Source organism: Lithobates pipiens, unplaced genomic scaffold (assembly GCF_037356315.1).
Source record: "Lithobates pipiens isolate NorthernLeopardFrog02 unplaced genomic scaffold, aLitPip1_a1.2 Scaffold_10, whole genome shotgun sequence".
In the NCBI taxonomy this organism is placed as follows: Eukaryota; Metazoa; Chordata; class Amphibia; order Anura; family Ranidae; genus Lithobates; species Lithobates pipiens.
The window spans coordinates 22,227,140-22,371,318 of NW_027507686.1; the positions used below are offsets into that span (position 1 = coordinate 22,227,140).

Consider the following 144,179-nt stretch of genomic DNA (forward strand, 5'->3'; position numbering starts at 1 on the left):
ACTGAAGTTACGAATTATCCGTAATAACGAGGGCCGTATCTAAACGGGTGGAACAATATGAATTAATAATAATAAATAACAATAATAATAATAAAAAATAATTATTATTTATTATTATTTAGTTCCGTTCCATTTGTTTAGATGCAACATTTGTTATTTCGGATAATTAGTAATTTCAGATCCATTTGTATTAGTTAATTCCAGTACCTATAATTTAATAGTTAGTTATTATTCGTTAGTTAGGTATTATTTTGAGTTTTCGGATTTTCCTTTCTTATTTTCGAATTTTCAGATTTACAAATTTCCGAATTTCTGAATTTTCAAATTTCCAAATATTCATAAAAATGTGGAAATTCGAAAATTCGGATATTTCCGAATAAACAAATTTGTCTAAATTCATTAAAAAAACTAATTTGGAACTAAACGAACCGCACATGTCTAGTGGCCTGGCTCCCTGAGCTAGGAGGCTTTTGGTTATGGGGGTAGTGTGCCTTTAATCCAGGAATTGTCCCACCGCATGATGCGCTGTTGAAAAATAAAAGTGGAGCTAGGAAAAGACAGACGTCCACTAATATCCGCAAATAGAATTTCTAAATCCAGTATGGGAATATTTTCATCATATCTGCCATGTAGGGTCAGGATGGAATCCGCTTCGGGGAGGGGGGTAGCTGCCCTGGGTGGGGGGTGTTTTTTTTTCTTCCTCTGGGCCAAAATAACTGGAATCTTTATGGAAATAAATTTGATGGATATTTAACATTTTTTAACCAAGTATCTTTTTGCAATGTAAGAGGAACACCCCAAGTCCATAGTATCTGTGGAGGCGATGGAACCCAGAACCCCAGTGCTGCAAGGTGCTCCGGGAGACATAAGTGGGCTTGTAGGACAGGTCTGTTCTCAAGTCATAACCCCTGGAGGTCCACCCTATAAGAGTTTTACTGCTACAGGGCAGCACCTCTGCACCCGATCACGTATATATACGCCGCGATCCAACATTTCTGGGTAGGGGGCGCACATCCAATTCGCAATAGTGTGAACTCAGCCTTAGTGTCATTGGTCATCAAAAGTGTCAGTTAGTGTCAGAATGTCCGCCGTAATATCGCAGTCCCGCAGAGGGCTGGTGCAAGGATTTTTGACACCCTAGGCGAAACCTGCCCATGTATACCCAACAAATGAAGCCCCTCATTAAATGCAGCCTCACCAGCACCCATCAAATGCAGAATTTTCTCGACACCATGAGAAAAAAGGTGACAGGGGAGGGACCTCCAGCTGATTGAAACCCTTAGCTCTGCTCCTGTGTGGTGTGTGAAGGGTGGGCATGTCTCTTTCCTCCAATCAGCTTTCTCCTCACTGAGGTCTGCATAGTGTAACTTTTCCCCTCCCTGCCCCCTTTTTTCTGACATCTCAGACAAGCTTTAAATATACTCTGTCTGACCCAAGAAGGCCACCAAAGTCACATGGGGTAGCCCACATCCAATCGGATGCTGTCTCTCCCTGACTGAGGAAACCATAGAGGAACTAGGTTCCTCTCGACTTCCTCTTCCACGTGCAGATGAGCGCCACCTGCAGTGGAGAAAAAGCACTCCACCTGCCTACAATCACAACCACGCGACCATTCTGACCAATGAGAAGAGCACCTGAGATTTCTTTTTTTCCCAGAAGAAAGAAGTGCTTATCGTTGGTTTCGCTGATCAATGAGCACTTGCTATGGCGAGTATTATGAGGGGTGCTCACTCCGCAGTTGCGTATTGTGGTGTATGGACTTCAACATGGGCAGAATGGGGCATCATGGCTTCTATGGGTCCAGAGGGACGGCCAAGTTTATTCACCTTTTCATTTTTCAAGTCTTACATTTTAATTAAGATTAACTGACACTTTTTATACAATAAAGATCCTTATCAAGGCGTGTGACTTCATGCGCTGAGCCTATCGCAGGGCTCATCTACAAGTGTGAATTACATATTTTTATTTTAAGCTACAGAAAACAGACGGATCCCTCTGGCAATCAGCTGCGCACACTGCCATATTCTATCTGCAAGTAACATACAGTGAAACCGTCACATAGAAAAATGATTCTGAAACTGCATAGCCTGCAACCACCTCCCCCCTTTCCACTGACCACCAATGTAAGGGGCATTCTTCCCACTGATCACCAATGTAAGGTACATTTTTTCACACTGACCACCAACGTAAGGGGCATTCTTCCCACTGACCTTCAATGTAAGGAGCATTTTTACCACTGACCACCAATGTAAGGGGTATTCTTCCCACTGACCTCCAATGTAAGGAGTATTCTTCCCACTGGCCTCCAATGTAAAGAGTATTCTTCCCTCTGACCACCAATGTAAGAGTATTTTTTTTCACTGACCACCAATGTATGGAATATTCTTCCCACTGACCACCAATGTAAGGGGCATTCTTCCTGCTGACCTCCAATGTAAGGAGCATTCTTCCCACTGACCACCAATGTAAGGGGCATTCTTCCCACTGACCCACAATGTAAGAGTATTTTTTTTTCACTGACCACAAATGTAAAGAGTATTCTTCCCACTGACCACCAATGTAAGGAGTATTCTTCCCACTGACCTCCAATTTAAGGAGTATTCTTCCCACTGACCACCAATGTAAGGGACATTCTTTTCACTGACCACCAATGTAAGGGACATTCTTTTCACTGACCACCAATGTAAGGAGTATTCTTGATCCCCATGAATTATTTTAGAGGTTCATCTGGGGTGTAAGGTTGAGGACGAGGGAATTGGAGAGAGTACGAGTTGGGTTAGGAGCTGTGCTGTTGGGGCACTGCCATTGTTTCTGTTTATTAAGTACTCTTCTGGTGCAGAAGTGGTTCAGATTACACTGCCGCTTGAAGAGCTGAAGCTCTAAAACAATTAAATGAGTGATTTTATAAAGCACTGAGCACTAGATGTGGATGTGAATTGTTCTGCAGGAAGAAGGTAGGTGGTAGCAAAGACATTGTAATAATCTATATTAATGTAATAAAAACACATTTTTTGTCTTGCTTTCTTTAAGGGTATTTTTAAGTACTTTTGCAGCCAGAATGTTGGGAAGCAGATTTGTTCTTACTCCCCTTTCATGGTCAGGGATTTGGCTCGGAGAGCAGTAGCTATAGCAGTAGGAATCTCCATCACCCAGCGGGATAGGTATACAGGCAGGTCACTCTGGCCTGGCAGGTGAGCAGAGTCACGCGAGGGGCACAATCTATGCCCTAACCCGTATTCACCAGAGCTCCTGATGGTGGAGTTTGGTTTTGCCGTGTGAATTAGTACCAGGTCGTGCTCCTCAGGAGGTGTCACCCCCCCCCCCCCCAGGAGGGGCGCAAGCTGGGGTTCAGTAGCAGATAGGGATCAAACAGAAGTGTATTCAGTGCCAAAGGTTGGCAACAAGTAGGATCCAGTGGAAGAGTAGTACAGGAACAAGCCATAGGTCAGTAACAAGTGGTATCGAAGATAAGGACGGCAGCAGGAGCGACAAGAGCAAGATACTGACTGGAGAGAGCACAATAATCTGGCAAACAGGAAATGCAAAGGCATGGCTTAAATAGGAAGTTCAAGCAAAACAAGACACAAGGCAAGGCTGTCTAAAGAATCAGATAGGGGCCTGTCTAACATCTCTACTGGCTCAGCAAGTCCACCAAACATGCCAGAGGTTGCAGGTTCAGATCCAGGTTCTGACACCGCCCTTTTACAAGGTCTGTCCTCCCCCACTGAAGAGTCCCCACTCCTGCTAAGTATTTTGCCCTAACCCATATTCACCAGAGCTCCTGATGGGGGAGATTGGTTTTGCTGTGTGTTAGTACCAGGTCGCGGTCCTCAGGAGGTGTCGCCCCACCAGGAGGGGAGCAAGCCGCTGTCCAGTAGCAGATATAGCAGGTAGGGATCAAACAGAAGCATAGTCAGTGCACAAGCCAAAGGTTGGCAACAAGTGGGATCAAGTGGAAGAATAGTCCAGGAACAAGCCACAGTTCAGTAACAAGTGGTATTGAAGATAAGGACGGCAGCAGGAGCGACAAGAGCAAGATACTGACTGGAGAGAGCACAACAATCTGGCAAACCGGAAATGCAAAGGCATGGTTTAAATAGAAGGCTCAACAAAAGAAGACACAAGGCAAGGCTGTCTAAGGAATCAGATAGGGGGCTGTCTAACATCTCTACTGGCTCAGCAAGACCACCAAACATGGCACAGGTTGCAGGTTCAGATCCAAGTTCTGACACCGCCCTTTCATAAGGTTTTCCCAGTTAGCTTTTGTCCCCCTTTGCACTGGTTCGTTTGCGCTCCCTCACCTCTGCTGATTAGATTGCCCTCCCCCACTGGAAAAGGCACTCCTCCATTGATTAGCTTTCACCCCCACTCTCTGCTGGTTAATTTATCCCCCAACTGAAGATTTCCTGGAAACGGTAGGATTGGGGTATTTAGCATTTCTCTTACCTGGTATTATTGAATTGACCTGCCAAACACTGAATTTCAATAAAACAGCCCATCTAAAAACAAAGGTCTTACTATACCCACCTCGTCTAGTTCTGGATGATTGCAGGGGGGCTGCACGGGCACAGCTGCTGCTCTCAATATGGCAGCCATGTGGGTGCATGTGCATGGTCAGATCTGGGGGGGGGGGGGGTTGGGGTGGTCTGCGGCCCCCCAGATTCCAGTTGTACCTAAGGGGTTGCCACCTCATCCCTTTAAACCAGAACACATATTAATTACCCAGGTTCTGTGGCTGATTAACCACTTCAATACCGGGCACTTAAACACCTTCCTGTCCAGACCAATTTTCAGCTTTCAGCGCTGTCGCACTTTGAATGACAATTGCGCGGTCATGCTACACTGTACCCAAATGAAATTTTTATCATTTTTTTCCCACAAATAGAGCTTTCTTTTGGTGGTATTTGATCACCTCTGGGATTTTTATTTTTTGCTAAACAAATAAAAAAATCCCGAAAATTTTGAAAAAAAAATGTTTTTTTTTGTTTCAGTTTCAAAACTTTGCAAATAAGTAAGTTTTCTCCTTCACTGATGGGCACTGATGGGGTTACACTGATGGGCAATGATAAGGCGGCACTGATGAGGTGGCACCAATGAAGTGGCACTGATGAGGTGGCATTGATGGACACCGATATGTGGCACTGATAGGCGGCACTGATGGGCGACACGAATGGGCACTAATAGGTGGCACAAATTGGCACGGATTGGCATGGATGGGCATGGATAGGTGGCACAGGTGGGCATGGGTTAGGCGGCACAGGTGGGCATGGGTAGGCGGCACAGGTGGGCATGGGTAGGTGGCACAGGTGGGCATGGGTAGGCGGCACAGGTGGGCATGGGTAGGCACTGATAGGCGGCACAGATGGGAACTGATAGGCGGCATTGTATTATAATATATTATACTAATGGATGCCAATCAGTGCCAATCAATAATGCATGCCAATCAGTGATGCCCATTGTGGGCACTGATTGGCATCCATTATGGGCACTGATTGGCATCCATTGTGGCACTGATTGCAATCCCTGGTGGTCTAGGGTGGCATACCTTTGTCCTTGGCATCCCTGGTGGTCTAGTGGCATCCCTGGTGGTCCAGTGTGGGCATCCTCGGGGGGGCTGTGCTGATAATCGATCAGCACAGACCCCCCCTGTCAGAGGAGCAGCCGATCGGCTCTCCTCTACTCGCGTCTGACAGACGCGAGTGAGGAAAAGCCGATCACCGGCTTTTCCTATTTACACTGTGATCAGCCGTGATTGGACACGGCTGATCACGTGGTAAAGAGTCTCCGTCGGAGACTCTTTACCGAGATCGTAGTTGCCGGGTGTCAGACTGACACCCCGCAACAACGATCGCCGCGATGCGCGCCCCCGGGGGCGCGCAGCGGCTCATAATCCTGATCACGTCATATGACGTCCGGTCAGGATTATGAAACCACTTTGCCGCCGCCTATTTGCTATAGGGCGGGCGGCAAGTGGTTAAGGTGATAATTAAACCTACTTGGTGCCTTATCTGCAATAAATTAGCCTCAGAGCCTGTGCAATTTATATGTGTTTGGGTTTAAAGGGATGAGGTGGCAACCCTAGTACAGGAGAAGTGGCAGGGAGTAGACATGGGCAATTTGTTTCGTTACAAATTCGTTTTTTTAACGAATTTCGACAAATTTGTTCATTCGGAAATATCCGAATGAAAGAAAACCCTTTTAACAAATTTTTCCGAATATTAGTAAATTCAAATATTCAAAAATTTCCTAAAATTTGAAAACTCGGAAATTCGGAAATCCGAAAATCTGGAAAATCGGAAATCCGAAAATCCGAAAACCTGAAAATTTGAAAATTTTGAACTAATAACTTATTAATTAATAAAAAACAAAAACAAATGGAACATAACGAATTAATAATAATAACTTAAAAATACTAACTATTAAATCATAGGTATTGGAATTTCCTTTAAAATTTGGCTGTTGGTGAACATAATGAATACGAATTTATCCGAAGTTACGAATTATCCGAAATAACGAATACCGTAATTTAAAAAAAAAAACGAATGGAACGTAACAAATTAATAATAATAAATAACAATAATAATAATAATAAAAACGTATTATTATTATTTATCATTCATTCATTCGGGTCCTTTTGCTTACCCCCTGTACACCGCCCTGCTGACCCACTGCACATTGCCCTGCTGCCCCCTGTCCTGCTAACACCTGTACACTGCCCTACAAACTGCTGACCCTATTCTCTGCCCTCTTACCCCCTGTACACTGCCCTTCTGACTCCAATACACTGCCTTGCTGACTTCTCATCCTCTGCCCCCCAGGAAGGTAGGGACTTTTAGGAGGTGCCAGCTGGCAGGTTGGCAGAGCAGCAAAAATAGAGAGAGGAGGCATCTTGTTGGCTGTGTTACTTTCTTTAAAGAGTTTCCAAACCGAAGAATATAAATGTAATATATATTTTCTCCATGTAGAAACTGTCATATAAAGTAAGGTAGGTGTCCTACTTCTAATAACGTTCTCCTGTAGCAGTAATGGACCTACCCCGGCCTATCTCCACCCCAATCCACACATATAAAGTGATCCCACCACAATCCCTCCTGCCATCACACACCACCACATCATCTTTTATTCTACTTTTAATTGGACGAGGTCTGTTATGTATTTTTAATAGAAGATTTTCCATCTGGAGCGCCCAGCGTCGGTTTGAGAATGATTAAATCGGGGTTGGATGGTGTGTTTCCGCAGGGATTGCCCCCCCCTTCCATCATTATCATTATCTGCTCTCTAGTTGGGATTCTCGGCTTCTTCTGAAATCTCTGACTGATTATTAATCAAATCACAATTCGGCCAGAATGCTGGAGATACAATTATAATAGTTATTTCCCACCTTTCCTGTCTACTCATGTTTTAGAAAGTGGGATGTATAGGGACTGGCGGGACTGGAGGTGTGACACATCATGAGGGATTTCACCGACCTGTGCTTATATTATATCATTTATTTATTCATTCGTTTATCTTTGGTTTCATTCATCCATCTGTCTATTAATCCATCCATCAGTCCATCTATCTCTTCACCCATCCCTCTATTCATTTCATTCATTTCATTCATTCATTCATCCCTCCATTCATCCCTCCATTCATCCAACCATCCATTCCTCCCTCCCTCCTTCCATCCATCCGTCCTATCCTTTCTCCCTCCCTCCATCCATCCATGTTTCCCTCCATCATTCCATCTATGTACAGCCACCCATCCAAACATATGCCTATCCATGTATCCCTTCCATTATCCTTGATCCACCCATTCTTTCCTCTATCCACCAATCCCTGTCTGTATCCACCAATCCCTGCTTCTATCCATCAATCCCTGCCTACATCAACCAATCCCTACCTCTATCCATTAATCCCTGCCTATATCCACCAATCCCTGCCTCTATCTATCCACATATCCATCCATCTATCTCTCTTTCCAGTCATCCATCACTCCAATCATCCCTCTCTCCTTTCATCCATCACTCCATTCCTCCATCCATTAATCCATTCCTTCCTCTGTCCCTCTATGCTCTATCCCTCCCAACTCTTATTCAGCCTTATCTATATATCCGTTCATCCATCCATCCATGCACCCATCCATCCCTTCCTCCCTCCATCCCACTCTTCGTCTATCCATTCAGCCATCCATATATCAATCCGTCCATATATCTATCCATCTCTCCAACCATTCATCCACTTATCCCTCCCTCCTTCCCCCTTTTTCAAGCCTTCATCCATTTCTTCATTCATACCTCCCTTCATCCACCCATCTATTCTTCCATCCATCCATCCATCCATCCTTCCATCTGCACATCGCTCCTTCCGTCCCTTCATCCACTCCCCACCATCCCTCCATTCATATATCCATTCATCCATCCCTCCCTTCATCTATCTCTCCATTCATACCATAACGTCCCTATCTTCATCCATTCCTTTAATTTATCCCTCTCTCCATCAATTAATCCATCCCTGCCTCCTTTCATCCACTCATCCATTTTTTCATCCATCAGCTCCCCCAAGCCCCCCCCCCCCCCCCCGGGCCCTCCATCCACTCCTTCATCCATCCCTCTATTCATGTATCCATCCATCCTTCCCTCCCTTCATCTATCTCTCCATTCATACCGTAACCTCCCTATCTTCATCCATCCCTCCATCCACATATCCATCCATCCTTCCCTCCCTTCATCTTTTTCTCCATTCTTACTATAACCTCCCTATCTTCATCCATCCCTCCAATTCATCTGTCCCTCCTCCATCCATTAATCCATCTATCCCTCCCACCTTCTATCCATACCTCCAATCCATCCCTCCCTTCCTCCATCCATTCATTAATCCATCCATCCCTCCCTCTATCCATCCTTTCATCCAATTCATCCCTCCCTCCTTTCATCTATCTCTCCAATTCATCCCTCCCTCCATCCATTCATTAATCCATCCATCCCTCCCTCTATCCATCCATCCAATTTATCCCTCCCTCCATCCATTCATTAATCCATCCCTCCCTCCTTCCATCTATCCCTCCAATTCATCCCTCCCTCCATTCATTCATTAATCCATCCCTCCCTCCTTCCATCTATCCCTCCAATTCATCCCTCCCTCCATCTATTCATTAATCCATCTATCCCTCCCTCCCTCCATCCATCCCTCCAATTCATCCCTCCCTCCCTCCATCCATTAATCCATCCACCCCTCCCTCCTTTTTCCCATCCCTCTAATCCATCCCTGCTTCCATCCATCCAAATGCTGCACTGACTATATCCTACAGCCAATAATACAATAACAGATCAATACTACTAGTGCTTGTGGTAATAGTACTACTGCTGACAATAACACTGCAACAACAACATTAATATTTAAGTAGTAAAGACAATATTGAACGATTAATACGAAAAGAGTGGAATTGGGAAATTTTCTGTGAAATCTGCAACATTTTAGCAAATTTTTGACTTGTCAAGATGCGTTTTTGTCAATGGAAAAGGTGAAATGAAGGCGGATTCCAGGGTGGCGTGGGCTTTACATGGCTCCTGCGGGTTATGAAAGTATTTTTCTATTTTTTTTGGACCTGTTCTTGTGCCAGAAAAACTCCCCAATATATCTGATGCAAACCCAAACAGTTTTAATTTTTTTTTAATTTTTTTAAAATAAAGTCATGTGATCTCCATAGCAGAGTTGGAATGGTGCTCATATGGCTTTTTTGATAAAGTTGCACAGCAATTGATAACTTTTGTAAAATCTAACAATAGACTATTCCATACTCACCCCCCCCTCCCCCCGCTACAGGATCAGTGTGATGCTGCATCTACACCCCACCGGTTCTAGGCCCAGGAATGGAGCGATCACACGACCGCTGACAGCTCAGTTCTCAGTCCTCTCTGAGCAGAGAGCGGTGACTAGCAGTCACCGCTCTCTGCTCTGCCCCTCCAGCATTCATTGGAGCACCAGGCTGGAGAGGGGGCGGAGCTACTGGCTCAGGCTCTCGTGCCAGCTTTGGCTGTAATAGAAGAGTTCTATAAATAAATAAATAATAATTATAGAGATATATTTTTACGTGTATATTTGCACTTTCTGAAGTCAGGTATTGTAGGGTGAAGTTCCACTTTGATTGCACCTGAAAAAATATTTTTCTTTACTTGTTTATTTATTCTAGATAAGGCCAATATTATAGCACCGTATTAACTCAACAAAAACAGCAACAAAAATGTGATATAGAAATACATAGGTCACAATATATGAATAACACCATTAATAAGAAAAATAAGAAAAATTATAGTAATAATAACAACAATAATAATAATACCATCATTTTATAATAAAACATATTTTATTAATAATAATACAATAATTGTAAATTAATAAAAAAGAAGAAAAAGTATAGTAATAATAACAACAATAATAATACCATCATTGCATAATAAAACATATTTTATTAATAATAATAATAATAATAATAATAATAATACAATAATTGTATATATGAACAAAAACAGCAACAAAATGTGTATAGTATATAGTATAGTAATAATAACAACAATAATAATACCACCATTTTATAATAAAACATACTTTATAATAATAATAATAATAATAATAATACAATAATTGTATATTAACAAAAACAGCAACAAAATGTGATCTAGAAATACATAGGTCACAATATAGGAACAACACCATTAATAAGAAAAATAAGAAAAATTATAATAATAACAACAATAATAATACCATAATTTTATAATAAAACATATTTATTAATAATAATACATTAATTGTATATTAATAAAAATAATTTTAGTAATACTACCAACAATACAATCAATTTTTGGTTACAACTATTTTATTAATAATAACAATACAATATTTGTATAATAATGCAAATAATTTTAGCAATTACAACAATCATTTTATAATAATAATAATAATTCTGGTAAGCGGCACTGATTATATGTGAGATGGAGCACCCGATGAAACACTGGAGTTGTATTACTAAGCAAATAAACCGCGCACTTTGCAAAGTGCAGTTGCACTTTGCAGGAGCAGTTACTTCAGAGCTTAGTAAATCAGCAGAAGCTCTGATGACTTCCATTAACCAATCATGTGCAGATACATTTTTTTTTTTTTAATTTTCCTTGCATGTGATTGGGTATTGTTTGCAAAGTGAAGCTTTACCTTGTTTACTCACCTCTAAAGAAACTGCACTTGCAGCGTGCAACTGCACTTTGCAAAGTGCACAGTCTATCTGCCTTTAGTAAATCAAATCAGCCCCTTTATGTTTATTTATCACTTTGCACCGTTTGGAGCACCTGTTGGGCTTTTCTAATTGTTTTGAATAGGTTTTGTCTTTATTATGAAAACATATTGATCTTGGAATTTACAGTTTGTGTCACTAACATTGTTCACATGGATTGTGCGCTTATATTTTTTCTATATAATAAAAACTAGCTTAAGTAATAATAACAACAATAATAATAATAATACAATGATCTTATAATAAAAAATATTTGTAGTAATAATAAGAATAATAACGCAATAATTCTATAATAACAAAAATATTTTTTGCAATAATAGCAAAAATAATACAATTGTTTTATAATAAAAATAATTTTAGTAATAATAAAAATAATTTTAAAATAATTGTATAATAATAATAATAATAATAATAATAAACTATTTTTTAAAGTAATAATACCAATAATAACACAATCATTTTAAAATAACATAAATCATTTTAGTAAGAATAACAATAATAATACAATAATCTTATAATAATATATATATTTTTTAGTAATAATACCAATAAAGCTCTAACGAGCAGGGCCCTCTGATTCCTACTGTATTAAATTGTATTGTAATTGTGCTGTCTGCCTTTTACGCTATAAAGCGATGTGTACACTGTTGGAGCTATAAAAAAAAATCCTGTATAATAATAATAACACAATAATTTTAAAATAACAAAATAATTTTCGTAATTCTAACAATAATAATACAACTGTTTTACAATAAAACTTTTTTTTGTAAAAATAACAATAATCATACAATAATTTTAGAATAATAAAAATAATTTTATAATGTTTACAATGACATTACACTACAGTTCAAATAATATTTTTTGCTGTTTATAAAACTGAAGCAGTAACATCATCACCACTGGTTATAGCACTAATATAATAGAGTTGTCATCATTATTGTGTAATAAAAAATACTTTTAATTTATCATTTTCAAAGCTTTACGCCAGCTGGTTATTTCTTCCAAGCCAACAGTTTCTTTACCAAAGTCCTTAGAGTGTCATGGTTTTATTATTATTATTGATATTATTATTAGTATTGAAAATAATAATATCTATATTAATATTATTCTTTTTATTATTAGGCCAGCTGGTCATTTCTTCCAAGCCAATAAGGTCTTTACCAAAGTCCTTAGAGTGTCATGGTTTATTATTATTATTGGTATTATTATTAGTATTATTATTATTTTTTATTGTTATTATTATTATTGAAAATAATAATATCCATATCATTATTATTGGTATTAATATTATTACACCAGCTGGTCTTTTCAAAGTCCTTAGAGTGTCATGTATTTTATTATTATTATTATGAATTTTATTATCAGTAGTAGTAGTATTGGTATTATTATTGAAAATAATAATATCCATATTATTATTATTGATATTATTGTTGTTATTAATATTATTATTGAAAATAATAATGATCATCTTATTATTTTTGTTGTTGTTATTATAGAAAAGAATAATATCCATATTATTATTGGTATTATTATTAATATTATTAGTATTATTTTATTGTAATAATTATTGAAAAAAATAATATCCATATCATTATTATTGGTATTAATATTATTACACCAGCTGGTCATTTTAAAGTCCTTAGGGTGTCATGTTTATTATTATTATTATTATTATTATTATTATTATTATTATTATTATTATTTATTTTATTATTAGTAGTAGTATTATTGGTATTGAAATTGAAAATAATAAAATCCATATTATTATTATTGATATTATTGTTGTTGTTGTTATTATTGAAAATAATAATATCCATATCATTATTATTGGTATTAATATTAATATTATTAGTATTATTTTTATTGTAATGATTATTGAAAAGAATAATATCCATATTATTATTATTGGTATTATTATTAATATTATTAGTATTATTTTTATTGTAAAGATTATTGAAAAGAATAATATCCATATTATTATTATTATTGGTATTATTATTAATATTATTAGTATTATTTTTATTGTAATGATTATTGAAAAGAACAATATCCATATCATTATTATTGGTATTAATATTATTACACCAGCTAGTCGTTTCAAAGTCCTTAGGGTGTCATGTTTTTTTAAATTATTATTATTATTATAAATTGTATTACTATTAGTAGTAGTATTGGCATTATTATTGAAAAGAATAATATCCATACTATTATTATTGATATTGTTGTTGTTGTTATTATTGAAAATAATAATGATCCCCTTATTATTGTTGTTGTTATTATTGAAAAGAATAATATCCATATTATTATTATTGGTATTATTATTATTATTATTTTTATTGCAATGATTATTGAAAAGAATAATAGCCATATCATTATTATTGGTATTAATATTATTACACCAGCTGGTCGTTTCAAAGTCCTTAGGAAGTCATGTTTTTTATTATTATTATAAATTTTATTATTATTAGTAGCAGTATTGCCATTATTGTCGAAAAGAATACTATCCTTATTATTATTATTGATATTGTTGTTGTTGTTATTATTATTGAAAATAATAATGATCATCTTATTATTGTTGTTGTTATTGAAAAGAATAATATCCATATTATTATTGGCATTAATATTAATATTATTAGTATTATTTTTATTGTAATGATGATTGAAAAGAATAATATCCATATCATTATTATTGGTATTAATATTATTACACCAGCTGGTCATTTCAAAGTCCTTAGGATGTCATGTTTATTATTATTATTATTATAATTATTATTAATAATAATAATTTTATTACTATTAGTGGTAGTATTGGCATTATTATTGAAGAGAATAATATCCATATTAATATTATTGATATTGCTGTTGTTGTTATTATTATTGAAAACAATAATGATCATCTTATTATTGTTGTTGCTATTATTGAAAAGAATAATATCCATATTATTAGTGGTATTATTATTAATATTATTAGTAATATTTTTATTGCAATGATTATTGAAAATAATATCCATATTATTAGTATTATTATTATTGGTGTTGTTTGTATTATTGTTGTTTATTATTAAAAATAATAATGATGGTCTTATTGTTGTTGTTGTTGTGGGGTTAATGCAGGCGGTGGTGACACCTATCAGTGTCACACTGCCCTCCCCTTCCTTTTTAGATGATGTCAGTGCAGCAGTAGGGGAGGGGAGTTCTCAGACACACCAGCAGAGGGGGGCAGAGAGCCATCCAGCAGGGGGTGCCTCTTCCCCCAGCACAGGAGGGGTGTGCAGGAGGGTGACCTGTGCTGGTGGCAGGCTGGGTGGATGTCCTCAGCTGCAGAGAGTGATGCTCCTTCCTCCTCCTCCTCCTCCTCCTCCCATTCAGCACACACAGGATGCCGGCTCTGCTATTGCATGTGGCTGACAAGTCCTCCTCCTCATCCCCTTGTCTGACAACAGAGCCAGCTGATGTGGAGCCTCTCCCCTCCTGCACCCCCCTGGCCGGCTGACAAAGGACCCCAGCTCCCCCTCTCCTCCTCCTCTCTGTCACCATGTCACCATGGACTGTCAAGCTGGACTTCCTCCACCACATCTCCGTCCTTTGCTTCGGTGAGTGCCTATCCTCCCCCCCCTCCCCCCCTTTGTATCGCAACCACACTATTGCATTTGCAGGGAAATGTTGGATTATTGGGGGGGCAACGACTACAACCAACCTTTTCATTTGACCCGACCGAAGGTCCGGTGCATTGCTATAGGTTACTACCATTTACGCGCCGCCAGGAAGCCCAGAGGTGAGCGACGGCGGATCCGAAAGAGCGCAGTAACAGAATTCCTCGACTGCAGTAGAGTGTCAGCTCTTGCGAGCAAGGATTCCATTCCTACCTTGTTTCCATAATTGACTCGCTATCGTTACATTGTATCGTATTACGTTTCTTTCTACCTTTTAATTATTGAACTTTATTTTATAAAATTTTTTATTGCGACCACCTAAAATAAAAAATTTAAAAAAATAACAGGTTCCTGCACTTTGCGTCTTACTAATTCTCAACGCAGGCGGCGACGTCAGGAATTAAATCTCAGCAGGCAACGCGGGGTTAAAATGCTTTCCCCGAAAAATAAGGGGGGGGGGCTTTTTCTTTGCAGCTGCAGCAGCCCAGCGGGGTCTGCCCTGCGCTCGGCGGCTGTCTGCTGTCTTTTGAAGTGGCGTTTTTTTTTTCGCGTCCAGCCTGGCAAAGGCAAGGGTTAACCAGTATGATCTCATCGCGCTCGGGGCTCCAGGCTGCTTCGGTCGGCTCCCGCAATGCCCTGGGCTCTGTCTCAACCTGCGCCGAGGTTTGTGCGATTTTGGAATATTTCAGCTTTTTTTTTTTTTATCTTTATCAGTTTTTGTTATGTTTTATACAATGTAACACAGTTGGAGGAAATTATGGGGGGGCATAAGGGTTTGACCCCCCCCCCCCGCCACCTGGTGAACCTTTACTATTTGCCAGCATCAAGAAATGTTAGCTTTGTATTTGTAGATAAAAGACGTTTAGTTCGCCCAACACGTTGTAAACCATGGCTTTTTTTTTTTTGTTTCCACCTATTTTGTCATCAAAGATGAAAAAAAAGTTGAAAACAATAACGTTCCTGATCTCCTGCGACCTCTTTGCAGCCGCTTCCTGTGACTGCATGACATTTCTCAGGGAAGGTGACAACATCAGACCGTGTCTGCGTAATGTGTGTTGGGGACGGTCACTTGTAGTGTCCATTGGAAGGCAGGGTGACAACCCAATAGCACAATTAAGAGACAGGGAAGGAGCTTGGTCACCAGTGGCGGGTCACCTTTTGGGGAAGTGGCAAACATGCACCAACCCCCCCCCCCCCTGCACCGCTGGGCAGCGCAGCACTAACCACAGCGGCGGTCGCAGGACCATCCATGTCACTGACCCCCGCGGCCCTGACCACAGCGGCACCCGCAGGACCACCCGTGGCACTGACCACCCGCGGCACTGACCACAGCTGCACCCACAGGACCACCCGTGGCACTGACCACCTGCGGCACTGACCACAGCTGCACCCACAGGACCACCCGTGGGACTGACCACCCGCGGCACTGACCACAGCTGCACCCACAGGACCACCCGTGGCACTGATCACCCGCAGCACTGACCCCAGCTGCACCCACATGACCACCCGTGGCACTGACCACCCGCAGCACTGACCACAGCTGCACCCACAGGACCATCCGTGGCACTGACCACAGCGGCACCCAAAAGACCACCCGTGTCACTGACCACCAGCCGGACTACCCGATGCGTGGCGGGGCTCTCCTCCTCTCCCGCAGTGGTGGGCTGTCCTCTTCTCTTGCAGTGGCGGGCAGCGGAGGCCAAAGCGTTAGGCATCCAATAGGGTCGCCTGGCACTTTGACCAATCGGGAAACAGGTCTCACAGACCTGCCTGCTGATTGGCGGGGAGGAACTGTAGTGTGACCATAGCGAAAATTTATTTGCTATAGTCACCCAACAGGACGGGATCGGGACGCAGGGCACTGCGTCCCGAGCCCACCCTATCTTAAAGCCTATCAGAGCCTCCGGCTCTAATCATGTGCTTCTAAATACACACCCCCGCCTATCCCCGCCATAGGAATTCATGTGTCCGGTGTCCTGAAAGGGATAGGGAGGGCAGCGGAGGTGTCAGGGAGGGAGGTGGAGGTGTCGGGGGGGGGGGGGGCGCTGGAGTTGTTGGGGGGCAGGGAAGGTGTCAGGGGGGCAGCGGAGGTGTCAGGGTGGGCAGCAGAGGTTTACAAGGGGGGGGGGGCAGCGGAGGTGTTGGGGGGACAGCACCGTGCCCCCACAATGCACAGGCCGTCACTGGTGGTCACTATGACAGGAAGAGCCTGAGCAAGGGCCGTCATGGCAGGATCAGCAGAAATTATTTTAATAAAAGCTGGAGGTTTATCACCCCTCCCCCGTTGAAACTGAATGAGGCTTTTGAAATTGTGCGCCTTCACTTGAAATCAAAGCCGCATGTAAGTGCGACTTTAAGTGCGCCTTGGCTGACATCCGTGCGACTTCATGCACAGATGTCTATGCAAGTCCCACCAAAAATAATGCTGGCTTTTTTTTTTTTCGTTTAAACCGTTGCGGCATCGCAAAGTTGGCGTTGCTCCGATTTGAACAGTTCCATTGCCGACAATGAGGTGCGACTAGTCATGCGATTTGGGAAAGAGCGTTGTCACTCTGTAACAGGAAGAGCCTGAACAGCGGTCGTCATGGCAGGCTTAAGGAGGAATTATTTTAATAAAATCTGCAGATTTAGCCCCTGTTGAGACTGAATGAAGCTTTTCAAATCATGCGACTTCACTTGAATTTCAAAACCGCATGTCAGTGCAATTGCAAGTGTGATTTGGCTGATATCTGTGTGACTTCAGGCACAGATGTCTATGGTAGGTCCACCAAAAATACTTTTCTTTTCAAATCGCTGCGGCGCCGCAAAGTCAGTTTTGAACAGTTCCATTGACCGCAATAGGGTGCGGCTTGTCGTGCGATTTTGACCTGTCAAATCGCATGAGAGGTTGCACCGGTATGAACGGAGGCTTAAGAATTATGAAAATAACTTTAAAAATGAGATTTAGGGCCAGGGTCACAGCTTTGTGTGGTGGGAACAGGTGCAAAATTCCCCTTAGGAGACGCACGGTGTTGCCAATAATTGGCACCCCGATGCAGTTTGCAAACCTGTGCCTGATTGCATGCGCCAAACCAGCACCATGCGGCTCGGTGCAGCACGTTCTTGGAAAAGAGTCCGGGACATCCTGTGTGTAGCGCAGTGTATTGAAATTAATTGGCTTCCCTACACGCGATGCACGGAAAAGCGCTAGTGCGTGGTTTGCACCTGTGGCACTTTTTTTACCACCCCTCTGAACAACGATCTGTGGCTGCCAGGCATTCGAGGGGTAAAACTGCCACTTCCAGAATGCCTGTCTTTTTTTTTTTTTTTTGCTCGCAGTTGCGGAGCGGCCCCTTTCATTTGGGTTGGGTTTGGTGGTGATACTGCCCACCGAACACCAATAGGGTATATTATTTTGCTGTGCCCATGGAGCAATGCATGGGCGCAGCAAAATAAAAGCAGCTGCATATTATCCTTTAGGTCTCGTTCACACCAAATCCGACTTTGAAATCGTGCGACTTCACTTGCAATCAAAAGACGCATGCCAGTGCGACTTCAGGTGCAACTTAGCCGATATCTGTGCGGTTATATACACAGATGTCTATGCAAGTTGCACCACGAAATCTGCAAAAATAGTCCAGGAACTTCTTTTTCAAATCGGTGCGAAGCCGTCTTTGCGGTTTTCAATGCCGACAATAGGGTGCGACTAGTCACGCCATTTGGACCTGTCAAATCGCATGACAAGTCGCACCGATGTGACCGGGGGCTAAGGTAGGCAGTGGGGCCGCACCGATACTGGTATCAGTGCCAATACCGGGTATTTGTATGAAGTACTCGTATTCGTGCAAATGCTCCAATACCTGAAACCCTTACCTTTTGTAGTGCGATTTTAGCCCATACAATATGAATTGTCTCAAATAATCGCATGCGATTTGAACAGGAATGCAGTGCAATTCCTGTCTGAATGGCATGTGGTTTCCCCCACTGCTCCTGTGTGAACCCAGGCTTGTCATAGTGCCTTCACCTTGCCATTCAGACAGGAGCGGTGCGGGAAACTGCATGCGATTTGAACGGGAATCGCACCACTTTCCTGTTCAAAGTGCATGTGATTCTTTGCAGTGCGATTTGATCTCATTCATTTTATACGGGCTCAAATTGCATCACAAATGATATCGGTACTCAGCATCCTGGAGTACTTGACCTTAAGTATATTCAATATTTGTACTGACTGGTAAAAAACTGTATTGTTGCAACCCTGATAGGCAGTCAAGGGGTGGTCGAGGGGGCGGTTAAACTGTGGCTCAGCTGTCTGTTTTCCCTGTCAGCTTGTCCCTGCAGCCATGTCAGCCTACAAGTCCCTGTTCCCACCTTAATTAACCCCTTCCTGCCCAGACCTGGCGTCTCTTTATCAAGGTTTTTACCTGCCTGAGGGGCGGGAAGGACTGGCCAATCACGTGACCATATGGTTAGCAGTAACAGTGGCCACATGATCAGGGCCCTGTCCCATTTGGGGACATCTCAGTCACTGTGCTGGGAGCATACAGGACAGAAACCTCAGCCATCCATGGACATTTATAATATCTTACAAAAGTAAGTACACCTCTGACATTTTTGTAAATATTTTCTTCTATCTTCTTATGTGACAACACTGAAGAAATGACACTTGTCTACAATGTAAAGTAGTGAGTGTACAGCTTGTATAACAGTGTAAATTTGCTGTCCCCTCAGAATAACTCAACACACAGCCATTAATGTCTAAACCGCTGGCAACAAAAGTGAGTACAACCCTAAGTGAAAATGTCCAAATTGTGCCCAATTAGCCATTTTCCCTCCCCCAGTGTCATGTGACTCGTTAGTGTTACAAGGTCTCAGGTGTGAATGGGGAGCAGGTGTGTTAAATTTGGTGTTATCACAAAGAACTCTCTGAGGATCTGAAAAAAAGAATTGTTGCTCTACATAAAGATGGCCTAGGCCAGTGATGGCGAACCTTGGCACCCCAGATGTTTTGGAACTACATTTCCCATGATGCTCCACTATACTGCAGAGTGCAAGAGCATCATGGGAAATGTAGTTCCAAAACATCTGGGGTGCCAAGGTTCACCATCACTGGTCTAGGCTATAAGAAGATTGCCAAGACCTGGAAACTGAGCTGCAGCATGATGGCCAAGACAATACAGCGGTTTAACAGGACAGGTTCCACTCAGAACAGGCCTCGCCATGGCCAACCAAAGAAGTTGAGTGCACGTGCTCAGCGTCATATCCAGAGGTTGTCTTTGGGAAATAGACGTATGAGTGCTGCCAGCATTTCTGCAGAGGGTGAAGGGGTGGGGGGTCAGCCTGTCAGTGCTCAGACCATACGCAGCACACTGCATCAAATTGGTCTGCATGGCTGTCATCCCAGAAGGAAGCCTCTTCTAAAGATGATGCACAAGAAAGCCTGCAAACAGTTTGCTGAAGACAAGCAGACTAAGGACATGGATTACTGGAACCATATCCTGTGGTCTGATGAGACCAAGATAAATGTATTTGGTTCAGATGGTGTCAAGCTTTGTGGCGGCAACCAGGTGAGGAGCACAAAGACAAGTGTGTCTTGCCTACAGTGAAGCATGGTGGTGGGAGTGTCATGGTCTGGGGCTGCATGAGTGCTGCCGGCACTGGGGAGCTACAGTTCATTGAGGGAGCCATGAATGCCAACATGTACTGTAACATACTGAAGCAGAGCATGACCCCCCTCCCTTCAGAGACTGGGCCGCAGGGCAGTATTCCAACATAACGACCCCAAACACACCTCCAAGACCACCACTGCCTTGCTAAAGAAGTTGAGGGTAAAGGTGATGGACTGGCCAAGCATGTCTCCAGACCTAAACCTTATTGAGCATCTGTGGGACATCCTCAAATAGAAGGTGGAGGAGCACAAGGTCTCCAACATCCACCAGCTCCGTGATGGTGTCATGGAGGAGGGGAAGAGGACTCCAGTGATAACCTGTGAAGCTCTGGTGACCTCCATGCCCAAGAGGGTTAAGGCAGTGCTGGAAAATAATGGTGGCCACACAAAATATTGCCAATTTGGATATTTTCACTTAGGGGTGTACTCACTTTTGTTTCCAGCGGTTTAGACATTAATGGCTGTGTGTTGCGTTATTTTGAGGGGACAGCAAATTTACACAGTTATACAAGCTGTACACTCACTACTTTACATTGTAGACAAGTGTCATTTCTTCAGTGTTGTCACATGAAAAGATTGACATAAATGTGACTGGGGGGTGTACTTACTTTTGTGAGATACTGTATGTGCAGCATGTGGGTGTTAAAGCCCATCCCCTTGGCCGCCACACATGTGCATTACGTGGGTGGCAAGAGGTTATGCATGCACAAATGGTTCATTTCGGGGAAGGCCATTCAACCTACCAGCGTGTTTTCAGAATGTGGCAGGAAACTGGAGCTCCCACCGGAAGCGGGCATACTCCATGCAGATATTATCCCTGCCAGGAAGCAACTCTGTAACTCCGGTGCTGCAAGACTCATAGATATTGCAGTGAATATATCTACATGCCCCCATTTTTTTTTTTTTACTACGGATTTAAAGGGAGCCTGTCAGGATAGCAATATGTGGGGCTGCCCCTGCTGATTTGTCTGTAAAGGTGACCCTCCTCCTCTCCGGCATGTCATCTTCATCCTTAAGGGGAGAAATAGTCCCACATCATTGGCATCAGTGGGAGGAACAGGGTCCCGTCATTGTTGTGAGTGGGAGGAACAGTGCCCCATCACTGGCGTCAGAGGGAGGAATAGTGCCCCATCACTGGCGTCAGAGGGAGGAATAGTGCCCCATCATTGGTGTCAGTGGGAGGAATAGTGCCCCATCATTAGTGTCAGTGGGAGGAATAGTGTCCCATCATTAGTGTCAGTGGGAGGAATAGTGCCCCATCATTGGTGTCAGTGGGAGGAATAGTGCCCCATCATTGGTGTCAGTGGGAGGAATAGTGTCCCATCATTAGTGTCAGTGGGAGGAATAGTGTCCCATCATTAGTGTCAGTGGGAGGAATAGTGCCCCATCATTGGTGTCAGTGGGAGGAATAGTGTCCCATCATTGGTGTCAGTGGAAGGAATAGTGTCCCATCATTAGTGTCAGTGGGAGGAATAGTGCCCCATCATTGGTGTCAGTGGAAGGAATAGTTCCCCATCATTGGTGTCAGTGGGAGGAATAGTGTCCCATCATTGGTGTCAGTGGAAGGAATAGTTCCCCATCATTGGTGTCAGTGGGAGGAATAGTGTCCCATCATTGGTGTCAGTGGAAGGAATAGTTCCCCATCATTGGTGTCAGTGGGAGGAATAGTGTCCCATCATTGGTGTCAGTGGAAGGAATAGTGTCCCATCATTGGTGTCAGTGGAAGGAATAGTGTCCCATCATTAGTGTCAGTGGGAGGAATAGTGTCCCATCATTGGTGTCAGTGGGAGGAAAAGTGCCCCATCATTGGTGTCAGTGGAAGGAATAGTTCCCCATCATTGGTGTCAGTGGGAGGAATAGTGCCCCATCATTGGTGTCAGTGGGAGGAATAGTGTCCCATCATTGGTGTCAGTGGAAGGAATAGTGTCCCATCATTAGTGTCAGTGGGAGGAATAGTGTCCCATCATTGGTATCAGTGGGAGGAATAGTGCCCCATCATTGGTGTCTGTGGCAGGAATAGTACCCCATCATTGGTATTAGTGGGAGGAGTAGTGCCCCATCATTGGTGTCAATGGGAGGAATAGTGCACTGAGGACCAGATAAAGACAAGTAAGCGGCCGCAGTTTGGAGACCACTGGCCAAGGGGGTACAGAAAGGAAAGATATACTCGCCTAATCCTCCAATCCTCCCAGCAAAAGACCAGTCCCTTTGGCCCCTGCACCCCCCTTCCGCGGTCCAGTGGTAGACTGTTCCTGACATCATCCTGCTCGTAGACCTGCTCTGAATGTGAAGACGTCAGGAACAGTCCACTGCTGGACATGGGGGAGTGCAGTTTTTCCAGAGGATTGAAGTATCGGGTGAGTATGTGTTCACTCCAAGACAAAACAAGCAATTAACCCACCACAGCCCCACTGCATGGTAAAAAAAAAAAAAAAAACATTTGCCCGGAGTTCTGCTTTAAACATAGACTTTCATTTTAAAGGTTTAGAACGCCAACACATGGCAGAGCCGGAGATCCGTATCCCTATTTTATCTTCAAATGGCGGAAAATCTAAGTGCTATGGATGGAGCGCTCAGCTCTCCAATTACCGTCAGATCTGAGCTGTATGCAGACCGCGGTGAGACGCATTCGCTTATTTACTGTTAGTTATTGGCATTTAAAGTGAACCCATACTTCAGGGCAAAACAACAATCTATGGAGCTCGTACTTCTCTTCTCTTCCTCCTGCTGCAAAGATGTAAAAGAAAACCGCTAAGGCGGTCTAGCCAGTGCTTACCCACCACCATGTGACTGCACTGCAGCCTGGTGATTGGCTGCTTAGGCAGCCATTGCTGTTCAGTGGTAGGAGAAGGGGTAAGCTCTCCACACCTGGTAATACCTCATTGCTCCAGCAGGGGAGCAATTGGAAGGTAAGAATATGAAGGTGGGGCTTCCGAAACGCTTGTCTGACAGCCCCGGACCCCCCCCCCCCCCAAACAAAATTAGCAGTAAAGTAAAATTGAGTATTAATACAGAACTAAACTGTATCTGAGCGCCACAAACTTATTTTTATTATTCAAGGCACACCCCCGCACCCATCCATCCATGTCTCCATGCTTTATTTTGTTAAAAAAATCACTTTAAAAAACATCCTTCTAGCATTTCTAGCAGAGGCCATCTTAAGTAAGGGCAGATGATTCATGTAGCTGTTTTACTTGATAGAATCCATCTGCCCTTAGCTCAGGCATGCAGGCAGGAGGGTGTGATTAGCTGAGAAAAAAACACCCCCCCCCCCCCTCGAAAGCTCCTGGGATGTACGACATCATTTTGGCCTAGGCCAAAAACCAGGAAGCAGAGGACACATTGTGGGAGAGCAAAAGGAAGAAGATGACAGGTGAGTTTTCTACAGTTCATCAAGTAATGCAGCAGAAGTCTGGTGGAACCCAACTATGGGAATAACTGTATGTAAATGGAAAAGCATTTAGAACTTTACCATCATTGTGAAATGCGCCATATCTTTAGAACCATTTTTTAGAACACTTGACCGTCATTTACGTTCCTAGGTTATGGAGTTTAAAGAAAGGTTTAAACCAGGGGTCTCCAACTGGCAGCCCTCCAGCTTGTGCGGAACTACAAGTCCCATCATGCCTCTGCCTGAGGAAGTGATGCTTGTAACTGTCGGCCTTGCAATGCCTCATGGGACTTGTAGTTTCGTAAACAGCTGGAGGGCCTCCAGTTTGAGACCCCCTGCTCTAAACCAAGCCTCCATAGTGTGTGTAGTGAGGAACATCAACACGACAGCAAAGATTGCAATGTTGGGAGTGCTGGGTCTATCCACTAATCTTTATAAAACAACACGGAATAGCCAATGCCAGGGGGGTGTGGGAGAAAATACCCACTTCAGGTCGGGAGTAAGTGGTGGCTTGATGGCATCAGGTCTGCTGAGTAAGAAAGTGGTCCCTTCAGTGTCATACACCTGGTGGCCGGGGACTCCAGGATGAATGGCCCTTGGGTGTCCAGTGGGAATCCCAAGCATCTAACCTCTAACCACTGATATCAGAGTAGGGCCTTGTTAATGTAATTTTTGTAAGGCTCCTGACATGGCCTTGGGCCAAATTGAATAGCAATGTAAGCTAGGTGGTGACCCGGAGAGATGGCGATCTGGGGCACTGGCTTGCCATCGTGGAAAACCCATATATACTTTTCCAGTGGGATCCTGCCATGGGAAAAATGGGAACTGGTTGAACAACTCACCATTAGGGTCGCTACATCCATCTATCTGTCTGTCTGTCTGTCTGTCTGTCTGTCTGTCTGTCTGTCTGTCTGTCTGTCTATCTATCTACAAGGTGTATCTATCTATGGATCTATTGATCTATCAATTTATCCTTCCCATATCTATCTATCTATCTATCTATGAATCTATCAATTGATCAACCTACCCATCCCATATCTGTCTGTCTATCTATAACGTGTTCCTAATTCTATCTATCTATGAATGTATCGGTTTATCAATTTATCCATCCCATATACAGTATCTCACAAAAGTGAGTACACCCCTCACAGTTTTGTAAATATTTCATTCTATCTTTTCATGTGACAACACTGAAGAAATGACACTTGTCTACAATGTAAAGTAGTGAGTGTAAAGCTTGTATAACAGTGTAAATTTGTTGTCCCCTCAAAATAACTCAACACACAGCCATTAATGTCTAAACCGCTGGCAACAAAAGTGAGTACACCCCTAAGTGAAAATGTCCAAATTGGGCCCAAAGTGTCAACATTTTGTGTGGCCACCATTATTTTCCAGCACTGCTTTAACCCTCTTGGGCATGGAGGTCATCAGAGCTTCACAGGTTGCCACTGGTGTCCTCTTCCCCTCCTCCATGATGACATCACGGAGCTGGTGGATGTTGGAGACCTTGTGCTCCTCCACCTTCCATTTGGGGATGCCTCACAGATGCTCAATAGGGTTTAGGTCTGGAGACATGCTTGACCAGTCCATCACCTTTATCCTCAGCTTCTTTAGCAAGGCAGTGGTCATCTTGGAGGTGTGTTTGGAGTCGTCATCATGTTGGAATACTGCCCTGCGGCCCAGTCTCTGAAGGGAGGGGATCATGCTTTTCTTCAGTATGTCACAGTACATGTTGGCATTCATGGTTCCCTCAATAATCTGTAGCTCCCCAGTACCGGCAGCACTCATACAGCCCCAGACCATGACGCTCCCATCACCATGCTTGACTGTAAGACACACTTGTCTTTGTACTCCTCACCAGGTTGCCTCCACACACGCTTGTCACCATCTGAACCAAATAAGTTTATCTTGGTCTCATCAGATCACAGGACACGGTTCTAGTAATCCATGTCCTTAGTCTGCTTTTCTTCAGCAAACTGCAGGCTTTCTTGTGCATCATCCTTAGAAGAGGCTTCCTTCTGGGACTACAGCCATGCAGACCAATTTGATGCAGTGTGCGGCGTATGGTCTGAGCACTGACAGGCTGACCCCCCACCCCTTCAACCTCTGCAGCAAAGCTGGCAGCACTCATACGTCTGTTTCCCAAAGACCATCTCTGGATATGATGCTGAGCACGTGCACTCAACTTCTTTGGTGGACCGTGGTGAGGTCTGTCCTGAGTGGAACCTGTCCTGTTAAACCGCTGTATGGTCTTGGCCACCATGCTGCAGCTCAGTTTCAGGGTCTTGGCAATCTTCTTATAACCTAGGTTATCTTTATGTAGAGCAATAATTATTTTTTTCAGATCCTCAGAGAGTTCTTTGCCATGAGGTGCCATGTTGAACTTCCAGTGACCAGTATGAGAGAGTGAGAGCGATAACACCAAATTTAACACACCTGCTCCCCATTCACACCTGAGACCTTGTAACACTAACGAGTCACATGACACCGGGGAGGGAAAATGGCGAATTGGGCCCAATTTGGACATTTTCACTTAGAGGTGTACTCACATTTTGTTGCCAGAGGTTTAGACATTAATGGCTGTGTGTTGAGTTATTTTGAGAGGACAACAAATTTACACTGTTATACAAGCTGTACACTCACTACTTTACATTGTAGACAAGTGTCATTTCTTCAGTGTTGTCACATGAAAAGATAGAATAAAATATTTACAAACATCTGAGGGGTGTACTCACTTTTGTGAGATACTGTATATCTATCTATTTATCTGTCAATCTAGCAATCAATCAAGTTATCAATGCATCTATTGATTGAGCAACATTTCTACCCCATATCTATCTATCCATCTGTCTATTTATCTATCAATTTGTCCATCACATATTTTTATGTCTATTTTTCTATTGATGTATCTATCTATTTACCTTTTATTTGTTGGTCCGGACATTAGAATGGAGTAGAACAGTTACCTGTAGTATTATTTTGGCTATAAAAGTTTTTTTTTTGTTTCATACATTTTATAAAGCTTTTATCTTTGATTAGTAATTGGCGTTTTGTGTACTTGGTGTTGTTTGTGTCTTTGGCGTTGTCTGGGTTGGACGGATGACAGCGATGACTGTGTTCGGGGAAACAATTCCTGGGAGATTTGTGCTGTGTGACACGCCATGGTCTGTAGATCTCTCCTCACTCCCTGCCTTGTGTAACATCAGCCTTACATCATCTGTGGCACCTAACAGGGTGTATAAATAACCAGGACGGTGACAGTGAGAGATCATAACATGGCGCTCTCCTAATGACAGGGTGCAGCCTCTGTGCCGTCAGCGGTCTCCACTTCCATAGACCTCAACTGAGCAGGATCAGGATGTGCCATCTTCAGGTGGATGGCGGGTCTTAAAGTGGACCTGTCATCAGACATATTTTCTCATGTTAAATAATGTATCAGTGTAACCCTTCCAGGTATTTATTTCCTCTCATGGAGATCACTGCACCCTCACAATGCCTTCATTTGCTTTTCTCTCCAAAAATACAATGCCATCTTTGTTCAGACATCATCCATGGTCACTATCTACTTCCTGGACTGAGATGCCAGGTGTCAGAGATGACACAATAATGTAAATCCTGGTTCATATGCAGTTCTTAGCTGTATTCACAAATGTCTGACACAGATCAGCCCCTGCTGCAGCCTCTCACCTCGTGACTTGTTCCAAAGTTACAATCGGATCACCAGGGGGAGGGGGAGGAGACTGAGAAAATGCTTTCTCTTGCTTGTAGCAGACTATGACATCATCTCAGCCTAGGCAAAGTCACTAAGTGGCACTCAAGGGTGGCTTCTTAATGATAAAAGTTACGGATCCCAGGACACAGTTAACCCGACCTGCGGCCACATTTTATCTACTTTCTAAGTGAGCGCACCCAATCCACGGCCACTTTAAATGTTGGTCCCACCCAGATATTCCAGCTAAATATGTGGGGACTGCAGATCACCCCTTCTACTGGTTGGTTCTGCCCACATAGCCTTGATTAGTAAAGCTTTTTAAGTTACTGCACATGTGCAGAAACTCAAGGTTGATGTTGTGATCCTGGGACACTACAGGTGGGAGAGAAGGCCAAAGTGCTGGACTGTCCTGGCACATTTGGGACAGGAAGCCAAGATGTGGGACTATCCTGACGACAAATCAAGGCCAGAGAGCCAATATGCAGGACTGGCAAACCTGGGTCAGGGGACCAAGATGGAAGACTGTCCTGGCAAATCTGGGACAGAGAGTCTGCACGCGAGACTGTCTTGGCAAACCTGGGACAGAGGGACAAGATGTGGAACTATCCTGGCAAATCCAGGATAGAGGGCCAAGATGTAGGACTATCCTGTAAAATGGAGGAGAGAGGGCTGAGATGGGGGACAGAAAGCCAAGATGTGGGACTGTCCTGATATTTCAGGGACAGAGGGCCAAGATGCAGGACTGTCCTGATAAATCTGGGACAGAGGGCCAAGATGCGAGACTGTCCTGATAAATCTGGGACAGAGGGCCAAGATGCGAGACTGTCCTGATAAATCTGGGACAGAGGGCCAAGATGCGAGACTGTCCTGATAAATCTGGGACAGAGGGCCAAGATGCGAGACTGTCCTGATAAATCTGGGACAGAGGGCCAAGATGCGAGACTGTCCTGATAAATCTGGGACAGAGGACCAAGATGCGGGACTGTCCTGATAAATCCAGGACAGAGGGTCAAGATGCGGGTCTGTCCTGATAAATCCGGGACAGAGTGCCAAGATGTGGGACTATTCTGATAAATTTGAGACAGAGGGCCAAGATGCTGGACTTTCCTAATAAATCCGGGACAGAGTGCCAAGGTGCGGGACTGTCCTGAAAACAAACGTTTTGAAGAAGCACTGAGGTCAGTGTGAAACGCATGCATCACCTCCTGGGTTCAGACACTCTGTCTTTGTTTGCTGTCAATTGCTATTTTTGGAATAAAATCATTGGAACGTTCCTGTGGTGTGCAGCCGTTCTTTTCTTCCTCCTGAAAAAACCGGGACAGAGAAACAAGATGCAAGACTGTCCTGATAAATCCGGGACAGAGCGACAAGATGCGGGACTGTCCTGATAAATCCGGGACAGAGAGACAAGATGCAGGACTGTCCTGATGAATCCGGGACAGAGAGACAAGATGCAGGACTGTCCTGATGAATCCGGGACAGAGAGACAAGATGTGGGACTGTCCTGATAAATCCGGGACAGAGAGACAAGATGCGGGACTGTCCTGATAAATCTGGGACAGAGAGACAAAATGCGGGACTGTCCTGATAAATCCGGGACAGAGAGACAAAATGCTGGACTGTCCTGATAAATCCGGGACAGAGAGACAAAATGCAGGACTGTCCTGATAAATCCGGGACAGAGAGACAAGATGCAGGACTGTCCTGATAAATCTGGGACAGAGAAACAAAATGCGGGACTGTCCTGATAAATCTGGGACAGAGAGACAAGATGCAGGACTGTCCTGATGAATCCGGGACAGAGAGACAAGATGTGGGACTGTCCTGATAAATCCGGGACAGAGAGACAAGATGCGGGACTGTCCTGATAAATCTGGGACAGAGAGACAAAATGCGGGACTGTCCTGATAAATCCGGGACAGAGAGACAAAATGCGGGACTGTCCTGATAAATCCGGGACAGAGAGACAAAATGCAGGACTGTCCTGATAAATCCGGGACAGAGAGACAAGATGCAGGACTGTCCTGATAAATCCGGGACAGAGAGACAAGATGCGGGACTGTCCTGATAAATCCGGGACAGAGAGACAAGATGTGGGACTGTCCTGATAAATCCGGGACAGAGAGACAAGATGTGGGACTGTCCTGATAAATCCGGGACAGAGAGACAAGATGCGGGACTGTCCTGATAAATCCGGGACAGAGAGACAAGATGCGGGACTGTCCTGATAAATCTGGGACAGAGAGACAAGATGTGGGACTGTCCTGATAAATCCGGGACAGAGAGACAAAATGCGGGACTGTCCCGGCAAATACAAGAGAGTTGGCATGTATAAATCATCTGTGCAAAGCATTTGAGCTAGAGGTCACTAAGAGGAACGCTGATGGTATACACCCTCTACCTGTATAGCCGCAGTGGGAAGAGGGCATCTCTTGAGAACAAATCCTGTAGAGGATTAATCAGAAATATGGGGCTTCGGGTCCGAGTGACGTTTCTTTTCTTCTCTGCCCAGTCCTCAGACCGGCCCTGCCTCCGTCCGCCACAATTGTCATTGTTGTAAATTGAGATAATATACCCGGCTCCTGCCATCAGAAGTCTACAAAACAAAGGCATAAACCTAACCTTTTATGTACCACTTGATGAGAAATCTGGCGATTTTATTGGTGCTCTACATATCTTCTTTTATGACTACTTCTACGCATCACATCAGAGTTGCAGAAATAAGATCTCCGGTGGATGGCGGGAATCAGAGCGAAATCACTTTCATCTTCACTGAACTGTTTGCAGGCAGATCTCAGTGGGACTTATTTACCAGCGATATACAATCGCTCCGTGCGCCGCCTGCATTATAATCTGTGCAGGAAAAAGTGCTTGTATCTGTTCTTCTCTGCTGGAGTTTCTTCTCTCTTTTGCACTTCTCTCCTCTTCTACCTTCTCCTCTCCTCTGCCCTTCTGCACTCTCCTTGCCCCTTATACCCCCTTCTCGCCTCCTCTCTACTCTCCTCTCCCCTCCTCTGTTCTCATCCCCAGGGCCGGATTAACATAGGGGCTATTGGAGCTGCAGCTCCAGGCCCCTTTCTCAAGATAGGCCCATTTGCCAAAAAAAAAAAAAAAAAAAAAAAAAAAAAAAAAGATCGACTTCGAGAATTGTAGCTCGGCGATCAGGAGTCACAGAGACCCCACCTTTGGGGGGTAGGTAGCTAAAGACCCACTCCAGCACTGGTTCAAATATGGGGCTGCTATCATCTATGGTTCCGGAGATACAGGGCTCCTTGCGCAGCCTGTCAGAAGCTGCATACAGAGCGACAGTATAAATACAAGCTGGAACACTCTGCAGCAGACGGAGAGGATGAATTCACAGGGCTTATAATAATTATTTGTAGATAACTTATGATAATTAACCCCTTGCCACCCAGGCCCATTCTGAGACTTCTCTCCTACATGTAAAAATCATCATTTTTTTTATCCTAGAAAATTACTCAGAACCCTCAAACATTATATATTGTTTTAGCAGACACCCTATGGAATAAAATGGTGGTCTTTGCAACTTTTTATGTTATACGATATTTGCGCAGCAATTTTTCAAACTTTTTTTTGGAAAGAAACTGTTTCATTCATAAAAAAAAAAACACTAAAGTTAGCACGATTTTGCTTTACATTTTTTTACAGGTTACATGTTTAGAGTTACAGAGGAGGTCTAGTGCTAGAATTATTGTTCTCGCTCTAACAATCGTGGCATATGGAACCTGTGTGTATCTGACTCTGATACTAACCAGAGCCTACCCAGGGACTGACTAGTATCTCTCCCCAGCCTGTCCCCACACACCCTCTCACCTGCTGACCTGTGAATGGGGCAATCACTTCCGCAGTGTTATTGTGTTCTGCCAGTCAATACAATGATTAGTGTTGCTAACTATAGCTGGCAGCACTGATTGTTTTGGGGAAAACCTGACAGGCTGGTTGTACTCAAGTTGGTTAATAGGTTGACTTGTGTAAAACCAGCTAGCCCATACATAGATCGACTATGGCTGGTCTCTGCTTAATTGGTGTAATTTCAATCCATGTCTGGCCCACTTAACCACTACGCAGTCCCTAAACATCCTTCCACAAACCTTTAAATTTTTCCTTCCCAGATTACTTCGTCCTCCTCTCCTATACACAGTGCCCGCTGTCATACTCTCTACACTTCTCTCCTATACATAGTGCCCGCTGTCATACTCTCTACACGTCTCTCCTGTACATAGTGCCCGCTGTCATACTCTCCACACTTCTCTGCTGTACATACTGCTCACTGTCATATCCTACACACTCCTCTCCTATACATAACGCCCGCTGTCATATCCTATCCTACACACTCCTCCTCTCTTGTAAATAGTGCCCACTGTCATACACTTCTCTCCTGTACATATTGCCCACTGTCATACCCTCCATACTCCTCTCCTATACATACTACTCATTGTCATACCCTCCATACTCCTCTCCTATACATAGTGCCCACTGTCATACCTCCAACACTTCTCTCCTATGCATAGCACCCACTGTCATACCCTCCGCACTCCTCTCCTGTACATACTACCCACTGTCATACCCTCCGCACTCCTCTCCTGTACATACTACTCACTGTCATACCCTCCATACTTCTCTCCTATACATAGTGCCCACTGTCATACCTCCAACACTTCTCTCCTATACATAGCGCCCACTGTCATACTCTCCACACTCCTCTCCTGTACATACTACTCACTGTCATACCCTCCATACTCCTCTCCTATACATAGTGCCCACGTCATACCCTCCCTCCACAATCTTCTCCTGTAATTACTGCTTACTGTCCTACTCTCCACACTTCTCTCCTGTACATAGTGCCCACTGTCATGCCCTCCACACTCCTGTACATATTGTTCACTGTCATACCCTCCACACTCTTCTCTTATACATAGTGCCCAATGTCATACCCTCTACACTCCTCTGCTGTGCATACTGCCCACTGTCATACCCTTCACACTCCTCTCCTGTACAAAGTGCCTTCTGCCATACCCTCTGCACTCCTCTCGTGTACATAGTGCCCACTGTTAGACCCTCCACATTCCTCTCCCTCACCTGCACATACTTCCCACTTGTATACCATCCATACTCCTCCCCTATGCCTCTTACCCACAAAAACTGTTCTTTAAAATTATACTGAATATCCTCAATGTTACCAGCTCTAGAATGGGCACTTTTGTCAGTTCAACTAAAGGAAACCTCACAGTCCTCATATTTGTTCCGCCCCATTATTAGTACTTATTTCATTTTGTAATTACTATTGTGATGTATAGAGGAACACGGGGGATGTCAGCTACTATAAATATAGCAATTGTAAAGAAAAGCGTCCCTGAAAATATTTTTGAAATGTTGACAACTATGCACTTAGGCACTGCCCAAGGGCCACAGGGTCAGTAGGGGGCCCCATGAGAGGCTCGTGATATTAAAGCGGTAGTAAACTTTTCTAACATTACGACTTTTTAGAGGCCCTGGGGTAGGTTATGCCATAATGTACAAGTATGCACAGCATATTAGCACATTAGGGTACACTTAAATTGTCAGACTGAGCCCTCCAGTGCTGTGCTGTGATCAACCGGCGGAGCCCGGGCACTTCCATCTTCACCCGGTCTTCCTTCTGGGTTCTGTGCCTTCGGTCACTTGCCTTGGCCAGGCTGCGTTGATGTCATTCCCATCCTCTCTCTCACCCCCCCTTTCTCTCACATCCTCCCTCCCTTACCCCTCTTTCACCCCCTTTCTCTCTCTCTCTCATCCTCCCTCTCTCTCTTTAATTTAATTTGTTATCACAAAAAATAGTTTGCATTTTTATTTATTTATTGTTTATAAAAGGCCCCACCAAAATCCTCAGCACCAGGCCCATGATGTTCTTAATCTGGCCCTGCCCGTCATGTGTGCCCGTCATGTGTGCCCGTCATGTGTGCTCGTCATGTGTTCCCGTCATGTGTGCCCGTCATGTACGCCAGATACAGTCCAGCGAAGGAGGCATTAAAGGCGAGTGTTTCTTTAATGGAGTAATATTAGTAAGTGAACATTAATTCATGACCACTTCCTCACTCCCTCCTCGGACACTTAACTGGATTACAGCCTAATTCCCCTTCATTCATTTACAAACTCTTTCTGCATTTTCTTTTCAAGTTAATAGCAGATGAAGACTTCATACGGATTGTGGGAACTTAAAGAGGAACTGCAGTCTGCTCACATAATTTGTAATAAAAACATCTTTGCCATTCTGAAGCTTCCCTCCAACCACTTTGCTTATTATTTTACGTATACTGTGATGTCTGCCTTGTGACATGACAGAGATCACTGCTCCCTGTCCTAGGTAGCCCATCCCCCCCCACAGTTAGAATCACTCCCTAGGACACGCTTAACCCCTTGATCGCCCCCTAGTGTTTAACCCCTTCCTCGCCAGTGTCATTTACACCGTAATCAGTGCATTTTTATAGCACTGATCGCTGTATAAATGACAATGGTCCCAAAATAGTGTCAAAAGTGTCCAATGTGTCTGCCATAATTTCGCAGTCCCAACAAAAATTGCAGATCGCCGCCATTACTAATAAAAAAAAAAAAAAATATATATATATATATATATATATATATAATAAAAATGCTATAAAACGATCCCCTATTTTGCAGCCACCATCTGCCCCGGTGATCTACAGCTCTGTCAGGTGGCATCCAGGTACCTATCCAAGGCAGCAGTTGTATATAGAAGTAAAAGGATGCTGCACTCCCATCAGTTGAACGTCAGATAATAGTGAAATGGCCCCAACCTTAGCTTCTCCTTGGCCACACAAACGGACGCATTTCGCCCGACCTTGGGGCTTAAGATAGGACTATAGGCAATTTTTTAAAATAATTTTGGATAGAGTAGATTTCTTTTTCGCCATCTTCATCCCATTGCGAAGGTTTCCCTTCACTTCCTGTTCCATAACCAAACAGGAAGTGGGATAAAATTCCTGCAAATGAAGGAAATTCCTTGGGGACCCCCCAGATCACCAGAACTAGTGTCCGCCATTGGAAGATTTCCCCTCTCTTACTTTTCAGGGGACAACCCAAAGATTTAGATTTTCTTTTACTTTCAATGATTAAGATAAACAGGACAAATAGAGAGGGTGAATCTCCCTAACGGGGGGGGGGGGGGGGGGGCACAGAAAGCAATAAAAACTGACAGGGCTTCTAATCCATCTCCACTCTACCCAAAACTGAAAAAAAAAAAAAAGTTGCCTTTAGTTGCACTTTAACCACTTCAGCCCCGGACCATTTTGCTGGCCAAAGACCAGACCACTTTAACTGAAAATTGCGCGGTCGTGCGACGTGGCTCCCAAACTAAATTGACGTCCTTTTTTTCCCACAAATAGAGCTTTCTTTTGGTGGTATTTGATCACCTCTGCGGTTTTTATTTTTTGCGCTATAAACAAAAATAGAGCGACAATTTTGAAAAAAAAAAAACGCATCATTTTATACTTTTTGTTATAATAAATATCCCCCAATAATATATAAAAAAACATTTTTTTTCCCTCAGTTTAGGCCGATACGTATTCTTCTACATATTTTTGGTAAAAAAAAAATCACAATGAGCGTTTATTGGTTGGTTTGCGCAAAAGTTTATAGCGTTTATAAAATAGGGGATAGTTTTATGGCATTTTTATTAATAATTTTTTTTTTACTAGTAATGGCGGCGATCAGCGATTTTTATTGTGACTGCGACATTATGGCGGACACATCAGACATTTTTGACACATTTTTGGGACCATTGTCATTTATACAGCAATCAGTGCTATACAAATACAGTGATTCCTGTGTAAATGACACTGGCAGTGTAGGGGTTAAGTGTTCCTAGGGGTGTGTTACTAACTGTGGGGGGCTGGGCTTTCTTTTAGCGAACACTGATCTCTGCTCCAATCACATGGAGCAGAGATCAGCGTCACTTGTTGCTAGGCAGAACTGGGAGATGCTGTTTACAACGGCATCTCCCAGTTCAGCCGCCCCGTGAGAAGATCGGGGGTATGCCCGCTGCGATCGAGTCCACGGGACCCGCGACCGGACTCACGGGGTCCCGAGCAGCACGCAAGCGCGCCGCCGGCGGGGCGCTCGCGATGGCAGGGCGGCATTTAAGATTGGACATACCTGTACGCCAATATGCCTGCCCGTGCCATTCTACCGACGTACATTGGCGTGCGCCAGTCAGGAAGTGGTTAAAGGACATGTAAAGGTTTGTTTAAAAAAACAAAAAAACAAAAAAAAAAAACAAACATGTCATACTTACCCCCTCTGTGCAGCTGGTTTGGCACTGATTGGCCCGATCCTCCTCTTCTGGGGTCCCTCAGCGGCGCTCCTGGTTCCTCCTTTTTTCGAGTACCGCTCTTCCTCGGGGCATTCATACGGGCACGCTCCCGTGTCCTGCTGCTGCGTCCATTGACACAGACAGCAAGACTCAGCCCCACCCCCCAGCTCCCGCGTCATCTGATTTGATTGACAGCAGCAGGAGCCAATGGCTGTGCTGCTATTAATTTATCCAATCAGGACCTGAGACACTGGCTGGAGCTGATGTGCTGGTCCCCGTCGCTGGAAAGACCGGTTTCTGGTAAGTAAAAGGGGGGCTCTGGGGGGGGGGGGGGGGGCTGCTGCATCACAGGAGATTTTTCACCTTAATGCATATGATTGCATTAAGGTGAAAAGCCTTGAGGGTTTACAACACCCTTTAATTGTAGAGGTTATGATTTAAGCCTCGGGCAAATGGCAGCCCAGACAGCTGCACTCCAATAAAATACCTTTATTTGCTAAAAGACAAAAAGATACAGCATACATAGACAATTGAATAATATATAAAGAACACGTTTTGCAGCCCTTACTGGTGCTTAGTCATAGCTGGTTGGGCGAAATGCGTCGGTGGTGGTGGTGGTGGTGGTGGTGGTGGGGGTGTGTGGCCAGAGAAAGGCAGAGCCCATTTCACTGCTATCTGACTGGTGGGGGCGTGGTGTCCTTAGACTTCTATAAATAAATACTGCTGATTATTTATCTTTTTCAAACGCGTTTTGCCTAAGCAGCCCAATGAAAAAATTTAGGATTTGTGTTTTTCAGCAAATTTCCGCTGACTGCTGAAATCATTTCCTTCATCAGTTGCTGAGATGGTATATTGGCACCTGGACCAGACTGGCACACAGCTGCTGTGCTCATACCGGTGGCACCTTTACTATTAAAGTGGAAGTTAACCCATCCATAAAACAGTTTCATTAGCGGCACGTGCCGGAAATGTAACACTCCCATTGGTTGTGGGACAAACTGTCAAACCATCCAATGGCTGGTGTCATAACTGATCACATGTGCAGCTTCATGGCCGTTGGCAAAGATGGCAGCTTCCTTGGCTGAAAACAATGGGGGGGGGGGGTTTAGTTACACTTTAAGGCTCAATCAGGTGCGGCCGCCGGTGAGAATCTGCTATTTTTGCATTGTAGAATCTACCAGTAGCCGTGCAGCCAGACTTTTACTCTGTACAAATCAATGGCCGGTGCTGCCGCTGTTTTGTATGTGACTGCACATCTGAGCGGTTACATGCGATCAGGGCCTCTGACCGACCTTGAGCGCACTTTGCATCCAGAGATGGCGGTTCTGGCCGCATACAAACTGGACGCAGCTTATTATCCATTTTCTACACCGCCATAGCAGAGTGCTGCTGCGTCCGCAGTCCAGCCGCTCAGCCAAATGGGCCCCTAAGGCAGATCTTGATTTCGGTTCCGTTCTCGGGGACACCCTCACAGGTCCTCCCAGCCACGGAGGAAGATCCGGATCTGTTTTTCCTGAATTCCGATAGACAGATGGGTGCCGAGAACTGGAGAGCCTGCAGCCGTTTGGCAAGTGTCACCTTATTGGCAGCAGTCTAAAGTCAATATTGAGACGGCTCCTCAGTCCTCACTCTCTCATGAAATGAAATCTGAACAATTGTTGTTTAGTTGCCTGGGAAGAATCCAATCATGGTGGGCTTGATCACTCAATTCACTAAAAGATCGATGAGTCAAACTTTCCACGCAAAGCTTTTTTCTGCATGAGATCCAATTGCTAAATTGTGGATTACAAAAGCCAATATAAAGGAATAGTAGTGGTAAAAAAAAAGCACTTGTGGGTTTAAACAATAATTTTTTTTTGTAACCGAATTTCTGGGAGTAACCCTTGGCAACTAGTCTGGCTTTGTATTTGTGGATAGTCCCTTCTGCATCTGACTTTACTTTGAAAGTCCACTTACTTCCTATAGTTTTGCAGTTAGGAGGGAGCTCTGTGAGTGTCCAGGCTTTATTTTCTTGAAGTGACTTTAATCCTTCTTCTGCTGCCTTTCTCCATTTATTGGCTTCACATTTTGGCAGTGTTTCTATGTCTTCCCAGGATGTTGGTTCAAGTATGACAGTGCTCTGACAGTGTATGACAGTGTAGCATGGCCCCCTTGGGGACTACTAAGAATTACCTGCTCATCTGCATGGCCACGACCAAGTCAACCTTCCAACCCACCTGACACTCTAGGTTCAGACATCCTCGAAACACGGTGCAGCAAGAATCAAACAACTCAGTAGTATTAGTTTCTGAATATTTTACCTGAATCAAAAAGTTATTTCACAGAAAGGGGTAATAAATCTGCTGAGCCAGGATAAAAGCGCCAACTCAGCAGACAAATTCCTCCCAATGACACTAGCAATGGTTCAGCAACAAACATAATTATAAACAGTACATGTATGTACACTATATTCAGATCCGAAGTCACCCCCTAGCGGAGGTTTCAGTTAACTACTTATGCTGCCACTCTGAGATAGATGTGATCTAGCCAGCCTATGCTATCCTAATGAAAGAGCAGGTCTACAGAAGGTAATATGTAGGCTTTCGTATGAGTAATGCCAAACGAGTTCCACGTTGCAGATCTGATGTTCTTCGCTAGCTAGTTGGAGCTCGTTAACTGTAATCCATTTGGTTGTAGATAGATTCCTAAGATTAAGGTTAAGATCTAAGGCATCTGAGCACAATGTTCAAGCAATGCAGTAAAGTGTTTCTAGGGTAAAGATGTCTGTGCAGTGTTCTGTAATGGTGGCAGTGAATAGATAAAAAGTTGAGCAATTTGCCCTCTCACCAATGACCAAATCGATCTGAGGTCTTCTGGACAGGAACACGTGTAGCGGCTGCTGTGTGTAGCAGGCAGCGCATCTGCTGTCTCGGTCTTCAGAAGTGACTTTGCCCCACGCACAGACACGGACGGACAGGTCATCCAAGTGATGTTAGTGACGGGATGTCTGACAGCGAATAACAGAGCTAGGCCCCCTAGGCCTCGGGGTGGAAGTAGGGCTCTGCGTGGTAGGCCACGACCTCTCTCTCCCTGTTACACAGAGGTCAGTCTGGCGTCAGGAGAAAGAGACCTCTGCGTGGGCTTCTCGCTCCTTTTATGGTCACTCCCAGCAACTTTGATGTCCCCGTAAGGATCCCTAGGATGCGTAGTCTTAGCCCCTGTACACACGGTCGGAGAATCCGTCGGAATGTGTCCTATCGGACCGTGTCGTCGCATAATCCGACTGTGTGTGGTATGCATCGGACTGATTCCGTCGGAATATCCGTCGGACCCAATTTTCCAACATGTTGGAAATATTTCCCGACCAACTGGGCTGATTGGACCTAATCCGATCATGTGTAGAGAATTTTGATCGGACCAAGTGCCACGTATGCTCAGATCAAATTCCTACATCAAAGCTATTGGCTACTAGCCTGAATGTAGTCACTTCGCAACGAAATTACGTCATCACGTTCTGAAAGATCGGATTTTTTCGCCAACTTTGTCCGACCGTGTGTATGCAACAGTTTCGGACAAAATCCGACGGGCAAAATCCCACGGATTTGGTTGTGGAAATCTCCGACTGTGTGTACAGGGGCTTAAGGTACATAGGTGCATAGCAATAGTCTGAAGAACTATACGTCCCATAATTCACTTTGTTGGACACACAAGTATGAGGTCACTGATTACAAGGATGACCAAAGGGACAAACGATGTCTATAAACACTGAAAGGTACGGTGCTTTCTGGTAACAGTCCATATCACTACAACAGCTTGCGGCTCGGTATCCCCTTTGTAGTCGGAAGTGGATCTTCTGACTTCAGGCAGTTCAGCAGGATCTGGTGGGGAACTTGATTTAGACATTGTGAGTTCCACCTCATGTTCGGACTCCTGCACAGGTTCGCTTTGGTCGGCCTTTTCTTCTGGTTTGCTTGGCGTAGTCACTTCACAACTTTCAGGGATCAGTGTTTCCGGTGATGGGCTCTCATCAAAATAAACACTATGGCTTATTGTCACTTTGTCAGTCTTTGGGTGAAGAATTCTGTAACCCTTAAGCCCCATACACACTATCAGATTATCTGCTGACTTTTTCCTTCAGATTTACCAAAACCATGTAGTAGAAGGGCCTACCTGATTGCATACACATTGAAACTCCTAAGGTTTGTCCTCATATTATATGGTTTTGGTAAATCTGAAGGAAAAAGTCAGCAGATAATCTGATAGTGTGTATGGGGCTTTAGTTTGCTCATTGCAGCCTACTAGAATGCCCTCTATGACTCTGTTCTCCAGCTTGGATCGCTTTTCACTTGGAATATGTATAGGCATACATCCAAACACTCGGATGTGCCCTATGCTAGGCTTTGATCCATGCCACATTTCGAATGGAGTACTTTTAAAGAGGAAGTAGACCCTGATGAGTTTACTTCCTCTTTCATTCCCTGCAAAGGCAAAGCATAATGGACTACTCTGCATCGCATAGTAGTCCATTATGTGTCACTTACCTGACACAGGAGCCGCTGTCCCCTGTAGTCCGCCGCATCCATCTTCTTGGTGGATGACGTCACTCTCGCGCATGCGCACGGGAGCCGACACGCGCGGCAGCTCCGTCGTTGAGAATGCCGCGCTCAGTGCGCCTGCGCGCCGCTGTCTACGGCGCATGCGCCGTAGACGGCGGTGCCTGTTTTGGGCAAATATCTCCTAAACCATATAGGTTTAGGAGATATTTCTTGGACCTACAGGTAAGCCTTAATCTAGGCTTACCTGTAGGTCAAAGTGGTTTGTAAGGGTTTACAACCACTTTAATGGGTAGTCTGTCCTGTAGGTAGGTTGCAGTCATGACTGCTTCTCCCCAGTACTTGTGAGGTAGGTTGGCATCCGAGAACATGCATCTGGCCATTTCTAGAAGAGTGCAGTTTTTCCTTTCTGCCGCACCGTTTTGTTCAAGAGTGTATGGTGCGGTTCTCTGTTGTACTATTGCTTGTGTCTTCGGGTATGAGGCCATCTCTTTGCTTATGTATTCTCCCCCATTGTCGGTGCGAATTATTCCTGGTTTCCATTGGAATTTGTTGCTAGATATGGAAACAAACTCTTGAAGTTTCTCTGATGTTTCATTCCTGTGTTTCATCAGATAAGTAGTTGTGTACTTGGAATCCACCAATGAAGGTCAGTAGATATCTGTTCCCGCCTGACGTGGGCGTTTTTCATTGGACCAGTTTTTCTTTGAGATGCCTATGGAAGGGGAGCATGTCTTCTTGACCCCAGATCTCTCAATAAAGAGGACCTGTCGTGCTTATTTCTATTACAAGGGATGTTTACATTCCTTGTAATAGGATTAAAAGTGATAAAAAAAATAATAAAAAATGAAAGGGACATAAAAAAAAAAATAGTAAAATAAATAAGAATTAAAACATTTTTTTTAAAGCGCACCATCAGCATGGAGAGCTTGCGATTAAAAGTGATAAAAAAAATAAAATTAAAGGGATATCATAAAAAATAAAAATAAAATAGTAAAATAAATAAGAATTAAAACATTTTTTTGAAAGCGCACCATCAGCATGGAGAGCTTGCGATTAAAAGTGATAAAAAAATAAAATTAAAGGGATATCATAAAATATAAAAATAAAATAGTAAAATAAATAAGAATTACATTTTTTTTTTTTAAAGCGCACCATCAGTATGGAGAGCTTGCGTGCAGAAGCGAGCGCATATGTAAGTCGTGCCCGCATGTTCAAACCACATGTGTGAGGATCGTTAGAGTGAAAGCAATGATTCTAGCGCTAGACCTCCTCTATCGCTGTAAACAGGTAACCTTTACATTTTTTTTTTTTAAAGCGTCCCCAATGGAGATTTTTAAGTACCGCTGTTTGTCGCCATTCCGTGAGTGTGTGCAATTTTAAAGCATAACATGTTAGATATCTATTTACTGGGCGTAACATCATCTTTTATATTATACAACAAAATTGTGGTAATTATTGTTTATTTATTTTTTATTTTTTTATTTCATTAAAATGTTTTTTTTTTTTCAACAAAAATGGCACTTGAAAGACTGCTGCGCTATATATATAGTGTATATGTGTGTGTGTGTATATATATATATATATATATATATATATATATATATATATATATATATATAAAATAGATAGATAGATATATGTTTGGAGGTTCTAAGTAATTTGCTAGCAAAAAATGCTGATTTTAACAACAAATGTCAGAAAAAGGCCTGGTTCTTAAGTGGTTTGAAAGCAAACATCTCTCCAGCAGCTGCAGGCGATATTCCATTTTTTTTTTTACCATTTTATAACTCCGATCCTCTGTTTTTAAATGGCACATATTTATCCCTTTAAGTCATTGTCCATAATCCTGATGTGTCCAATGCGGAGATTAATATCTGACATATGGCGTTCGGGCCGTTATAGGAGGCGTTTAATTTCGCCAATGTGACCTTTGCAATTTTTGGCAGATCTGATGCAGAAGTGATTATTTAAAGGAACATCGAACCCTAAAGATTCATTCTGGGATCTTGCTGACGAAATGTTTTTTAAAAAAAAGATCAAATCCTTCAGAAACTAAAATCTGTTTAAACACAACTACTGCCAAAAAGTTTGATTTGGTTTTGGATAGTGCAGGGAAAGGTTAGGGCCGCTCTCAGTTTTTTATTGCCATCTGTCTCCCAGAGGATTTTGTTTTACTTCCTGTCCCTGTGACACCATTATGGGGTAGCAGCTGTCACAGAGACAGGAAAAAGGAGTAGCTGACCTCCGGCCTTCCCTTCAGCCTTGCACAGTTGTACCGCCTCCTCTCCTGGACTGAAATGGCTTACTCTGATTTCACTGCACACTGTGAGCTTCTCACAATGTGCATTAGAAGCTACGGCAAGTCAGAACCAACCTCATTTCTTGGCTGGAGGATATCCAGCATCATCTAGACCAGTGGCCTCCAATCTGTGGCCCTTTGCTTGCTTTTATTTGGCCCTTGGGGCATCATTTCATCCACTGATACTAACAGAGGTGCATAATCCCCCCCCCACCCACCGAGACCAATGAAGGGGCACAATCCCACCCAATGACACCAATGATGCCAGCGATGGGCCCCAATTCCTCCTATTAGTATCACCAATGGGGCCCAATGACACCAATGATGGGGTATTATTTCTCCCAATGATGCCAACGATGGGCCCCAAAGACACCAACAATGGGGCCCAATTCCTCCCTTAGACACCAATAATGGTCCCAATGACACCAATGATGGGACACTATTCCTCCCAATTACACTAATGATGGGGCACTATTCCTCCCAATGAAACCAATGATGGGGCACTATTCCTCCCAATGACATCAATGATGGGGCACTATTCCTCCCAATGACACCAATGATGAGGCACTATTCCTCCCAATGGCACCAATGATGAGGCACTATTCCTCCCACTGACACCAATGATGGAACACAATTCCTCCCAATGACACCAATGATGGGGCACTATTCCTTCCAATGACACCAATGATGGGGTATTGTATTTTCCCCCTGACATCAGGACCTTTTCTACTCCTGGGCACAGTCTGGCCCCCCTAAAGTCCAAAGGACCTTAAACTAGCTCTTTGTTTCGAGTTTGGAGACCCCTGATCTAGACAATGGGTGCTCAACCTGTGGCCTTCCAGCTGTTGCAAAACTACAAGTTCCATAATGCATTGCAAGGCGGAAAGTTACAAGCATGACTCTCAAAGGCAAAGGCATGATGGGACTTGTAGTTCAACAACAACTGGAGGGCCACAGGTTGAGCACCCATAAATTATAGACCATTCCTCCCCAGTCTGACTGTCCCTAGCCCGTACCTTTTATGTATTGTGTAGCGGTACCCCCGTAGGGGCTGCTGGTAATTGTAGTCCGTCTGTCACCCTGCCCAGTCAGGCACACAGTTCTCATTCACCATCAGGCAGAAAACCAGTCCTTGAACTTTGTTTTTTGTTTTTTTTTATTGAGGGGTATTAAACTTGGAAGGGGTAAGGGACTATGAGATGACCACTTGATTTATGAAAGGACACAACTATATACACTTTCTGTATATACTGCTCTACACTTCACTTGCAGCACATCACTTGCTTGCAGACTATCTCTCCTCAACATCTCTAGCATATCACTTGCTTGCAGACTATCTCTCCTCAACCATCTCCAGCATATCACTTGCTTGCAGACTATCTCTCCTCAACATCTCTAGCATATCACTTGCTTGCTCTTCCAGGACCAACTAGCACTATATGTTATGCCTGACACTGTCTCAGCCAGGCCTTAGCAAATGCCCTTTTCAGGCAGGGACCGTGGGCCCTTCTGGTGTAGCAGACTAATGGTGGTAGTCCTAGTGCTACCATGTTTCCCCCGAAAATAAGACCTACCATGAAAATAAGGCCTAGCATTATTTTCCAGGAGGGCTGCAATATAAGCCCTACCCCGAAAATAAGTCCTAGTTTAAAATGCTTGTAAAATCATATAATCCACTCCACATTACAGTAGTATATAATGTACAATGTGTGTGTTTCTGTAATATAATTGCGGGGAAGAGAGCTCCGGTGGGTCACTGAAGCGCAGAGCGGCGCTATAACGAAAGTATTTGGCACAATTATATTACAGAAACGCACACATTGTACATTATATACTACTGTAATAGAGTAGATTATAGAATTTTACAAGCATTTTAACTCAGTTCACACTGGAGATTTCTGTCAGGCAGGGAGAGAGGGGGGGAGAGAAGACCGCACATTACATGGTAAGACCTACCTGGAAAATAAGCCCTACTGTATCTTTTGTTGCCAAAATTAATATAAGACCCGGGCTTATTTTCGGGGGAAACGCGGTAGCTGTCCACGTGGCTACTGTTCCCAGCACCACCTCTTCAAGCCCTGCAGCCCTGCTTGCTGCAACTGCCTCTTTTCACAGCCCGTGTCACCACAGTCCACTCTACTGACTGCACCCATCCTGGACTGCAATCTCCCAGTCCTCTCAGGCGTGCCTCCCCAGTCCTTTCCGTGTGTCGCTCACCAGCCCTCTTGGCTGCGACCTGTTGTTCCTCCCTGGAGACTTTGCCTGGCAGTGCTCTCCTGCTGACCTCTCCTTGCTCCCGTGCCTCCTGTCCAGGACACCTCCACATGTTCTTAGAAGGTCCCAGGCCCAAGGTCACCCCCCCACCAGACTGGAGAGCTCCCTCAAAGTCCCCAACAACCTAGCACTCCATCTCCAGCTTCCAACCCAAACAACTCCTCCCCAGCTGGGCTGACCCTGGATATTTAAGGAGGCCTGCCCCCTGCCAATCCAAGTTGGGGATTGGTCAGGGCTCCTCAGAATACCTCAGGCAGCTCCACCTTTCCTCTCCTCCTTCCTTTCCAGAAGATGCTAGAATATTCTGGAAAGAAGTGGGAGGTGTTGGTGATGCTGCCTGTGAGTCGCCCAGCTCTGCCTGAGTCACTCAACGCTGACCCAGAAGATAAATACACAGGCTTGCCTGCCAGCCAGGCCAGACAATTTACCTATTGTTTTCAAAAAATCCGACTTATTATCTAGCAACCAAGAGGGTGCTACAATTGGATTTCAGTTATTTCAAGCAACAAGGCTCAGCATTGCATGTGGGCATTCTCCAGGGTGGTTGGCATGTAAATACAGCTTGTCTGGGAACAACCACACCTCTAGACCGACATCCACCCATCAAGGCATTTTGATATTTGCAGAACTCCTCCCAAGAGTCAGCTCACTGCTTGCATCAGGACTGAGGGCTGTTATGTTTTCAGGAAGCATTGTACAGCACCCTGCTGGCCCCTCCAACCAGCCATGATCTTCCTGCATTACATAGAGAAGCTCAGAGACCCAGTGATGACATGAAACCATAGCTCTCAACTGTCCCCGATTTCGAGGGACTGTCCCTGATTTGGAGCAATGTCCCTCTGTCCCTCATTCCTCCTCATTTGTCCCTCATTTTGGTCTGATCCATATAGATGTATATAAAATGCACGTTTTATCTTTCAAAAAGTGTTTCCCAGAGCTAAACCTTTCATCCGATTTCTAAATTGCTGCATTTTTAAATTCCAAAAGCCAATATAAAGGAATAGCAGTGTTAAAAAAACACTTGTAGGTTTAACCAATCTTTTTTTTTGTACAATTCTCCTTTAAGGGGGCGTGGCAAGGGGGTGTGTCCTATGCCTGCATACCTTTGCTGGTAGGTGTCCCTCATTCCCATCTCAAAAAAGTTGAAAGGGAATAAAGTATGTCATGAAAATTTAAAGGTTGTCACGGAGGGAGGAACCAGAGATTCATGTAGCCAGGGAGCCATGATCTGCCTGCAATGCATAGAGAAGCACCGAGACCCAGTGATGATGTCACTGGATCAAAAATATGGTACTTATAAAATGTAATGAAAACCGAAAGGTCATTATCATAGAGGGAGGAACCAAAGAACAAAAAATATCAGCAGGATGATCTAAGCCTGTGGATGGGGTGAATGGGTTGGAGTATGTTGCTTTTGTATCTTTTTTTTTTTTTTTTAAGTTTTAATTTTCACATTTTAATTTGTATTTTTTTTGTTTATTTTTACTTTTAATTTGATATTTTTTTACATTTAGAAATCAAATGTTATTTGAGACCTTTTGTTGGGTGGGTGAAAAAGTCTGAGTAGCAGATTTTCTAGTTTGTATTCCGCTTTTATCCTGTATCTATTTCATTATCTCTGTAATTATTATAAATGCAAAATATCACCGCTTTGTATCTCCAAATTTCCGGTCTTCACCACAAAAAAAATATATGAAATACCCTGTAAGAGTCAAAATCATTCCAAGTACAGAGATGCTGAGACTGATACCTTGTCCCGTCTGATTGTCTCTTGCAGTTAATGCGCTGTCCCCGGGATGGGTAGATACCGCTTTCCCCTTTACAGGTGAGGAATTGCTTTTTTTTTTACTTGTATGAATTTTTTATCTTATGTTATTATTACTGCAGAACAAAGATAACAGAACTCGGCAGCCCAGCATGTTCTGCTCTATTTATTTAAAAAATCACTGTGTGAATGTCTCGAACAACTGCAAATAGTCCCCATAATTTACATAGTAAGTCTGGTTGAAAAAAGTCAGTCCATTCAGTTCAACCAATAAAGTTTGATCCAATTTGCTCCAACAGAGGAAAAAAAAAAAAACATTCTTGATACCCCAGATTTGCTTAATGCCTTTATTTTCTATGATTGTCAACGTCACCCAGTGGTCATAATGTGACATTTCCCTGATTTGATGTATTTCTGGGAAATACCACACTATGACCACTAGATGGAGCTCATCATAGAAACTAAAAGTCAGCAGCTACATTATTAAAGCGGGAGTTCCGCCGTTTTTTTTTTTTGTTTTTTTTTAAAGCCAGCAGCTACAAATACTGCAGCTGCTGACTTTTAAAATAATGACACTTACCCGCCCAGCGTGCCCGCGATGTCGGCACCCGAAGCCGATCTCTCGATCGTCTCTCAGGTGCTGCCGCCACGCCATCTTGGGTATGGGAATCCGGAAGTGGAGCCTTGCGGCTTCATTTTCCGGTTCCCTACTGCGCAATGCGCGAGTCGCGCTGCGCAATTAGGATGGTCCCCGCTGTCTCTGGGATCCGTGTGTTTCCCAGCAGACAGCGGGGGACTTTCAGAAAGGGGCGTAGATTCTGCGGAAAGGGGCGTAGATTCTGCAGATATCTATGCCGGAAGTGGGTGCAGATACCTGTACTGTACAGGTACCTGCACCCCCCTCCCCCCTGAAAGATGGCAATTGTGGCGCCGGAGGGGGGGAGGGTTCCAATGAGCGGAAGCTCCACTTTAGGGTGGACCTCCGCTTTAAGTGTTCTTGCATAGCAAGACCACTTACTGTTATCTCACATATATATTATTATTATTATAGCCCAATTTTACCACCCTAACTCCTCCCACAGCTTTTACACGACATAGACAGTAATATACCGAAATGTGCGGATTGTTCCCGATTGGTGTGCTATTACTTTGTGGAACGTTTCGCGAAATATCGTCGTTTTTGCGGCAAAATTTGTCCCATAGGAATGAATGGTGAAATGTTCAAAACTAGCGAGGGAGGTGACAAAAGCTGACAACCCCATAATCAGCCAAAACATTATGACCAGCAAAAACATTATGACCCCCCCCCCCATGATCAGCCAAAACTGTATGTCCACAACATGATCAGTCAAATAATTTATGACCACCCCGTTATCAGCCAAAATATTATGACCACCCCATGATCGGCCAAAACATTATGTCCACCCCATGATCAGCCAAAACATTAAAACATTATGACCAGCCAAAACATTATGACCACCCCATGATCAGCCAAAACAGTATGTCCACAACATGATCAGCCAAAACATTATGACCCCCCCTATAATCAGCCAAATAATTTAGACCACAACATAATCAGCCAAAACATTATGAACACCCCATAAAAAATAATAATTAAAAACATTTTTTTGAAAAAAAAAAATATTTTTGAAAAAATAAAAAAAAATCTTTTTCCAAAAAATTATAATTTTCGAAAAAAATATTTCAGCTCTTTCAGCTAATGATGGGACTTCTTCAACTTTTTTACTACTATTTATACTTTTTAAAATGTTAAACTTTTTAACACTTTTCACAGTTACTCCGGCCACTCCAACCACACAACAGTTACTCAAGCCACTCCACCCAGTTACTCCGCCCACTCCAGTAGGTGGAGGCAAGAACACTTCACACAATTTCCCCAGAAATTATAGCTTTTCTAGTTTGGATTATTATTATTATTACTGGATTATTATCAGTGTCTTTGTCCCTGTTTGAAAGAGTCACCGCCTCTATTTGTCCTGACTGTGTCACCAGGACTTAAAGTGGAGGTTCACACAAAAATTGAACCTCCGCTTTTTCGGAACCCCCCCCCCCCCTCCGGTGTCACATTTGACACCTTTCAGGGGGGTGCAGATACCTGTCTAAGACAGGTATTTGCACACACTTCCGGGCATAGACTCCCACGTGTCTATGCCTCTTCCTGTCCCGCCACGCTGTCTGCTGGGACACACACAGGTCCCAGAGACAGTGTGGACCATTCTCATTGCGCTGCACAACTCGCACATGCTCAGTAGGGAACTGAGAAGTGAAGCCGCAACACTTCACTTCCTTATTCGCTCACCGAGAATGGCGTCGGCAGCAGCCGAGAGCTTCGGCTTCGGCTGCCGACATCGCTGGACTCCAGGACAGGTAAGTGTCCATTTATAAAAAGTTTGTAGCTGCTGGCTTTTAATAAATTTTTTTAGGTGGATTCCTTCTTTAAGGTAAGGGGAAACTCAAAATGTTACTGTTGTCACAGGATCAGCAATCGAGGGGAAATCTTCCAATGGGGATACTTGTTCTAGTGACTGTAGTGAGATTTTCTCTCACTTCCTGTTCTGTCTCCAAGACAGGAAGTGAATGGTCTCAGCTAGAAGACAGTTCTTCCAACTGTTCCCTTAATGTGGTTGTAAACACAGAAATGAAACAAATCTTCCTACATAAGTTCTACCTGTTTATCTGCGGTAGAGATGCACCGAAATTTCGGCGGCCGCAACATATCGGGCGAAAATGATATTATCTGCATTTTGCTGATAAGAGAAAAAGGTGGCAATAATGGAGCCAAAACCGCCAAAAATGCACGTGATTCTGTTGCGATTTTAAGTAAATTTTTTTGTGCTTATGGTGTGTTTTTGACTCAGAAACCACATCAAAAACTTAACAAGGGGTGCGTTATTGATGCATTCATGCTGCATTTTCAATTCATTTCAATGGAAAGGTGCGTTTTTGGTGCTTTTTTTTTTTTTAAACTGACCAAAAATTCAGCAAGCAGAATTTTTAACACCACAACAGAAGCGCAACGGAACAGTTGTGAAGACATACATAGAATTTAAATGTATACATTTTTCTTGAGCTTTCTTTGACGCAAAGGTGCTGATAATGGCCAACAATAAATTCATATTCATTTAAATTCACAATATTAATTAAAAAGGTGAATATAATAATTAGATAGATGTGTGTGTGTATATATATATATATATATATATATATATATATATATATATATATATATATATATATATATATATATATATATATATATATATATATATATATATTTATTTTTTATTATATAATTATAAAAAATATAATTTATATATATATATACATATATATATATACATATATATATATATATATATATATATATATATATATATATATATAAATTATATTTTTATAATTATATAATAAAAAATAATAATAATAATAAAAAATATATATATATTATATTTATATATTTTTTTTAACTGTCATTTTCGGTTTCGGCACCAAAAATTCCATTCGGTGCACCTCTAATCTGCAGTCTTTTCTTCTCTACAGCAATTCAAGTGCAGAATGTATTAAAGCTTGTCTTGGCTGTCAGAAAAAAAGAGATCCAGGAGCTAAAATCACACTCTGCAGAGCTCAGTGAAGAGAGCTCTAAAAGCTGATTGGAGGGAAGAGACACCCCCCCCCTTCACACAGCACACAGGAACAGAGCTGAGGCTGACAGTCACAGGCTGTGTGCTGGAGATCCCTCCCCTGTCACCATTTTTCTCTTGGTGTCAGGGAGACTTGTCAGAAGTGACTCATGCTGATAAGCAAGGGAAGGAGGCAGCAGACTGAAAGGACACTTGGTGCTCTGGACTGAGACAAGTGCACACTATAGAGGGATATGCTTTGTTCATATGTCATGTCTGAGGTTTATAACCACTTTAACTTTTCATAACAAGATATAAATTGGGTTTTAGATATATTATAGATAATCTATTTTGTCTGAAACGTTGTGTCTTGGCAGCTGCATGCAGCGGTAAACTGGAACAGCACACTGAGAGGAGAGGGGTGATCTACAGTCCAGCGTGGCCGCTCAACTACCCCCCAACCATGAATTGCAGCTGGTACATCCAGGGAGATCACGGGGACGTCATTACAATAAGGTAATAAACCGCACAGCCAATTAAAACGCAGATCCACTCATTAATTGAAAGCACCATTCTCTCCCCCCCCTCCTAAATCACTGCATGTAGGATTGTGCTCATTGGCCAGGATTTATTTCTTATCCCCCATAACAGGCCAGTCTGCCAGATTTGATTTGATTTTCTGCCCTAAAAGTGACTTGAAATGTTGCCACCACTTGCACTCCAGAAGAATTACCCCCCTTAATGGCCAGGCCATTTTTTGCGATATGGCGCTGTGTTTTTTAGCTGAAAATTGCAAATAAAATCGATGTCCTTTTTTCCCCCCACAAATAGAGCTTTCTTTTGGTGGTATTTGATCTGCGGTTTTTATTTTTTGGGCTATAAACAAAAAACGACTGACAATTTTTTTTTTTAAACAAAATTTTTTTACTTTCTGCTATATCCAATAAAAAAAAAGTAAAAAAAAAAAATCTAATTTCTTCATCAATTTAGGCCAATATGTATTCTACTAAATATTTTTGGTAAAAAAAAAAAAAACAATAAAAAAAAATAAGCGTATATTGATTGGTTTGCGCAAAAGTTATAGTGTCTACAAACTATGGGATATATACTGGAATTTTTATTTATTCATTTTAAACTAGTAATGGCATTGTGACAACCAGGGCCGGATTAACATAGGGGCTATTGGAGCTGCAGCTCCAGGCCCCTTTCTCAAGATAGGCCCATTTGCCAAAAAAAAAAAAAAAAAAAAAAAAAAAAAAAAGATCGACTTCGAGAATTGTAGCTCGGCGATCAGGAGTCACAGAGACCCCACCTTTGGGGGGTAGGTAGCTAAAGACCCACTCCAGCACTGGTTCAAATATGGGGCTGCTATCATCTATGGTTCCGGAGATACAGGGCTCCTTGCGCAGCCTGTCAGAAGCTGCATACAGAGCGACAGTATAAATACAAGCTGGAACACTCTGCAGCAGACGGAGAGGATGAATTCACAGGGCTTATAATAATTATTTGTAGATAACTTATGATAATTAACCCCTTGCCACCCAGGCCCATTCTGAGACTTCTCTCCTACATGTAAAAATCATCATTTTTTTTATCCTAGAAAATTACTCAGAACCCTCAAACATTATATATTGTTTTAGCAGACACCCTATGGAATAAAATGGTGGTCTTTGCAACTTTTTATGTTATACGATATTTGCGCAGCAATTTTTCAAACTTTTTTTTGGAAAGAAACTGTTTCATTCATAAAAAAAAAAACACTAAAGTTAGCACGATTTTGCTTTACATTTTTTTACAGGTTACATGTTTAGAGTTACAGAGGAGGTCTAGTGCTAGAATTATTGTTCTCGCTCTAACAATCGTGGCATATGGAACCTGTGTGTATCTGACTCTGATACTAACCAGAGCCTACCCAGGGACTGACTAGTATCTCTCCCCAGCCTGTCCCCACACACCCTCTCACCTGCTGACCTGTGAATGGGGCAATCACTTCCGCAGTGTTATTGTGTTCTGCCAGTCAATACAATGATTAGTGTTGCTAACTATAGCTGGCAGCACTGATTGTTTTGGGGAAAACCTGACAGGCTGGTTGTACTCAAGTTGGTTAATAGGTTGACTTGTGTAAAACCAGCTAGCCCATACATAGATCGACTATGGCTGGTCTCTGCTTAATTGGTGTAATTTCAATCCATGTCTGGCCCACTTAACCACTACGCAGTCCCTAAACATCCTTCCACAAACCTTTAAATTTTTCCTTCCCAGATTACTTCGTCCTCCTCTCCTATACACAGTGCCCGCTGTCATACTCTCTACACTTCTCTCCTATACATAGTGCCCGCTGTCATACTCTCTACACGTCTCTCCTGTACATAGTGCCCGCTGTCATACTCTCCACACTTCTCTGCTGTACATACTGCTCACTGTCATATCCTACACACTCCTCTCCTATACATAACGCCCGCTGTCATATCCTATCCTACACACTCCTCCTCTCTTGTAAATAGTGCCCACTGTCATACACTTCTCTCCTGTACATATTGCCCACTGTCATACCCTCCATACTCCTCTCCTATACATACTACTCATTGTCATACCCTCCATACTCCTCTCCTATACATAGTGCCCACTGTCATACCTCCAACACTTCTCTCCTATGCATAGCACCCACTGTCATACCCTCCGCACTCCTCTCCTGTACATACTACCCACTGTCATACCCTCCGCACTCCTCTCCTGTACATACTACTCACTGTCATACCCTCCATACTTCTCTCCTATACATAGTGCCCACTGTCATACCTCCAACACTTCTCTCCTATACATAGCGCCCACTGTCATACTCTCCACACTCCTCTCCTGTACATACTACTCACTGTCATACCCTCCATACTCCTCTCCTATACATAGTGCCCACGTCATACCCTCCCTCCACAATCTTCTCCTGTAATTACTGCTTACTGTCCTACTCTCCACACTTCTCTCCTGTACATAGTGCCCACTGTCATGCCCTCCACACTCCTGTACATATTGTTCACTGTCATACCCTCCACACTCTTCTCTTATACATAGTGCCCAATGTCATACCCTCTACACTCCTCTGCTGTGCATACTGCCCACTGTCATACCCTTCACACTCCTCTCCTGTACAAAGTGCCTTCTGCCATACCCTCTGCACTCCTCTCGTGTACATAGTGCCCACTGTTAGACCCTCCACATTCCTCTCCCTCACCTGCACATACTTCCCACTTGTATACCATCCATACTCCTCCCCTATGCCTCTTACCCACAAAAACTGTTCTTTAAAATTATACTGAATATCCTCAATGTTACCAGCTCTAGAATGGGCACTTTTGTCAGTTCAACTAAAGGAAACCTCACAGTCCTCATATTTGTTCCGCCCCATTATTAGTACTTATTTCATTTTGTAATTACTATTGTGATGTATAGAGGAACACGGGGGATGTCAGCTACTATAAATATAGCAATTGTAAAGAAAAGCGTCCCTGAAAATATTTTTGAAATGTTGACAACTATGCACTTAGGCACTGCCCAAGGGCCACAGGGTCAGTAGGGGGCCCCATGAGAGGCTCGTGATATTAAAGCGGTAGTAAACTTTTCTAACATTACGACTTTTTAGAGGCCCTGGGGTAGGTTATGCCATAATGTACAAGTATGCACAGCATATTAGCACATTAGGGTACACTTAAATTGTCAGACTGAGCCCTCCAGTGCTGTGCTGTGATCAACCGGCGGAGCCCGGGCACTTCCATCTTCACCCGGTCTTCCTTCTGGGTTCTGTGCCTTCGGTCACTTGCCTTGGCCAGGCTGCGTTGATGTCATTCCCATCCTCTCTCTCACCCCCCCTTTCTCTCACATCCTCCCTCCCTTACCCCTCTTTCACCCCCTTTCTCTCTCTCTCTCATCCTCCCTCTCTCTCTTTAATTTAATTTGTTATCACAAAAAATAGTTTGCATTTTTATTTATTTATTGTTTATAAAAGGCCCCACCAAAATCCTCAGCACCAGGCCCATGATGTTCTTAATCTGGCCCTGGTGACAACAGGAAACAAAATAAATCAAGTACGGCGCTGTCACATCCTATCCAGTTCCTCCAGAATACCTCTGCACAATATATATTGCTTGTTACATCCACTCTGGGTGTTGCTGCTCTTATTAAAGTCCACTGGGTGGCAGACAAACCTAAAAAGCACAGAGAAACAGAGCGCACACCAGCCCTAGTGCATTAAAGTTTATTTAACTCAATAAAAGGTTAAAAAAGCCAGGTATGTCACTCACAAACATCCGTTGAGTAGTAGCATTGGTATTTACAGCTCCACTGTTGCCTCCTTCCCCGATTTTAGGCTCCCTGCAGTAGCTAGCAATACGGATGGTTAAGTACTCGGTTCGCTTGCTGGCTGCAGGTACACTCTCTATCCACGCCTCACACGCACGGACCTGCCGGCTCTGGATGACGTCACTCGCAATGGGGGGCGGATCTCTCAACGTGTGTACTGACTCTGACGCTGGCTATGCCTGTTCCCACGACAACATGTTTCGGAGGCGTGGCCTCCTTCTTCAGGTGACGCCCTAATGTGTGCTTACAGCATAAATACGCTGACACCCTCCCCGCCCTCCCTGCTAGTGCCAATCACAGGGAGCCTAACATCTAGGGGAGGAGACAAGCCCATCTACCAATCAAGAAGAGCGACAAGGAAACAAGGATATTATAAGACTACTATTACAATCTTAGCTATTAGAAGTTCTTTCAATGTATATCTGCATGTAACCATAACAAGGAAATTAAATAAAATTATATTATATATACATAAAATTAAGATAATACTAAAAACTGAACCAACAAAATTAGTATATATAAAGAATTAAATTAGAAAAAAGAATTTTATATCAAATTAAGAATAAAAATAAAAATAAAAAGTAAAAATAGAAATAGAAATGAAAAATAAAAATAAAAATAAAAATAAAAATAAAAAATAATAAATAAAAAATAAAAAATAAAATATAAAAAATAATAATAATAAAAATAAAAATAAAAATAAATATAAAAAAATAAAAATAAAATTAATATAAATAAAAGTAAAATTATATACATATATATATATACATACACATATAAACATGTACACATACATACATACACACACATGCACCTAGAAACAATTTTTTGCAAATGGATGAATGAACTATATGAATTTTTTAAAAAAGAATAAAAAATAAGAAAAAAAAAATTATATATATATAAATTAGAAGTCTATTAGAGGGGACTAGTACAGATGGGTTTCTGAGATATATAGATATATAAATATATAAATATATAAATATATAAATTCTCTTCATATGGAGACAAAAGCTATTTCTTTGTAGCAAGTGTATATATATACATAACAAATACATCATATATATACATTGTATTATATATAATATACAAATATTCTGCATATATATCTCTCTCTGTATATACTTGCACCTCTGCATACCAGCATGCATGTTATCAGCTTGAACACTCCTTTCATCTGGTGGGCGGTACAGATAGCCTAGGGTTATATGAGGGCCCCAATTTCCAGCTCCTCGTTTAGCCCTTCCGGTGCCATACTATTTAACGTAAAAATCCAGAAGGATTCACGTTTGCACAATCTGTCAAACCGTTCACCCTCCGGTATGGACATCGGAATGGCTTCTATACCAAACAATTCTAACCCTTTGGTGCTACCGACATGCTTGTGTTTAAAGTGGCGGGGTACACTATGTTTCTCTATTTTCTTCTCTATAAATCTCCTGTGTTCACCGAAGCGAGTTCTCATTTCGCGTACTGTCCTACCCACGTAGAGGAACCCACAAGGGCACCTTAGCCCATAGATTACAAACTGTGTACTGCAACATATGAATTGTTTAATCTGAAACTTACGGCCATCCTTGCAGCTAAATGTTGTTAGTCCATGTGTGATAAATCTGCATGCCTTACATTTTTTACTTTTACATTTAAAGCTGCCTATAATATCAAAAAGCTGGGGTATGGTACGCATATTTTGATTGTGACTTTTCACCTTTTTGATACGACTGGGGGCAATAATACTCTTTATGTTTTTAGCGCGTCTAAACACTACCTGAGGTTTTTTTGGGAGAATTTTACCCAAAATTTTATCCTGGCCCAAAATAGGCCAATACTTTTGTACTGCTCTCTTTATAGCCCAGTGTTGGTCATTAAAGGTGGTGATAAATGGTATATCACGCTGATCTTTTTCCCACATATTTTCCTTCTTGTTATCAGGGATTCCGTTCATATAGCGGAACGGAATCCCTGATAACAAGAAGGAAAATATGTGGGAAAAAGATCAGCGTGATATACCATTTATCACCACCTTTAATGACCAACACTGGGCTATAAAGAGAGCAGTACAAAAGTATTGGCCTATTTTGGGCCAGGATAAAATTTTGGGTAAAATTCTCCCAAAAAAACCTCAGGTAGTGTTTAGACGCGCTAAAAACATAAAGAGTATTATTGCCCCCAGTCGTATCAAAAAGGTGAAAAGTCACAATCAAAATATGCGTACCATACCCCAGCTTTTTGATATTATAGGCAGCTTTAAATGTAAAAGTAAAAAATGTAAGGCATGCAGATTTATCACACATGGACTAACAACATTTAGCTGCAAGGATGGCCGTAAGTTTCAGATTAAACAATTCATATGTTGCAGTACACAGTTTGTAATCTATGGGCTAAGGTGCCCTTGTGGGTTCCTCTACGTGGGTAGGACAGTACGCGAAATGAGAACTCGCTTCGGTGAACACAGGAGATTTATAGAGAAGAAAATAGAGAAACATAGTGTACCCCGCCACTTTAAACACAAGCATGTCGGTAGCACCAAAGGGTTAGAATTGTTTGGTATAGAAGCCATTCCGATGTCCATACCGGAGGGTGAACGGTTTGACAGATTGTGCAAACGTGAATCCTTCTGGATTTTTACGTTAAATAGTATGGCACCGGAAGGGCTAAACGAGGAGCTGGAAATTGGGGCCCTCATATAACCCTAGGCTATCTGTACCGCCCACCAGATGAAAGGAGTGTTCAAGCTGATAACATGCATGCTGGTATGCAGAGGTGCAAGTATATACAGAGAGAGATATATATGCAGAATATTTGTATATTATATATAATACAATGTATATATATGATGTATTTGTTATGTATATATATACACTTGCTACAAAGAAATAGCTTTTGTCTCCATATGAAGAGAATTTATATATTTATATATTTATATATTTATATATTTATATATCTATATATCTCAGAAACCCATCTGTACTAGTCCCCTCTAATAGACTTCTAATTTATATATATATAATTTTTTTTTTCTTATTTTTTATTCTTTTTTAAAAAATTCATATAGTTCATTCATCCATTTGCAAAAAATTGTTTCTAGGTGCATGTGTGTGTATGTATGTATGTGTACATGTTTATATGTGTATGTATATATATATATGTATATAATTTTACTTTTATTTATATTAATTTTATTTTTATTTTTTTATATTTATTTTTATTTTTATTTTTATTATTATTATTTTTTATATTTTATTTTTTATTTATTATTTTTTATTTTTATTTTTATTTTTATTTTTCATTTCTATTTCTATTTTTATTTTTATTTTTATTTTTATTCTTAATTTGATATAAAATTCTTTTTTCTAATTTAATTCTTTATATATACTAATTTTGTTGGTTCAGTTTTTAGTATTATCTTAATTTTATGTATATATAATATAATTTTATTTAATTTCCTTGTTATGGTTACATGCAGATATACATTGAAAGAACTTCTAATAGCTAAGATTGTAATAGTAGTCTTATAATATCCTTGTTTCCTTGTCGCTCTTCTTGATTGGTAGATGGGCTTGTCTCCTCCCCTAGATGTTAGGCTCCCTGTGATTGGCACTAGCAGGGAGGGCGGGGAGGGTGTCAGCGTATTTATGCTGTAAGCACACATTAGGGCGTCACCTGAAGAAGGAGGCCACGCCTCCGAAACATGTTGTCGTGGGAACAGTCATAGCCAGCGTCAGAGTCAGTACACACGTTGAGAGATCCGCCCCCCATTGCGAGTGACGTCATCCAGAGCCGGCAGGTCCGTGCGTGTGAGGCGTGGATAGAGAGTGTACCTGCAGCCAGCAAGCGAACCGAGTACTTAACCATCCGTATTGCTAGCTACTGCAGGGAGCCTAAAATCGGGGAAGGAGGCAACAGTGGAGCTGTAAATACCAATGCTACTACTCAACGGATGTTTGTGAGTGACATACCTGGCTTTTTTAACCTTTTATTGAGTTAAATAAACTTTAATGCACTAGGGCTGGTGTGCGCTCTGTTTCTCTGTGCTTTAATGGCATTGTGAGAAGCTCACAGTGTGCAGTGAAATCGGAGTAAGTCATTTCAGTCCAAGAGAGGAGATGGTATAACCGTGCAAGACGGAAGGGAAGGCCGGAGTTTTGCTTTAATGCATTGGGTGAATTAGGAACCAAATGAGTTTCTTTTCCTTGTGATGTATTGCAGAGCATCGGGATGTGGTGCAATGTGCTGTCCCATTCTTTTCTCACACTAATGCCACCTGCTGGTGTGAAGTTGAACAATGGAAAATTGTATCAAATACTTAAAGTGGGGTGCCCCTAAAAAAAAAAAAAATTAAAAGTCAGCAGCTACAAATACTGCAGCTGCTGACTTTTAATAATCAGACACTAATGCCGGCCATACACGGTTCGAATTTCGAAAGAATTTTCTTTCGAGAATCGTATCTAAGAATTTTCGTATGAATTTCACACCATTAGTTGTCTGCAGCAACAGCCGATTTTCGTGCGGAAATAAAATTTAAGCAATCGGACATGTTGGAAATTTTTTGAAAAACGAACGATTTTCTAATCAATGATGGGAGAATCATGCGAGAAATGTAATAAGAAAAGAAAATTTACGGAGAGAAAAGAACATTCCCGGCCAAGAAAATTCTTTTCTGTAACAACATGAGGTGAAATTGAAGGCTTGGTCGGCCGAATTTCGAAAATCAATGGTGGCATCATCGGATCACAAAAAAAACAAAAATTCTGATTTTGAAAAGAAAGTTTGTTTGAAATTCGACCACTGTATGGCCTGCATTACCTGTCCCAGGGTCGATGCGGGGGAATGAAGTCAGACTACGAGGGACCCCCTAGCAACAGGTATTTAGAAGTGAGTAAAAAAAATTTTTTTTTCCAATTATTATTTATTTTTATTTATTTTTTTAAGAATTTTAAACACTTTTTTATTTTTTGGTGGCAACACCACTTTAAGGCAAGGTTGGGTACCCACCTTCCCTGGGTATAGACAGAATGCTGCTAGCCCAATAATTGTATAGAAAAGAAAAAGGGCCTATATGCAGCTCAAAGAATTGATTACTAGTTTGTAAAAATGATTGCTTTAACGATATTAAAAAAAAAAAAAAAATGATATTTTGAAAAAAAAATTTAAAAACTATAAAAAAAGATTTTTTTTTTTTACATTTTGATAATACATAGTATTATCAAAAAAATATGTCGAAGAACAAAGAGTGAAAAAAGAGAGATCCATATACATTTAAAATGATAACAACATAAGCTCTGGTGTACAATATTCTAGTGGATGTCCAAAATACCACAATAACTATGTACAATTCACCACTGTGGATTGTCCCCTATTTTTTTGAGAATACTATGTAAAGTTAGAATTATTTTTTATATATATATATATATATATATATATATATATATATATATATCAATAAAGCAATAATTTTTGCAAACTAGTAATCAATTCTGTGAGCTGCATATAGGCCCTTGGGAGAAAAACTTTTTCTTTTGTATCAAATACTTACCGTAATTTTCCTTTCCTGACGCCAATACATGGCAGCACACATATGATATAGCTCCGCCCCTTTATCAGCCCACAGGACATGTTTCGCTCTATAAAAGTCTGACCGAGAGCCGCCTACCCCATCCTCTGTATAAAGCACAAAGATCAGAGGGAGGTGCGTATTCTGCCATGTATTGGCGTCAGGAAAGGAAAATTCCGGTAAGTATTTGATACAATTTTCCATTTTCCTGACGCCAACATGACAGCATACATATGATACATAATGAGCTTTTGAATGGGAGGGTTTAATGCTTCAAACTTAGACTTTATTTAACAATAGACATAGAAGCTTGGATAGTTTTCCTCCCACACTCTACTGTAGTAAGAGCTGCTGGATCCACCCTGTAATGTTTTCATCACTTTAAGACCGGCCTCTTTTTGAGATGTGTTAAGTTAAAAACCTTTTTTTTTGCTAGAAAATGACTTAGAACCCCCAAATTATAATTTTTTTTTCTAACATCCTAGAGAATAAAACGGTGGTCGTTGCAATACTTTCTATCAAACTGTATTTGCGCAGCGGTCTTACAAGAACACACTTTTTTAAATTAAAAAAATAAGACAACGGTAAAGTTAGCCCAATTAATTTTTTTTTATATTGTGAATGTTATGCCGAGTAAATTGATACTCAACATGTCCCGCTTAATTGCGCCTGCTCGTGGAATGGCGACAAACTACTTACCCATAAAAACCTCCATAGGCAACATTTAAAAAAATTCTACAGGTTGCATATTTTGAGTTATAGAGGAGTTCTAGGGCTGGAATTATTATTCTCGCTCTACCGATTGCGACGATACCTCACATGTGTGGTTTTAACACAGTTTTCATATGCGGGAGCTACTTACGTATTAGTTTGCTTCTAAACGCAAGCTCGGCGGGACGGGGCGCGTTTAAAAAAAAAAAGTTCTTATTTATTTTACCTTTTACTTTTTATTTTTACACAGTTTTAAAAAATAAAATAAAAAAAGTGTCACTTTTATTCCTGTTACAAGGAATGTAAACATCCCTTGTAATAGAAAAAAAGCATGACCTCTTAAATATGAGATCTGGGGTCAAAAAGACCTCAAATCTCATATTTACACTAAAATGCAATAAAAAAAAAAAAAAAAGAAGAAAAAAATATTGTCATTTAAAAAAATAAATAAAAAAAAATTGTCCCTTTTAAGAGCAATGGGCGGAAGTGACATTTTGACGTCGCTTCCGCCCTGCAGTGTCATGGAGACGGGTGAAGCCCATCTTCCCCCACATGTCAGCCCAGGGGACAGATGCGATTGCCTCCACATCGGATAAAAGCGATCACTTGACAAATCTGCCGCAGAGACCACTTTTATCTTGTAGCCAACCGCCGGCCGAACACAGGGATACTGGGGTTATGGCAGCTAGCTGCTGCCATAACCACAATATCCTTCCCCAAAATAGGGATGTATATCGGCATGCGACGGTCCGGAAGTGGTTAAACAGGAGTTCCGCCAAAATACTGCAGCTGCTGACTTTTAAAATAAGGACACTTACCTGTCCAGGGCGACTGCGATGTCCTCACCCGAAGCCGATCTGTCCCTCCGCTCTCGTGTGGAGGCGCCGCCATCTTCGGTAAGGGAATCAGGAAGCGAAGCCTTGCGGCTTCACAGCCTGGTTCCCTACTGCACATGTGCGAGTCTCGCTGCGTGATCTTACTGGTCCTTGCTGTCTTCTGGGACCTGTGTGTCTCCCAGAAGACATGGGGGGGGGGAGGGGCCGGACATGGCGTAGATCTCCGCAGAATCTGGGGTGATCTATGCCCAGAAATGGGAGCAAATACCTGCATTAGACAGGTATCTGCTCCCCCCTCCCCCCTGAAAGGTGCCAAATGTGACACGGGAGGGGAGGGAGGATGGAACTCCGCTTTAAGAATGTATGATGTGATGATCAGCTAGCCACTTTGCAGACTGTCCAGAGACACTCCTGCTTTATACAGAGGGTTGGGAAGGCGGCTCTCAGTCAGACTTTTATAGAGCTAAACAGGTCCTGTGGGTGGATATAGGGGCGGAGCTATATCATATGTGTGCTGCCATGTTGGCGTCAGGAAATAATGGTATTTGGCCTGTCCTTGCCTTGAAAGTGTGGTGAGTGACACAGGTGGTGTGAAAATTCCTCATAGTCCTGGTGCCCTTCCGCCCCTCTGTGTGCATCTTGCAGGATAATGGGTACCATACAGAGAGCAGAGTGGCAGCGGGGTGCTGGGCACTGCAACACTCTCTGTATTACTGCCCCCGGCACTGAATGAGAGAGACTGTACTGTTGACTGGGGGTGGGATTTGAGATGGTTACGGTAAGTGTCCCTGCCACTGACTACCAATGTGGGGGGGGGGGGGATTATAATTCACTGTTAAGATGACCAATGCAGGAAGGGTTAAACTTCACTACCAGTGACCACCAAATTGGGGGGGTTAACATTACTGACACCAATGTTGGGGGTTATTATTGCGTCCCCTGACACTGATGTTGGGGGTTATTATTGTGTACACTGACACCATTGTGGGGCTAATATTGAATTCACTGACACCAATGTTGGGAGTTATTATTGCATTCACTGCCACCATTGTTAGGTTATTATTGCATCGACTGGCACCATTTTGGGGTCAATATTGTGCCCACTGAGACCAATGTTATGTTTTTTTTTTCATACTCAGTGACACCAATTCGGTGGGTTCTTATTATTCCAAGTTTGGGGGTGGTTATTGCATCCACTGACGCCAATGCTGGGGCGGGGGGCGGTGGTTGTATGCCAACCTCTTCAGTGTGCATTGTGATATGCTGAAAATAATGGAGCAGGGCCAAAATTTTTGGGTGCTGAGGTGTGAAAATGCACTGCTATTATGCGGCCCTCTGGAGGTGTCCAGGGTCAATGCTTGGGGACCTCCATGATGTTCAAGTTTCCAACCACTGCCCTATACAGTCATTGAATGACTGACATTCCATCACCCATAGGAAATATTTGGCTGTAGGTGGAGCTGTAGCTATCATTTAGACACCCCCCCCCCCCACCCCCGGTTTGGTGACCTCTGAATATTTGTCAGTAAGCTCAGGAAACTTACTATGGAAGAATGGAAGTCTTCTGAGAGGAGTCCCAAGTCTCTCTGCAGCTCAGGTGACATAAACCCGCCTTCTATTTATCTAATAACGTTAAGTTTAATGGTAGATCTCTAATTATGGCGCTGCGTGCGTTTATATAATAATTGTTTTTTTTATATAACTTTTTTACACCATAGCTTCAAGAACTTTGACCTTCAGGACTCTCACAAGTGCTCTGTGGACTGGCTCCTGATTGGCCCGTCTTCAAAGCGAGAAGAGTACAAAGTATGCGGCTCCACCATGCCTCCGGCCTTCACCTCCTCCCGGGATCACGTCTGGATATTCTTCCACTCGGACGCCTCCAGTTCTGGCCAGTCTCAGGGGTTTCGGCTCTCCTACATCCGGGGTAAGCAGAGTGGTAGCAGCCAATCAGATTGCAGTTGATTTTTTTTTTTTTTAGGTGACCTTTGCAACTGCGGGGCAACCTGCTGACCTCAGGAGTGAAACTACATGCAGGAGGCGCCGTGGTTGCAGATTTGATTATTACTACGGGTTTACGTCTTACCAAGATGACAACTGAGCTTCTTACTATATAACTATGTATTAATATTATATTATTATTTCATTATTACTATTATTATACAGGATTTACAACGGGTAAAATAATGTATTGAACACGTCGCCATTTTTCTAGGTAAATATATTTCTAAAGGTGCTATTGACATAAGATTTTCACCACAAAACAAATACGTTCAGAAATGAAGTTCTGTGTAATAAAATGGAATGACACGGGGGAAAATGTATTGAACGCGCTATCTGAAATGAATTTAATACTTGGTACAAAATCCTTTGTTGGTAATGATGGCTGCAAGACGCCTCCTGTATGGAGAAACGAGTCGCATGCGTTGCTCGGGTGTGATTTTGGCCCCATTCTTCCACACAAACTGTCTTCAAGCCTTGAAGGTCCCGTGGTCCTCTTCTATGAACTCTGATCTTTAGTTCTTCCCATAGATTTTCTATTGGATTTAAAGCGGGAGTCCACTGGGACTCCGCGTTTTTTTTTTTTTTTTTTTAAAGCCAGCAGCTACAAATACTGCAGCTGCTGACTTTTAAAATAGTGACACTTACCTGTCCAGCGTGCCCGCGATGTCGGCACCCGAAGCCGATCTCTAGATCGTCACTCGGGTGCTGCCGCCGCCATCTTGGGTATGGGAATCAGGAAATGGAGCCTTTCGGCTTCATTTCCCGGTTCCCTACTGCGTATGCGCTGGTCGCGCTGCGCAATAAGGACGGTCCCCGCTGCCTCTGGGATCTGTGTGTTTCCCAGCAGGCAGCAGGGCACTTGCGGAAGGGGGCGGGCACTTGCGGAAAGGGGCGTAATCTACGCCCCTTTCCGCAGAGAGCTATCCCGGAAGTGGGTGCAGTTACCTGGATTATCCAGGTAACTGCACCCCCCTCCCCCCTGAAAGGTGCCAATTGTGGCGCCGGAGGGGGGGAGGATTCCGATGAGCGGAAGGCCCATTTTAGGGTGGACCTCCGCTTTAAGTCAGGCGATTGGCTAGGCCATTCTAGCAGCTTTATTTTCTTTCTTTAAAACCATTTGAGAGTTTCCTTGGCTTTGTATTTGGGATGATTGTCTTGAAATGTCCGCCCTCGTTTCATCTTCATCATCCTGGTAGATGGCAGCAGATTTTTATCAAGATGGTCTTGGTACATTTTTCCATTCATCCTTCCTTCAATTATATGAAGTTTCCCAGTACTATATGCTGGAAAACTGCCCCACACCTTGATGTTCCCACCTCCGAACCTCACTGTTGGTATTGGGGTGTTTTTGGGGTGATGTGCCATTTGACCTCCAAACATGGCGTGTATTATGGCATCCAAAGAGTTCCATTTTGGTCTCATCTGACCAGACTATATTCTCCTAGTATCCCACAGGCTTGTCTAAATGTTATGCAGCAAACTTTAAATGAGTTTCAACATTCTATTTATTCAGCTATGTCTTGCGTGGTGAGCGTCCATACAGGCCATGGAGGGTGAGTGCATTACTTATTGCTTTCTTTGTAACAGTTGTACCAGCTAGTTCCATTTTTTTTCAGAAGTTCTCTACAAGTGGTCCTTGGCTCTTGGACAACTCTTCTGATAATTCTTTTAACTCTTCTGTCAGAAATCTTGCGAGGAGCACCTGGTTGTGGCTGGTTTATGGTGAAATGATGTTCTTCCCACTTCTGGAATATGGCCCCAACAGTGCTCACTGGAACATTAAGAAGCTTCAAAATCCTTCTGTAACCAATGCCATCAGTTTGTTTTGCAACAATAAGGTCTTGAGAGAGCTCTTTGCTTTTACCCATCATGAGATGTTTCTCGTGTGACACCTTGGTAATGAGACACCTTTTTATAGGCCATCAGTTGAGACTGAACCAGCTGATATTAATATGGACTGACAAGGGGCAGGATTTTTTTTCTAATTACTGATAGATTTCAACCGGTGTCTTGCCTTTTCATGCCTTTTTGCACCTCCCTTTCTTCATGTGTTCAATACTTTGTCCCTGTGTCATTCCATTTTATTACAAATAACTTCATTTCTGAACTTCTTATTTGTTTTGGCGTCCTTGTATGTATGGATTGCATGGGTTGTTACCGACATGTGGTGAATATTTCATGTCTATAGCACATTTTGAAATATCTTTACCTAGAAAAATGGTGACGAGTTCAATACTTATTTTAACCGTTGTATATCGTGCCAACAGTTTGCACATCACTTTATATAATAAAGGAAGACAGCTCTGTTACAATAAAGAAAAAATACAGGAGAGATAGGAGGGTATTGCTCACAAGAACTTACAATGTGTGGCGATGAGTTGTTCAGAAATTAAAATTCTCAGAACAATCATCACAGATATGAATTGAAGTCATGGAAAAAATCAAAATATTATTTTCAGGTTAATGACACAAAAATATGTACAGTGAGGGAAAAAAAAAGTATTTGATCCCCTGCTGATTTTGTACGTTTGCCCACTGACAAAGAAATGATCCGTCTATAATTTTAATGGTCGGTCTATTTTAACAGTGAGAGACAGAATAACAACAAAAATATCCAGAAAAACACATTTCAAAAAATTGATTTTGCATTTTAATGAGTGAAATAAGTATTTGAACCCTTTTCAAAACATGACTTAGTACTTGGTAGCAAAACCTTTGTTTTCGCGATCACGGAAGTCAGGTGTTTCTTGTAGTTGGCCACCAGGTTTGCACACATCTCTGGAGGGATTTTGTCCCACTCCTCTTTGCAGATTCTCTCTAAGTCATTAAGGTTTAGAAGATGACGTTTCGAACCTCAACTTTAGGATTAAGGTCTGGAGACTGGCTAGGCCACGTAACTTTCTTGAGCCACTCCTTTGTTGCCTCGGCCGTGTGTTTTGGGTCATAGTCATGCTGAAATACCCATCCATGACCCATTTTCAATGCCCTAACTGAGGGAAGGAGGTTCTTGCCCAAGATTTGATGGTACATGGGCCCCGTCCATCGTCCCTTTGATGCGGTGAAGTTGTCCTGTGCCCAGAAAAACAACCCCCAAAGCATAATGTTTCCACCTCCATGTTTGACGGTGGGGATGGTATTCTTGGGGTCAAAGGCAGCATTTCCTCCTCCTCCAAACACAACGAGTTGAGTTGATGTCAAACGGGCAAGGCCACCTTGTGGGCATTGCAGGATTTCAGTCCTTCACGGCGTAGTGTGTTGACAATTCTTTTCTTGGTGACTATTTTCCCAGCTGCCTTGAGATCATTGACAAGAGTAGTTCTGGGCCGATTCCTCACCATTCCCGTCATCATTGAAACATCACCAGGTGAGATCTTGCATGGAGCCTCAGAGAGTGAGCGCTGTTTTGTATTTCTTCCATTTGCGAATAATCGCACCAACTGTTGTCACCCTCTCGCCAAACTGATTGGCCGTGGTCTTGTAGCTCATTCAAGCCTTGTGTAGATCTACGACAGGGGTGGCCAACCACTGGCCCGGGGGCCACATATGGCCCGCGGAGCCCTCTGGTGTGGCCCGCGACCTCCTGCTCTGGAATGGCGGGTTAGCAAGACCAGATCGCAGGTTGCCGACCCACAGCATCAGTGTTGTGAATGAAGCTGGTGGCAGAGGAAGAAAGTGGCTGCAGAGCAGAGCCCTATAAGCCAATGCTTCCTGTACAGCGCCGGCTTTTGTCACAGGCAGCATCTATGGCAAAGTTCAGTTAACCCTTAGGATAGACACAGGCAGGCCCGGACTGGCCATAGGGCAGACCGGGCATTTGCCCGGTGGGCCGGGGCCGCCCGTGGCCTGTTGATGATCAGGCCGCACAGCGGGGGGTAAGCGGCGGCCGCGGCCTGATTGTGGGTAACACAGGCCACGGCCGCCGCTCGCCTACCGCCATACGGCCGTGCCTGTGTCCTGCGGAACTGGCGGCTGCATGGGCTGTGCTGTGTGTCTCTCTCACACACAGCTCAGCCTCAGCGCCGCGCTGACAGTTCCGCTCTCCTCCTCCAGCTGTGAGCGTCCGCGCGGTGGGGAGAGCTTCAGGCTGCTGCACTCTTCCCCCCCCTCGCTCCCCCTCCCCTTCCCCTTCTCACGTCGGCACTCGGCAGCAGGGGAAGAGAAGGCGTTCCTTTTTGGTAGTTTTCCCTCCCCATTGGCCAACACAGAGGGCCAATCAGAACCAACTAGAGGGGCATCTTGGGAAATGTAGTCCCAGAGATACATGGCACCATTGGTCTCAGCAGGGAGCAGACTACAGTCCCCAGCATGCACTCTGCTGGGGTGAAAGAGAAAACCAGGCAACAAGCTGAGGAGTGCTTGTAGCAGCTATGGCAATGAAACAGAGGACTGTGCTGGGGGAACTAATAGCCTCAGCACAACCAGCCACGCTGTACCGCACCACCAGAGAGAGTGGCGCTGCACCGCACCACCAGAGAGAGAGCGCGACGCTGCACCGCACCACCAGAGAGAGAGCGCGACGCTGCACCGCACCATCAGAGAGAGAGCGCAACGCTGCACCGCACCACCAGAGAGAGCGCGACGCTGCACCGCACCACCAGAGAGGGAGCGCGACGCTGCACCGCACCACCAGAGAGAGAGCGCGACGCTGCACCGCACCATCAGAGAGAGAGCGCGACGCTGCACCGCACCACCAGAGAGAGCGCGACGCTGCACCGCACCACCAGAGAGAGCGCGAAGGAGCATCGCACCACCAGAGAGAGCGCAACGCTGCACCGCACCACCAGAGAGAGCGCGACGCTGCACCGCACCACCAGAGAGAGCGCGAAGGAGCATCGCACCACCAGAGAGAGCGCAACGCTGCACCGCACCACCAGAGAAAGCGCGACGCTGCACTGCACCACCAGAGAAAGCGCGACGCTGCACCGCACCACCAGAGAAAGCGCGACGCTGCACCGCACCACCAGAGAAAGCGCGACGCTGCACCGCACCACCAGAGAGAGCGCGACGCTGCACCGCACCACCAGAGAGAGCGTGACGCTGCACCGCACCACCAGAGAGAGCACGACGCTGCACCGCACCACCAGAGAGAGCGCAATGCTGAACCGCACCACCAGAGAGAGCCACGCTGCACCGCACCCCCAGAGAGAGCCACGCTGCACTACACCACCAGAGAGAGCCACACTGCACCGCACCACCAGAGAGAGCCACACTGCACCGCACCACCAGAGAGAGCCACCCTGCACCTGCAGCGCCAGAGGGAGCCACCCTGTACCCGCAGCGCCAGAGAGCAGGTAAGTGTCACTGGGCCATGGACACAATAGGAGACAGACAGTACTGGCATGGCCACAATAGGACTAGGACACTATAATATAAAGGGGACTGCCCCGTAAAAGGGCACTGTAATCATTGCAGTGCCCCTTTTTAGTGCAGTTCCCTTTATATTACAGTGTCGCTGCACATTACAGTGTGGAGGACCAACACCAGCCACCCCCGCTAATGTCTACCGAACCCTCCCCCCCCCCCCCCCCCCCGGTCCCTGGAAAGGTTGGCTGCGCAATCTAAAATGCCCGGGCCTATTTTTTGTCCCAGTCCGGACCTGGACACAGGTGCACTACGCTGCACCCGTGGTGTGGGTAAACCGCAGCACATCAGTGTGAAAGCAGTTTAGGCCCTTTTCACACGATCGCCCCTACCCAATCGGACCCTCGATTCACCTCTACAGAGAGGCAGATGTAAACAGACTCCTCTCCGTTTAGGCCTACCTGCCTCCAATCCGATCCTAAAAATCCGATACAAAACATAGAAGGGAATTCGTCCCCTTCCATCTGGGTGGATCGGATCAGAGGGCGTATAGAGTAGCCGTGACCTGTCATCCACCCGTTTCACTCATTGTGGCCCGCGACTGGTTACCAAGTTGTTTAAAGAGGGATTCCACCAACAAAGAAAAATATTAAAAGCCAGCAGCTATAAATACTACAGCTGCTGACTTTTAATAAATGGACACTCACCTGTCCCGGGTTCCAGCGATGCCGAGGCCGATCGATCGCTCGGCCCTCGGCTGCTGCCGCCACCATTCTAGGTGAGGGAATCAGGAAGTGAAGCGAATCGGCTTCACTTCCCGGTTCCCTACTGCGCATGCACGAGTCGCGCAGCGCTATAGGAATTGTCCGTGCTGTCACTGGGACCCGTGTGTGTCCCAGCAGACAGCGCGGCAGGACAGGAAATGGCGTAGACTCCCACGGGAGTCTATGCCCGGAAGTGGGTGTAAATACCTGTCTTTGACAGGTATCTCCACTCCCCTCCCCCTGAAAGGTGCCAATTGTGACACCAGAGGGGGGGAGGGATCCGATCAGCGGAGGTTCCACTTTAGGGTGGAACCCCGCTTTAAGCGGCCCTTGCTCTTAAAAAGTTTGGGCACCCCTGGTCTACGATCTTGTCCCTGACATCCTTGGACAGCTCTTTGGTCTTGGCCATGGTGGAGAGATTGGAATCCAATTGATTGATTGCTTCTGTGGACGGGTGTCTTTTATACAGGTAACAAGCTGAGATTAGGAGCACTCCCTTTAAGCGAGTGCTCCTAACCTAAGCTCGTTACCTGTATAGAAGACACCTGGGAGCCAGAAATCTTGCTGCTTGATAGGGGATCAAATCCTTATTTCACTCATTAAAAATGCAAATCAATTTATAACATTTTTGAAATGCGTTTTTCTGGATATTGTTGTTGTTATTCCATCTCTCACTATTAAAATAAACCGACCATTAAAATTATAGACTGATCATTTCTTTGTCAGTGGGCAAACGTACAAAACCAGCAGGGGGATCAAATACTTTTTTCCCCCTCACTGTAATGTATACCGACTGGAAATATTCTAGAGCAGCTCTCTTATAGTTTGTTATTATGTTGTTGGAATAATAGGACAAAATCTTCGTAGTTCTCCTAATTTCCTTTTTATATTCCGTAAGAGGCGTCCTTGTGAACAGAATAGGGATCCTCCCTCCGCCGCACTCACGGCCCCTCGCTGGGACTGGCCTCCTCTCTCCTCTTTCCCGTTAATGTCCATTTAGCCCTCTGATGGTGTTGAAGCTGGAAGTGAATATCTGCGTGGAATATCTAAAGTGCAATTCGATAGAACACAGAGTACACCCAGCAATTACCGGAGCTGGGATCAGCTAATGACATCTTAGCACATCCAGCTACAACAGCCACCCCGCCCCCGTCCTGTGTGCATCATGCACTAGTTGTCTTTGCAGAAAACATTTAAAGCTGAAGCTTATTCTACTTATATTTTGCCCTCCCTTTCCCTCTTAGCCCTTGTACACACGGTTGGACATTCCGACAACAAAATCCGTCGGATTTTGTCCGAAACTTGTCTTGCATACACACGGTCGGACAAAGTTGTTGGAAAATCTGATCGTTCAGAACGTGATGACGTTATTTAGTTACGACGGGACTATGTTCAGGCTAGTAGCCAATAGCTTTGGTCTAGGAATTTGATCTGAGCATGCGTGGCACTTTGTCCGATCGGAATTCTCTACAAACGATCAGACAAAGTCGGATCGGATCATGTTGTCGGAAAATGTTATAGCCCAGCTCTAAAACTTTGTCGGTCGGATATTCCGACGGAAACTGTCCGATGGAGCCCACACGCGGTCGGATTATCCAACAACACGGAATACGGAATGTCCGAACGTGTGTACAAGGGCTAAGACAACAGTAATGCCGCGTACACACGACAGGACTTAAGTCCGGCAGACTTTCGACGGAGTTCTGACGGAGTTCTGAAGGAGTTCTGACGGACTTTCCGAATGAACGGACTTGGCCACACACAATCACACCAAATTCCGACGGATTCGAACGTGATGACGTATGACTGGACTAGAATAAGGAAGTTCATAGCCAGTAGCCAATAGCTGCCCTAGCGTCGGTTTTAGTCCGTCAGACTAGCACACACACGAGCGGATTTCTGGGTCCAGCAGAGTTCTGGCGGAAAAATTTGAAGCATGTTCCATTTCTAAAGTCTGTCAGACTTTTGCGAATCAAAAGTCCGTTGCAGCCCACACACGATCGAATAGTCTGCCGGAATCATTCCGTCAGACTTTTGATGTTGAAAAGTCCGGTCGTGTGTACGGGGCATTAGGCTAGCCCAATTTTATTTCTATATATTGTGAAAGATGATGTTACGCCGAGTAGATTGATACCCAACATGTCATGCTTCAAAATTGCGCCCGCTCCCTTAAGAATCTCCATAGGCGTTGTTTAAAAATTTCTACAGGTTACCAGTTTTGAGTTACAGAGGTGGTCTTGGGCTAGAATTATTGCTCTCACTCTAACAATCGCAGCGATACCTCTCATGTGTGGTTTGAACACCGTTTTGATATGCCGGCGCGACTTATGTATGCGTTCGCTTCTGCGTGTGAGCTCAGTGTGACAGGGCGATTTACTTTTTTTTCCCTTACTTATTTTACCTTTTAGTTTTATTTTTACAGTCTTTTTTTTTTTTTTTTTTTTTAAATAAAAACAATTTGGGTCACTTTTATTCCTATTACATGGGATGTAAACATCCCTTGTGATAGAACAAAAGCATGACAGGAACTCTTTAATGTGAGATCTGGGGTCAAAAAGACGTCAGATCTCACATTTACACTTAAGCAATTAAATAAATAAAATAAAAAAATTCTTTCTTTTTTTTTTATTTTTTTTTTATAAAAAAAAAATCCCCCTTTAAGACCACCAGGTGGGAAGTGACTTTTGATGTCGCTTCCGTCATCCAATGGTATGGAGGCGAGTGGGGGCCATCTTTCCTTCACTTGACTCCATGCTTCAGAGGGGAAAGGACCCGATTGTGTCCTCCGTTACCGACGGCTCCAGCAAGCGGCGGAGACCACTGGGGAGCGCCAAGAGGAGGGGGGGGGGGGTGTCACCTCTCCCGACGGCGATAAAAGTTATCTTGCGGTGAATTCGCCACAGAGACCACTTTTATCTGAAAGCGTACTGCCCGCTGTTTAAAAAGATACCGGGGTTATGGCAGCTATCTGCTGCCATAACCCCAGTTTTCAGCGTCGAACAGCCGCCGTATAACGATGGCGGGCGGCGGCCCGTAAGTGGTTAAATATACCCCCCCCCCCCCCCGTCTGCACAATTGCATATGAACAAATACAATGTGTCTAAAAAGAATTTGTCTTTCTTTTACACATTATAAAAAGCATATGTTGCAATATTTATTTATGACTTTTTCACATGAAATGTATCTACTACTGATAACACTATATAATGTATATGTACAGATATGATAATGGTTACTTATGGAATTTATTATCATTATGTATTGACAAATTCTTACTCCTACAATAAAATTTCTCTGCATTGATCTACACGAATCAACCACCTCATTTAAAGTCCCAATTTCCCTCTCTTTGTCTCAAAAAGCATATGTTGCTATCAGTATAGTACATTACAAACAAGTCTGTGCATATGGTCTTCTAGAAGGGTCAACGCATTTCGCTGATCATCTGCTTCGTCAGGACCAGTAGAGTTAGGCACATTGAGACTGATAAATCAAACACTTTAAAAACAGATCCAAAATGAATGTAGTATAATATACTCGGTGTCCATGGAAGGAAAAGAGTCAATAATCTCAAAAATTAGCCTGCCGACCCATGGGAGGGCAACCAATATCAAGGCCGGGTAAACCAAAGTCTGAGTTGATATGTATATAATATCGTAGTAAATCAAAGATGAAATCCAAGTAGATTTATAATGCATGTACTGCGATTTGAAGGACTCACCACACCTCAGATGTGAAAGATGGACAAATGTCGTATAAAGCAGCGATATTCCAAAATCCCAAATAGAGCGGAATTGGCTCAGACAAATTAGGTGCAAGCCACAGTCAAAGTAAAGAAGTCATCTTCGCAGGGGGGATAACCCACACACAATCTTGTATAGAGATCAGAGATAGTATATCTTACCGCTCCTTCCAGGATAGCAGCACGATTTTATTTTCGATCCAGTGACAGCATCACCGGGTCTGTGTGCTTCTCTATGCAACGCAGGCAGATCATGGCCAAAAAGATGCAGTAAAAATGTGTATATTCAATTTTTCAGCAATTTTATGGTATTTTATTTTTCATAGGTCACATGACTCAAAAACTGCAGGAAAAACGCAACACGGGTGCGTATTTGATGCATTTTTGCTGCGTTTTCAATGCATTTGAGCGGGAAGGTTTTTTTTTTTTAAACTGATCAAATATGCACCAAAAATGCAGCAAACAGGATTTTTAACACTGCACCAGAAGTGCAACAGACCAGTGTGAAAACATTCATAGAATATAAAGAGATGCATTTTTATTCAACTTTCCTCGTGTTTTTTTTTTTAATGCAAAAGCTCTTCAAAATTTGCTTAGTGTGAAAGCAGCCTACTAGGCGAGAAGGTGCTGATAATGGCTGAAAATTAATTCATATTTATTAAAATTCATGATATTATTTAAAAAATGTTGAATATATTCCAATTATATATGAACAAGATATTTTTAACCCCTTGGAAGCCGAGCCTCCTGGGCCTCTAATGGGTTTAGGATGCTGGGAGGCGGGGTTTATGATCATGTAACCATCGTGATTAGCTGTCAGTGGTCACATGATCGTAAAGCTCCCAATCGCAAGTAGCGCCCCCGTTAGCCATCGGTAACTGTGCCGGGAGCATGCACAGCTGTATTTACACTAATGCACGCCACTCTGCGCAAAGGCTCACCCGCCAAGAGGCCTCATATTTTTAAGGGGTTAAAAAAAACTGTCCATTTTGGTTTTGGTTTTCGGCCAAGTGCATCCTGCAATTTTCGGTTTCGGTCCAGAATTTTTATTTCGGCGCACCACTAATTGTAAGGCAAAAAATTATTATCATCTCCTTGATTAAGCCTCACCCCAGGGTGAAACACGTTGGGGAGGAGCAGGGTGGATGACATTGTTTGTAATGCAGGGTTTCCTATGGAGTACATTTTATTGAACAAAAAATGGAAAGGGTTTGGCGGTGGTGCAGCTTTCTGGGAGGAGGATGGGTCTCACATAGTCTTGGCTCCTGCCGCTGGCGGTGGGGCTTTATGGCCGTCTTGAGCGTTACCGCGTATTGCTACTTCAGAAATGATAAGGATTCATTTATATTTTTCTTAACATGGTAATTTAATATTTCGTCTTTCCTAAACAGGTAAATTGGGACTGAGTTCCTGTCCGTCGGATGAATTTCTCTGCGGAAACGGCAAATGCATCCCAAGCACCTGGAAGTGTAACGCCATGGACGAGTGCGGGGATAACTCAGACGAACGTAACTGCACGCCGCCGTCTACAGAGATCCGCACCAGCCTCTGCCCCCTGGGGACCTTTCCTTGTAACGCGGCCGGCACCACCCAGTGCATGCCCAATGAGCTACGCTGCAACTCCGTGAAGGACTGCATCAGCGGCGCCGACGAGGAGAACTGTCCCGGGTTGACGTGTGGTGGGAAGCTCAGCAACTTCTACGGCTCCTTCGCCTCGCCGGACTTCTTCCGGCCGGACCGCGGCCACTCGGAACTACAGTGCACGTGGTACGTGGACACAGAAGATAACCGCCACGTCATCCTGCAAATCGACCTGCAGCTGGGGTACAGCGACTTCGTCAGGGTGTACGAAGGCATCGGCGAGAGGAGCGAAAAACTCCTCCAAACCCTTTCCTTCCGAAACAACCGCCACACGGTCAGTGCCGAGTCCCCCAATGGCCGGCTCACGCTGACGTACCGCGCACGCCCAAAGAGCATGGGTCACGGGTTTAATGCCACTTACCAAGTGAAGGGTTACTGCCTCCCCTGGGAGCATCCGTGCGGAACGGACGACATATGCTACTCGGACAGTCAGAACTGTGACGGGTGGTGGCACTGCCCGAATGGCAAAGACGAGGAGAACTGCCCGGCCTGCCAAAACAATGAGTACCCCTGCGAGGGGGGCAGCGGCTTGTGCTACTCTAACCTGGACCGCTGCAACAACCAAAAAAACTGCCCGGATGGCTCAGATGAGAAAAACTGTTTCACGTGCCAGCCTGGCAACTTCCACTGTGGCACCAATCTATGCATCTTCGAGACTTGGCGCTGCGATGGGCAAGAAGATTGCCAGGACGGGAGCGACGAACAGAACTGCCTGGTTATCGTACCCCGAAAGGTCATCACAGCAGCCCTGATCGGCAGCCTGGTGTGTGGACTGCTGCTGGTGGTCGCCTTGGGTTGTGCGTTTAAGCTCTACTCGCTAAGAAGCAGGGAATACAGGTGAGCCGGTGTGTACCTCTGTTACCCAGTGGTGCCCAAACGTTTGTGACCACCTGCCCATCACACCTATATGGGCTTGTTGGACATCCCATTCCAAAACCAAGACCATTAATATGGCATGCCCAGTGGGAAAGTGGTTAAAGATAATGACAGATACAGATAATATTTGAAAATATGGAAAGAATACTTAAAGGGGTTGTAAAGCTTTGTTTTTTGTAAATAGGTTCCTTTAAGCTAGTGCATTGTTGGTTTACTTACCTTTTCCTTTGATTTCCATTCTAAATGTTTTTTTTCTTTGTCTGAATTTCTCACTTCCTGTTTCTCCTCAGTAAACTTCACACCATCATCCGAGCGGTGTTTAGTCAGCCAGAACAGCTTACTGAGGAGGAACAGGAAGTGAGAAATTCAGACAAAGAAAACAAACATTTAGAAGGGAAATTTAAGGAAAGGTAAGTGAACCAACAAAGCACTAGCTTAAAGGAACCTATTTAGAAAATAAAAAACAAACCTTTACAACCCCTTTAACTTAAAGATGCTGTTTTTGCCACGGAGTCCCTCCAATTATACTTGGCATGGCACAGGGGACCACAGACGCATGCATGATTGCAAGCTCTGAATACGAGATGGGCAGTGGTATTTAGACTTGTGTATAAGGAATCCTGGGCACCCTAGCCGAGCTGCAGCTCTTTGTGTCCATTCAGACACAGAGCTGCCATTCAGCCCCGCTCTCTCTCTCCCAATTGGCTAACTGACTTTGACAGCTGTGGAAGCCAATGGCTGCTGTGTCTCAGCCAATCAGGAGGGAAATTTAGGAATGGCTGAGGGACTCGTGGACATCGCTGGACAGAGATGGGGCTCAGGTAAGTATTGGGGTGCTGGGGAGGCTGCTACATACAGAAGGCCTTTTATCATAATGCATAGAATGCATTAAGATAAAAAAACTTCTGCCTTTACAACTCCTTTAACCAGACACTGATAGAAGTCCCAAGACTGCTATATACTGCTGATGAGAAAAGGTATTTAGCAGTTTATATTTACAAAAATAATTTAATGTTCTGTTTACTGTGGGAGACCAGATATAGTGAATGCAGGCTCCTGGGTTTAGTAACACTTTCAATTTTATTTCTTCTCACTAAGATGTATTTCATTCCTATGATCCTCAGCTCCATCTAGTGGCCATAATGGAGTATTTTCCCTATTCACTCTATATTCCTTATGAATAAGCTTCTCTTTACTATTGTACCATAATATTGGAAGAGCATTCAACCGAAAGAGAAAATAGCTTGAGAACATTCGATTTTTGCCCCCTTCTCATTAAAACCTGGTTAATTTGCACTATATGGATGTACATGCAGTTTCTCTGAATGAATAGCCAAGCCAGTTTCTTTTTTTTATAGACTTCTTAGTGTTGGTACATAACAAGAAAATGCCAAACAGCCTATGCATTTTGGGCGGAGGGCTCAGGTGTTTTGCTGTCATACTAATCCTGCACGTAGTTCGCTGTCAGCAATTAGTCCTGGTGACTGTGCAGTTTATTAGGCCACCTAACTATATGTAACCTGAAATAAGAGGAGACCTCCAAACCCCTGAAACCCATTGGATGAACAGGTGAACCCTGGGAAGGATATGTCACCAGTCTGGTCTCGGGCATGTGCAGTGAAAGTTCTGGGAGTGACATATTGTTGAACAGTAAGCCGCCTGCGATCACATTCGGCCGATGTGCCAGATCTCTTAAAATGCCTGTGCAATACAAGATCTGGGCCACCTGGTTACTGCTCAATAATACGGCATCCCAGATCTCATACTGTGCATGTGCCAGGTTTGCCATGGTGTCATGGTGTGGTGCTGCTCCCCCTATCCATGCCCTCTAATCTACATGCAGGGCGCCGGACACATGAATTCCAATCAGGCTTTTTCTTTGTTTTGTTTTTTGAAGCACGTAATTGGAGCCAGAGATTTTAACAGGCTTAAAAAAAGGGTGGGCTCGGGGCACAGAGCACTGCGCCCCACTCTCACCCAGTTGTGTGACAAAAGTGAATGAATATTCCCTATTCTCACACTAATTCTCCTCCCGGCCAATCAGGAAACGGGTCATGAGATTGTCCGAAAAGAGAAGCATTCCAATTGGCCTAGGAGGAGGAGGGAGGAGTCACCGCGAGGAGGAGAAGCAAAGGGGAAGCCGCCGACTGCCTCCCACGCCATAGATGGGTTAAGTGCCAGGCTTGGTTCCGTCCAACCAACCAACTGGATGGGGGAGCAGGGTGGATGCGGCTGGCCCAACCAGAGGGGGAGTTGGCTGTGGGTGTACTGTTTGCTGCCCCCGCCCCCCCCCCCACCCCGAAACATACCACCAGCCGCCACTGGTCGGTACAAAACTAGGAAGAAGAAGCCAGCCACTGGTGACGTAAATTTGCAGAGACCCGGAGTCCAAGGAGGAAGGACCTTTTGGGAGGTGGGCAAACCAGTAAAGAATGTATTTTTACTGGGGGTTAATCAGTTTCCCAAGTTTGGCAAGGTGAGCGGTGGGGGTGGGGTGGGGGGGTGCTTGGGTCCCCAAATTGAGGGTTTCCCTATTTTGGTTAAAAGCATCCTCACCAGTGCCACTGTGCCCCCCTGGAGTCCAGCTGACTTCTTTTTACTATGTACTGCTGATACCTCAAATCCAGCATCTCATATATACTTATTCAGGTTTTTATTGCTGTCCGCATAACCCCCCCCCCCCCCCCCCAGGAAGATTTACCTTCTTTGTCCTGGTCACCAGTGTCACCAATTGTTAGTAAATCTAAAATCTGACTACTGTCTTTGGAAAACAGAAAGTGAGAATGAAATGTAGACCCCTGTTCTAGTGACAGTGGTCTAGGACAGGGGTCTCCAAACTTTCTAAAGAAAGTGCCAATTTATTGTCCGTCAGACTTTAGGGGGGCCGGGCTAGATTATGGGAGATTATTCCTCACCCCTTTAACATCATTACCCGAATATGGAACTACTATAGAGGGTGGTATGTTGGCACTGATTACTAGCTGGATCTCCAAGTGTTGGTGTATGCGTGGCTTCTGTTCCAGATATCATTGGACAGTGTGGGGGAGGACTGGTGTATTGTGGGCCATGGTCGGGCGGTGGGGGTGTGTGTGTGTGTGTGTGTGGGGGGGGGGGGGGGGTTAATTAAGAGTTTCATTGGGAAACATAAAGTGAAAACATTTATACTGTGTCAGAATAGAGATTGTTTTCCCTCCACATATAATGAATTATTTTCCTATTTTTCATTAGGGCATTTGAAACTCAGATGACCCGATTGGAGGCGGAGTTTGTAAGACGTGAGGCTCCTCCTTCTTACGGGCAACTTATTGCTCAAGGGCTTATCCCACCTGTTGAGGACTTTCCAGCTTTCAGTGACTCTCAAGTATGTAAATTATCTATCTATCTATCTATCTATCTATCTCAAATCGATTTATTTATTTATCTATCGGTCTATCTATCTCAAATCGATTGATCTATATATCTATCTCAAATCGATTGATTTATCTATCTATCGGTCAATCTATCTATCTATCTATCTATCTATCTATCTATCTATCTATCTCAAATCGTTTGATTTCTCTATCGATCTATCTCAAATCGCTTGATCTATCTATCTATCTATCTATCTATCTATCTATCTATCTATCTATCTATATCCCACCCAATATCTATCTATCTATCTATCTATCTATCTATCTATCTATCTATCTATCTATCTATCTACAGTGCCTTGCAAAAGTATTCACCCCCCTTCATTTAATTTACAGAACATGCCCACAACTTTGAAGATATTTTTTTTTGTTTTAATTGTGAAGCAAACAACAAATAGGACAAAATAACAGGAAAACTCAATGTGATGACGCTAGCACTTCAGGGGGCCGTACGCACAGTCCGGTGATATCACAAAAAACAAACAATAGAGGGCGCACCTAATATTTAACACTAAATTCTCAGTGAATTGAACTTTCACAACAGATTTACCGCATACGTTATTTTACCGCCTTTTATTTGCCGAATTGACCCCTTTGTCCTGATAGTGAAATTCCCTTTCACTTCCTGTCCTGGAGACACAACAGGAAGTGGAAAGAGAGGAAATCCCTCCAATGTGGATAAAATTCTCATCATAGAGAGTTATCTTAGAGAAAGGTGTCCCCACGGAGGGTTTTGCCCTTACCTCTTCTTCTAATGACAACTCAAAAATTTTTTGATTTCCCTTCACTTTCTGTCTCAGTGACAATGGTCATTAGTACGCATAGAGAGGATTAGTTTACCCTGCGGTGACATAGACAGAAATGAAAACCCGACAAAGGGTCTAACCCTTCCCTACTCTACCCCAGAGGGTCTAACTTTTTCCCACTCTATCCAAAACTAAAAACAAATAGCCTTATATACACATAGAAACATCTGATGAGCCTTCATCCCCATTGAGGGATTTACTTCCTGTTTTGAAACCTGGACAGGAAGTGAAGAAACATTTCACCATTTATGGTTACAAACAGCATGTAAATCTGATAGGAGTTCTAACCCTTCTCCGCTTTATCCAATAACTCCAGAAATCTTTCATTCAGGAATCAAATTTTGCAAATTAAAAAACAATTTTCAGTCTCCTAATCACTTCTCTATTTTTTCTCTTTCCAGGTCTCCATGTTGCAGAACATCCGCACAGCCATGAGACGTCAGATGAGGCGTCACTCGTCCAGAAGGGCTTCTTCCAGGAGGCGTTTAGGTCGGCTGTGGAACAGATTATTCCACCGCCCTCGGGCGAGAGGCCAAATCCCCCTCTTGACCTCGTCGCTTCTTTCCCGATACGTCGACCCGGACGCCGGGATGGGGGAGGAGAACTGCTGGAGCCCATCGACGCCTCCAGAAAGACTCAACACGCAAACGCAAACCGGTGGCCAGGACGGAGAAAGCCCCGACCTGGCGGTTGGCCGGCATGAACTGGAGATCGCGGGTCGGCTCCCTTCAAACACTCTTCAGGAGGTACGCTCGGGAGTGAGCGCTCAACCTGAAATGGAATGGTCCACGGTCTGTTTGGACTCTGAAAACAGCCGTGGTTACTTGAATCCAGCCATAAGTGAAGATGCGGGGGATCAGACGCTGGCTGGTCCCTCGGACACGTTTTACATGGTGCCTGTACCGGAAAGGACTACTGCTGGTCCCAGCGCTGCATCTAATAGCCATCAATTCAACAGGAAACACTTAAAATTGCCTTTGAAGTACTCAGACAGCTTAGTGAATGTCCAGATTCAGGGTAACGAGCCGCCATGTGGCTGCACGGCTTCTTGCCAGGACGAGCCCTTGGGCGTACATGTGACTTGCCATCCGACAACCCCGTCAGCCTCTCACCCGCTGTCGGAGGGCAGCCCAAGTGACGATGACTCTTTACTCAATTGCTGATGTCATTTCCTCCCATTTAGGCTTTTTTATATGACGGTATGATGTGCAACTGGGTCATGTGACATGTTGTAACCCAAAGCAGCCAATCGGCATTCAAGATCCTGCAGCTTAAAATGTTTCCCTCGCCCAAAACATTTTTATATTTTTGGACAGATAAGGTCCCCTGTTGTTACCCCCAATACTTCCTGTCCAAGAGACACATCAGGAATGAAGAAGAATTACTCTAATTCATCTAAGAAGATGGTTGTCACCAGAACACCTGTCCCCATTGGAAGTTTTTCCTGTTTTTGTGACAACTGTGACATTTTTTGTTTCCTATCACTTTCTTTACCGGTGGCTAGTGATGAGCTAATGTTTGGGCCAAACCCATGAGAATTTGTCACATGATAGCAGAAAGGGGCAGGGAGGATGCTGGCATCGTTGTCCTAATATGGCCACCTAACCATAGTCAATGACATTGTCCAAACCCACCCATTTGGCTACATTAGGTCAATGATGAGGCCATATTAAGTCAATGATGTCACCAGTATCCCCAGAACTTTGTTATGTACTGCTGTGGGGTGGTGATGAGCTTGACATCATTGACCAAATATAACCACAAAACCACATTTGGTCATATTTGACCAGCATCTCCACCCCTTTGTTAAGTGTGGCTGTGGTGTGCGGATACTGGTGTCCTCTTTGACCTAATATGTTTGGTGAAAGACATTGTCGAAATATGCCCATAGGGCTACATTAGGTCAATGATATCCAAATTTGTCCATTGACCAAATATGTTTATGAGGCCATATTAGATCAATGATGTCACCAGCAACCCTTCGTTACGTACGGCTGTGAGTTGGTGAAGCTCTTGAAATCATTGACCTAATATGGCCATTGGCCATGTAACCATATTTGGTCAATGACATTGTCCAAATTCGCCCATTTGTTATATTTGATCAATGATGTCACCGGCATCCCTACCTCTTTGTTATGTGCGGCTGTGGGATGCTGGTGATATCACTGAGCTAATATGGCCACAAAGCCAAATTTGGCCAATGGCATCATCCAAACCGGCCAATTGACCAAATATGTCTATGTGACCATATTACACCTGTGGGGTGGGAATGCTGGTGAAATCATTGGCCTCATATGGCCATATAGCCATGTATTGTCAATATCCAAATATTCCCCTTTGACTACATTAGGTCAATGATATCCAAATATGTCCATTGACCAAATATGTACTGTATATGTGCCCATATTAGGTCAATGATGTCACCAGCATCCCCACCCCTTTGTTACATAGGGTTGTGGGGCGGTAAAGCTCTTGACATCATAGACCTAATTTGGTCACTGACATTGTCCAAATTTGCCAATTTGATTTTTATTAAATCAATGATGTCACCAGCATCCCTGCCCCTATGTTATGTGTGGCTGTGGGATGCGAATGACACCATTGAGCTTATATGGCCACATAGCAAAGTTTGATCGAGGACATTGTCCACATAGGCCCATTGACCAAATTTGCCTATGTAACCATATTAGGTTGATGATGTCACCAGCCTTCCTGCACCATTGTCACATATGTCTGTGGGGTAAGAATGCTGGTGACATCAGTGACCTAATATGGTCACATAGACATGTTTGCTCACTGACATTGTCCAGGTATACTCATTTGGCTATAAGGTCAATGATGTCACAAGCATGCCTGCCCCTTTATTACGTGTGAATGTCGGGCAGGTATGCGCTTGACATCACTGACCTAATATGGCCACATAGATATATTTGGTCAGTGATATTGTCTTAATGAGTCCATTTGGTTACATTAGGTCAATGATATCCAAATATGTCCATTGACCAAATATGGTTATGAGGCCATATTTGATCAATGATGTCACCAGCAGCCCCACCCCTTCGTTATGTATGGCTGTGGGGCAGTGAAGCTCTTGAAATTGTTGACCTAATATGGCCAAGTAACCATATTTGGTCAATGACAATGTCCAAATTCACCCATTTGGTTATATTTGATTAATGATGTCACCAGCATCCCTACCCCATTTGTTATGTGTGGCTGTGGGATGCTGGTGACATCAGTGAGCTAATATGGTCACATAGACATGTTTGGTCAATGTCATTGTTCAAATAGGCCCATTGACCGAATATGTGACTATATTAGGTCAATGATGTCATCAGCATCCCTAACCCTCTGTTATGTTGCGCCTGTGGGGGCCGGTTTTGCTCTTGACATCATTGACCCAATATGGCCATGAGACCATATTTGGTCATATTTGACCTTCATCTCCACCCCTTTAAGTGTGGCTGTGGGGTGGGGATGCTGATGTCATCATTCACCTGATATGGCCTAACAGCGAATTTTAGTCAGTGATATTGTGCTTAATGCGTCCATTTGGCCATATTAGGTCAATGATGTCACCAGCATCTCCACCCCACAGCCACACTTAAAGGGGTGGAGATGGTGGTCAAATATGACCAAATATGGTCTCATGGGCATATTGGGTCAATGATGTCACCAGCATCTCCACCCCACGGCCACACTTAAAGTGGTGGAGATGATGGTCAAATATGACCAAATTTGGTCTCATGGACATATTGGGTCAATGATGTCACCAGCATAGCCGCCCCCACAGCTGCACTCTTTTGCTATATGCAGCTTTGGGGCTGGGAATTCCCTGGCCGCAGCTCATTGGGCCAGTGACCTGTTATCATGTGACAGCCTCCCGTGGGTTAGGACCGGACTGGGTTTGTTTCATCACTACTGAAGTAACTATCCCCAATCGGGAGCACAGACCGCAATAAAAAGCTGAAGGAGGTCCTAACCCTTCTCCACTCCGTTGAATTTGTGAAATCCTTAATTTCCTAGTTGTCACAAAAACAGGAAGTGAAGGGAAACCTTCCAATAATGACACTGTGGGGAGATTTCCTCTCATTTCCTGCTGTGTCTTCGGGACAGAAAGTAAAGAAAAATCTCCCCAATGGCACACACAAAAAATACATATCAGGGTTTAAACCTCCCCAATGCTATCTAAAACAAAAAAGATTTTTCCTAAAGATACAATTTAATAACTGGTTAAAGCTGAACTCTTGGCTGGATACACAGACAAAAAAATATATATAAAGGATTAATTTGTATTTCTGTCCATCCAGTCCTGAGATTTACACAGCTCCGTCACACTGCACATCCCTCTCTGGTAGGGCAGGAGATCAGATTTGTTTTCTCTGTAACATTTACAGGTCTTGCCCCTCCCCCACACTGTGATTGGACAGTGAAAGGAGAAGCAGCAGACTGATGAGTTCCTCTGTCTGTCACTTTCCTCGCTCCTCCTATCAGTAGACATGTGCAGAACAGAAAAATGTGTTTTGTTTTGTTTCAGTTCGTTATTTACATAAATTTGTTTAATTTAATTCATGTCATTTGTTTTCAGAATTGGTTTTGTTTATTCAGGTTATAATTGATTCGTTATTCACATAAATTTGTTTTGTTAAATTCGTTTAATTCATTTAATTTGTTTAGTTTTTTTCGAACTCGAAATCCATTCAAAATCCAAATTTTGGAAGAAGGTTATATTCTTTCTATTCCATTCTATTCTATATATTTTTTTCTATTTTATTCTATTCTATTCTTTTATTTTATTTTCTATTCAAATTTATTCTATTTGAAATTTGAATTTTGGAAGATGGTCAAATTTATTCTATTCTAGTCTGTTGTTTTTTTTCTATTTTGTTATTTTCTATTATTTTATTTCCAATTCTATTCTTTTCCTTTTCAATTTGAAATTCAAATTCTGGAAGATGGTTATATTCTTTCTATTGTTTTTTTTTTCTATTCTTTTATTTTCTATACTAATCTATTCTTTTCTTTTCTGTTCAAATTCTAATTTATTCTATTCGAAGAATATTATTTCTATTTTATTCTATTCTAGTCTGTTGTTTTTTTCTATTCTTTTCTTTTCTCCTATTTAATTTTCAATTCTATTATTTTCTATTCTATTCGAATTCAGATTTATTCTATTCAAATTTCGGAAGAAAGTTATATTCTTTCTATTTTATTCTATTCTAATTCAAATTTATTCTATTCGAAATTCAAATCCTGGAAGATGATGATTATATTCTTTCTATTTTATTCCATTCTATTGTTTTTTTTTCTATTCTTTTATTTTCTATTCTAATCTATTCTTTTCTTTTCAAATTCTAATTTATTCTATTCGAAGAATATCATTTCTATTTTATTCTATTCTAGTCTGTTGTTTTTTTACTATTCTATTATTTTCTCCTAGTTAATTTTCAATTCTATTATTTTCTTTTCTATTCGAATTCAGATTTATTCTATTCAAATTTCGGGAGAAAGTTATATTCTTTCTATTTTATTCTATTCTATTCAGTTGCTTTGTTATATTTTATTCTTTTCTGTTATTTCATTTTCAATTCAAAATCTTTTCTGTTCTACTCAAATTCAAGTTCTTTCTATTCGAAATTAGAATTCTGAAAGATGCTTTTATTCTATTTTATTCTATTCTATTGTTTTATTCTATTCTTTTATTGTCTGTTCTATTCCTTTCATTTTTATTCTATCCCTTTATTTTCTATTTTTTTTCCATTCTTTTATTTTGTATTCTGTCCTGTTTTGCTCTATTATATTGTATTCTTTTATTTTCTATTCTATTATATTCTTTTCTATTCTATTTGATTCTCTTCTGAAATCTGATTAGAAAACTAAACGACTTCGATTCGAAAACCATCCGAATTCGATTAGAAAAAACTATCCAAATTTTGTCAGAAATTTTAGTTTAGTTATTTCCGATTCGTTTAAAATCTTTACTATTGTAATTCGGAAATCCTGACTAACAGAAAATTGGTCCAGAATTTAGATTCGGAACAAAACGAACCGCACATGTCTACCTATCAGCATGCTCCTTGCACTGCAGAACAACGAATAGGCGCCCCGTGCTGCTTCTTTGTCTCCTAGTCTGAGCCGTGCTGTACAGGGGGCTGCATGAGGTTGATTCCATGTCAATGTGCGGTACTTACATTTACAAAAGCACATTTATTGATGTATTAATGATTACCGAGCTGATTTCATTTGTGTCTTTTACATCCGCCTGGAGTCCAGCCTTAACGATATTCTGTAAAAGCACTCCAGGGGGTATATGGGGGGCTGTATGACTAAGAATGTGCTAACATCTCTGCACATGCATTGTCAATGCGATCCCCGCGTACTCCCATGCATTGGTGTATATATGTTTTGTGTCCACCCATTCATTCCCTATGGGCCCTCAACACACGTCCATGCATTAAAAAGTACACAACCCTTTTTAATTCCCACTCACGGAGTGGGGGGGGGGGGGGGGGAGGGGGAGCCATGTGTTGCATTGGCAGTTTATAAGAAATAAACATATGTGAGCAACAATTTAAATGGAATAGGTGTGAACAGGGCCAGGACTCCAACAAATATTGGCTATATACAAGAGACATTAGTATTCTTGCTTGAATGTTAGGGATCTATTTTTTTTCTAAAAACTTCCTTTGTGAATGTCTCTGCATTCGCTTAGCCACTGTGAATAATACCCATAATGGGTTTAATATGTATATTTTCTATTCTCTTCAGCTCCATCTAGTGGCCATAATGCGGTATTTTCCTGAAATACCCCAATCAGGAAAATACTGAATGATCATAGGAAATACATATATTAGACATTTGCACAGAGATTTTTTTTATATATAAATAGACCCCCCTATGTGTGTTTTGTGTCTTTCTTCCAGATCTGTGCAGTAATCCAGTGTGAGACTTCCTCTAATAAAGACCGCTCACTGCTGCTCTCTCTCCTTGTGCAGGGGGACTGGACTTATCTCCGCCCCTTCCTGTAGTTTTTCTGCAGGCAGCCTCCAGTGGGTAGAGCCTGCTGGACCCCTCCCACAGCTCTGCTCTCTTTCCTTGTGTAGGGTGACTGCCCTTGTCTCCGCCCCCTCCTGTAGTTTTTCTGCAAGCATTCTGTAGTGGGTGGAACCTGCCCCTCCCACAGCTCTGCTCTTTTTCCTTGTGCAGGGTGACTTGTCTTGTTTCTGCCCCCTCATGTAGTTATTCTGCAGGGAGCCTGCAGTGGGTGGAGCCTGCTACGCCCCTCCCACACCTGTGCTCTCTCTCTCTCTCCTTGTGCCCTTTTATTGAAATATATTCCTCAGTTCTGAATTGGATCTCTTTTTGAATTAAAGCTGAACTCCTCATTTTAATATATTCCTCAATAGCCACAAAAGATATAAACCCACTTTGTGTGCACCAACTGTCTTTGCAAACACAGATATTATCTTGTAAAAGTAGCAGTGACATCATCACTGTGCTGTACATATCCTGTGCAGAGAGAGCAGACCTGTGGGAGGGCCCAGCAGACTCCACCCACTACAGGCTGCCTGCAGAAAAACAGGAGGGGGCAGAGACAAGTGCAGTCACTCTGCACAAGGAGAGAGATCAGAGCTGTGGGAGGGGCCCACTAGGCTGCACCCACTGCAGGCTGCCTGCAGAAAAACAGGAGGGGGCGGAAACAAGTGCAGTCACTCTGCACAAGGAGAGAGATCAGAGCTGTGGGAGGAGCCCAACAGGCCTCACCCACTGCAGGCTGCCTGCAGAATAACAGGAGAGGGCGGAAACAAGTGCAGTCACTCTGCACAAGAGGAGAGATCAGAGCTGTGGGAGGGGCCCAGCAAGCTCCACCCACTACAGACTGCAGAAAAACTGCAAGAGGGGGCGGAGACGAGACCAGTCTCCCTGCACAAGGATAGAGATCAGCAGCGAGCGGTCTTTATTACAGGAAGTCTCACACTGTATGACTGCACAGATCTGGAAGAAATACACAACACACATCGAGATTCATGAAGGATATACACAAGGAATGGATTTAGATGATATTTGCTGATTCCAAAGTCCTTCTTTAAAGAGAAAGTCTGGCTTGGGTATAGGAGAGGCTGATTGGTTGCTAAGGGGGTTACAGCACTTCCTAATGCCTGTTTCTATTATATTATCAGAAGGAAATGGACTCCACTGAGCATGTGGCGTATTTTTTTTATATTTTGCTATCATGACCATACCATTGCAGAGTCTGGGCAGGGCCCTTCTATCATGATAGGTCCGCTATAGACATCCCCAACGTTTAAGAATATGTCCTCAGTGTAAAAAGGGATGATGGTTCATCATAAAGAGAAATGCAATTCAAAATATAAAAAAATAAGCACAAATCAGCCCCCTTTGATCATCAGCTCCACCTAGTGGCCATAATGCAGTATTTGCCTGACTGGAGCATTTCAGGACAATACCGTGCTTCCCTGAAAATAAGCCCGGGTCCTACAGTATATTAATTTTAGAAACAATAGACCCGGTAGGGCTTATTTTCGGGGTAGGGCTTGTCATGTGCTGTTTTCTCTCCCCACCTCCCTCCCTGCCTGTCAGGAATCCCCAGTGGCCAGTGGAGCTCAGTAAAAGTGGTCGTAACCTCCTAGAACGCACTATATTACAGTATTGTATAATGTAAACTGTTTTTCTGTAATCTATTTGTGATCAATACCTCAAGACCCGTCGGACCTCTCTTCCTCGCTCCGAGTACTGCAGGGGGGGGAGATCTCTTCCTCGCTCTGAGTACTGCAGGGGGGGGGGGGAGATCTCTTCCTCGCTCTGAGTACTGCAGGGGGGGGGGGGGAGATCTCTTCCTCGCTCTGAGCACTGCGGGGGGGGGGGGGAGATCTCTTTCTCGCTCTGAGCACTGCAGGGGAGGGGGAGATCTCTTCCTCGCTCCGAGCACTGCAGGGGAGGGGAAGATCTCTTCCTCGCTGTGAGCACTGCAGGGGAGGGGGAGATCTCTTCCTCGCTCCGAGTACTGCGGGGGGGGGGGAGATCTCTTCCTCGCTCTAAGCACTGCGGGGGGGGGGAAGAGATCTCTTTCTCGCTCCGAGCACTGCAGGGGAGGGGCAGATCTCTTCCTCGCTCCGAGTACTGCGGGGGGGGAGATCTCTTCCTCGCTCCGAGTACTGGGGGGGAAGATCTCTTCCTCGCTCCGAGTACTGCAGGGGGGGGGATCTCTTCCTCGCTCCAAGCACTGCAGGGGGGGAGATCTCTTCCTCGCTTTGAGTACTGCAGGGGGGGAGATCTCTTCCTTGCTCCGACTACTGCAGAGGAGGGGGAGGGCAAGATCCCCCCGCTGACAGCTGGGAGAAGAGGAGGAGAGCAGCGGGAGGTCAGCTGAATGCCGCTATAAGAAGGTATTTATCACAAATAGATTACAGAAACACACACACTTTACATTATATAATATTGCATTACAGTGTATTCTAGGATTTTACAACCACTTTAAACTAGGGCTTATTTTCGGGGTGGGGCTTATATTGCAGCCCTCCCACGAAAATCACAGTAGGGCTTATTTTCCGGGAAACACGGCATGTATATTGTGGCCACTAGATGGAGCTGATGTAGAAAATAAAGCAAAATATGAGCAGAATTTGTGAGGGCTAGACGAATGTTTTGTCAAAACTTTTTTTTTTTATACATAGACCCCCCCCCCCCCCCACCAGCTTGGCAAAAAAATAGGAAGAGGACAGCCGCACTACAAAATAATGCCTTTATTTAATGAAGGTTGATCCATACATCAATCAGAGACGCAGGTCCAGATGATAGCTGACGTGTTTCGCACCGTTAATGTCGCTTAATCATATTCTGCCCCACGGGCTTGCCTTGCGCATAGTGGGGCAGAAGAATGGGAGTATTTTAAAAACAATGCAGAGAAAGGAAAAAGCAATGAAACAACATGAGAAGCACAGCCATGTGTAAACTGAGTGATCTACGGTGTGCTTCCCAGACAAATTCATCCGTTTTTTTCTTCTTTAAGCATCTGTTGTGGCCAATTGGAAATGATCCGACTTTACTTTTGGCCCTACAATTTTTTTTAGCTAGCTTTGGGTAGAGCGTGGAAGGGTGAGTACCTTGTTTACTGCTATCTGGTGCATTTTGGTTTTGTGTTGCCCTAGGCAAGACTAAGATTGGGCACCCCCCCCCCCCCCCAGTCTAAATATGTCCCAAATTTTGTCCAAAATTGCGCACGTCCGTGCAATGGTGAAAAACTGCGCACATTTTACTATCCATAGACGATGCGTTAGCGCAGGGATATGCAATTAGCGGACCTCCAGCTGTTGCAGAACTACAAGTCCCATGAGGCATAGCAAGACTCTGACAGCCACAAGCATGATGTCCAGAGGCAGAGGCATGATGGGACTTGTAGTTTTGCAACAGCTAGAGGTCCACTAATTGCAGATCCCTTCTTTAGCCTTTACAGATTACCACTTTAGATTTAAAGAGGGGGCTTAGTGCTAGACTTACTTCCCATGATCTGACGTTCGTGGTGACACCTTACATGTGCGGGACGATCGCCGTTTGCATGTGTGTGGAACGCGGGGCACTTTAATTTATTTTGTATTTATTATTTTTTTTTTTTTTTTTTTTTACACTGTTGCTTTCATTTTATTTTATTTTTATCACTTTTTTGCTGTCACAAGGAATGTAAACATCCTTGTGACAGCAATAGGCATGTGACGAGTACTCCTTATGGATATATCTATAAGACCCCATATGCCTCTTCCGCACTTAGAAGCATTCAAAACATCAAGATTGGTGTTTTTGGATGATTTCGATTTTTTTTTTTTTTAAATGGTGCCGATTGGTTTTCAAGTAACCTGGAATTGATGTCATGTCATCACTTCCAATGTACTGTTATGAACAGCCGAACAAAGCCTATCCCGACTTTGCTTGGCTGTCCGGCCAGCCAGCCAGCGGACACGTCGGCTGGTCGCTCGAGTCGGGTGGGACGGGAGAAGCCGAGAGAGCCGCGGAAGGCGGCAGGAAGGGGGGAGACGTCACCCCCTGCTGCTTGTTATAGCGATCGATCAGCTAGTAAGCTGCTCTAATTGCTATTACTAGATACCCGGCCCCTGGCTGTGAAAAATGGTACCAGGGTGATGCCCGGTACAGGCGGCGCCCCCCCCCCCCCCCTGAAAAATGCTGCCCAAAACAAACACCTTGTTTGCTTCATGGTAGATACACCCCTGGTGACTGGGGGGTGATAAAGGTAGGCCGTTGAGCCCTGTTTTAAGCTACAAAAACCGGACTAAGTTGTGCACATGCCCCAGAAAATATGATACCATGTGTACTGCCCACCAAATGCGGCCCATTTCAAATGAATAGTGCCCTGCTGCAACTACCCTGTAACTGCATGCAATGCACATGGTTGCAGCACAGTGGTTCAAATAGGTGGCAAGGAGGTGAGATATGGCCTCCTCAGCACTTGTTGAACTTGGCCATTTCCCATCACTTCCTGTCCTGCTGATGATCACTACTTCAACAAGTGAAGGAAAGTTTGCACCAAAGACACACAGACTGAAATAAAGTCTAAACAGGACAAAAAAAAAAAAAAAGTAAGGGTGCCACTCCAATGGCCAAAAGTTTTATTTTATTAGATATTCACTAGGCTAAGAGAGCCAATGAGTTTTGGGGGTTCACGCTCTCCTTAACAGTGCCTACATATGATGTAACCTCAAAAAATGGCCAGCCCTTATTGGACTGTGATAATACTATGTATAAAATCTAGATCCTACTGCCAGCAGTTTTTGCTGTGTTTCTCAATGCATCCAAACAATCTGATGAAGTCCAGCCATTTTTCAGGCTACGTCATATATAAGCCTTGACGAAGTAGTGTGCGCACCCCCAAAACCTGTCGGCTCTCTTTACTGATTATTTAATAAACCGTTCTGGACTCTGTGACCATTTCTGCAGCGCCCTTACTGTTTGTTACATCCTTGTGCTTCTCACATTTTTCTTATTAGATAAATAGTGGGCTAAAAGAGCCAACACGTTTCAGGGGTTCACACTCTCTTTCATCATGGCCTATTTATGATGTAACCTAAAAAATGTCTGGCCCTTAATGGATTGTGATAATAGTATGCATAAATCAGATCCCGCTACCATTAGTTTTTCCTGCGTTTCTCGATGCATGCAAATAAGCCTTGAGGAAGGAGTGTGCGCACCCCCAAATCCTGTCGGCTCTCTTTACTGATTATCTAATAAACTGTTCTGGACTCTGTGACCATTTCTGTAGTGCCCTTACTGTTTGTTACATCTTTGTGCTTCTCATATTTTTCTTATTAGATAATTAGTGGGCTAAGAGAGCCAACATGTTTTGGGTGTTCACACTCTCTTTCATCAGGGCCTATGTATGATGTAACCTAAAAAATGTCTGGCCCTTAATGGATTGGGATAATAGTATGTATAAATAAGTTCCTACTGCCAGCAGTTTTTGCTGCATTTCTCGATGCATGCAAACAACTGTTATCGCAGTGCAGTCCAGACATTTTTGAGGCTATATCATACATAAGCCTTGATGAAGAAGTGTGTGCCCCCGAAACCTGTCGGCTTTCTTCATTGATTATCTAACAAAACGTTCTGGACTCTGTAACCATTTCTGTAGTGCCATTACTGTTTGTTACATCTTTGTGCTTCTCACATTTTTCTTATTAGATAATCAGTGGGCTAAGAGAGCCAATGCGTTTCAGTGGTTCACTCTCTCTTTCATCATGGCCTATGTATGATGTAACCTAAAAAATGGCCTGCCCTAATGGATTGTGATAATAGTATGTATAAATCAAATTCTATTACCAGCAGTTTTTGCTGCGTTTCTCGATGCATGCAAACAACTGTTATCACAATCTGATGGAGTCCAGCCATTTTTGAGGCTACATCATACATAAGCTTTGATGAAGAAGTGTGTGACCCCGAAACCTGCCGGCTCTTTTTTACTGATTATCTAACAAAACGTTGTGGACTCTGTGACCGTTTCTGTAGTGCCCTTACTGTTTCTTACATCTTTGTGCTTCTCACATGAATTTCAGAGCCTCCCGTTGGGAGCGCTCAGCCTCACCTCAGCTTGATTAACGAGACAGTCTTTTACAATGCTGGATATTGATATTAAGAAATTTATCTAATTTTATGCAAGTGCCCAGGAATACAAGTCCAACAAATGTTCTAGTCTCCTCTGCTCTACTAATTTTTCCTTCCACAATGCAAAATTTACACTGATCACAGCGAAAGCCAAAGTTTGAACATTTACTGTATCGGATAGATCAAGAGCCTGCACACGGAAGCAAAGCAAGTGCTGAGGAATATTGTTTATACTAGTATGTAACTTTTCACCACCCCGTCTTAACATATCCAATTTTTTTTTTAATTTTTTTAGAAAAAGGGTGAATTGACTGAGTAAGGCCCTTTACATGCGAGGCCATCCAGCTGCAGAATGTGCAGTGACCGGCATCACTGCAGACAGCGTGTCAAAATCTATAGCAAGCTGCAGCTGAATGCTTTGCGAAGTGGTACCGATGTGGGGTCGAAGGTGTGGAACGCACTGGGGCCTAAACGCTGGTACTAGCCTTCAGCCCTGTCCAGATATAGCTTGCCATAGACTTTAACAAACTGCCTGTAGCAGGGCTGGACGCTGCACCTGTCACGAAAATGTTGTGAGGGACACACTGCAGCTGGATGGCCTGGTGTGCAAGCGTTGGCGCTTTGGATTGAGCCGTCCTCAGTCGGGATCTTTGTTCCTGTCCATATCAGGTGACAGTTCTCAGCTGCGTCCTTGGTAAAAGTGCAAGACTGCATCAACGGTATGAGAGCGATTTTGTGCGATCTGTACATTTTTACAACGATGTAGCCCAGTTTTAAGAGAATAAATTATTTTTGTCCTACCTCATCCGTGTTCTCCTGCTTGGTTGGAATAGTTGTGGCCTTAGGACCCTGTGAAAAACTACACTATAAGGCTCATGGGTTCACACTGCTGCGACCCCATTGTCGTTGCGATTTTCAGTGCGACTTTCATGCAACATTACAGTCCATAGGACTCAAAATCGCATTGAAGTCGCATCAAAGTAGCGCAAGAACCTTGACTGGGAAAGCTACAATTGAAATAAATGTGTTTTGACTTGTCATGCGATTTGTGTCGCAAATGTCGCGGCCGTGTGAACCAGGTCTAAGGAGCCTATTTAAAGGGAAGCCACATGCTGCTTTTTCAATCTTATATATATGTTATTGTGCTTGGTCGATGTTACACATCTTACCAATGTGTGTTAATGTTTAAAAAAAAAAAAAAAAAAAGTGTTAATTTTCTGCACATGGGGGCAGCCATTTTTGTAGATAAGGTATTGCAAGCTTGTATTTAAAGCTGAAGTTTACAGATTTTTTTTTTTTTTTTAAATCAGCGCCAGGGACAGTACATGAATGACGAGAGTCCCATGTGCTGGTGGCTACTCTGTACCTTAAAATCTTCATTCCTCTGCCCCCTGGATACCCCCGCAGCTGTAGTGTTGGGAGAGGGCTATCTAGAGCCCAGCGCGAGCATGCCAATCTGTACTCCCCCCCTCCAAGGTGTATGGTCATTATGTGTTAGCAAAAATCCCATGTCCCCCCAAAAGTAAGTAAATAAATAAATAAAAATTAGCACTAATCTGCATGCTTACCCCCTAAGCATAATTTCACCCTCCCCCAGGACAAATCTGCCCCCCCCCCCTGCTGAACAACCTCCCCCACCCCACCCTTCCAGAACAAACCTTTCCCCCCTCCAATTCCCCCCCCCCGACTACACTTCCCCCACTCCAAGTTCCCCCTCCCGTCACAAATCTCCACTCGTAGCACAAATCTTCCCACCCCAAATACCCTACTGGCACATTTCCACCCAAAAAACATTTCCTCTTTTGCAAGGATCTTAGTAAATTTGAGACTTTTTCCCAGGATTGGAGCTCAGCAATAAGTGGCCAATCCCCAAGTCAGAACGCTGTCATGTGATCAGGAGAAAGAAGTTTGCATTGTATAGGCTCCAACATCATTTGGGGAGATTTGGGGGAGAGGGTAATTTTTACAAAATAACCTGTTACTTTAACCGCAATGGTCTAATGCCGCGTACACACGATCGGAATTCTCGTCGGAAAAAGCTCTGATGGTTTTCCCGACGGAATTCCGATGGAATTCGGCTCAAGCTGTCTTGCCTACACACAGTCAAACCAAATTCCGATCGTTTATAACGCGGTGACGTACAACACGTACGACGGGACTAGAAAAAGGAAGTAGAATAGAAAGTAGCCAATAGCTTCCGTCTCGTAGTTGAATCTGAGCATGCGTGATTTTTGACATGTCGGAATTGCATACACACGATCGGAATTTCCGATAGTTTTTCCGTCTGGAAAATTGAGAACATGCTATAAATTTTTGGCTGGTGGAAATTCGGACAGCTAAATTCCGATGGAGCGTACACACGGTCGCATTTTCCGATGAAAAGCTCTCATCGGTCTTTTTCCGGCCGGAATTCCGAACGTGTGTACGCGGCATACGTCTCTTTAAACAGGCCATTCTCTATAGGTCCCTTATCTTGATCTTATCTCGGTAGTTGTTCAGAGGTGTTGCTCACTGTACAGCTTGATATACGCCAGTATGGAACATAAAGCTTGGATAAATGTCAAAGTTACATTGACAATTACTTTCAGAAACCTATTACAATATTAGCAAATAATGTGCCCCTATGGGTTCCTGAGATGGATGCAAAAGGTAGATACTAATAGGTGGGGACCAGCACACCAGAAAAGGTACCACTCTACATATAGGGAAGAAGGGTAGCATTGACAGGGGACATGGCGGTGGTGGTACTAGGGGAATATACTGGTGACAATGGGGGCATATTGGTGACACTGAGGGAACATAATGGTGGCATTGGGACGACAGGATGACACGGGGGGGGGGGTGGGCATAATGGTGGCGATGGGGTGACATGGTGGCAATAGGCAAATATATTGGTTGCTCTAGGGTGACATGGGAGCAGTGGGGATATATTGGTGGCATTATCGTGACATGGTGGCACTAAGGGAAGATATTGGTTGCACTAGGGTGACATGGTAGCAGTGGGGGGACATATTGGTGGCATTGAGTTGATATGTTGGCGCTCAGGGAATATATTGGTTGCACTATGGTGACATGGTGGCAATGAAGTGACATGGTGGCAATAGGGAAATATATTGGTTGCGCTAGGGTGACATGGTGGCAATGGGGGACATATGGTGGCATTGAGGTGACATGGTGGCACTAAAGGAATATATCGGTTGTCCTAGGGTGACATGATGGTACTGAAAGGGATCATAATGGGTTGACATGTGGTGCTAAGGAAATATATTGGTTGCAGTGGGGTGACATTGTGATACTGGGGAACATAATGGTGGCACCAGGGTGATATGGTGGCATTGGGGGAACATAATGGTGGCACTAGGGGAACATGGTGGGATTGGGGGGACATATTGGTGGCACTGTACTGACATGGTGGCATTATTGGGGGGACATGGTGGGATTGAGGGGACTTATTGGTGGCACTGTAGTGATATAGTGGCATTGGAGGAACATATTGATGGCACTGTGGTGACATGATGGCATTGGAGGGACATATTGGTGGCACTAGGAGGACATAATTGTGACACTGGGGTGCCATGATGGCGCTCTGGGGACATGTTGACGGCACTGGCGTGACATGTCGGCACTAAAAGGGGACATAATGGTAGCAATAGGGTGACATGGTGGAACTAAGGGAATATATTGGTTGCACTAGGGTGACATGGCGGCAGTGGGGAACAAATTGGTGGACTTGAGATGACACGATGGCACTAAGGGAATATATCGGTTGCACTAGGGTGACATGGTGGAACTGGTGGAACATAATAATGGCACTGGGGTGACAGTGGGATTGGGGGGACATATTTATGTCACTGGGGGGACATATTGGGGGCACTGTGGTGGCACTGAGGGGACATATTGGTGGCACTGATGGGGGGACATGTTGGGATTGGGGGGACATATTGGTGGCACTGTGGTGATATGGTAGCATTGGGGGGACATATTGGTGGCACTGTGATGACATTGGTGGCTATATATTGATTGCAGTATGGTGGCACTGGGGAAACATAATGGTGGCACTGGGGTGACATGCTGTTATTAGGGGGACTTATTGGTGGCACTGGACTGATATGGTGGCATTGAAAGGGGACATTATGGTGGCAATGGGTAACATAGTGGTACTAAAGGTATATATTGGTTGGGTGGGGTGACATGGTGGCATTGGGGGGACATATTAGTGGCACTGTGATGATATGGTGGCATTGGGGGGACATATTGGTGACACTGTGGTGACATTGTGGGGAACATATTGGTGACACTGTGGTGACTTGGGGGGACATATTGGCAGGACATATTAATGGCACGGAGGGGACATAAAATTGTGGCACTGGGACGACATGGTGGCACTCTGGGGACATGTTGGTGGCACTGGGGGTACTTGCTAATACTATAACGATAAGCAGCACTGACCACCTATGTAAGAATTTATGTTTCTGGGGCTCCCTGTTGACCAGAAATGTAAGGAAAGTTTTAATTGTGGGGAACCACTGACAACAAATACATGATTTATCCTATCACCCTTCCATCGCTGACCACACCCCCTTTAAAATGTGCCCCTCCCCCCAGTGATCCTTGGATTCTTCCATGTTTTTAAGGTCAGCCCCTTCTTTCCCGAGTCCCCTAACAGCCTTACACGCAGCACATCTCAGGTGGTTGAAAATGAGGCTTTAATAGAGAAAAAAAAAGGCCCTTTTAATTTATACAACAGGAAGGCCGAAAATGCTTTAAGTTAGAATACATCGTAGTTCAGTCCACTGCAGCGGCGCAGCATTCATTCCCAGGGTCATGGTGGAGGTCACCCCAGGCAAAGAAGGGGTTAATGATCAAATTATGATAAAAAAAAGGCTCCCCGCTTGTAGTCCTGCCGTCCAATCTCAAGAGTTCGCCGTTCGACGCCTCGTCGCATTTTTTTTTTTTTAATCTCCTGCGATATTTTCTCTATGTTGCTAGGTGTTCAAGTACATTTTCTCTCCGCAAACACGCCTGTAAACAAAATGCAAGTCCCAGGTGGGGGGAGGGGTGTGGGGGGGTGGGAGCAGCTTATTGCATTTTGAGGGTCTTCTCCTTCTCGTTCACTACGGCGTCATTGCAAGCGATTAGGTCATCCTCAGGAAGGGAGGGCTGAGGGTACACCACATAGCAAACCTTCTGTCCAGAGTAAGTGATATTTTCTGAAATGAAGAAGGAGAACTGGATTCATTTAATGAAAAAATTAAAAGTTTTAAAGCAAATGTAAATTTGGAGCGGTACAAGAAGGATAAAGCGCTGACAACGGCCATGGTGTAGCTGAGTGAAAGAAAGGGGTGGAAGGTGATCTAACGCTTGAATCGAGATAATGCAGTTTATTCTCATACAAAGTAGATAAACACAAAAAAGTTACTACGTATTCATAAAAATTAGGTTACAAAATATACATTAAAAATTAGACATGCCCATTCAAGGGCAAGTGCTCAAAGGTTTGTTGACGCGTTTCGAAGGGGTTCCCTCTTCATCAAAGCCTTGGAAAACAAAAGAAAGTCTGTACAATATGGTAGACCAACATAGAGAGGTGTGGCGGATTGGGAGGTGTATCACATGGTGAGTGATGAATTCTCCTTTACTCTAGAATTGTCCACATCACAGCACTCTAGGTAGAATAAATACTCACATATATATATATATATATATATATATATATATATATATATATATATATATATATATAGTATTGGAATTGTATATTGCACATTGTTATTACAGATCAGAGACGAATAGTTAAGCCTCATACACACGAACGAACTTTGTACAAACTTTCCCGTGGATTTTTGTACAAAGGGCAAAGGCCCTGAACTTGTATTGCATACACGCGGCAGGACTTTTTCAGCCAACTTTTACCAAATCACGTGTTTTTATTTTGCTCTTTACCGCCACCTTTGGTCAACTTCTGTATAGTTGTCTGATCTTTTGCATTGGTTCTGAGCATGTGTGTTTTCTGTACACACGATCAGACTTTGCTCCATTGCACTTTTGTTGCCGGAAAGTTTGTCCGTTCACACAGCCAACAAAAAGTCTGATGAAAACCGAAAAAGTTTGTCTGATGGAGTATACACACGGTCCGATGTTGCCTTAAAACAGCTAATTTGCATGTTTGTTGTCAAAAAGTCTGATCGTGTGTACGGGCCTTTAGAGTGTTAAAATGTTAGAACTTTGAAGCATTAAAATATAAAATTGTTGAAATATTAAACCATTAGACAATAAAGCCTTAAAAACCTCTGATGAAGAGGGAACCCCTCGAAACGCGTCAGTTACCTTTGAGCACTTACCCTTGCATGGGCATGTCTAATTTTTAATGTATATTTTGTAATCTAGTTTTTATGAATACGTAGTAACTTTTTTGTATTTATCTACTTTGTACACTCACCGGACAGTTTATTGGGTACACCTGTTCAAAGGTTCAGGCTGGTGGTGGTGTAATGATATGGGGGATATTTTGTTAGCACACTTTGGCCCCTTAGTACCAATTGAACATCGTTTAAACCCCACAGCCTACCTGAATATTGTCGCTGACCATGTCCATCCCTTTATGACTACATCTACACCCCATCTTCTGATGTCTCCTTCCAGCAGGATAATATGCACCATGTCACAAAGCTCCAATCATCTCACCACTGGACAATGAGGTCACTGCACTCCAATGGCCTCCACACTCACCAGATCTCAATCCAATAGAGCTCCACACTCACCAGATCTCAATCCAATAGAGCTCCACACTCACCAGATCTCAATCCAATGTATATACACACACACACACACACACACACACACACACACACACACACACACACACACACACACAGTGCCTTAAAAAGTATTCATACCCCTTGAAATTTTCCACATTTTTTAATGTTACAACCATTTATATTTACAGTATACACATACTGTAGCTGCTGACTTTTAATATATGGACACTTACCTGTCCAGGGATCCCATGATGTCGGCACCCCAGCTGATTTTTGGATCGACTCCCAGGTGCTGCCGCCACCATCTCCACTAAGGGAAACCTGCCCGGTTCCCTACATGTGCCAAGCTCGTTGCGCTTTCTAATTGGCCTGGCGGTGGATAAAGGAGGAGAGGGGCCGAACTTCCGAGGGACCGCAGCGCCCCTTCCCGGAAGTGGGGACGGGTACCTGTCAAAAACAGGTCCCCGTTCCCTACTCCTTCCTGAAAGGTGTCAAATGTGGCATCGGAGGGGGGAGAGGAAGTAAATAAGAGGAGGTTCCACTTTTGGGTGGAGTGCTGTTTTAAAGTGGTTGTATAGTGTGTTTTTTTTATTTTACCTACAGGTAAGCCTATAATAAGGCTCACCTGTAGGTAAAAAAAAAAAAATCTCCTAAACCTGTATGGTTTAGGAGATATTCCCCTCGCAATGCGCCGCTGACTGCAGCGGCGCATGCGCACGGGGGATTTTTGGCTGAAAGTCCGGCAGACGCCGGACCCTGCCGGCGAGAAATCTTTTGTGCGCAAGCGGAAGACATGCAGAGGGAACGTGTCAGCTCCCTTTGCGTGGATCGGGCGAGATTTCGGGGCCTCGTTCTAAGATAAGTATTTCATAATGAGCTAGTATGCGGTGCATACTAGCTCATTATGCCTTTTCCCTTGCAGGTCTAAAAAAAATAAAAAAATAAAATAAAAAAAATATTTCAGCGGGTTTACTCCCGCTTTAAGGTTTATTTTTGGGGCATATCTGTAGCTAAGGGCAGATTTGGAAAAAGCTGGTATTGTAGCTTGAGGCCCCCCATCAGCACTTTGATGTCAAGGGGTGTGGGGACTTAATAGTAGTTGGGGGAGGGGAACCACTAAGGTGAATAGCAACTACAAGTATGGACAAGGCAAAGATGGCCAAGGTTGAGACCACCAATAAATCTAAAGAGTGATAGGTGTCCCGGAAGCCGCACATCAAGTCAAAGCCTGCTGTGTGATAGTGAATGGCAGTCTCAGCCTGGACCCCGCCAGGCCACGTCCCCCCCATGCGTTTCATTTCCCCCACCGGAGCATACTCACCAATAAATCTATCTATACACTTTGGTTTATTCTTCCAGTAGACCCCCAAGAAAAACACCGGCACTCCCGTAAGAATGATGATCAGCCCAACGCCGCACACGATGGGCTCGGAGTAAAAGCTGAATATAAGCAGGAAGGCCCAGAACAGCAGGTAGGTGATTGGAATCAGCAGATTCACCTGAAATAATAAATAAAAAGTGACACGGATTGGTGAATATTTTCCCCATTATTTTTACTCACTGGTGATACTGACAGGAACACACTTCCTGTCCTCGGGTGACAACACTCTGTCAATGTAATGTATCTGGAGCATCGTTGTCACCTTAGGACAGGAAATGTGTTTCAGAATACAAAACAACACCCCCTGTACTTATCAGCATAACATAACAGAGCGAAGTTGTGTTCTGTAGTTCACAAGCAGATAGCACAGGAAGTCTAGATTTCTGGCAGGATCAACAGAAGAGAGGAGGACATAACTCCTTCTACGGATCCTACGCCTCACTGTGCAGCTGCTACACCCTCTCATCTCAGCCTTCAGGGTCCTCCTCCAGACCCTAGAATTTCTGTTTCCCTAGCTCTGCCCCCCAGCTTCTTCCCAGCAGCAGTATGAGGTAAGGAGGGGGCACTGTGATATAAGGGATAAGGGATGGTGGGGGACTCTTGACTTCTGATGGTAGGGGGTCTTGAAATCTCATGTAAAGGGGGGGGGGTGGACATCTAATTTACAGATACAGCCTATCGAATTTGACATCCCTGCTCTACTATATGGCCTCTGACCCCCGGGACACAGTTAGCCCCCCCCCCCGCAGTAAGAATTTTCCAGATGGGCATGCACAAATAGGCCCAGTTTATGGGTAGGTCCAGTCCGTACACCACCTCTAAATATTCTGGGATTACACATCATGCCCATTTTAAAGGTTAGTCCTGCCTGGTCTCTGCACCTGCCCACACAGGGCTTCAATGCCTACAACTAATTTCCTTTTGGAATACTGAACATATGCATTAACTCAAACAAGGGTGATCTCGGGACATGGCCAGGACTCAGCATTACCAACACAAGACCCAGGAAATAGCATTACCGGGACATGGCCCAGGACACAGCATTACCAGGGCATGACCCAGGACACAGCATTACCGGGACATGACCCAGGACACAGCATTACCGAGACATGGCCCAGGACACAGCATTACCAGGGCATGACCCAGGACACAGCATTACCGGGACATGACCCAGGACACAGCATTACTGGGACATGACCCAGGACACAGCATTACCAGGGCATGACCCAGGACACAGCATTACCGGGACATGACCCAGGACACAGCATTACCGGGACATGACCCAGGACACAGCATTACCGAGACATGGCCCAGGACACAGCATTACCGGGACATGACCCAGGACACAGCATTACCGGGACATGACCCAGGACACAGCATTACCGGGACATGACCCAGGACACAGCATTACTGGGACATGACCCAGGACACAGCATTACCGAGACATGGCCCAGGACACAGCATTACCGGGACATGACCCAGGACACAGCATTACCGGGACATGACCCAGGACACAGCATTACCGAGACATGACCCAGGACACAGCATTACCGAGACATGGCCCAGGACACAGCATTACCGGGACATGACCCAGGACACAGCATTACCGAGACATGGCCCAGGACACAGCATTACTGGGACATGGCCCAGGACACAGCATTACCGGGACAGAGGGCCAAGATGCATCTATCCAATCCCTACCTTTAAAGTAAGCCAAAAACGAACCTAACCACCTAAACTCATCCCTAATATTAACCTCTTATCTGCTGCATACACCTCATTCTGCACCAAACAACACCGAGTCGACCCCCGCCGGTAACCCGGCGCTCTGGGGATCCTAACACCAGTATTTTTACAATCTTCTATATTCATGTTTTAGCGATCACCCACATGATTCCTTGGCTGCACAAAGCTTACCTTAATAGGACGGAACATGTTGGGCTTCTTGTAGCGAAGGACAATCAGCCCCATAATTGTTACTCCGTAACAGAGGTAGTTAATGAAGGACACATAGTTTATCAAGGTGTACGTATCCCCAACCAGCATGATGATAATCGTCGTCCCGCACTGGAAAATAAAACATCAGAATTACCATTCTGTTAGAAGATGAATTTGCTTACATTTTATATAAACTGAAGCCCTTCTCTGTCTATGGGGTATGAATAGATCCAACAGCCGCATACATGTGCAAGAATTCAAGCCGCTGGGAGTTTTTTATGGGCACGCCTTCTCTTTGGTATGGCATTGTTAAACGTGTCTTAAATGGGGCCAAAAATAATCTCCATCCTCATTCATATTTCATTGGTTGGTCGTGATGATGGAATAGTTGAGGGTGGGCAGACACAACACATGCCTCCCGCTGACTACCAATGATCTTACATCAGGGCGGGAACAGACACAACACCCATCGCACTGACTACCAATGATCTTATATCAGGGTGGGCACAGACACAACACCCATCCCACTGACTACCAATGATCTTACATCAGGGCGGGCACAGACACAACACCCATCCCACTGACTACCAATAATCTTATATCAGGGCGGGCACAGACACAACATCCATCCCACTGACTACCAATGATCTTACATCAGGGCGGGCACAGACACAACACCCATCCCACTGACTACCAATAATCTTATATCAGGGCGGGCACAGACACAACACCCATCCCACTGACTACCAATAATCTTACATCAGGGTGGGCACAGACACAACAAGCCTCTAACTGACTACCAATGATATTATATCAGGGCGGGCACAGACACAACACCCATCCCACTGACTACCAATAATCTTACATCAGGGCGGGCACAGACACAACACCCATCCCACTGACTACCAATAATCTTACATCAGGGCGGGCACAGACACAACACCCATCCCACTGTCTACCAATAATCTTACATCAGGGCGGGCACAGACACAACAAGCCTCTAACCTGCTAACAAGGATCTTACATCAGGGCGGGCACAGACACAACAAGCCTCTAACTGACTAACAATGATATTATATCAGTACGGGCACAGACACAACACCCATCCCACTGACTACCAATAATCTTATATCAGGGCGGGCACAGACACAACATCCATCCCACTGACTACCAATGATCTTACATCAGGGCGGGCACAGACACAACACCCATCCCACTGACTACCAATAATCTTACATCAGGGCGGGCACAGACACAACACCCATCCCACTGACTACCAATAATCTTACATCAGGGCGGGCACAGACACAACACCCATCCCACTGTCTACCAGTAATCTTACATCAGGGCGGGCACAGACACAACACCCATCCCACTGTCTACCAATAATATTACATCAGGGCGGGCACAGACACAACAAGCCTCTAACCTGCTAACAAGGATCTTACATCAGGGCGGGCACAGACACAACACCCATCATACTGACTACCAATAATCTTATATCAGGGCGGGCACAGACACAACACCCATCCCACTGACTACCAATAATCTTACATCAGGGTGGGCACAGACACAACAAGCCTCTAACTGACTAACAATGATATTATATCAGGGCGGGCACAGACACAACACCCATCCCACTGACTACCAATAATCTTACATCAGGGCGGGCACAGACACAACACCCATCCCACTGACTACCAATAATCTTACATCAGGGCGGGCACAGACACAACACCCATCCCACTGTCTACCAATAATCTTACATCAGGGCGGGCACAGACACAACAAGCCTCTAACTGACTAACAATGATATTATATCAGTACGGGCACAGACATAACACCCATCCAACTGGCTACCAATAATCTTATATCAGGGTAGGCATAGAATCAACATGCCCCCCTCTGATGTCCAATAATCTTACAGCAGTGCGGGCACAAACACAACACTTCTTCAACAACCCATTATCTTTCATCAGGGTGGGCAAAGGAAGACCACACCTCCCACTGACTACCAATAATCTTATAGCAGGGAGGCGCAGATAGCAAATTGTACAGACTGTCGGGATGGTGGCCAAAATGATCAATATCTTCTCCATCCTCATAGGAATAACTGATTGATAGTCAACAACACAATCGATCGATATGCCACAAAGCTGGAAGTGGAATTCCATTGATAGATGGAAGTTACTTATCTCTGTAACTGAATCATCTCAGTGCTGCCGATCAATACAAGACAATCAATCATTTTCCACCCTGGCCAATTGACTCAGTTTGATGGAATCCTATCTAGTTTGAGCATAAGACCTTACTAACACCAGATGTGCTCTTTGAAGTGTTATCTGCATTCGGTTCACTCTTCAGAGAGTATTTGACAGGCAGTGAGAAAGTGCTGCCTGCTTCAACCCCTTGTACCCTTCACTAGCGCACCGGAATCGCCTGCATAGCACGTGGTTATGGGGCAGTTGCAGTATGGACCCCTTCACTTACAATAGGGGGTGTAATATCTGCTGCGTCTGCAAAGCATTGTGGCTGTGCCACGTGTAGGCCCCCTGGGCATTGCCTCTGCAGCTAAAGAGGGAGCAGTTAAGAGGCAGTAAGAGCCCCATGGCTGAGCCACATTTTTACTGCCCCCCCCCCCCCCAGAGGCAATGGCCAGGGGTGTACACATGCCGCAGCTGCAATGCTTTGCTTCCCCCAACCTCTAGTGTGAATGAGCCCTAAAACAATCAGAAGGGAAGGGAAGTTATGGGTATTCAACCAGTTTCTGATCCGATCATTTTCATCACACATCGATTGCATAGCTCCCAACTGTCCCTGATTTGGAGCAATGTCCCTCTGTCCCTCTTTCCTCCTCATTTGTCCCTCATTTTGGTCTGATCTATATAGCTGTATATAAAATGCACTTTTTATCTATCAAAAAGTGTTTCCCAGTGCTAAACCTTTCATCAGATTTCTAAATTGCTGCATTTGTAAATTCCAAAAGCCAATATAAAGGAATAGTAGTGGTAAAAAAAAGTCCTTGTGGATTTAATTAACTTTTTTGGGGGTTAATTCTCATTTAAGTGGGTGTGGTAGGGGGGCGTGTCCTATGCCTGCATACATTTGCAAGTAGGTGTCCCTCATTCATAGCTCCCAACTGTCCCTGATTTCGAGGGACTGTCCCTGATTTGGACCAATATCCCTCTGTCCCTCTTTCCTCCTCATTTTGGTCTGATCTATAGAGATGTATATAAAATGCACATTTTATCTATTAAAAAGTGTTTCCCAGCGCTAAAGCTTTCACCTGATTTCTAAATTGCTGCATTTGTAAATTCCAAAAGCCAATATAAAGGAATAGTAGTGGTAAAAAAGCACTTGTGGGTTTAACCAATCTTGTTTTTTGTACAATTCTCCTTTTAGGGGGCGTGTCAAGGGGCGTGTCCTATGCCTGCATACTTTTGCCGATAGGTGTCCCTCATTCCCATCTCAAAAAGTTGGGAGGTATGCAAATGGATAAGGAAAAAACCTTAGCGGCTCAATGAGTGCAATTCAAGTTTCCAAATTTGTAACTTATATATATATATATATTTAAATTAAATAAATTGAACCCCAAATTGTTATATATTTTTTTTAGAAATATCAGTGTTGTCTACAATTGAATAACACCTCAAATTTATTGGGATTTTTAAGGCAATATAGAAAAAAATAATATACTAAAATATGTATGAAAAAATATATAAATTTTTATTACAACTATCAAACAACATTACAATACCACAATGATCCATAAAATGACAGTGTTGAGCTAACATATGTATATGGCATAGAATATTACTACATGCGTAGACTCTATCCAGCAAAACAGGCAGCTCTTTTCCTACGCGTTTCGAAAAATATGTATTAATAATTTCTTCTTCAGGGAAGCCACTGTCTGTAAGCACACAACAAGCAATGAATATTACAACGCCCTCCTAACAAAGCCACCCAGATGGGCTTACCTGTGCCGGGAACACGAGGAGGATGGGTTATTTTTACCCCTTCTTTCTGCTCCCCTTTCTTTTGCCACCGATTTGGGCATTGGGTTTTTTTTCCCCCGATGGCCACCTTGTGTGGCGTTCGGGTGTTTACCCAATTCATTTCTGTGTCGGTGGTTTTAGTTCTAGCCTTAGTGACATACTGCAGGTGACAAATTTAATTGGTGTTCATCCTTGAATTTATGGTCACTTTTGTGGATTAATTTCCACATGCCCATTAACATGAGTCTATTGGGATAAGCCCTATTAAGTGGATTGCAATAGATTTAGCGATTCATTCTTTAGTGTTTGTTTCCTCCCATGTATTTTTGCAATCATTTGTAGTCATTGCTTACAGTTATTGCTCAGTGAGGATGTCACCTCCGGAAGTACAAAAGAGTATCACTTCCGGTTCCGGGAAATGACGTCATTTCCGGTTCCAGGTGAAAATGACGTCACTTCCAGTTCCGGCGGAAGTTGTCATGCCGGAAGTGCTGCAAATAGCGGCAAAAACGCCGCTATTTGACCAATAAGAAATTTTATACCTGGAGTAATCACCCAGTGTGATCTACAATGAAAAAAGTTGCTGTTCAAAAGAGGAGGAGCTCATTAGAGAACCTCCTATTAGAATCAAGCGGCTAGGTAGATGGGAGGAGCCCTCATGTTGATTGGGGGAACCTTTTGGCGCCAATCCACTCAACAAGGGCTACTTAAGGCAGACGCCAGAAGCTCTAAGCAGGTGGGAATTTCTCCTATGTCCCTTGGATGCTCCAGATTCGGTGATGTTCGTAAAAAACTAGGAAACGTTGAACCTCGATATGGCGGTAAGCTACACTTTAGGAATCCCTGTCTTATGATAAGTGTAGGGCTAGGGAGTAGACTAAAATGTTCCTTGGTTCTTTTTGTTGTAGGTCTCCTAGACAAGATTGAGGTTTATACAACAGAATATCTTCCTATTTGATGGGCCATTGGACATTTATGCAAAGGAACCTTTTATTCCCATCTTTTGTTGAGTTCATTTTGACTCCAGGGCTTTGAATGCGGTGATACTGCAACAGATCCTTACCATCCTTACCATCTCTACGTTTGTGGCTTAATCCTCTCCTCTTTTGGCTTGTCTTTCCGTTTTTTGGAACGGTTGCCAAAACAAGAGAAAGTACCTATTTTTGGTATAAATTTTTTTTTTTTTGTAATATTCATTGCTTGTTGTGTGCTTACAGACAGTGGCTTCCCTGAAGAAGAAATTATTAATACATATTTTTCGAAACGCGTAGGAAAAGAGCTGCCTGTTTTGCTGGATAGAGTCTACGCATGTAGTAATATTCTATGCCATATACATATGTTAGCACAACACTGTCATTTCAAGGATCATTGTGGTATTGTAATGTTGTTTGATAGTTGTAATAAAAATGTATATATTTTTCATACATATTTTAGTATATTATTTTTTTCTATATTGCCTTAAAAATCCCAATAAATTTGAGGTGTTATTCAATTGTATGTACCATTTTTCGGGATGATGGCAATAACATGCCATAGCTCATGAGTCCAACCATTATTACTAACATGTCAGTGTTGTCTTTACTCCTTTTTGCCAGCAGAGGGCAGTACAGGAAAACAATTGCACATGATACATTGTAGCAATTCTAACACATGTATTGAGATGTTCTGAGAATGGTAAAGATTCCCATCTGCTACTTACACACACGAGCAGAGCCGGCACCGGGGTGCAATATTTAAAATGGATCATGGCCAATAAGCTGGGCAGGTGGCCTTCGCGAGCTCCAGAGAAGCACAACCTGTAGAATGAAGGAACACGTGAATCAGCGATGGCCGGGGGTCAGTCCACCCAGAACTGAATGTCAGCTTTTGGTGGGAGCCAGTGAGCTCAGCCATTGATTGGCCGGCTATATCCCACCAGGACTCCAGGTGGAGAGTTTAGATTTCCCATCTTTAGTTCCCGTGTGCCCCTCCCCCGCGCGGAAAGCTCCTATACACACAGGCGTTTGTTGCACGCGCCAAATTTGCAATCGCGTTTTGTAGTGAAATTTAAGCTGGCTGCCTTTTCATGCGCTTATGCAAAATAAGGAAATAAAGTAAATTTCATCTTCACATAAGCAACACTTTTTTTTTTTTTTTTTTACTTTTGGATGGAGTAGAGAGGGGTTAGACCCCCTGTGAGTTTTTCTTAGTGTGCCCCCCTAAGGCTCCATTCACACTTGTATGACTGCAACTTTGATGCAACTTTGGATGGGTGCAACTTGGATGCGACTTTGGCCAGTGATAATGGAAAACTGTTGCACAACGGTCGGATGCGACTTTCATGCGACTATTGGTATCATTACATTTTTTCTTTGTTGTAGATCAGGGGTAGGCAACCTGGGACCCCCCAGCTGTTGTGGAAATACTTTTCCCATGAGGCATTGCAAAGCTGGCAGTTACAATTATGGGACGTGTATGATGGGACTTGTAGTTCTGCAACAGCTGGAGGGGCCGAGGTTGCCTACCCCTGTTGTAGATGATACTATATAAAACACCTCCTGAAGAAGCAGCTTTTAGCACGAAACATGTAGAGGATATACAGTGCATTGTGAATTATACCCCCTCACCATCTGTGTATATACTATGCGACCAGTTAGACATGTTTGTATAAGTCATTGTCTATTGAGGTCATTTAGAGCCCAGGGCGAACATGCCAAATTGCCCCCCCCGCCAACCTTCTCAAGGTGTAGGGCATTATGTGTCAGCAAAAATCCCCCCCAAAAAAGTCAAACAATAAACTGCACGCTTTACCCCTTAAGCATAAATTCCCCCTCCTCCCAGTACAAATCTTCCCCCCCCCCCGCTGAAATCCCCTTTCCTGCACAAATCTTTGCCCCCCCCACCAACCCCCCAAATCCACTCCCCCCCCCGAAAAAAATCTTCCTTTCTAGTACAATACGCTACCCCTCTTCCCAAACACTCCAAATCCCCCCCTCCAAGCACAAATTCCTCCCAAACCCCCCATCCTAACACAAATACCCCCACATTTTTCCTCCTAGCAAAAATTCCCACAGTCATCCCTGCTAGAACAAATCCACCTGTCCCCCCCCCCCCAAAAAAAAAATCCCCTCCTAGCACAAATCCCACCCCTCTACTATATTACATTTTCAAACACAAAACCCCCCAAATCCCCCCTCCTAGCACAAATGTTCTTTCCCCATCCCTCCCTCTAACACAGATCCCCTCAAATTACCACTCCTAGCATACCTCCACCAATTTCCCCTACTGAAACAATTCTTACCCCCTGCCAACCCCCCCCCCCCAAATTCCCCCTCTCAACACAAATCCCCTCAAATCACCACTCCTAGCACATTTCCCCTCCTAGAACAATTCTTCTTATCCCCTGCCCCCCCCCCCCCCAAATTCCCCCTCCCAAAAAAAAATCCCCTCTCTCCAACCACCTTGTGGGTGCCTTCCTACCTCACATGATAACACAGTGCCCAGGGCAGCCGCCCCTCCTGCCCCCCCTTGTCCCGGCGCTGGTTGAGGTTATCATGAATTGCTTTTTTATCCCAATTGTGCATTTAAATAAAATGTATATATTTTGAATGTTTTTGTTTAATAATTGGGTTCTGAGATAGTCCATTGCTCCTCCTACTGGGGGTTCTGTAGGGGTCCCTCCTGGTTATTCCTCCCAAATATTGAGAGTTTACATAGCAGTCTATGGCACTCAAGTCGCATGATAGTCGGGGCAAAGTAGTGCAGGAACCTTTTTAGCCCCGGGTCACACCGAATGCGGTTTTGAATCGCTGTTACTTCAGCGCAATTTCAAAGCCGCCGGTCAGTGCGATTTCATTTGTGGCTTGCTGACATCTGTGTGGCTTCATGCATAGATGTCAATCCAAGTCGCACGTGAAATCACCAAATCGGGAATCTTTTCAAAACCAGTGCAAGTCGGAGTCGCACTGATATGAGCGGTTCCGAGGTCAGAAATAGGGTGTGACTTGTCATGCGACTTTGATCTGTCAGATTGCATGACACGTCGCACCGGTGTGAAGTCGCTGTAACTTTAGGTCACACATATGTGAACGGTTGCCGTTAAAAAATATGGGGTGTGACTTGTCATGTGACTTTAGTGGCAAGTCGCACAAGTGTGAATAGAGCCTAGGGAGATTCACCCGCTCTATTTGTCCTGTTTATTGTTATCACAGAGAGTTAAAGTGAAAGAAAATACTAATTTTTTTGGGTTGTCACCAAATCAGGAATAGAGGGGAAATCTTCCAATCGGGACACCAGTTCTGGTGACAACCAGGGATTATTCCATCACTTTGGCTATGGGACAGGAAGTGAAGGGAAATCTCCCCAATGGGACGCAGATGGCTAAAAAAAAATGGACAGGGGTTATAATCCCTTAGGCCCCTTTCACAAGGGCGTTCCGTATGTTTGTTTTTCATCCATCTGTTGACGAATGAAAAATGACATACATGTATCTCTATGGGATATCTCTATGGCATAGCAGACGTTAGCGGAAGATCATCCGCTGACATCCGTTAACATGCGTCTCCGCCAAGCTCCATTTTTTATGACGGAAGAAAACCATATTTTTTCACCTGTAAAAAAATGGAACGGACGAGAAACAGATGTTAGCAAACGATCGCTTACATCCGATCTGCTGACATTCGTTTTTAAACCCCCCCCCCTTATTAAAACACACTGTATATAGCTCAGGGGTGTCCAAACTACGGCCCTCCAGTTGTTCAGGAACTACAATTCCCATCATGCCTAGTCATGTCTTTGAATGTCGGAGTTTTACAATGCCTCATGGGATGTGTAGTTCTGCAACAGCTGGAGGGCCGTAGTTTGGACACCCCTGATATAGCTGGTTGGTAAGGAGGGGGCCAGGAAGCCGGCCGCCACGTCCTTAACAACCGATGAATCATCAGCTGTCAGCGGGATTCCCCACTGACAGCTGAATGTAAACAATAAAAAAAATTGCCGGCAAGAAAAGAAATCTCCAAAAAAATGCCGTGGCCTCCCCCCTCCCCCCAGGTCCTGACCAGGCCCTTCGGGTATAGTATGGATTTGGAGGGGACCACGCCAATTTTTGTTTTTTAAATCCGAGGATGCTGCCCAGCAGGTCAGGAAGGGGGGGGGGGGGCGAGCAAATGCCCCCCCATCCCTTCCTGAACCATACCAGGCCACATGCCCTCAATATGGGGGGATGGGTGCTTTGGGGCAGGGGGGCTCTGCACCCCCCCAACCCCCAAGCACCTTGCCCCCATACTGATGGGGACAAGGGACTCTTACCAACAACTCTGGCCGGTGGATGTCAGGGTCTGTAGGCGGGGGGGGGGGGGCTTATTGTAATCTGGCCTTCCCCTTTAACAAGGGGGCCCCCAGATCCCACCCCCCCCCCCATGTGAATGGGTATTCGGTACATAATACCCCTACCCATTACTCTATCCAAAATGAAAAAAAAGTTTTGCCTTTTGCTCTACTTAAAGGCAAGCTTTTTTTTTTTTTTTTTGGATAGACTGGAGAGGGATTAGAACCCCTGTCGGTTTTTATTGCTGTCTGTGCCCCTGTAGGGGGGAATCACCCTCTCTATTTGTCCTGTTTGACATTATTACAGGGAGGGAAAGAAAATTCCAATATTTGAGTTGCCGCCAGAACAGGAACAGAGGGGAAATGTCTGGTGAAATAGTTCTGGTGACAACCACTTTGCAGGGATTTCCTCTCACTTCCTGTTTTGACTATGGGACAGGAAGTGAAGGGAAATGTCCCCAGTGGGAAACAGGTGGCAAAAAAAAAAAAAAAACCCTGAGAGGGGTTATACCCCTCCCTTACTCCATCCAAAATTAAAAAAGTTTTCTTTCTGCACTTCTTTAAGTCCAGTGTAGTTAAGTGTAGTAACACTGAAAAGGTCTTTATCTGCCATGCTGTCCGTCAGTTTAAAGTGAACCTGTCCTATCCTTGTCTCTGAGCCCCGCCTCCTATCTCGCACTGAAGAGCCGCAGCAAACCGCGTGACTGCTATGGGCCTGAATTCGGACCTGAAACAGACCAAAAGACGCACAGGACGTCTGTGCAAATTTGCACTGGAGCCACAGCGGAGATGTGTGAACCGGCTCCATAGAGAGCCAATCAAAATCTCCTGTTATTGCGAATTGGATGCGGAAAAATCGACATCCAATTCGCAATGGTGCGAACCCAACCTCAATCTGGAGATTCCTCCCCGCAGTACTATTTTCTGCCACTAGATGTCCTCAGTCAGCCAGAAACATTTAAAGCCAAACTTAACCCTAAAAGGGAAGTTCCACTTTATGCCCTCCTCCCCCCTCCTCTTCTATTTGTGGCACACTTTTTTTTGGGGGGGGGGGAGCAGATACCTGGTTTTGACAGATACCTGCTCCCATTTCCGGTTGGATCGCAGCAGCTGTCCCCTGAATTTTAAACTTCTCTTCAAACAGGGGGCGAAGAAGGCTTTAACTCACTTTCTCTGAGCCCAGGGCTGTCCCACCCCACGCCTGTGACTAGGCAATGAAAGAAGAAGAAGCAGCACAAGTGATGAGCTCATCTCTGTCACTCTGCTTTCTCCTCCTATCAGCATGCGTCTTCTTAGCACTTCAACTCACTGACTTCTTGTGCTGCTTCTCCCTCTCCCAGTCTGAGCTCTGTTTTACAGGGACTGCAAAAAAATTCATATCAGATCTTCAGATACTCACACTGCTTAATACATTTAGGGGTCTTTCACACGAATGTACAGTACGGTATATAGGGGCGTATAGCTGGACAGAGTCATTAAATTGCGTCTTTTGGATCTGCTTGGCGTTCCGGTTTAAGGTTATAACAGGTTCCCTTTAAAGGAAGCGTTTTCATGCAGCCTGTGTGTATAAGGCCATTCCCGGGACGTCTTTCGTTCGCTCGCTCTTGGTATCAGAATTAATCACTGTTGCCGCTAGGACTCGCACTTGTAGGCGTGTGCATTTTCTTTTTTTAAGGCAGCACAATTTTTGATGGAGTGAGATAGGGTTAAAGCCTTTGCCAGGTTTTTATTGCTGTCTGATAAATTTTTCCCTCCCTTCTGCCTTACAAAAAACCCCCAAAAAATTCACCAAAAAGTGTGGAGGTGCCCTTTAACCCCTTCCTGCCCAGCCCGGTGTTTCGTCACATATGGTGACCCATCACATTTGGCTACCCGCTGGACTGCGCATGCGCGACATCGCCATATGCTTTCCAACACTGTGGCGCTCTGCGCTTGCGCAGAATTTTGTGGCCACACCCCTGAGTTCAGGTTCAAGCCCCACCATCCAAGTGGACACAGAGATAGAGTACAATTATGCAGAGCGAAGCGAGGCCGTGCCCAAAGCACGGTGAGTGAAGCGAGCCTGTGAGGGGCCCTGTGGTGGAACGCATATGGCGGCGGCGCGCGTGCGCACTCCAGCGGGTACCAAAATTTGATGGGTAGCCGAATGTGACGTGACACCGGCATTCTTTTAACAGGGTCTTCACACCCAGAGGATAGGAAGGACTAGCCAAGCTCGTGACTTCTCTGATTGGATGTCACAGTGGTCACATGATGGGCAGCTGGTCCTTCCATCCAATCGTTACCAGAGACTGGGAGATGACTATTACAGCTTATTGTACGCTCCCAGCACAGAAACCTCACCTACCCATGGATGCATGTGTGCGGTGTTAACAGACTGATCTTTATTACAGGAAGCTTCTTCCCAGAGGTAAAGTCTCACCCTGCATTACTGCACAGGTCTGGAAGAAATGCAAAAGCGCGCCAAGGGGTCTATTTAAAAAAAAAACAAAGTGCTATGCAAATGCATCAACGTTAGCACAGCCGTGACAAATATTCCCTGTAATATGTCTAATATGTTTATTTCCTATGATCCTCAGCTCCATCTGGTGGCCATAATGTGGTATTTTCCTGATAAAAGTATTTTAAGAAAATAATGCATTATGGCCACTAGATGGAGTTGATGAGCATAAGAAATAGAGAAAGTGAACGAGAGTACTGCGTGCCCAACATCATAGGATACCATATAGAGTGCAAATAAAGGGTGCAAAAAATTATATATATATATATATATACACACACACACAGTACAAACGTTTCAGGCAGATGTGATGCCAATGCTGTCATCGAAGAAAGATTTCAGAAATAGAAATGTTATGAGTTTATTTTTATCAATTAACAAAATGGAAAGTAAATGAACAGAAGAGAAATCCAAATCAAATCAATATTTGGTGTGACCGCCCTTTGTCTTCAGAACAGCATAAACTCTTCTAGGTACACTTGCGCACAGTTTTTTTAAGGAGCTTGGCAGGTAGGTTGTTACAAACATCCTGGAGAACTAAGCACAGATCTTCTGTGGATGTCGGCTGCCTCAAATCCTTCTGTCTCTTTATGCAATCCTAGACAGACTCCATGATGAGGAGATCAGGGCTCTTTGGGGGCCAAACCATCACTTCCAGAACTCCTTGTTCTTCTTTATAGAGAAAATAGTTCTTTTTTTTGTTTACAAACGATTTTTATTTGGTACATAGAGAAAGTACAGAGAGTAAGCATAGATATAATATAATAGAGAAAATAGTTCTTAAAGCGGAGGTTCACACAAAAATTGAACCTCCGCTTTTTGGAACCCCCCTCCGGTGTCACATGTGACACCTTTCAGGGGGGTGCAGATGCCTGTCTAAGACAGGTGTTTGCACCCACTTCCGGTCATAGACTCCCACGGGAGTCTATGCCTCTTCCCATCCCACCGCGCTCTTTGCTGGGACACACACAGGTCCCAGAGACAGCGCAGACCTCTCTTCTTCCGCTGAGCAACTCGCGCATGCATAGTAGGGAACCAGGAAGTGAAGCCCCAACACTTCACTTCCTGATTCCCTCACCGAAAATGGCGCCGGCAGCAGCTGAGAGCCAAGCAATTGCAGTATTTGGAGCTGCTGGCTTTTAATTATTTTGTTTTAGGTGGACTCCCTCTTTAATGTCATTGGCTGTATGCTTGGGGTGGTTGTCCTGCTGCTGAATACATGTGTGGGCAATCTCACGCCTCCTTGATGGTATGGCTTGATGAATAAGTATCTGCCTGTATTTTTCAGCATTGAGGACACCATTGATCCTGACCAAAACTCTAACTTCATGTGCAGAAATGCAACCCCAAACTTACAAGAACCTCCACCATGCTTCATAGTTGCCTGCAGACACTCATTGTTGTACCACTCTATAGCCCTTCATCAACAAGCTGCCTCCCGTTACAGCCAAATATTTCACATTTTGACTCATCAGTCCAGAGCACCTGCTACCATTTTTCTGCACCCAAGTTCCTATGTTTCCATGCATAGGTTGCTTAGCCTTGTTTTCAGGTTGGAGGCATTTCCTCCATGAAGACCACTTCTGGCCAGAGTTCTCCAGAAAGTAGATGGGTGTACCTGGGTCCCACTGGTTTCCACCAGACTTCTTCAGACAGTAGAATTGTAAAGTTGGGTCCCACTGGTTTCCACCAGACTTCTTCAGACAGTGGAATTGTAAAGTTGGGTCCCACTGGTTTCCACCAGACTTCTCTGGACAGTAGATGGGTGTACCTGGGTTCCATTGGTTTCCACCAGACTTCTCTGGACAATAGATGGGTGTACCTGGGTTCCATTGGTTTCCACCAGACTTCTCTGGACAATAGATGGGTGTACCTGGGTTCCATTGGTTTCCACCAGACTTCTCTGGACAGTAGATGGGTGTACCTGGGTCCCTCATGGTTTCCACCAGACTTCTCCGGGCAATAGATGGGTGTACCTGGGTTCCATTGGTTTCCACCAGTTCTGTGCTGATGCCACTGCTGGACATCTTCTGATGTGGAAGGGAAGTAAGCAGTGGTGGCCGGTGGTAATTTTGTTTTGGGGGGGGGGGGGGTGGCAAACAGCGGTGGCTTCCCCTGCTCTCCACAGGCATAGTGGTGGCTTCCATTTCCTCCCTCCTCCTTGGCAGCCAATTGGAACTCTCTGACCTGCTTCTGATTGACCAGATTGAGGATTAGTGTTATAATAGAGAATTTTCGTTTGCTGTTGTAACACCTGGGTGGGCTCGTAGCGCAATGCTCTGAGCCGTGAGCCCATCCTATTTAGAAGCCTAGTAGAGCTCTACTCAGGTGCTTCAAAAAAACACCCACTGTAATTCCTGTGCCCCGGCATCCTAAAAGAATGAATAGGGGGTGGAGGACGTGGATAGAGCATGAATAGGCGACCGTGGATAGAGGGGCGGCGCTCGGGCACCCCTAATGGACGGGTCGCCACTGGAAGTAATCATGATGTGTCTTTCATCTGCTGCGTTCATTTTCCTTGGCTGACCACTGTGTCTATGGTCCTCAACGTTGCCCGTTTCTTTGTGTTTCTTCAAAAGAGCGTGAACAGCACATCCTGAACCCCCAGTCTGCTTTGAAATCTTTGCCTGGGAGAGACCTTGCTGATTCAGTACAACTCCCTTGTGTCCTGTTGCTGTGCTCAGTCTTGCCATGATGTATGACCTGTGACATTAAACTGTCTTCCTCAACCTCACCTTAGTAGCAGAGTTTGGCTGTTCCTCACCCAGTTTTAAGCCTCCTAAACAGCTGTTTCTGGTAATAACTGTGTATGAAATTGATGATCATTAGCACCTGCTTGGTATAATTGGTTAATCATACACCTGACACTAATCCTACAAAATCCCTGTCTTTGTACAAGTGTACAAAGTGTGCAAGTGGAAGAATTGATGCTGGTTTGATGCCAAAGGGTGGTGACACCAAATATTGATTTGATTTAGATTTTTCTTTTTCGTTTGCTCACATTGCATTTTGTAAATTGACAATAAATAAACAATTAAAATATTTATGAAATCATTTTTACTTTACACCTGCCTAAAACTTTTGCACATTGGTGTATGTGTTGTGGTTTGTTATGAATTGAGCTGTATTACACATATGTGATCAGTGCATTACCATACATGTGCAAATGCGTGTTGCCATAACATACATGTGTGAATGGGCCCTAATGGTTTTGCATAGAGCAGGAAAAGTTAACATTTCTGTCATGTCATTATTTCTCACTGTGACCCTGTTAGGAAGATTTTTATGCACTTCCTGTTCCTGTGACACCCACACATAAAATGTGGGAATGTAGGTTCTCCAGGACAGGAAGGTGCAGACAGCAATAAAAACATTGTCTGACCCTTAAAGGCCTCATCATACTCCATATGTATATATGTGTGTTTTCGGTTGGGGGAAGCGATTGTCTAATGAAGGTTGTGATTGGTCACACACACAGCCCCGACTGATTGTGATGTGTGTGTGAAAAGCGCAATTTGCGTCTCTGAAATCAACAACAGAAGCGGTTATGGTAGTTAGAGTCCATTGATTGGTTGGGAGTTAGAGGCTACATCTACGAGGTTAGATCATACTCCCTCGAACCTGGATGAGGTAAAGAGGTATCCGTTAATCCCTCCGAATGTGGACAGTGCCACTGAAACTGGCATGATCCAGGAAAAATAGCCCAGAAGCTTTTCACCAAACGTCTAAAGCAACAGAAGGAGGAGAGGCTGAGATATTGGCAGAAAGATACAATGCACACAGCTCACACAGGGGCCTGCTTATCCAGGGGGGCTCCCACTTACAGGGTCTAAAGGGCCACTCTGCCCAAAACTGATATTCAGTGTTTGCTGGATGCTGGAGAGTGTCTTCTATCTGTGAGGTCTGTACACCCGATGTTCCCATTATGAGGGGTTCCCATCTTCCCTGTGCCAAGTTCCTGGGTCTGTACACCTGATTTGCCCATTATGAGGGGTTCCCACATCTGTGCTAAGTTTCAGGGTCTGAACACCTGCTGTACCCATTATGAGGGTCCCCACCATCTCTGTGCTGAGTTCCTGGGTCTGTTCACCTGATGTGCCCATTATGAGAGGTTCCCACGATCCCTGTGCTGGGTTCTCAGGTCTGTTCACCTGCTGTGCCCATTATGAGGGGTTCCCACCTTCCCTGTGCTGAGTTCCTGGGTCTGTACCACCTGATGTGCCCATTATGAGGGGTTCCCACCATCTCTGTGCTGAGTCCCGGGGTCTGTTTACTTGATGTGCCCATTATGAAGGATTCCCACCATCCCTGTGCTGAGTTCCTGGGTCTGTACATCTGCTGTGCCCATTATGAGGTGTTCCCACCTTCCCTGTGCCAAGTTCCTGGGTCTCTACACCTGCTGTGCCAATTATGAGGTGTTCCCACCTTCCCTGTGCCAAGTTCCTGGGTCTCTACACCTGCTGTGCCAATTATGAGGAGTTCCCACCATCCCTGTGCTGAGTTCCTGGGTCTCTACACCTGCTGTGCCAATTATGAGGGGTTCCCACCATCCCTGTGCTGAGTTCCCAGGTCTGTACACCTGCTGTGCCCTGTATGAGGAGTTCTCAGCATTCCAGCGCTGGATTTTTTGATAAATTTATATTTCAAACAGTATAACAGGAACACCTAAAGGTGGGTGACACCCAATACTCTGGGTAGGCAAGAGAAGAATCAGAAGTTGGGGCTGACTCCGGCCAACTAGAATATCACTTTTGGGCAGATGGACCCTGTAATCAATCAGGCAAAGAGCAGGACGTGCAGCGCTATAACCCAACTAAACTCATTATTGACTGATCTGACCACCATTGTGTAGATATCACTTACCTAAATCTTCGTCAACTGTCCCCATTACCAGCAGAGTGCAGAGCTACCAACTGAACTTTACTTTTAAATTGGCTAAATCCATTCCGTGTGAACGAAAACAAAAAGGTGTGCACAATCTTAAGCCACATACACACTATCAGTTTTTCCGCCGAGTTTTTCCTTCAGATTTACCAAAACCATTAAATATGAGGTCAAACCTTAGGAGTTTCAATTTGTATACAATTAGGCAGGCCCTTGCACTACATCATAGTTGCCAACTGTCCCGAATTTCCTGGGACATTCCCGGGATTAGGACCCTTGTCTCAAATTAATTTTGTCCCGGGAAATGTCCCAGGAAATTCGGTTTGTCCCATTAATTTCACCGCCGCTAGAGGTCCGTGGCTGGCAGAGACAATGTCTCCGTCGGCCGCCATTTTAAAGAAGACCAGAAGCAATGGTCTGCAATAGAGATGCTGCGGCGCCGCCCACCCCCGCTGACAGTGTCTATGGAAGGTGGGCGGCACCGCAGTTCAAACTGAAAGGCGCGGCAACGACGGCGTCTGGAGGATCTGTCGGGGGCCAGTCTCGGTCTGGAGGATGTCAGAGGGGGCCAGTCTCAGTCTGGAGGATCTGCCGGGGCCAGTCTCAGGCTGGAGGATGTCAAAGGGGGCCAGTGTCTCAGTCTGGAGGATGTCAAAGGGGGCCAGTGTCTCAGTCTGGAGGATGTCAGAGGGGGCCAGTGTCTCAGTCTGGAGGATGTCAGAGGGGGCCAGTGTCTCAGGCTGGAGGATGTCAAAGGGGGCCAGTGTCTCAGTCTGGAGGATGTCAGAGGGGGCCAGTGTCTCAGGCTGGAGGATGTCAGAGGGGGCCAGTGTCTCAGTCTGGAGGATGTCAGAGGGGGCCAGTGTCTCAGTCTGGAGGATGTAAGAGGGGGCCAGTGTCTCAGTCTGGAGGATGTAAGAGGGGGCCAGTGTCTCAGTTGGTAGGATGTCAGAGGGGGCCAGTGTCTCAGTCTGTAGGATGTCAGAGGGGGCCAGTGTCTCAGTCTGGAGGATCTATCGGGGGCCAGTGTCTCAGTCTGGAGGATGTCAGAGGGGGCCAGTGTCTCAGTCTGGAGGATGTAAGAGGGGGCCAGTCTCAGTCTGGAGGATGACAGAGGGGGCCAGTCTCAGTCTGGAGGATGTCAGAGGGGGCCAGTCTCAGTCTGGAGGATGTCAGAGGGGGACAGTCTGGATGTCAGAGGGGCACCAGATGTTGAGAACTGATGGGGACACCAGATGTAAGGAGGACTGATGGGGACACCAGATGTAAGGAGGGGCTCCGCTGATGGAGACACAGATGTGAGGAAGGCTGCCTAGATGGGGCACCTGATGTAAGGAGGGACTCTGCTGGGGGCACCTGATGGCATCTGGTGGCAGGCAACGTGGGTAGTGACGCGCTCATGGCTCCCACAGATTTGCCTACTGCCAAAAAAGTGTCCTGTATTTTGTTTTTTACAATGTTGGCAACTATGCTACATGGTTTTTGTAAACCTGAAGGAAAAACTCAGCAGAAAAACTGATAGTGTGTATGGGGCTTTACAGTTTTCTTTAGAAAGCAGCCTCAAGCCTGTCCCTGCAGAGAAGGACCTACACTCTCTGTGGGGAAGCAGTTGTCTCCCTGCAAAGATCCCCCACTTGCTGAGCCACAGCTAGAGCTAACCAATCAGAGAGCATGAGCTTTGCCGATTGCAGAGTTATAAGTCTGACTCAGCAGGAGGCACACCAGACGTCTGCAGAGTGACCACTGCTTCCAGAGAGCAAGGGCCTTTCTCTGCAGCATGCTGGCAGGGGACAGGCTTTTCTACTCAAGCTGTGGCTGCTTTCTATATAAGTATAATTAAGAATACTTTGCACACATTTTGTTTTGATGCATCTGGACTCTTATTTAGCTGCTTTCAACTGACAGTTCATTTGGGATTAGATTGGCTCACTGTACCTATGTATGTCTAAGGCTGGATTCACACCTATGCAGTTTTAGTGCTTTTTGCATTTTGCAGATTTGCACTACAGTCTATTTAACATGGGCTCCTATGGAACACGTTATGTAGTGCAAATCTGCAAAAATACAAAAAGCACTAAAAATGCCTAGGTGTGAATCCAGCCTAAGAAAGCAGTAGCATTTTATAAGCACTGCAAGTTTCTAGAATGCTTTTATACTAGCGTTATTAGCTTTATATTCACTTCCCCAAAATTGGCTGTACTACAACGCCCAGAGCTGAAATCCTAACATGTTTCAGGCTCAGGGGGCCATATTTGAATGGCTTTGAAGAGAGGGAAAAACAGGCAGTTTGATGCTCATTTACTGTATAACCTAACAAGCAATCTCTGGGGGGGGGGGGGTTGCACATGGTGCAGAATGGCAGACTCTGCAGGGTGGTGTCAACCTCTACCATAATGCACCAAACCCATACACACACACCCAACAACCCAGCGCCATAAATCGGAAAGAAACCACCGCATTTCTGCACGTTCTGCTCTTCCCATCTCCTTGTGGGCACAAATCAACTGTTCATACCCACATCCTCCCACGCTATACCGGGAGGTTACACTAGAAAGAAAGGAGGATAAAAATGACACAAAAGCTCAACCTCTATTAATTGGTAATTGGGGCCAGGAGGACACATTTCAGTAGTAATTCCTTAAGGCACCTCCCACAATGCCTGCACCACAGAGCAGTCCTAGATGGAAAGTCTGAGGAGTGTTCCGCTGAATTGACTATGCATACAAAAAGAAAAGGAAACAAGAAGGGTACCAAAGCAATTCTTCAAAGAGGAATCGGCAATTGAGTACAAGGTTTATAAAAAGTATTTATTATGAAATTCATATTATACTAATCAAAAAATAGAACATACCTCCACCATAATACCTAAAATTAGACAACGTTGTCTAGAAACTCAGATGGCCACCACATTCAGAGGGGTTTATGTCTGAATGTGGTGGTCATCTGAGTTTTTAGACAACGTTGTCTACTTTTAGGTATTATGGTGGAGTTATGTTCTATTTTTTGATAAGTGCAATGTGAATTTCGTAATAAATACTTTTTATAACCTTTGTACTCAATTGCCGGTTCTTCTTTGAAGAATTGCTTTGGGACCCTTTTGGTTTCCTTTTCGTTTTGTATACCGGGAGGTTGTTAAGGGTAGCACAGACAGTTCTATCTACTGGTGCTTTGATAACCAAGACCCACTATAATTGGTGCCTGAATGGGGGAGGATAGATGGGGGGGTTACTTACAACAGCAACGGCATTGGATGACATGAGCTCCTCCGGCGTCATAGCCGTGAAGTAAGCGATGTTGGTAAATGTGTAGACGAAGGTAACCAGAGGAATGGAGATAAATATGGCACGAGGTAGATTTCTGGAAGAAAGAAACAATGTGTATAGTGCTTAGAGAGTCATCAAGGCTCACAATCTAAACCCAGGACCCCAGCCTTGCAAGCTGACCCCCCCGCCTTCCCTTCAGTCTTGCACCATTGTACAGGCTCCTCTCCTGGACTGAAATTGCTTTCATAAATTCTTCTTTGTTAGTGTGTATGGGGTAATCAATAATACATTTTTTTAAAACGGTTTGTTCAGTAAAAGCATAAAACAAAACAAAAAAAATAATAAAAAGCAAAATACAAGACATGTGGAAGCGAGACAAGAAGGGGAAACTATTGTAATACACACAAAAACAAATAAACACCTAAATAAAAACAAGGGGTCACTTGTTCCTGTTTTTTGGCAGACCCAGCTTTAGTTTGGGTGGCCCTTGACATGTTTAACCCAAAATGCATTATTTTCCCAACAGTTTGTGGACACCTGACCATCACACCACTATGAGCTTGTTGGATATCCTATTCCAAAACCATGCCCATAAATATGGAGTTGCCCCTCCTCCTATACTCATTGATATTCATTAATATGATTAATATGGAGTCCCCCCCCCCCTTTAGTATGGAGTTCTCACCCATGGCCATTAATGAATAAATAAATTTGGACTTCCCTCATGGACATTATTATGAAGTCCCCCTGCTCCCATGGCCATTAATATGGAGTTCTTCCAATGCCCATTAATATGGTGTTCTCCCCCATTATAAAGTCCCTTGGTTCCCATGGCCATTAATATGCAGCTCTCTCCCATGGCCATTAATATGGAGTTCTCCACCATGGGCATTAATATGCAGTTCTACCCCATAGCCATTAATATTGAGTTCTACCCCATGGCCATTAATATAGAGTTCTACCCCTTGGCTATTAATATAGAGTTCTACCACATGGCCATTAATATGGAGTTCTCCCTCATGGCCATTAATGAGGAGTTCTCCCTCATGGCCATTAATGAGGAGTTCTCCCCCATGGCCATAAATTTGGACTTCCCTCATGGACATTATTATGAAGTCCCCCTGCTCCCATGGCCATTAATATGGAGTTCTTCCCATGCCCATTAATATGGTGTTCTCCCCCATTATAAAGTCCCTTGGTTCCCATGGCCATTAATATGGAGTTCTCTCCCATGGCCATTAATATGGAGTTCTCCACCATGGGCATTAATATGGAGTTCTACCCCATAGCCATTAATATGGCGTTTTACCCCATGGCCATTAATATGGAGTTCTACCCCATGGCTATTAATATGGAGTTCTACCACATGACCATTAATATGGAGTTCTCCACCATGGCCATTAATATGGAGTTCTCCACCATGGCCATTAATATGGAGTTCTCCACCATGGCCATTAATATGGAGTTCTCCGCCATGACCATTAATATTGAGTTTCCTCCATGGCCATTAATATGGAGTTCTCCCCCATGGCAATTTATATAGATTTCCCCCATTGACATTGTTATGAAGTCCCACTGCTCCCATGGTCATTAATATGGTGTTCCACCATTGCCATTAATATGGAGTTCCCCCCTGGCCATTATCATGAAGTCCCTCTTGCTCCCATGGCCATTAATATGGAGTTCCACCCATGGTCATTAAAGTGGTTGTAAACCCTTACAAATCACTTTGACCTACATGTAAGCCTAGATTAAGGCTTTCCTGTAGGTCCAAGAAATATCTCCTAAACAGTTTAGGAGATATTTACAAAAAAACAGCCACCGCTGTCTACGGCGCATGCGCCGTAGACAGCGGCGCGCAGGCGCACTGGGCAGGCCGCAGATCGCGGCGATATGCCGTTCGTGTCGGCTCCCGTGCGCATGCGTGGGAGTGACGTCATCGCGGCTCCGGCGAATCACAGCACCGGAGCAGCGAGACCCGGAAGTCAATCCGGGATACATGGCAGCGGCGAACATGAAGACGGAGGACCGCTTCGAGGGCTTCGTTCTCAGGTAAGTTATTCATAATGAACTAGTATGCTATGCATACTAGCTCATTATGCCTTTGCCTTGCAGGTTGCTTTTTTTTTTTCCCATGGGTTTACAACCACGTTAATATGGAGTCCTCCCATGGCCATTAATATGGAGATCTCCTCCATGGCCATTAATATAGAGTTATTCCATAGGCATTATTATGAAAAACCCCTGTTCCCATGGCTATTAATATGGAGGTCTCCACTATGGCCATTGCTATTGAGTTCTCCCCCATGGCCAATAATATGGATTTCTCCACAATGGACATTAAAATGGAGTTCCCCCATGCAGTTCTCCCCCATGGCCATTAATATGGAGTTCTCTCATGGGCAGTATTATACAGTCCCCCTGCTCCCATGGCCATTAACATGGAGTTCTCCACCATGGCCATTAATATGTTGGCACCCCCCATGACAATTAATATGGAATTTCACCAATGTCTATCAATTTGGAGTTCCCCCATAGCCATTAATATATAATTGCTACAACACACTTTAGGGAAGACTTTCCATAAGTTTTTGGATGGTGTTTGTGGGAATTTGTGCCCATTTGTGGGGTCAGGTATGTTGGATGTTGAAGACCTGGATCACAATTGGAGTTCCAATTCATCCCAAAGGTGATCAGTGGGGTCGGGCGCAGCACTCTCAAGTTTCTCCACACGAAACTGACTACACCATATCTTTATGGAGCTGGCTTGGTGCTAAGTAATGGGGAAGCAGAAAAGGATCTTTCCCGAACTGTTACCACAAGGTTGGAAGAACACAATGGTCTACAATGTCTTTGTATGATGTGGTATTAACAGGAGCCTTCACTGGAAACAATCAATAGATTGAAGGGATCAATAGATTCTCAAGAAGGTCCACTCTGTGTATCTCCTCCCTCTAGAAAACAATAAGGATTAGGCTACAAGTACCTCCTGGGATCGACCAGCTCTTCTGTGACATAATTCAGAAAGTTCCAGCCGCTGAATGCAAATGAGCCTTGCAAGAAGGCCAGCGCCAACTGCCCCACCGTGGGGGTCATCCAAAAATTGAACGCATTGCTAGGTTTTAACTCTTCATAGTTACCTGTTAAGAAAAATAAAAAACAAAATTATATAACAGCCTCAATAATACATGTCAGTTTTTTCTGTAGCAGCTTTTTATTCATGTATTTAATGGATCAGTCCACCCAAAATTGATGTTTCACTAAGTAGATACTGAAGAGATAAAGTAGAGATAAACCTATAATGTTTTTGCCTTTTTTTTAAACTCTTCTTTAACTGGTCTTCTGCAGCCTCTTTGCAGCCATGTTATGTCTACATGCACTCTACCAATGGCTGCATGGCATTTCTCAGGGTGAGGTTCCCGAAAGTGACAACGGTGGACCAGGCCTGTATAACGTGTTGAAACATCCAATTGATGTCTCCATTGGAAGGTAGTGTGGCAGGGTGGCAACGCAGGAGTACAATTAGGAGGCAGGAACAAAGGGTTGTCACCTCATAACAGGAGATGCCTGAATAAGGACCTTCATGGTAGGATCACCACGTATTATTTTTAACAATTGAATTGAGAGTTAATTTCATGACTGCAGAACCTGTGGGCAAAGTATGTTACCTAGGAGCCTATGGCCTTCATGATTGGATGGTGAACCTGGCACATAAAGTCCTCCACTAGGACTCAATATTGGAACGTCTGCTGCCATATAAAAAAAAAAACTCTTATGTTATTGACATGTGTGCAAGCCTTGGACATTGGAAGCAGGCTCGGTGCCCTCTGGAGGAAATATGTGTTTGTTAGCTCCCAGATCTGCAAACAGCCTAGCTTCCAATTTCCTAGGAGAGGAACGGCAGCTTCCATCAGAACTTTCTTAAGTTGGAATTTTGTGACGCTGTTAAATAAATTTTGCATGATATCATTTTAAGAGAGTTGGTTTTTTTTTCTTTTAATTACTATTATTTTGTATTCTGAAACAATAATGAAACAATCCGTACCGTTAAATATTTGCATGAAGCCGACAACTATGATGAGACCCAAGGCCAAGAGCTTCCCAGCTGTGAAGATGTCCTGAATCCTCGTGGCCCACCGGACACTGGTGCTGTTCACCCACGTCAGCAGCACTGCAAGTAAAAAGAGACTGTTGGATGGCGGGCATGGGCTAGCACTATGGCATAAGCCTAATTCAATTACTTTTCACCCCAGGAACGATGAGAATACATTCCTAAGGAGGGACAACACCGGATTCTACATGGTGTGACTTTTATAATTATCGGGGTGTATAAATATGTATATCAGGGATATGCAATTAGTGGACCTCCAGCTGTTGCAAAACTACAAGTCCCATCATGCCTCTGCCTCTGGGTTTCATGCTTGTGGCTTTCAGAGTCTTGCTATGCCTCATGGGACTTGCAGTTCTGCAACACCTGGAGGTCCACTAATTGCATATCCCTGATGTATATTATTACAAAGAAAAGTACGCTGTCTCTTTAAAAATACACAATGTCACAGATACTCATACTAAACAATTTAGACAAATTATATATCAAGAAAATGAACAACCGTGAAAAATTTTCAGATCCTGTGCACAATCAAAGAAATACACTCTTAATTAATATGGTGAAAAAAATATAGATAAATTAAAATTTTCAATTCATAAACTGCTCTTAAAATGCTAGATAAAAGTCCATAGCACCCATCCAAATGCTTTTGATCCACGCTTTGGCCGCGGGATCATCAGGTGCACCCCGAGGCGTGAGGACGTCACAGCTCTAGCTCCGCCCAATGCGTTTCCCCATAATAGACATCCTCTGGGATTGGAGAGTGAGAGCGTCGGTTCTCTTTTGGGAAACAAAGCAAAAGGGATCTCTATTTTTAGAGATCAATCCTGTGTGGTAAGAGGCCTCACTGTTTGAGCAGCATTTTGAGCACTGGAGCACTTTATATGCAAGCACTGAGCACTTTCTAAAGCACTTGGATGGACTCTATGGACTTTTATCTAGCATTTAAATGTAAGAGCAGTTTACGAATTGAGATTTTTAATTTACATTTTTTTTTCGCCATATGTTTTTGATTCTGCACAGAATATAAAATATTTTTTCACTTTCCTAATACATATTTTGTCTAAATTGTTTAGTATGAGTATCTGTGTCATTGTGGATATTTAAAGAGACAGCTCACTTTTCTTTATAATCATACTATCCTGGGTCCAGTATTCTGGATTTTTAAGGTGCGGCAGCATAAGATTTCAAGCACATATTGGTTTATAAATATGTATATACCATACTGTATATACAGTATGTATTATCAATCTAAATATCAATCTACATTAACTGAACCCTGTTATTAGTCCCACAAAAACCTTCAGGGTCCGTTTACATTTTTATGGTGTGTTAATGAGCATCACATTACGTGTTGACATGCATTGCATCAAAGTGTTTGTTACCCCAGCATTTCATATTCCTGATATGTGCCTCTGCTGTACCATGTATTTGTATGAGAGAGTCTCCTGTTCTGTTTGTATTGCTTCCTTTGTGTGAAATCCCTGGTGTTCCTGCCAGTCCCTCTGCATTCCTGTCAGAAACTGCCCACACTAGGCAGGAGAGCCTTTTTCCAAATATATACAGTGGGTTGTGTTTATAGGTAATAATTTGGGATGGTTGAGCATAATCATTTTTTTTTATCTTGAGTTAGATAGATTCCGTACTTACTGAGAGCTCCCATCCTATTTTCCTCCCCCTCCTTTTTAATTTGGGAGCAACACATAGGGTTAATTTACAATTGCACTTTTTTGATTCAGTACCTAGAGGGCCCTTTAACTTTAGTTTTTGATCATTTACAGTCATCTTAAGGCAGGATACTGAAATTAACGTGCTGCCAACACACCATAGGATGTGTCTGTGACACTTTTTTTGTAATGTGAAGCTCTGCAATGTAAAATGAACGGTACCGCAACACATGTGTAGCACCCTGATGTTTAGGCAGGGCTGCTATTAAATGTATTTGCCAAATGATAGTTGCCTTGACCAATTGATAGTAGGTCATTTGATTTCACCCTAATTCTGGAATTGCTGCACTTCTCTCTTCTGTCACTAGATGGCCGGGTATCTGGTGGCATTAGATAAGACAAGGGCATTGCAAAGACAGATTAGGAATGAATGGGGTATCCCAGCCAATGGGCGGTGATTTCCTTGGGTCCCTTGGCCTGCTGGGAGAGATTATTTATTTGGGTGGAGTCAGGTGATCGGGGTTCTGTGCCACCTGGATGGCTGTCTGGGTGGAGGTGTGTCGTATTGCCCCAGGCTGCTAGGCCAGAAACCTAAGGCCTATCCCTGGGACATCTGGCTGCTAGGCTACTTGAGAGCCTATCCAGAAGTAGTGAAGGTTTGGGGCTACGGGCTTGTAGTCCAACCAGAAATAACAATTCCGCCAGCCGGGGAACCAGTCATGGTCGGAGGTAGAGGGGAAGCTGTCGCCACAAAGGGACCATCCACCTTGCTACCGAAGACCACAGTGAGTGAGCTGAGGACAGTACCAGAGAAGACTTCTCGCCAACCAGGGGCGGTGAAGAAGTGGGATAGCTTCAGCTAGTGCCAAGTCAGGGACCCGGCGGGACAGCAGAGGTGACACTTGTGGAGTGTCAAGCCAGGGACCTAACGTGTCAGTAGGGGTGAAGCTTGAGGAGTATCTGTGAGTGCCAAACCATGGACCCAGCAGTGAAGTGGGGTGAACTCTTGAGGAAGATACTCAGTGCTAGTGAAAGAGCTCAGGGGATCCAGTTGCTAGTGGATCTAAAGTCTAGTGAGAGAGACTGGGGACTCGTTGAATGAAAAGAGCCACAGTGAGTGATTGTGGGGTAAAGAGAACTGTTCATGTTGCAGAAAGTTGAATACTTTTGCCATTAGTAACAGCTACAAGATTGTTGCCATAGGGGACAGCGGTCCTACCTATACAGAAGTGGCCAGCTGGAGGCCTTCACCTGTATAGCTGTCTACCTATAGAAGTCTTGGAGTGTACCAATTAACATTGCATCTAACTAAGGCCCCTTTCACACATGCGGATGATATGTCCGTATTTCATCCATCCGTTTGCGGATGAAATACGGACATCCATTCATCCCTATGGGATAGCGGGTGTCTGCGGATGAGCATCCGCAGACACCCGATTTCCTCCGCCTCCACAACAGTCCGATTCTGCAGACGGAGGAAAATCCTATTTTTCTATCCGTCTGCAGAGCGGATCGGACGAACACGGACACACGGTCCGTGCTCGTCCAATCCCCATAGAGGAGAGCGGAGAGCTGACAGGGCGGTCCCTGCACAGTGTGCGGAGACCACCCTGTCCGCAGCCAGCTCAGCGGGGACAACGGAGCGATCCCCGCTGAGCAAGCGGATCTTCACGGGGCGGATCATTACTGATCCGCCCCGTGTGAAAGAGGCCTACGGGTGTCCTGGCCCTAATCCTCTCTCCCACAGTTCTGTTTAAGATACAATAAATCTCTTTGCATTCAAAAAGTGTCTAGCGCCCCCCCTGTTCATCTTGCATTACACCCATCATGCCCTGTAACCCACTCTGCATTGAAGGATGTCGGCTGTCCTTAACTCTGGACGTCACCATTAGGCCTCGGGGGCTCCGGGACTTGGCTATATATGTAATGTGTGTTGTACAGACTGAAAGTTTTAAATGGGCCCTATCTTTTAGCTTGCAATATACTGTATGTGACCAACCCTTAGACTGTAGAATCTCTTCAATGGCCTATCAGCATTTTGAATGGATCTCTTTCTTTTCTGCCCCCTACCTATAGCTATGTACCTGTGAAACTTACACAGACAGACCAATGAGAGGGTCCTGGTGGCGTCATACGGCGGTATACAGTCCGGGAACACAGGCTGGAGGACGTAGTTGGAGAATGTCAGTGCAATGACTGCCAGGCTGGTGGGGTACATAATAAGAACGGCGCTCCATAGAAGCAGGAACCTGCAAGAGTCAACGGAGGAGAGTCAGGGCAGGAGGCAGAATATCCTGATCTATATACAACATTCACAGCAAGTAAGACCCGCAGGGGTTTGTGTGCTCATAAGTGGGAGGGGCGCAGAACTTAGGATTGGTCTAGCATAGGCCAGCCGTTGGTGTTACCTGTACCTCAGGGGCGTGTCTTATTAAAGCTGAACTAAATTAAAGATTTACCCTTTGCAATAAGTCTGCATTCCTGCTGCAAGGTTAACTGCTCATTTTGACTAGCGGATGATGAATAAGGTGATATACTTATTCCTCACTCATGCAGGCTCCTTCCTCTCCCTGGAAGCCTTTTCCCTTCGTTACCCAAGTGGTCGCAGCTCTCTGATGTCATCCAGTATGATGTAGGGCCTGCAGAGGACTCCAAAGACCCACCCACAATCAGGGAGCAGCAGACAGTAGAGGAGAGCGCTGGCCGCCATGGAAGGGAGGAATAAGGTAAGCATATCACCTCATTCATAACCACCTAAGCAAAACAATTGCAGTAGGGAAGGGACCAACTGTAAACTTTTTTTCCCCGGAGTTCAGCTTTAAAGTGGTCTCAGCATCAGATATATATTTTTTTGCCTACATGCCAAGAAATTAATAACCCTTTCAGGCATGCTAAAGTGGCTTTCCTATTAATAATATCCCATACCATTTAGCATGCCTTAAGTGATACGGTACAATGCATACCTTAATGCAGAAGTCTCCAAACTTTCAAAACAAAAGGCCAGTTTACTGCCCTTCAAAATTTAGGGGGACCGAACTGATGGCAAGCAGGAGTAGAAATGCCCTTTTATCAGTGGGAGTAAACAATGCCACAAGGTTGGTAACAGTGGGGGTAAAATTTAATTATATAATTGGTGTCAGTGGGAGGAATAGTGCCCCATTGATGGTGTCAGTGGGAGGAATAGTGCTCCATTGATGGTGTCAGTGGGAAGAATAGTGCTCCATCATTGGTGTCAGTGGGCAGAACGGTACCCCATCATTGGTGTCAGTGGGAAGAATCGTGCCCCATAACTGGTGTCAGTGGGGGGGGAATAGACAGCACCCCATAATTGGTGTCAGTGGAAAGAATAGTGCCCCATAATTGGTGTCAGTGAGAGAATAAGTTTGCCATCTCTGGTGTCAGTGAGAGGAAAAATACCCCATCATTGGTGTCAGTGGGAGGAATAGTGCCCCAAGAGTAGGATAAAGGCAGCCTATGGGCCACAGTTTGGACACCCCTGCCTTAAAGGAAGCCTGTCTTGGACTTCTTCAAAGAAAACGGCATGGCAAAATGATCAATAGATTCAAGAATAAAACAGTTGATATGATATGCCAATCTAGACTTTTCCTAATGTCAAGCTTGGTTCAGCCCCTCCTACCTCCTGAGTCCTCCCTATTAGTGGTTATCCACTTGTCTACCAAGGTAAAGTGGTAAATCACGCATACCACTGCAGCTGTGACCTTGATACCTGCTTTAAGAGTCAGTGAAGGACTTTCTGATAAATGTGATCCAGGCAAGAAACAGCTGGCCCGGTAAGAGCAGGAGGAACTCAACTGTTCCTAGATCCCTCCTGTGACTATTGACCCCGGAAGAGATGTGTATTACATCACTTCTGGGGTCACAGCTGTTAATCCTCAGCTGTAGTCAACAATGCAGATATTCAAGCATGATCTGTGCTTGAGTAGCTGCACTGGAGAGCAGCACAGACACTGGGGAGTCTAAAAGGCCCTCCAATGTCTGCATAAAGAGGACCAGTCACCTGCCTATGCTATCACTCAAGGGGGGCTTGATAGCCCCTTGTCATAGCAATAAAGCTAGAGAAAAAAAAAATTAAAAAGTGTAAAAAAAAAAAAAAAAGAACGATATAAAATAAATTATATATATACAGTATATATATATATATATATTTTTTTTTTTTTAAAGCACCCCATCACACCTTATATAAAAAGCACTGCCTATGGAGAATTTCAGGTACCATAGTGTTTTGCAATTCCAAAGACGTTCACAATTTTAATACTTGACATGTTTGGTATCTATTTTGTACTGTAATTGTGTTGCCCCCCCCCCACCCTATCCATTGTAAAGCGCTGCGTAAACTGTTGGCGCTATATAAATCGTGTATAATATAATAATCTACAGTTTTTACTCGGCGAAAACCAACCTTTTATATTTTACCAAAAATTGGGTATAAAATTTTGTTTGTTTGCACTAAAATTCACCATGTTTGATAAATAACTGTGCAAATATTGTGTGGCATAAAAATGGCAACTTCCACTATTTTATGCTACTGAGTCTCTGCTTTCAGGAAATATATACGGTACTTTATTTGGGGGGGTATAGTAATTTCTAGAAAAATAATGCAGATTTTAACATTTAAAAATTAAAAAAAAATTCCCCTGTTGACAAGTGGTTAAAGCTGCTCGTCATATTATGCAGCAACTGGGGGAGGGGGTGGGGTGGCGTCAAGGTCAAATGTTTTTGAAAAAGTTTAAATTTCCACCATCTTTCATTTACTGATCACTATGGAGATCACGTCTGCTTAGGAGTATTTTTTTCCTCTCTAATGATCCCTTCAATAAGGAATATTAGCCAATTCTTCCCGAAATCTTTTCAAGAATCCATTTTATAGCTCCAATGCAAGGGAACTTTCCTTTGAGTTCAGCTTTAAAGAAAATTCCCGAGACCATACCATGAGAAGGGTTATTACTGGTGCAGATGTTAATAACAAAATAACAGAACACAGAAATAAAACAAGAAACATATACAGTATAGGTTACAATGACATGACTTCTACAACACTTATTTTATTTTAGATGGCGTGAAAAAAAAAGGATTAGCGCCCTTGTGAGGTTTTCATAGCTTCCTGTGTCCTATTGGGGAGATTTCCTCTCACTTCCTGTCAGAGGACAGAAATAGATGAGACAGAAAGTGATGAGAAATTGACAATAGAAAAAAATAAAAATGGACAGGCAGTCTGGTAGCTACCAGCATTTGGTTACCAGCATTTATTTTCTTGCACTGCCGGATCTGAACCCCACTATATTATATGAAGTTTGTGTGTTCGGCCTGTTTGTATGGATTTATTGGTTTGCACCCAAACTGGTCCTACAGGAAACGTGTAGAGCAACCTCTCCTCCTCTTAGTGCCCATACAGCCAGGCACACAGCAGTCTTTCGCTGGCTCAAGAATCAGTCTAGAGGTTTCTTTTTGTGGGGAATAATGAACTTGGATAAGGATAGGGAGCATGGGATACCCTAAAACTGAATTTGAACAGAACTTGTACAACTCCAGCTGCACATATACAGCACCTGACGATATTTCACCCCTGCTTGGCTGTACTTGCACCACTTCTGGTTGTACTCTCCCAAGAAAAGTCCCACAGAATCTCCTTACTGCCTGTGATTTGTCCAGACCAGAGACTGAAGTTTCACATGGTCACTGTTGCAGCACAGGATCATCTGATGCCTCCGCCGACATCCACCAGGCTCTTTCCCGTGAGGGGGATGAAGACTCAATTAGCCTCTGAACAACTTAGAATCTCTCCCAGATTTTCCTTCCCGGCTTTCCTCCCATAAGCTTTCTCCTGACACTTTGAATTCCTGGGATGCTCTTTGTTTAGCCCCCCTCCAGCTAGGCCTAGCTGGGACCTCGATGTCTTCAACCAGCTCTCTTCCCTGGCTACTGCCCAGAAGGGTAAGGCCCCTCAACATGGGTCTCTTTCGGGGGGGCTGAACCCTGGAATGCTGCCTAAATCACTATACTGCAGACTCCCCTGCCCCCCAGGCTTTAGACTATTTATGGGTTATTCCCCAACTTCTGGGAACAGCCCCATAGAGATTGGCCAACGTCCAATAAATATTCATGTTATAGTCTCTGTCCTCCCTCCCACTTTGTTCTAGAAATCTCCAGAATACAGGGGGAAGTAGCAGAGCAGCAGCCTGTGAAAACCTGAGCAGCCCTAACCAATCAACCCCTCCCCCCCGCTTCACTGATTACAGCAGAGCCAAACTGAATCTACCTAGCAGCCTACCCTAAACTTACGAGGCTGCCATATGTGCTAGGATTATTAGAGTGCAAGCTCCTCTGGGCTCTGGGTACACAATTGCTTCCATCAGTACAGTAAATCAACGTGTTAATAGAGCGCTGGAGCCAAACCGGGAGGGACAAGACCTTCAATCCAGATTTTAGAGGCAGGTCTCTGGAAATCATGGCATTCTTTTTCCCTTTGTCCTCCAGGGTATCCTCAGCTGAGGTCAGGTGATCCCTGTCTGGGGTATCCTCACCCCAGGACCCCCCTGGTGGGGGTGCCTGAAGTAATCTAAGGAGCATGAGAAGGATGAAGGTGCCAAAGATATAATGCGAGTCTTATAATGCAAGTCCACTAATATTGCACACGACAGAAGGTCACAAAACAAAAAATAAGCCAATTTGTTTTGGTGGGGGGGGGGTCATTGGTTTCCCTTTAAAGATCAGGGCATATGTGATAAACTGGGCAAGAATAAGTACATGATATCTGCTTGACTGAGTGGCCCTGCTGATACACTAGTCCGAGCACAGATATAATGTGTTTTTTCCAGCTCAGCTTACTATAAGCCCTGATGAAGGACCAGAGAACCCTGAAAATGTGTTGGCTATTTTTTTTATGACCTTCTGTTATTCTTCAGTAAAAATTTACTAGACTCATGTTATATCTTTGGCACTCTTATGTTGTCTTATTCTATCAGGACAGTTAAGCCACAGGTGATGTAGGAATGGGAAGGGTGGTGGTTGTGGGGGGGGGGGGGGGGGGAATAGGGCCCCTACCAATCAGAAGTTCCATTTAATGGCAAGAGCCATGGGTAACACATAAGGACATTTTCAGACAGTAAAATTAACAGTTGGCTCCCTGTAGATCAGAGAGTAAGTGTCTAGCCCCTCCAAATGCAGGGCTTGTCTGCATCCACAGCCCATAAGCTAATGCCCATTCTTGGTTCCATAAAAGTGACAAAACAGACCCAGCCCTAGAGGAAGGCAATGCATGTTCAGAACAACAGATACCGATTATCTATTACTTACCCTGTTAACCCACCAAAAATCTCAGTGACATATGAATAATCACCTCCAGATTTAGGAATTGTGACTCCAAGTTCAGCATAGCACATGGAGCCCAGGGCAGAGACCCCGCCCCCGAGGACCCAGATGATTAACGCCAAGCCCACAGACCCGCTGTGTTCTAGGACACCCTTTGGGGAAATGAAGATACCGGAGCCTATAATGTTACCTGCAAGAGGGAGAGACAGACATATAGTTAGAATGCGTTTTAGCAGTTTACAGGAAACATCAAGCCGTTCACATCAGTCCTGGTCCCCTACCCAGTCACGGATTACACGCTACTAACTTTGGGCAGCTGTAATGTCACATCTAGAGCCAAACTGGATGGAAGCCACATGCATTGTCTTAAAGTGCACCTGTGCCTAGAGAATCGACATTAACTTGTTTTATCGTGTAACACATACATATAGTGGGTGGGCCTTAACACCTGCCTGCCACATAGGTGCATCCACGGGGTTCTGCTATTGTGTACTGAGAGTGAGCTCGCTACCCGCTTCCAGCACACTGACCAAGCTGTCACCAACAGCTCGCTGTCACCATTTACAATGGGAAGCATTGGTGGGATGGGCTCCCCATCATGTGACTGCTGTGACAGCCAATCACAGTGGTCGCATTATCAGAAATGCCACCATGCAGCATGGTGTGGTAGCATATGTGTGATGACTGGGCATTAAAGCCTACTTTAAGGGCCCCCAGGAGGCATCAGAAAAGGGTTAAAGTATTTACTTAATCTAAACAAGCAGTAAAAATTATTTTAAAAAAGTAATTCACTAACCTCTCTAGCTGCTTGTACTGTGAAGTAATTCATTCTAAAATCTTCTTAGAGGTCACAACATCTGCTATGTTTTTACTTAACCAGATTGTAATGCAATAGAAAGTGATTTATATATATATTAGGGCTGTTACTGATTAAAATTTTCGTGTTCGATTAATTGATTTTTTAAAATCGATTAATCGGCTAATTTCGATTAATTATAGCGCACATACAGATCCAACTACTTTTAGCTGATCTCCTTGCATTGCAACTCTGCATTAGTCAGTGGAAAATGTGGTATACACTATATACAATCACCCGACACTAGTTTACACAATCCATGACTTAACTTCACAGTTCACACAAATACATTTTAAATTCAAACTGAAGCACTGACATAAGTAATTTTTTTTCCACAGTAGCGTGACAATCCCTCCACCTCCGGTCTAACTAATCACTCTCACCTTATGGCATGGACCCCTGTGCAAACAGGTGGTCATGCAAGCGGGTATCAAAAGGGTTAACATGGACCATAAACTTCTCTCACGTCTCCTTAGATCTCAGCAAGGACGCCAGGTCATGGGTAGAAAGAAAAGATCTAAGTGCTCACCGCTTAATTATAAGATTTCATTTTTGTGTTCAAACACAAACTACTCACATAAAGATGATAAAAACACAGCATGTAAAGCCGCCAATTGTGTTAGTTCCGTAGGGCAGAGGTGGGTGACGTCATGTGTAGCTCCTCCCCCATACGTGTTAGGTTCAATCAGAATTTCAACGTCACCGGACTCCTCCCCAGTGATGTCACTGTGACGTCATGGGCATCAATGTCACTGGATTCCTCCCCCCTTCCCCAAGTGCCTCCGTCTGCTACCGAAGGGAAGGGGAGAGGAATCCAGTGACGTTGATGTCTGTGACGTCACCAGATCTCCGACGGAACTCCCTGAAGACCCGGAAGCCGGCAGAGAGATGAGTACTGATCAAAAGAATTTTGATTCATCAAAAAAATTGAATCGATTAATCGAGGAATTAATTAAAACATACTTAAAGTGCCTCTGTGAACTTTATGTCCAGCAAAAAACTGTGTTTCCTATGCTTCAGTTTGTGAATGAACAGGAAGCCACTCAGCACAGAGCACTTCAAATTCATTCACTGCCCCATTCAACTGAGTCTGCAGAGAACGGCATGTGCGTTTGAGCTTTGGGGTGCACACCCTAATGCAATAGGGTGCTCACAGGTCATGTCAGTATCATATTTCAGAAAAGCTCCACCTTTCACCAATGAAGGAAAATTCTTGAGCTCCAGTCCAGTGATTTGCCTGGGGTCAGAAGATATCATCAGTCTGTTGCAGGCAGGAAGAACCATTTCCTCAGTCTCTCCATCTCCAGTGATCGGACTACAACAGCCTTTCTCAACCCTTTCAACACAGAGGAACCCTTGAAATAGTTCTCCAGTCTCGGAACCCCCTATAAAAATTAGAAATCTACAACTTATGATACATTAGTGTGATGGTCAGTGGTAAGAATGGTCCTTACACTTGTGGTCATTGGGAAGAATTCTTTCCTTACAGATAGCTAAAAATATCAATGGTGTCAGTGGGAACTTATCCGAGAGGCAGAAATGGCTCAATGCTGAAGGAACTCCTAGCACCCTCTGGAGGAACCCTGGTTGAGAATCACTGGACTACAACACTGTAAGCCCTTGTACACACGGTCGGACATTCCGACAACAAACTCCGTCGGATTTTGTCCGAAACTTGTGTTGCATACACACGGTCAGACAAAGTTGTCGGAAAATCCGATTGTTCAGAACATGGTGACGTTATTTAGTTACGACGGGACTATGTTCAGGCTAGTAGCCAATAGCTTTGGTCTAGGAATTTGATCTGAGCATGCGTGGCACTTTGTCCGATCGGAATTCTCTACAAACGATCGGACAAAGTCCCATCGGACCATGTTGTCGGAAAATTTTATAGCCCAGCTCTAAAACTTTGTCGGTCGGATATTCCGACGGAAACAGTCCGATGGAGCCCACACACGGTCCGATTATCCGACAACACGGTCCGATCGGACATTTTCCGTCCGAATGTCCGACTGTGTGTGCAAGGACTAGCAAGGCCACGAGGTTAGAAGCCACAGCCAAGAACTGCACAGGCACTGAGATTTATATGACTCTGTTATCTCCGAGATAGCATCTCAGTAGACGGTGACCCTAGATAATTCCTAAACCACTGATTCTCAACCAGGGTTCCTCCAGAGGTTGCTAGAGGTTCCCTCAGCATTGGGCCATTTCTGCCTCTCGGATAAGTTCCCACCAACACCATTTATCTTTTGAGCTATTTGTAAGGAGGTAATTCTTCCCAATGACCAAAAGTGTAAGGACCATTCTTCCCAATGACCACAAGTGTAAGGACCATTCTTCCCAATGACCACAAGTGTAAGGACCATTCTTCCCAATGATCACAAGTGTAAGGACCATTCTTCCCAATGACCACAAGTGTAAGGACCATTCTTCTCAATGACCACAAGTGTAAGGACCATTCTTCCCAATGACCACAAGTGTAAGGACCATTCTTCCCAATGACCACAAGTGTAAGGACCATTCTTCCCAATGACCACAAGTGTAAGGACCATTCTTCCCAATGACCACAAGTGTAAGGACCATTCTTCTCAATGACCACAAGTGTAAGGACCATTCTTCTCAATGACCACAAGTGTAAGGACCATTCTTCCCACTGACCATCACACTAATGTATCACGAGTTGTAGATTTCATTATTTTATTTTTTTAGCAGGGGTTCCCCGAGACTGGAGAACAATTTCAAGGGTTCCTCTGTGTTGAAAAGGTTGAGAAAGGCTGGCCTAAAAAAAAATGTATTGAGCATATCCAGCCATGGAAGAACATTTCATCCTAAAGCTTAATCATTTCCCTTTGGGATTAATAACGTGTTCTGAATTCTGAAATTCTCGGTGTCTTTCGGCCATGTAGCCCAATGGGGTTCAGCGCTCACGAGGTACACAGAGCGGAAGCGGCCTGCAAACTCAAGTCGGAGGGGGCGCCCCCACCGCGGGCACATTCTGTTGCCTGAACATCGCCCATGCAAATGACTTACACGGGAAAGGCCAGCTCGATACACAGTCACAATGTGAATTTGTCAAAGTGTCTCCGGCGCACACGGAACAAAGGGTGGCTATCTTCGAAGGCAGATGAATTGTGTAATCTGCTCCGAGGTTCCTGGCTGGAAGGAAATCTCATTGGGACACAGCAGAACCTCTTTATTATCCGGCAAAAGACTTTTAGCTCAATGGCACGGGGTCAAGCTAACACCCCTGCCACGTTCAGTGCCTTCTTCTTCCCCCAGGCAACCACCTTGAGAAGCTATGACCCCCCCCCCCCCCCTTCTTCTTTTTTTCAAGCTTTGCTTGCTTGGCATGCAGAAAGGCAGGCAGATTTTCACACTTGTGCTAGTGGAGGAGATTCAGCCAAAAATGAGCAGACCTATCGCACACTAGTTAACCCTTTAAAGATGCAAGCCAGGAAAAAAAGGACAGTATTGCCTTCTATTTACATAGTTACATAAAAGGTGAGGTTGAAAAAAGACACAAGTCCATCAAGTCCAACCTATGTGTGTGATTATATGTCAGTATTACATTGTATATCCCTGTATGTTGCGGTCGTTCAGGTGCTTATCTAATAGTTTCTTGAAACTATCGATGTCCCCACTGAGACCACTGCATGTGGAAGGAAATTCCACATCTTTGCCGCTCTTACAGTAAAGAACCCTCTACGTAGTTCTACGGTTAAACCTCTTTTCTTCTAATTTTAATGAATGGCCACCAGTCTTGTTAAACTCCCTTCCGCGAAAAAGTTTTATCCCTATTGTGGGGTCACCAGTACGGTATTTGCATATTGAAATCATATCCCCTCTAAAGCATTAAAGCATCTCTTCTCCAGAGAGAATAAGTTCAGAGCTCACAACCTTTCCTCATAACTAATATCTTCCAGACCCTTTATTAGCTTTGTTGCCCTTCTTTGTACTCGCTCCATTTCCAGTACATCCTTCCTGAGGACTGGTGTGCAGAACTGGACAGCATACTCCAGGTGCAGCCGGACCAGAGTCTTGTAGAGCGGGAGAATTATCATTTTATCTCTGGAATTAATCCCCTTTTTAATACATGCCAATATTCTGTTTGCTTTGTTAGCAGCAGCTTGGCATTGCATGCCATTGCTGAGCCTATCATCTACCAGGTTCCCAGGTCCTTTTCCATCCTAGATTCCCCCAGAGGTTCAGTGTATAGATTGCATTCATATTTTTGCCACCCAAATGTATTATTCTTCATCAATCTATTTAGAAAGAGGGAGCATAGCCCACTTGTGTCCTTCATTACTATCCTAATAACAACACTTTCTTATGGTAGCCCGAGATCCTGGGAAATCCCCTGCCCCCATACTTATAAATGCGCAGGTCCAAAAGTTCACAGATGCACCTATCTGAAAACACGTGACACAGCAGATATTAGTGCTAGAATGCTATGTTCTTCTGGGTGAACGAAGACCCAAGAGCAATGGGACAATTGGTTTCTTAAAGCAGTGTTCCTCAACCATTGTGCATTGGCACTCCGGGGTGCACTTTTAAGCCCCATACACACTATCAGATTTTCTGCTGATTTTTGTCTTCAGATTTACCAAAACCATATAGTGCAAGGGCCTGCCTGATTTCATACAAATTGAAACTCCTAAGGTTTGACCTCATATTATAAGGTTTTGGTAAATCTGAAGGAAAACATCTTCAGAAAATCTGATAGTGTGTATGGGGCTTAAGTGCCACAAGCATGAGACCTAGTTTGCCCTGGGTCAGGCTCTATGATCTGGGGGGAGAGGGGACTTTGATTTAATGGGGAGACTTTGGTGTGATGGGGAATCTCTTACTCTGTAATGGGGGGGGGACTATGTGATTATCAGGGGCCTCTGATGTATAGGGGGAAATTTGATCTGATGGGGAATTTGACGTGTTGAGGGACCTCTGACATGATAGGGTCTCTGATGTGATGTGGAAACCTCTGATGTGAAGATGGGACCTCTGATATGATAGGAGAACCTCTGAAATGATGAGGAAACCACTTATGTGAAGAAAGAACTTCGGATGTAATGGGAGGACCTCTGATGTGATGAGGGAACCCCTAATGTGAAGATGGGGCCGCTGATGTAATGGGGAACCTCTGATGTGAAGGGGGACCTCTGATGTGAAGGGGGACCTCTGATGTGAAGGGGGACCTCTGATGTAATGGGAGGACCTCTGATGTGAAGGGGGACCTCTGATGTGATGGGAGGACCTCTGATGTGAAGAGGGACCTTCAATGTGATGGGAGGATCTCTGATGTGCTGGGGGACCTCTGATGTGAAGAGGGACCTTCAATGTGATGGTAGGACCTCTGATGTGCGGGGGGACCTCTGATGTGAAGGGGGACCTCTAATGTGATGGGAGGACCTCTGATGTGAAGAGGGACCTTCAATGTGATGGGAAGACCTCTAATGTGCAGGGGGGACCTCTGATGTGAAGGGGGAACCTCTGAAGTGAAGGGGGAACCTCTGAAGTGAAGGGGGACTCCAATGTGATAAGTAGACCTCTGATGTGACGAGGGAACCTCTAATGTGAAGGGCGAACCTCTGATGTGGTGGGGGAACCTCTAATGTGAAGATGGAACTGCTGATGTAATGGGGAACCTCTGATGTGATGGGAGAACCTCTGATGTGACGAGGGAACATCTGATGTGATGGGAGGACCTCTGACATGAAAGGGTGACCTCTGATTTAAAGAGGGGGGACTCTGATGTTAAGTTAATATCGGCAAGGTGGTTGTGTGCATTGTTCCAGACTGGGGTTTCTTATTGACAAGTAACATTTTCTTTTTTTTTTTTTACATTTTAGATTGGGGTGCCTCCAGATTTTGCATACTTTTAAAGGTTGCCACGACTGCAAATAGCTTGGCCTTAAAATGTATCTAAAGCGGAAACTTTTTAAAAACTTTTTTGGATGGGTTAGTAAGGGTTTAGGACCCCAGACAAGCTAATCTTGTAGAAAGTAGAAGAAAGGTGGGAGGAACTGGATCTCTGAAGGTAGTAGGTGTCCTCAGGCAAGTCTTGGGGACCTTTCACACCGAACGCAGTTGAATGCAGTTGGCTGCATTTTGAACTGCACTCCAACTACATAGACAGTCCAAAATCAAGGTGATCCTATGGCCATAGTTCACATCAATGCAGTGCAGTTAAAAAAAGTAGAACATGCTGTATGTTTTTGCAAAAATGCAAGGATCGCTCTACAAATGCACTTTAAATGCCTGAACCGTACCCTCTTAAACCCAAAAACGCAGCGCAAAATGTATGCAAAACGCATTCAAGTGCAGGTCAAGAGTGCTTCAAATTCAAATAAAGATGCAGTCAAAAATGCGGAGTTATGTGCAGTTTCTGGTGTGAATGTGCCCTTAAGCAGCGTAGATGAATGAGCCTCCCTAGGCAGCTCCCAAGGGTTGGTGGATAAATGTAGTTTTTTTGGACAAATGTGGGACTGGGTGTGCAAAGTCACCACTAATTTCACACAGCAGGTTATTGGATTCAATGAATGATTTGCAGTTGATTCCCCA

The 144,179-nt window shown here is 44.1% G+C and overlaps 2 protein-coding genes across 2 annotated transcripts in view; one reads left to right on the forward strand and one right to left on the reverse strand.

Annotated features, from left to right (window-relative positions):
* The first annotated feature begins 14,460 nt into the window (after positions 1-14,460).
* On the forward strand, positions 14,461-85,079 carry LRP3 (LDL receptor related protein 3). Its single transcript, XM_077452710.1, has 7 exons — positions 14,461-14,859; positions 46,881-46,928; positions 50,887-51,025; positions 63,682-63,890; positions 75,166-76,252; positions 79,520-79,652; positions 80,909-85,079. Exons 1-7 carry the CDS (start codon positions 14,802-14,804, stop codon positions 81,668-81,670), a joined length of 2,436 nt encoding a protein of 811 aa, XP_077308836.1. The 5' UTR covers positions 14,461-14,801; the 3' UTR covers positions 81,671-85,079.
* A 13,245-nt stretch (positions 85,080-98,324) lies between these two features.
* SLC7A10 (solute carrier family 7 member 10) overlaps positions 98,325-144,179 on the reverse strand; it is an 83,844-nt gene continuing 37,989 nt past the window's right edge. The window contains exons 2-11 of the mRNA XM_077452722.1: positions 136,751-136,955; positions 131,534-131,685; positions 127,707-127,832; positions 126,648-126,801; positions 123,632-123,755; positions 119,136-119,239; positions 109,410-109,506; positions 103,692-103,841; positions 101,715-101,892; positions 98,325-98,845 (exon numbers count right to left, since the gene is read on the reverse strand). Coding sequence (XP_077308848.1) covers positions 98,715-98,845; positions 101,715-101,892; positions 103,692-103,841; positions 109,410-109,506; positions 119,136-119,239; positions 123,632-123,755; positions 126,648-126,801; positions 127,707-127,832; positions 131,534-131,685; positions 136,751-136,955 — 1,421 coding nt within the window. The 3' untranslated portion in view covers positions 98,325-98,714. The remainder of the gene's footprint in view (positions 98,846-101,714; positions 101,893-103,691; positions 103,842-109,409; positions 109,507-119,135; positions 119,240-123,631; positions 123,756-126,647; positions 126,802-127,706; positions 127,833-131,533; positions 131,686-136,750; positions 136,956-144,179) is intronic.

Excerpts from the sequence above, each read along its gene's own strand:
- LRP3 (XM_077452710.1), top strand. The coding sequence starts at position 14,802 with ATGTCACCATGGACTGTCAAGCTGGACTTCCTCCACCACATCTCCGTC. Across the intron at positions 51,026-63,681 it reads GGGGACGTCATTACAATAAG|CTTCAAGAACTTTGACCTTC; the intron begins GTAATAAACCGC and ends TTTACACCATAG. Across the intron at positions 63,891-75,165 it reads TCGGCTCTCCTACATCCGGG|GTAAATTGGGACTGAGTTCC; the intron begins GTAAGCAGAGTG and ends TTTCCTAAACAG.